Consider the following 134050-nt stretch of genomic DNA (forward strand, 5'->3'; position numbering starts at 1 on the left):
GTAATTAGGATGCGCGCGTAAAGTGCGTGGGCATAGAAGCCACATTAAAATAAGGGTGGGGGTATTCATGATAAGGACATAGGGCATAAGGAAACTAGGATTAGGAAAATTAGGATTAGGCATCGCTAGAGTAAGATAGCGGCGTAGAACGGCTACGCTGATATGAATGAATAAAGTAAGTTCCGTTCTTCCCTAAGAACAGTGTAGCGTTACTTACTCCGCTTGCATACGGGGTTGCGATTCCGTCACTGCAGACCTTCTACTGGGATTATTGCCCGGTTAAGGATATGGTGGCTCCAGAGAGGAAGTAAACCTACACAGGAACTCAGAGTAGAGGATCCAGGAAGGACGATTCACTCGAAAACCCGGTCGGGGTACAGCCAGGAAGGACGATTTCCCTCGAAAGCCCAAGCCAGGGCAGGCCAGGAAGGACGATTCCCTCGAAAACCCGGACGGGGTACAGCCAGGAAGGACGATTCCCCCGAAAGCCCAAGCCAGGGCAGGCCAGGACGGAAGGATTGTCCCCGCGAAAGCCCAAGCCAGGGCAGGCCAGGACGGACGGACTGTCCCCACGAAAGCCCAAGCCAGGGCAGGCCAGGACGGACGGACTGTCCCCACGAAAGCCCAAGCCAGGGCAGGCCAGGACGGACGGACTGTCCCCACGAAAGCCCAAGCCAGGGCAGGCCAGGACGGACGGACTGTCCCCACGAAAGCCCAAGCCAGGGCAGGCCAGGACGGACGGACTGTCCCCGCGAAAGCCCAAGCCAGGGCAGGCCAGGACGGACGGACTGTCCCCGCGAAAGCCCAAGCCAGGGCAGGCCAGGAGGGACGGACTGTCCCCGCGAAAGCCCAAGCCAGGGCAGGTCAGGACGGACTGTCCCCACGAAAGCCCAAGCCAGGGCAGGCCAGGACGGACGGACTGTCCCCGCGAAAGCCCAAGCCAGGGCAGGCCAGGACGGACGGACTGTCCCCGCGAAAGCCCAAGCCAGGGCAGGCCAGGAGGGACGGACTGTCCCCGCGAAAGCCCAAGCCAGGGCAGGTCAGGACGGACTGTCCCCACGAAAGCCCAAGCCAGGGCAGGCCAGGACGGACGGACTGTCCCCGCGAAAGCCCAAGCCAGGGCAGGCCAGGACGGACGGACTGTCCCCACGAAAGCCCAAGCCAGGGCAGGCCAGGACGGACGGACTGTCCCCACGAAAGCCCAAGCCAGGGCAGGCCAGGACGGACGGACTGTCCCCGCGAAAGCCCAAGCCAGGGCAGGCCAGGACGGACGGACTGTCCCCGCGAAAGCCCAAGCCAGGGCAGGCCAGGAGGGACGGACTGTCCCCGCGAAAGCCCAAGCCAGGGCAGGTCAGGACGGACTGTCCCCACGAAAGCCCAAGCCAGGGCAGGCCAGGACGGACGGACTGTCCCCGCGAAAGCCCAAGCCAGGGCAGGCCAGGACGTACGGACTGTCCCCACGAAAGCCCAAGCCAGGGCAGGCCAGGACGGAGGGGACGAAATCTCTCGCTTAAAAGCTCGGACCGAGCTCTAGGACGCTAGGAGAAGCAGTGAAAGGGAAAGTGCTAGTGGCGTGCGAGCAGAGGAGGAAATTGGTGAAAAGTTTCACGGAGCAGTGTGTGTCCATCGATTTGGACAGAACCAGGAACCGGTGAGCAGCGAAGTGACGGAGAGTGATTAAAACAAAAACTGAAGCCGCAGTGTAGCAGTGAAGCAGTGCAGCAGCTCGGACCGAGCTAGGACGATAAAAGAAGCAGCAGCAGAAGTGTGTAAAAGTGCAGTGAATAAAGAAACGCTTTGTATCGAAGATACGGAAAGTGCTAGTGGCGTGCGAGCAGAGGAGGAAAATTGGTGAAAAGTTTGACGGAGCAGTGTGTGTCCATCGATTTGGACAGAACCAGGAACCAGTGTAGCAGCGAAGCAGTGACGGAGAGTGATTAAAAAAAAAAAAAAAAAAAAAAAAACGCAGTGTAGCAGTGAAGCAGTGCAGCAGTGCAGCAGTGAGCAGTGTAGCAGTGTAGCAGCGAAGCAGTGACGGAGAGTGATTAAAAAAAAAAAAAAAAAAAAAAAAAACTGAAGCCGCGTTGTAGCAGTGAAGCAGTGCAGCAGTAAGCAGTGTAGCAGTGTAGCAGCGAAGCAGTGACGGAGAGTGATTAAAAAAAAAAAAAAAAAAAAAAAAAAAAAAAAAAAAAAAAAAAAGTGAAGCAGTGAACAGCAAGGCGAGACAGCATGCCTCAACAGCAGTCGCAGCCGCAGCCGCAGCCCCAGCCGCCGCTGCCCCCGCAGCTGCCACAACAGCAGCCGCAGCAACAGCCGCAACAACAGCAGCAGGCGCAACAACAGCAACATATACAACTGCAGCAGCAGCAAAGGATGCAGCTGCAGCAGTCACAACAACAGCAACAGCAGAGCGACGAGATGCAGACCAGCAAAACGGCGAAAAAGGTTGTGAGTACTACAAACGTTTTAACTAGATCTAAGTCTACTAAGGGGTCCGACGTAGACCCGTCAGAATTATATAATGTTATTGCGGAACTTAAAATGGAGAACGAAGAATTAGTGCGGGTTAAAAGGGAGAAAGAAGAACTAGAGAAAAAACGGGCGTACGAAAGGGAAGAAGTTGAACGGTTAAAAAAAGAAAACGCGGAATTATTGCGTCAAGCCCAAGAGATGGAAGATTTCAGCTTAGGTGAAGAGGAGGAGGAAAATGTCACAACAAATCCTATCGCAAATATACCGAAAGCCGAACCGAGCCCGGATTTAATGGAGTTTATCAGGAGCATGGTGCAAGTTTTAAAGGAACGAACCGCAAGTCCTCCTAGGCCCCAGACAATGGACTTGCCAGAATTTGATGGCAACTTCAGAACCTGGACGCGATTTAAAACTGTGTTTGATAAATTTAAACGCGAGGAAGATTTTTCAGCCTTAGAAATTCTAAGAGCCTTACAGAAAAGTTTGAAAGGGGAGGCAGCTGAAAGTGTCAGCGGAATGCTTTTCGATGAAGCTAACATAGAAGCCATCATGGAGCGCCTTGAAAATGAATATGGCAACCCAAATATAATTTACCAAACGCTCGTTAAAGACCTCATGAGCATAGATAACCCAAACATGGATAACCCTAAAACTTTTCTTACCTTTATGCATGCAATCGACAATATGATAGGAAGTATGACCACGTTGGGTCGAGCAGATTATTTGCAAGATACTATGCTCATAGAAAACTTAGTGGGAAAACTACCGGTCGAACTAATGCGAAAATGGTATCAATACACTTTAAGTGAAAAAAGGGTTAGAACTTTAGGCGACCTTGCGGCATGGCTCAGACCCCAGGAGCAATTGGCAATCTTATTAAAGGCGAAGGGAGCAAAGGAAGCAGACCAACCGTCTTGCTCATATGCACAGCCCCAACAACGCGTAATTCAAGAGCCTGTCCAAAGGCAAAGAGCAAAATGTTTCATTTGTGGCCTTGGTCATAAATTAATTGATTGTCGTAGATTTCAATACATGCATGTTAATGAGCGTTGGAATGTCATAAAGCAAGGTAGAATATGTGCAAATTGCTGTAACCAAACAAATCATGAATCGCGAACTTGCTACCTTCCACCACAGTGCAGAGAAAATAATTGCCACAAAAAACATCATACTCTTCTTCATAATTTTCGACCAAATACGCATACCGTTGAAAGATTAAATGTCCATAATCACAAACAATGTCTATTTCAAATATTGCCCATAACACTTAAACATAACGCGAAACAATTGAATACATTTGCATTCATCGATACGGGTTCATCGGCTAGCTTGATTCTCAAGCAAACGAAGGAAGCGTTAAAGGCCACGGGTCCTAAGCTACCTTTATCATTGTCGTGGACAAACGGGGTACGTCAAGAGGAGCCCGAAAGTGAAGTGATAAGTGTTAAAATTAAAAATGTCGAAGGAAAATTCCTAGATCTAAACGGGTTACGAACAGTGCAAGAAATGCGTCTGCCAGCTCAATCAGTCAACGCAGAACAAATTAAAACACGATACAAACATCTCGAAGATATAACGTTAGCGAGTTTTGAAAATGGTAGGCCAACAGTATTACTTGGGCTACCTCACGCACATTTGATATATGCACGACAAAGTCGCGCAGGCAAACCAGGAGAACCGATAGCTAATGAGACAAATTTGGGGTGGGTGCTATTTGGTGAAAACAATGAAATTCAAACACAATACACAGAAAAAAACATGGCTGAAAAACATGAGCTCTTTACCGTCATAGAGAACAACGAGCAAAAAATGTCCTTGCATAAACTTATGAGAGACTATTTCTCAACAGAAGAATTTGGGGTCAAACCGGGATCGGATAAATTGATCTCAAAATCAGAAGAAAGAGCTAATACGCTTATGAAAAGTACAATGAAAAAGGTAAATCTTGGTTACGAAATAGGTTTGCTTTGGAAGGATGATAAAGTTGTTTTACCAGAAAGCTATGAACAAGCCTTGAGACGCTTACAAGGTCTTGAACGAAAATTAGAAAAGGATAATGCGCTGAAGGAATGGTATCATGCAGAAATTGCATCATATTGAAAAGGGTTATGCTGAAGTTGTGAAGGATAATCATCATCAATTGCTCGGTAACACAATAAATTATATTCCCCATTTCGCAGTGATAAATTATAATAAGCCCAAACCAAAACCAAGATTAGTTTTCGATGCTGCCGCGAAGAACGCAGGAATTTCATTAAATTCGCAGTTACTAACAGGTCCCGATGCAGTTGCATCTCTTTTCGGAATTCTTGTTCGTTTTCGCGAAGGAAGTGTAGGGGTTTCAGGGGACATAAAAGAAATGTTCCACCAGGTTAAAATAAGACAGCAAGATCAATCCGCACAGCTTTTCTTGTATAGAGAAAGTCCTACTAGTATTCCAAAAACATTAAAAATGAATGTAATGATATTTGGAGCTACCTGCTCACCAGCGTGCGCTCAATATTTAAAAAATGAAAATGCTAAGCAATTTATAAATATTCACCCCGAAGCTGTCACAGCAATTATTCAAAATCACTACGTCGATGATTACCTTGACAGTTTTGATACAGAAGAAGCAGCTCTAGAAAGAGTAAGCGAAGTAATTACCATTCACGACGAAGCAAACTTTTTTATTAGAAATTTTATATCAAATTCAAAGGGCTTATTAAATAACTTGGCAGCAGAGCGTGTAAGTGAAAGCAGTTTATTAAAAATCACTGAAAAGGATCAAACTTACCCAAAAATATTAGGCCAATGGTGGGATACAGAAGGCGATTGTTTCAAATATATACTTAAATTTCTTAATATGGCCAACAAATTTACAACAAAGCGTGAAGTTTTGTCAGTAATAATGAAAATATACGATCCATTAGGATTATTAGCAAACCACCTTATAGAAGCCAAATTAATAATGCAGGAAATGTGGAGATTAGGGCATAATTGGGATGACAAGCTTCCAATTGTTATAATTAATCAATGGAACGCTTGGGTTAAGAGCATGAAAATAGTTGAAAAAATCAATATTAAAAGATGTTATTCCCAAACAAATCACAGCATAACTCGGCGGGAAATTCACGTTTTTGTCGATGCGTCCGACAAAGCTTTTGCAGCCATCGTTTATATGAGAACAATTAGTTCAAATGGCATTGAAGTCTCTCCTATAGCAGCGAAATCTCGCGTTGCGCCGATAAAGCCTTTATCAATTCCCTGTTTGGAGCTGCAAGGTGCAGTTCTCGGAGTAAGATTAGCCGATACAATTTTAAAAGAGCTCAGGGTACACATTAACGACACGTTCTACTGGACTGATTCTAAAACAGTAATGGCATGGATAGCTGCTGCAGAACCAAAAAGGTACACACAATTCGTAGCTGCAAGAGTAGGAGAAATATTAAGTAAAACTTCAGCCGCACAATGGAACTGGGTTTGTTCAAAAGATAATCCGGCCGATGAAGCCACCAAACAATCATCGCGGCAATCCATTTGGTTAACAGGACCGAAGTTTTTGCAAGATCAGGAAATTCCAAAACTCGATCTCGAGTCAGAAACTGTAGAAGAAATGCAATCGATTTACCTTAACGCAATTAGCACAACGGAAAAAATAGACTGGGAAGTCATAAATGTCAATTGGTGCTCCAGCTGGAAAAGATTGATGAAAGCATTGGCAATAGGGCTAACATATTTAAAACGACTTAAATCAAAAAATAAAGAAAGTCCAAAAATAATAGATAAGCCCATTTTAGACATGGCTGAAAATCTATTAATTAGGAAAGCACAATGGGAAGGATTTGAAGAGGAGGTAACAGCCCTTAGCATGAAATTGCCAATATCGAAAAATAGCAACATAAAAAATCTCTGCCCTATCATAGATGAAAACAACATTATGAGAGCAAATGGAAGGCTAGATAAAGTCGAAATTTTAAGTTCAGATACAAAATATCCAATTTTATTACCTAAATCTCACTATATAACCATGCTCATCGTACGATTTTACCATGAAAAATATCAACATAAAAAAACCGAAACAGTAATTGCCGCCATACGCCAGAGATTCTGGGTAGTCGATCTTAGAGCCGTATTGAAAAGGGTATCAGCTATCTGCCAAAAATGTAAAAATGATAAGGCCAAGCCACAAGCGCCTCAAATGGCAGCGTTGCCACTTTGTAGAACAGCCGCATATTTTAAACCATTCACGCATACAGGAGTGGATTATTTTGGGCCACTTACTGTTACGATTGGTCGACGATCTGAAAAAAGATGGGGAGCATTGTTTACATGCCTAACAACCCGAGCTGTACATTTAGAGCTTGCCAACGATCTTAGTTCTAACACATTTATAATGATTCTAAAAAATATGCAGCATCGAAGGGGAAAAATTGCCCATATATATTGCGACAATGGTACTAATTTTGTTGGTGCTTGTAGAGAAATGGCACAAATTCAGCAAAGGTGTGCAACGGAAGGAATTTACTGGCATTTTAATCCACCGGCAGCACCACATTTTGGAGGGGCTTGGGAAAGAATGGTGCAAGAGGTAAAAAGTCTTTTCCCGTTAACAAAAGATTCCTTGCCCGAAGTAGCGTTGAGATCTTTGTTGATAGAGATAGAATTTATCATTAACAATAGACCGCTAACGCACATCCCTATTGAACACGAGGATGATGAACCTCTAACACCAAGCCACTTCCTAATTGGTTATTCCGGAGAGGCCGCACCTTCTCTTTTAGACATTGTTGAAGCCGAGGCATCGAGGTCTATTTGGAAAAAATCCAGACTAGCGGCTCAAAATTATTGGTTGAGATGGGTGAAGGAATACCTACCTCAATTGATATCGCGCGGGAAATGGTTAAATAAAGCAGAACCACTAAAAATAGGAGATATTGTGACATTTCCGAACGAACAGGTTAGCGGTAGGTGGATAAAGGGAAGAGTAGTAGATGTTGATACGGCAAAGGATGGGCAAGTGAGAGCGGTAGTAATGCGTGTAGGAACCACGATGGTAAAAAGACCTGCCGCAAAAGTTGCTAAGCTAGACGTACGTAACGAAAAAGAAGAAAAGTAAGTTCAGTCGGCTCCTTTTTTGTTGTAACCCTCTACGAGCGCTTACGGGGGGGAGGATGTCGCCGACAGAAATGAACAAGGTCTAAAAATAGAAATGAACTAATTAGGATTAAGACTAGAACTAGGATGAATTCGGAAGTAGGATGAACTATAGCATAGGATTAGATAGGAAGGCCACGCCCACTTTATAGATTAGGACAGCTTGTGCGGTTAGTAGTTTAAGTAGTGTTAGTAATTAGGATGCGCGCGTAAAGTGCGTGGGCATAGAAGCCACATTAAAATAAGGGTGGGGGTATTCATGATAAGGACATAGGGCATAAGGAAACTAGGATTAGGAAAATTAGGATTAGGCATCGCTAGAGTAAGATAGCGGCGTAGAACGGCTACGCTGATATGAATGAATAAAGTAAGTTCCGTTCTTCCCTAAGAACAGTGTAGCGTTACTTACTCCGCTTGCATACGGGGTTGCGATTCCGTCACTGCAGACCTTCTACTGGGATTATTGCCCGGTTAAGGATACGTTTTAACGTCGATAATATCCGAGAAGTGCCTTCCATCAATCAGAACGTGATCGATTTGGGATTTTGAATCACCCCTAGTCACCCCTGGTGTCTGGTGATGTTGTTGTCGGCCAGAAGCGCTTCCCCGAGCGCTGTCACGTACCCCTCCGCCACATCAACACACTTCAACCGGTCCAGGTTAGGCCTTGGAGTGGGCTGACTCCGTTGGTTGTTAACCACGGAGAGTTTCTGGCGCAGCTTTACCATTGTCATGAAATGGTCCGAGTCGACGTTTGCGCCTCTATACGTTTTAACGTCGATAATATCCGAGAAGTGCCTTCCGTCAATCAGAACGTGATCGATTTGGGATTTTGAATCACCCCTAGTCACCCCTGGTGTCTCCTGGTGTAACTATGGCGGTGTGCATGCTGGAAGCAGATGCTGCGGATGCTCATGTGCTTGGAGGAGGCAAAGTTCATCAGCCTGAGGCCGTTGTCGTTTGTCAGCTGGTGGACGCTGAAGCTTCCAATCGTTGGTTTATATGCCTCCTCCTGTCCGACCTGAGCATTAAGGTCTCCGATGAGGACCTTCACGTCATATTTTGGGCAGCGGTCATACTCCCTCTGCAGCTGCGTATAGAAGCCCTCCTTCTCGTCATCGGTGCTCCCAAGGTGCGAACTGTGCACATTTATAATGCTCAGGTTGAAGAATCTGCCACAAATTCTCAACCTGCACATTTGCTCATTGATCGGCCACCACCAGATCACTCTCTGTTGCATCACACCCAGCACCATGAACGCAGTACCGAGCTCGCGCGTCTCTCCACCAGAGCGGTATATCGTGCAGTTGCTACGGTACTGGCGCACCGTCACGCCTTTCCAGCATATCTCCTGAAGTGCTATTATTTAGAAACCGCTAAAAATATGGAAATCACTAAAAACCTTTAAACGAAAGTTATTCTATGCGCAGGGATCCCAACAATAAGTTTAATAGCCAAAATAGACAGCTTTCTTTCTGTCAAAACATCACAAGAAAAACACGAATGCCATAGTGCCATCTATCCTACGGTGCATGGCAAAAATAACACGAATAAGATTCGCCAAAGTCTCAAAGTGATTTTGAGAGTTTTCAAGTAGAAATCGTTCCATCGAAACGAGGATTTTAATAGAATTTTCTAACAGGATATCGGCCTCAGCACAATTTTTCAATCAAAAAAAATTCGATTGAAACGGCTGTCATGTTGGTGTCATTTGACACTCATTTAGCCGCCAAGATGTTCATTTTACTGGTCTTTTTAAAAACTGGTATACCATGACACTCACGAGCAAAATGAACTATGCTACAAAAATTCGATCGTTTCGCTCTGTATAGCAAAAATCCGCAACGCATTGAGCTGCGGAAATTTTCGAATATCAGAATGATTCCATAAATCAAGGTTGATGTCTTTTGAAAAAAAATGTAAAAGCAGGTTGGTAATTGTTTTGATTTTTTTTAATGTTTTGGGTGATAAAAAATCAATTAATTAAATCAATAAAAAATTAAAAATCAATCAATTGTTTAAAAAAATGGTTTTCCTATACTAAATACTGAACTCGATGAGAAACGACTCCATGTAGGGGTATGAAAGAAATAGTAATACTGTCAGTTTTAGGTGAACGCCTATTGAATTTTTTCGATTGAAAAATTGCGCTGAGGCCGTATATACGGCCTTAGCACCATTTTTCGATCAATCCGGCTGTAATGTTGGATTCATTTGACACTCATTTCACCACCAAGTTGTTTACTGCTATTTTTGGAAACTGGTGACATTCACGGTCAAAATGAACTATGCTACAAAATTTTGATCGTTCGATCGAATGGTGCTTTGTATGGGAAAAAAATCCGCGACGTATTGAGTTGTAAAAATTATCCAATATCAGAAAAACGTCATAAATTAAAGCTGATGTTATTGTAAAACGTCATGTAAAAGCAAGCCAATTTATCGCGGTACAAAAGATGGTCATCTAGAAGCAGTGAAAGGCAACGCTTGCATTTTCGGTACATTAATGCCTTATTAGACGAAGGAAAATACTGTCATTTCTCGATTGGCATTTATCTGTCAAACTTAGACTTTGGCACAAAAATACCTCTCCTACATGTAATAAGGCAAGAGAATTGTTCTGTCACCATTCACATTTATTATTTAATTTTTTTTTTTTTTTTTGGCTCTATCCGAAAGAATCATTCGTTGTTTCCCATTTTTGTTGTTTTTGTACACCTTCTTCTTCTTCTTCTTCTTCTTCTTCTTCTTTTGGCTCAACCGTTGTCGGTCAAGGCCTGCCTGTACTACTACTTGTGGGCTTGGCTTTCAGTGACTTATTGATCACCCCATAGCAGGATAGTCAGTCATACTTATGGCAGCACGGTCCATTTGGGGCTTGAACCCATGACGGCCATGTTGTTAAGTCGTACGAGTTGAGGACTGTACTACGAGACCGGCACAAACCGGGTTTTTGTACATCATTGACAAGAAATTCAATACGCTCTACCGACATTGACAGTAAAAATCTACTCTCGAGCAAATCGGAATTGAGCATGGCGAAATCCGATTTTCCGTCTAGCATCTATCTACCAAACCCTGTTTGAAAGATAGATTCCAAAATCGAATGACAATATTTTCCTCCGTCTAATAAGACCTTTACGATCGAAGTAAGCCATACATTCGTGCTAAAAAATAGACAGTTTGACAGATAGAAAATGTCACCAAAAATGATCGCAGAAGACTTTCTAGAAGCAGTGTTTCCGTGAAAAATGCACTAACCCGTGACACTCATCGTTACCCTTGATTTTGTTCTAAAACTGAGACGTTTTTTTAGAACAAAGAGCTCGCAGAAAATTTATCGCAGTACAAATTTTGGTCGTCAAGAAGCAGTGTAACTAATTCGTGTATATCGAGTATGGCGTATATCGGGGAATACCTGTATAATGTTTTCATATATTTTGACCATTTACCAATTTTTTTTATCTACTGTGTTATTTTGTAAACGTTAAACTACCTGTCTCTTTTTATGGCAAAACCTACTTGATGCAGGCGAAAGAGACAAAAATAGATATGTCTTGAGTATAAGTATTAAAAAACCTGGACAAGGGTGTCAAACATTTATAAAATATAAAAAAATCATTTTAGTATAATTACAGAACAAACAAAAAACACGGTCTTTTTAAAGTATAATTAACTCGGATTCGGATTGTAATTGATATATTATTATAATTGATAAGATATTAGATATGAGATTGTCATTGTATTATATTAAACAATGCATTTTTTGTAACTTTGTGGTACCGGGTGTGAGCATTGTCAACTCGTACGACTTAACAACATGCCCGTCATGGGTTCAAGCCCCAAATAGACCGTGCCGCCATACGTAGGACTGACTATCCTGCTATGGGGGGAAATCAATAAGTCACTGAAAGCCAACCCCACAAGTGTGTTGGCAGGCCTTGACCGGCATCGGTTATTGAGCCAAAGAAGAAGAAGTACCGGGTACTTACCCTTGCGAAAGTTTGGGAATGTACGTACCTACAGCTCGCCCTTCACACTTTGTAAAAAATCATTCGCAGAGTTGTATAATTATCAAAGCGGGATCATTTACAATTAGGTTTGATTCTCCATACTACACACTAGTTCCTACAAAACAAAGCCTCGACACATGTTGCGCGTGAACTAGCTAAACTGGAGCGCCATAGCCGAAATGCCGGAAGGCCTTCACGGAACACGGCGTGATGTGCGCGCGCGAGGTCGTAAAAATTGTGATATTTCAATAATATTGTTCGGACGGGTAATAAACTATGTGAAACAACAATAAACCCTTCCTCCAACCGCCACAACCTATGCGCGATCATCTAGCAATATAAACCGATTCGTTGTCGTTTATGAGGAGGGGAAATGGAACAAGAGGCGCGGATATATCTCACTATAACGTGGGCGAAGTGGAACAATGATCAAGCAACGATAGCAGTCATTATCATGGTGAGGGGATGTGGGGATGTTTTGCGGTGGTGCGTGAATGCATTCGCGTGTTAGTCGAAAAGAGGAATTGTAAGTAAGTGAAGCATTTAGCTAGAAAAGTGAACAAGAAAAACAGGACGTTTGGCGTCCAGTGGCGTAGACTTTCCGATCAACATGTTTATAGGGTATGTCATAAAATGGATCATAGGGTTATGTTTTTTCCAACTCTCACCATGTCTAACCGAGGTGTGTTTCGCTGTGAAACTTTAATATATTGAATTTGAGGTGTATTGAATTTACAAAACAGAAACTGGAGTAAAATGATGGCCTATGCATACTATTTTGTAGTCTGCCAAAATTTAATAATACGGGTTGACTGTTTTGATAAAAATAACACATAATCCAACCAAGTAGCCGTCTATGGTGATCGCTACGATCAAGGGTTAACTTAAATACCCGGGGTCTACAAAGGTACAATTGCATCAAAAGTGGTGTAAAGCAAAGGAAGCATAAAAATCGAATCTTAAACAGCTCCCAATCGACTCTCGGGCTTAATAAACCTTGCGGAAGTATTGCGAATAGTCCGGGTAGTTTTGGCAAATAAGCGACGAATACGGCAAGGAAAAATATGTCCCTCTATCTGCAAAGGCATCTTCAGTTCAAGCGAAGCAGTACAAGAAAATTAGATTCTGTTTTTATCTTCATCATCAGGGTCACTTCAAAACCATCCTTTCTTCCATTCGTACGACTCGACCTTTCTTTTAGCACTAACTGAATACAACCTGTCTGAGAATACGCGCGCGCATCGCTCGGGCCAGTTTGGTTCTGGATTGAGTTGAATTGATTATTTCCCGATGACTCAATGATGACAAGGAAACAGAACTGTTATTAACCCGGCATATTTTGTTTTATTAGTATTCATGCTTATGCCTTCGTTGTACGGGCATTGTTTCTTTGGAGTTTCACTCCAATGTCTCCTGTGCTGCTTATATATAGTCGTTATGATGCGAAAACTCTGCAAATGTCTTGTATTGCTTCGGGATAGATTGAGGGATGATCATTTGTTGAAGTGGAAGCAGTAAGTTGCAATAGAGCTGACGGAATGGACAGAACAAAAATATGATATACAGTGAAATCTCTCTAAGATGAGCATTTTGACGGTCCCTTCATATTCCATACAGTTTACGTCTCTTGAAGATGAATATCTCCCTAACACTGCTTCTAGACGACGAACTTTTGTACCGCGACAAATTTTCTGCTAGCTCTTTGTTCTAAAACAACTTCTTAGTTTTAGAACCAAATCAGAGGCAGTCGTGATTGTCGCGGGTTTGTGAATTTTTCACAGAAAGACAACGCTCGCGAAGTAAGCCATCGTGTAAGCATGTGTAAGTGAGCAACAAGGACGGTTTGATAGATAGAAAGTGTCGTCAAAAATTGCGGAAGATTTTTTGGGTCGTCTGGAAGCAGTGTAAGGCGAATATCCTTTAAGCTGAAAATGCGATTTGGCAGTCAAAATTCTCTCAAATGAATTTTTGGATGACTGTTCATAAAAATATTGGTCGAAGGAGGCCATGTTTTTGCCGTAGTTTTTCGGATACTTGATAGCAACATCTTCATCAGTTTTTCTCAACATGAATATATCTGTAAGCTGACGGTCCCTTGAAGATTGGCCTTAGAGAGATTTCACTGTAACACTTTATTTATCTAATATTTAATTGTCAAAAACTTATTCTAACAACTACAGTCAGAATTCAATAGTTGTACCAAAGTGAGTGTATATATCAGGTGGGCTTATGGTGTTCTTCCTCACTAATACATCGGCACACAATTCGACAGATTGTTCCATAACAAAATCTATATGCCTTGAAGTTTAAACGGTATCTCGCAGTAATGATTTGTGGTTTTGTGAATATGTGAACAAATGATCATTCCTCAATCTATCCCGAAGCAATACAATATATGTATATATATATATATATATATATATATATATATATATATATATATATATATATATATATATATATATATATATATATATATATATATATACATATATATATATATATATGTATATATAACAGTTCAATTATTAAAACGTAAAAACGCTCCAATGTTGTATTGTCCGGCTTCGTGTTCGTGCTCATCGAATGGCACATGAACGCAATCGTTCATTCTCCCTTAGTGTTTTCTTTCGCTCAATTTGTATTTCTCTCACTATCAATAGTTTCTTTCAGTCCACAGCATCGTCTTAAACCATCCCGCTTAAAAAAATAACAAATCGTTTAATTTATGCTGAGACGTGCTTCAAAATATTTTCTCACTATTTATGCGACCAATACAAAGGTGTGGACGCTGAGATGAAAATGCTAGCTCAATCGACCAGTTTACGTTTAAAGAAAGCGAAGCGGGAACGAATTACGTGTCAGAGAGAGGCTGACCAAGCTGATTTGAAAGACAGACAGAAAGAAGTAAAGGGATTTGTGAAAAATGACTTAATTTGTACGGCCAACTGGAAAGGCACAAGAGGTTGTGTGGATTGTACGCTTGAATGTATCTGCATTTTCAATTATCTATTGGCTTGAATGGCGTAGCAGAGCCTGAATCAGTCCGCAAACAGGCACATACGTGGAATATATACGTTTTGGTGGTGCTTTTTGTATCTATCGATTTGTTTGTAGATATCCAAATGTTTCAATCATTACTTTCGATATACACACGACCCTCGGATTTGGGTTTCATGGTTCTGTGTGTCATGATTGTCTATGCGTCCAATGTTCACGATGAATCACGTCGTTGATCATTTTCGTAAAGTGGATTTTATAATTTTACCACATCTTTCACTGCCAGTTGTCTGGAAGTAACAACTTTGTAAATGCTATCCACTCTGTCCTTAGGTTGAATTGGTCGTACGTCTTGATTGTTCAATAAGACGGAAGAAGATATTAAGATGTTTATTCTGATTGTTTCGTTTTTCCTTTTTTAACTTTTAAAAATGTCTGCGAAATTAGCAAATAAATCTTCACAAAAAAGCAGGAAACAAACAGAGAGAGAAAGAAAAAGACGGAAGCAGAAAGAGAGAAATAGAGATATAAAGGGAGAGAGAGAGAGAGAGAGATAGAGAGAGAGAGAGAGAGGGATAGAGAGAGAGAGAGAGAGAGAGAGAGAGAGAGAGAGAGAACGAAATAGATAGAAAGAGATTGTGCGCACATAGCTTTCTCATTCAAAGCGTTCAAGTAGCACAAGAGGATAAAAGTAATCGTTTCACTAATTATTCCAGGTCGAGGTGGAGAAGTTCTTCTCTGGATGGTGTTTACTGTTAACTATTCGAAGATCATCATCATCTAAGTCAGGGCGGATGTAAGGGATGTTTTAAGAGACCCTACTCCAGGTACTTGTACCTATGCGTTGACGGTCTGTGTTGGGGATTTGTTTCTCTCACGATCTTATAGTTTTGAAGCAGCAATCTTCAAGATTTATGACAATCTTTCAGAGAGCAGAGCGGTACTGAGCAGAGCTGGCGGATCTGTTGCACAGGTATCGTGATGCGCACTGGTGCTCGATCTTCCTTCATTCTCTATCGTCGACAAGCTAGCGTTCTGTTCCACGCTATCGTTTTGTTTGGGTATTTGTTTGAAGATTCATGAGTTTTTCACATCTTCTTTCAGGATGTACGGTTTCTTTTGTTGATTACCTTTTATTCATAGAGCTATCAAGGTATCAAACACTGCATATATTTTTCCCTATGTCAACTGGTAATTTCTTACTGGAGTGTTTCTTTTTAAACTTGTTAGCACTTGTGTCTCGCCTCTAGTGAGTTTAGGTTGCTTTACTAGCGGCTTTACTTCGTGTGTTTGTAAAGGGTATTTATTACCATTTTCTTTATGTAGACTTCGGAAGCGAGAACGGTGTGTTTGTAAAAGTTAGGATAATTATTATTAAACAGATTAAGAAACTAAAGTGGACCACATCTGTAATTTGCAGTTGTAGTCGACTTATTTTTAAATTTATTGAAAAACCAGTGGTTTCTATTTGTGTGTGTGTATTTTTTACTTTGAAGGCTTGTCTAGATTTTACTTCAAAGTAAAATTCACGTAACTATAGAGTTGTACACATTCACGACATCTTTCACTGCAACTCAGCATAGAAAGAATAGATATGATACAGACCGTTTGTGTTATTGACCGAAGTATTGTTGTTTCCCATCATTGTCAATTTATTCTATTCTTATATGGGTCATAAAATATCTTCTTTATCCCTGCTGTCTCCGGTGTCTATAACAGGACGGATTTTATCATAAAAAATACATACTCCTCATGAATATTGATCTTTTACTCACACTTTCCCCAACGTTCGTCCAGAAAATGAAAAAAAAGTTTCTTTAGAATTAGATGGTTACCCTATTATACCGCGACTGACACCGGGAGAAGGTGATGATTAACCAGATTAATTTTTCAAAATGACAGTCCCAAATTTAATGTCGATTATCGATGGAAAGGTAAGAAAGCTCCGCAGTAGAGAAATCCAATTGGTCAGCGGCTGAAACAGGTCATTTGGATAGGCCAGTTCGCATCCAGTACCGTCATAACAAACCAATTTAATATGTTCACTGTCTCCCTATATCTTAGATAGCGATCCTTTTCCTAGGGTTTATTTTAACACCAAAACATTTATTGACACCATATCTATTCCAGGTCTTTGTGACATAGTCAGCTAATTTGTAGCTAACTTCATTTCAGTACATTATTTTATAGTTATTTTCAGTTTTTGCTTCACTTTTTTTTATTAAAAAACTATTCAATTAATGCTGAACAACAACAACCAATGAAAAATATTATTTAAAGGATATTTACTTATTATTATTTAATGAACTATATTTTTAAAATTTTCATACTTATGAATTTAAATAGGAATAAATTAGAATTTGCCATACCTGCTTGAAAAAAAAAAAAAGAAAATAAACCAGCCATTAACCCCGCTAAAAACCATTTTCTAGGTTGATATAAATAAAACATGATAACATTACTGCAACTGTTCGCGCAAAAACGTGTGATGACAGTTTTGTCATGTGACATCGCGCGTACGGTGTTAACACTGTTGTGTTTTCGTTGGCTGGCCACGCTTGACTGGACGCAGTAACTTCTTTAATTCACCCTAACGGTGTGTCTTTACGTTTGAAGAATAAAAAAAGATCGATAATCTTTATGGTGAGGGTTTATCATGGTCGGCCCAGTGGCCAGAAGGAAGAAGATACTCTCGATGGATGATTAAAAGGCAACCTAACATATGCTATGTTATGTGTGAGTTTGCGCTCACATAACTCTTCTCTTCAATCCACGCGGTCTCTTCAGTAATGCTCGACTGGAGGTTTTTGCTATTTCACTAATTAAGACATTATATTCGAGAATATTATTTCCCGAAACACAAGTCCTCTCTGGCGCTCGCCTGCCGCTGTTGAAGCATTCGTGGCAACACAAATCAGCGGTCATTCTGTATGTGATGATGCTCTGATCACCCCGCAAAACGATCCGTTGAGGAATTCTACCTTCGGAAGAAGCGGGATGCTCGAATAGAGGAAACTGTTAGAAGGAAACACGTACGCTGGTCGGTTTTGGACTTCGGCTTGGATACAACGGAAAGATAATCGCTTTTGCTTCGTTGTTCCTTTTTGTGCTCACTTTTGGGGAAATATGTTATATGGACAAAGGTTCATTCACTACGACAGTCTCTTTTTGAGTAGCCATTCCAGGTTTGCGCAACCAAAGCAAAAGTAAGAAGATCGAAATCGTATCGCTTGGATTCAATGATCAAACAACGTTCAGTTCGTTTTTGTTTTTAGTAACGCTGTTTGCTCGGTTTGGTATTCGACAACAATATTTATGCAGCCAAATGTAGGAAGCAAAGAAATATGCAAACAGAGAGAATTTCATATTTTATTATTAGTTAATTTGTGACATAAAAGCTTACATTTGATGTGTTCCTATGCACCTAGAAAACAGGAACGATTGACATAGTTATGTACCTTATTTTTAAATGCACTTCTCCCTGCCACCTTATGACTGCATTATCGCACCTTTTATTATTAATATACAATGTTACCATTGCAAACATAGCGCAGCGAAAAAAGTCGCGCTCGGCAGGTCATAAAATATTTCCTCTTCTTCTCCAGCATATGTAATAGGTACCAGGAAATGAGTATTCCTATGTGAGTGATTCAGAAAAAAATAAACCGTCGTGTTTAATTCATCATTATACTTTATCGAATCACTTGTACCTGATTTATATTCTAATTCTCTTTCTCTTCTATTGGATTCTAATTTATTTTCTAATTTCTCTTCTAATTTGATTGAGGTCGTGACTCGCTTGAAGATTCAGTTTTATTTTATTAAAATGTTTTTGTTAAATCACGCTTTTCAATTTATTTAGATTCCGAAGATATCTGGCATTCCCAGCATTGACAAAATTACGGATAGTTGCTTTTGCCCTGAGCAGAACCTTGATGCATGGATACATTATTTGATGAAAAAAGTTGTCACAAATAAAACTGTCTGTCATTTGTTATTTGTTATTTATTGATTGAAATTGAACGGACCGCGAGTATCCCTCTTGAAGCTAATAAGCACATACATTACATTACAATACATTTCAGTCACATCATCGTTTTGTTACGTTTAGTCTTAAGTTACAATACGTTTTCAACTAATATTTAAATTATTTACGTGAAAAATCAGAGCTAAGCTGAAATATTTTGAACTAATTCGTCGCCAATTTTGAGCCAATCGTCAACTCGAACGACTCAATAACATGCCCGCCATGGGTTCAAGCCCAGAATGGACCGTCCCCCGTAGCAAGGATTGACTATCCGGCTACGTGGTAATGAATTAAGTCTCGAAAGCCTATACTGGCCGGCATGTCCGCGTAGGACGTTACACCAAATAGAAGAAGAAGTAGGTAAAGACGGACACGTTAAGGAAAATGTTAAAAAAAAATGAAAAATGAAGGAAAATGAGTTGTAATAATACAACGACCATAAAAATGAGCATACCTTATCTTACACTAATGTTTATTTTTGATTTATTTAAACTTTTAAGTTTCTATCAATTTTTGAGTTTTTTTAATGAAATAAATACATGGTGTTTTCGTGCAATTTTAAAATGTTCGGTAAGACGGACAGCTGATATGGGAAAGATGGATCAATTTTTAAAAATTTGTAATCCTATAGTATCTCTCATCTATTCCTGAGCGATGTCATATCAATGCCTCTTCTTATAATTGATTAAAGTTGTCCAAGTTGTGACAATATATTGGATTTTGTGAAGTGCCTCAACAGCGTCGAGCGAGTAATAGCTTAACGAGTGACTGCTATTTTGACTGGTGTGCCGTTTCTCACATATTTCCATGCTTTCTCTAGTTGCTGGATGGTTTATATCTACCGAATACCCTTATTTAAGGTATTTGATGAAATCTATTCACCACAAATTGCTATAAGAAGTGAAATAAATTAACAAACAAATTCGGTGTCCATCTTTCCCTATGACAAAGTGCCGTCTTTCCCGCTTTGGTTTCAGGATGGTTAAACCACCAGAAAACAGGATTTTTGTATTGCTTTCATTCTAGTTCTTTCGCCAGTTATGGCTTAATGATCACGAAAACTCATTCTTGTAATATAACTTTCGAAAATATTACTGATGATACTTATCAATATTAAATACAAGTAACTAAGCTTAAGATCCTCAGTAATCAAATTAGACACACGATTGAACATTTGTTTTGTTCGTGAATCTAATTTTGCATATATTGTGCCGAAAATGTTCTCAAATGTGTTGTTTTATTTTCTATTTGAATTGTTGAATTATTCAAAAATTACCTTTTTCATACATTTATGACAAGTATCCATCTTACCCGCAGTGTCGATCATTACCTACCCTCCCCTACAAGCGAAGCAGAGTTGCAAGCGATTCCGGTTTTTTAGTATGTAGTTTCGTGCGCAACTTTCGCAAACGCAATAATCGAACGATAGTGTAGAGACGATGTGAGATGCGAAGTGTGTGGAAAGCAAAGAGTAGATACAAATTGCATTCATCGTGTGTAATATTATTAACACAAAAAAGATCAAGAGTTTGTGCGGCTTGACAAACGTTCATGCCAGCGATGTCAAAGTTATTTGACTGTTAGCAATAGTGGTGCGCCGTTGGACCAGAATGATGGAAAAAATAAAAAGATACATAGATTTAAATGTAAAAATAATGTTTACGCTGTAATTATTTTATAATATTAATGTATGTCAGCGAGTGTAATTATTTGTAACATCAGCGGCCTAATCTTGTATGCACACAACATGAATTGAAAACATAACATAACTGGCATAAAAATAAATATCGTTATTCTGGAGTAACGGTCCAAATACGCTTTATTGCTTAAATATAAACATTATTCATTAGAAACACAAAAAAATAATATTGCTATGTTTTCATCTACGAGTGGTACGATAAGTGTAAGTAATAGATTCCCAAAACAAATTATGTCTAAAGGTTTTGTAAGCTGTACACACTTCCTACACATCTATTTGAAGATTATTCATTATCCATAATCTATGTATTGATTGATTTTAATGTCTTTACAACAATAAGAATAAGGCATTATAAAAATATATTTTCATTTGCTATACTTTTCTTAATCACTCGTTTTATTTTGACAACATTAACATTCGTTTTGAAACTGTGAAAAGAAACTACTTAACTCCGTTCAGTAAATGAAAAAGTTTTATTTTTGATGTATATGAAGGTTTTTACAATATTAGCCAGGTGGACAACACTTTACTTAAAACCATACACAAAACTTGCCTCAGATTTTCAGTCTAGATTATTTGAGCCTTAAAAATATGTAAACAAACGCCGATTCGTGACAGGCGCGATCAAGTAAGCCCAATATTGATTTTTTTTACTGAGGGTCAAGAATGTTTAATAATTGATCGCATTGATATATTAAAATTTCATATAAGAACCATAACCTACCCCCCCCCCCCTCCAGAAAATATAACCTAAGAAAACCAGACAATTAAAAAATGCATCTTTGTTTGTACACAATTGCTGAAATCAAATATTCCAGACCGTAACAACTCGGGTGATGAATACTTCCACTGACAGACTTAAAATTTCAGCTTTCTGAATTAAAATATAGGGGGGAGCCTGTACAAAAGAACGTCGGTTAGCCGGGGCTGATTAACCGGCGTGCAGCCTAATCGTGCGCATGAATTCGACAGTTCGAGGCCACTCGAGGCGAACATTTTCTGTATTTTATTTCGTATTTCGAATGTTATTTCTCGTACGGTTTAACAACATGCCCGTCCTGGGTTCGAGTCCAATATGTACCGTGCTATGGGAAGTGAATCCTGCTATGGGTAGTCACTGAAAATCAAGCCTACTAGTGGTACAGGCAGACCTTTACCGACAGCGGTTGTGACAAAGAACAACAACAAACAAATATTCTACTAATGGTTAATCGATTGATTTGAAGTTAATTCTTAGTAAAACTCTAAAGAATTTTATAATTTTTACATGAATTTACATTTCTTGGAATCCGCCAATCGATTTAGCGAAATCCGTCCGGTCCCGAGCTGCCCGTGCAATCGACATTCTACTGCATTAGGTTTTCTGAAAATAATTAGGAATGAGCCTATCAATCATTAAATAATATGTTGCTCTACTAATTGCGTCCCGCGACAAATCACCTTCGATTAACATGTTTGACAACTCTGGTTTCCTCTGTGAGCCCGCGTTACAGCTCCAGTGATTCAGTGAAAAATTGATCGTGAATTTTTTATATATTTCATTAAATATTAATCAAAATAGGGCTTATCGTACACCAAAAGAAAGGATATTCAATTCCTCAACTATCTAGGCTATAAAACATATTGAATTAATACATCACATGTATTTCATTGTGATTCCCCGCTTTGTTACCGTTAAAAAAAGTAATGGTCAGCGGAAAATCACAAGAAAATGCATTTAATTTATTAATTCAATATTTTTTATAGTCTAGGTGTAGACCTTTCTTTTGGTGTACGATATTTCATAATCTGATGCTGTTTAATGAAAAATGTTTAATAAAAAACTAAAATAAAAAACTAAATAAAAAACCAAATAAAAAACTAAAACTAAAATAAAAATTTTATAAAAACTAAGATAAAAATGTTTCAAAAAAAAAAATAAAATTTCACGATCCCTTTCACGCAAGGTCTAAAGCGACCTCAAGGATCGGACCGAGAATGCGAATGAGTAGGCGACCATTTCATGGTTCTGACAAAATGCATGCATCGAAGTCATCTTATTCGATTATGACCCATGCTTCTCTCTCGTCATATCGTATCGCGCCTAGCACACTTAGAGAGTAAATATTAAAAAAATGTGTGTGACGAATTATAATGCGTCATAAATTTACAATTTTAATGACTTTATTTTTGTATATGGCAACAGTTTCCACTGCGACCTTGATACATTACACGGAAACAATGAAAAGGATTCGGGATATGCAAGAATACCGTTCACATATGGTGATGAAGATGCTGGTACGAAACGGTCTCATTTTGCACATCGCTATGGCCATTTCGGAGGGCTTTATTGTCGGACCGTACTTAATGTTTTCCCCGGCTATCCGGTTGCTGTTATTTTTAAATCTGTAAAAAAATCTAACTTTAAACTGCAACTCGGCAGAATGTGAACGAAGTTTGCAAGTTAGCATGTATTTCGGGAGCGTATTGTGCGTATAAAATTGTGGCGTGCTGCTCCAGCATCGTTGTTAAAAGTCGATGATTCTCTGAGCATACTACGCTGAGGTAGAAACATTGTGAAACATTGAATGCACAACTGGTGCAGGCCTTTTAGATCACTCCGGTGAAACGATTCAGTGCAGCATTGTAATCCCACAACCGAAAGGAGACATTCAAAGGTGATTTGTTATTAACTAAGACAAGCAAAACACAGACCAATAAAACAACGTCAAAGGAACATTTCGAAAATATTGGATAATCTTCTTCTTGTTTGGCTCAACAACCGATGCCGGTCAAGGCCTGCCAACCCACTTGTGGGGTTGGCTTTCAGTGACTTATTGATTTCCCCCCATAGCAGGATAGTCAGTCCTACGTATGGCGGCACGGTCTATTTGGGGCTTGAACCCATGACGGGCATGTTGTTAAGTCGTACGAGTTGACGACTGTACCATGAGACCGGCTTAATATTGGATAATAGAGTTATATAATTGTTACTTAAATAACTGAAAGTTTTTAGTTTGACAATATTATATATGAATTGCAGCGACTATTTACTCCAAAAATACATAAATATTAATAAATTTAGCAACGAGTAGGATCGTCTTGTTTATCTCATCTTCATTCAAATATCTTGTTGAAAGATTGAATTCCTTACTTCAGTCTGCTTCCATTTTTCAGACTATCAAACCGTTCTGGGAAACGGTGGCGAGCCCATCACCTCTCTAGATGACGGTAAAAATAAACGTCAGAAGTCAAATCGTGCTCTAACTTTAACTCTTTGCAATGGCTCCCACGAATGCATTGTGCATCGCGAACCCACCAACGCAAAAAATGTAAAATAGTTTTGACATACCTACGATCACTTTTGTCATGTCATGATGACAAAAGCGCGAGCAACTCTTTGAGGAGGCTGGTTCATACTTTAACTGGAGAAAATGGATATATGAGGGAAGAGTAAAAAAACGGTGGTGCATAATCTTTTTTCTCATTTGAAAATCAAATATATTCTAACCGATTTCAAACGACTACAGTTAATATTTCAACAACTTGCAAAGAAACAAAAAAATAAATCATTTTATACAAATAATACTTGTATATCAAATGAGGAATAATATCAAACATCTTATGGTACCGTGCCACAGCCAAGTACGTGACCGACAACGCGCTGCTCAGTTAAGTACGTTACAGACATGTTTCATTGTTTCTGGAAACGAAAAGAACGTTCAGAAACCTGCTTTTTCACATGAAGAGTAACGATATAATAGAAAATGAAGATAAGAATTGCTATAATAATAAATTAGGTAATTTTAATAAATCAGAATTTTTTAATAAATCAGATAATAATAAAAACCCTTCAGGACGTAGGGATAGGGAGCGAGCCATAACCGAGTTGGTAAATACTCGGAAGATAGAGGTCTGGCTATATAGAGCATGGAAAGCCGATGCACCGTACTGTAAAGATTACTTCCACTCACATATCAATCCCTCAGCTGTTGAATCCCTTGTATTTGCAAAAAAAACGCGAGATGGCAGTATGGGCGCAAATAAGCAATCATATCTATTACGGGTACGGATTGCGAAGCTGCAAGGTATTGAAATATAATGGCAAAGGATGGAAAAGGTGAGGCAACGGTCGACGGATCAAGTTGGGCGGATATGTATGCAAAACGATCGCAAACGATATGTATAATGGAAAAACGCTTTCTTGAGGTCATGGTTAATGGAGTGCAAGCGCGCCGCCGAACCACACTGTACACGCATAAGACCAAGCGCGCGCGCGCGCGCCCGATTTCACAAATGGTTGCTTACTGATCGGATTGAAATTTGCTTTTATTTGCTCTTATTTTCTGTCGATTTCATCGGAACATTATTTATTCGTCAACGTTTGAAAAATGCCGCTCTTAGAAGACAGTTGAAGTTGTGGATAATGGTAAAGCGAAAGAGACTAAATGGAGAAATCGACAGAGCACAATTCTACGAAAGCCCCCAAGACAGCAGGGGTTAAGTTGGTAAAACTATATTTATTGAATGACACTATATTGAATACCATGCGCCGGATACCGTCAGTCCTTGATACGAGGACGGTTCACAAAAGGCTTGTACCCATGACGGGTATGTTACTAAGTTGTACGAATTGACGACTGTACCACGTGTACCCTGCTGTACCGACCTTCCACGTGTAAACCGACTGAGCGACTGAGTAGCCATCAACATTAGTTGAACCCTTCTTTATACCCTTCGCAAGTACACCGCTTTCTGATTAGTCAGAATGGGATACATTGAAACTGAACTGATAAGCGGTGTGGATTGTGGACAATAATTAACTGCATCCATTCCGTTACGAATATCCCAACTTAAGTCCGGGACCTTCTGAGATATATATCTCAATCCACTTTTTTTTTGGCAAGTTTTAGTCAATTGATTAACTCGTACAGGTAAGCTCAATTTATTTCGGAACACATTTATCATTCGATTTTATTCGACCGTAAGCATTCGCGAACGGGTTCTCCTTCTCATTAGATGTGGCCCAGGGTGATTCAATGTTTGCTACATCCCTCTGCATGATCTGAAAGCTGCAGTTTTCAATGTTATTTTGTTAACTCTCTTTTAGTGTCTTTGGTCGTCAATAACCTTTCACGCCGCTGAATGTTCTTGCCTGCTCGCCATTGCACGCAGTAATTGATTTTTTCTTTCATTTACACACATCACGCAATTTAGCCACACTAAAAGCTTTAGTTTTGGGGCCTGTTTTTCCTGTCAGGCGCATGCAGTTTAGTTGCATTTTGCTTTCCACCCATTCACTTTGATCATTCTGCAATTGGTTCGCCTTACGAAGTTATCTCCATAACACCGTAAAAGAAGTCCCGGCAGAATCACTTTGCATTAATTTGGTTACAGAATCGTCATGGATCTACTCCCACACGTCGAGGGTCTTGAAAAGAAACAAAAGAAAGAAACGAAAGATACCAAAGTAATCTGACGTGACTGTCCTCGGGCAATTGTGTGAAGCGAAGTTAATGTGGAAGTGGAAATGGCACACACATGCTTCCCAGATGAGCCACAATCGCTTACGATCGGATTCATACTTAAGCAAAAGGTTCACATATTTGACAGTGTTGCTTACAGTTATTGCAAAATGACTTAAAAAAACGGGCTTTTCAAAACATAAAATTTTTGGCTGTTTCTATCCGGTTGTTTAATATTTCAATATGTAATTTTATATCCTTTATAATTGTGTAAAGTAAGATGTATCTGCATACAAGCAATGCTACGAATACCTGTTGTATTATACTAGTTTAAATTGGTAGGTACCAATGACGATGCTTCCTTGCACTACAAACAGACTGTGCATTTTGAATAATATTTAGTGGAAATTCTCAGCCTGACGAATAAGACAAATAGTGGAATTCGCTAACGAATCCGGCAGTCCAGATCGGTGGTAATTGATATGTTACCGTCGATTTTAAATGAGGTACCGTTCAAGGTAATCGATTTTATCATCCTTGACAGAGAAGATGCTGTAACCCCAGGTAGCCACCAAGATGAGGATTCTTGGAGACGAATCTGCTTTGCACATCGTAAACAATCTCACCAACTCCAAGCTTATGGAGAGAAGTCAATGACAAAACGAAGTGGGATTGTAGAAACAGAGTATTTATTCTCCTTGCGCGCCGTTGCCAGTGACTTTAGTGAAACCAGTACACACTAAGCTGTTTGCACTGTAAATTGTTTAACTAATATTGACAGTGCGCTGGTCACATTGAAATGGAGGAATTAATTTTGATCTCATCACGTCTTTTCTTTCCCGCTCGACGATCAAACAATCAAACCGCTCTGGAGCATTGCGAACGTTTGGTTGAGTCTATTCTGTTCTCTGTTCAAATATGTTTATTTATTATCCAGCTAATAACGCTCACATTCCTCTCAGCTATTGTAAACGGATTAGGCCGGACACCGTACTGTCTTAAGCAATGCAGAAGCTTCAATTTCGGGTATCTCGAAGCTACCTGTTTTTTTTTTATTAACCAGGACATCTAATACTAAGCTGGGTATAGATTATTTATTGGATTAGGTATCAAGTTACTTATCTTGTCGGGAATTGCTTCTTGCATGCTTAATTTCATTCTGTTTGCAACGCCGTCGCAAATGTTACGCCGTCGAAAAAGTGCATATGCTGAGCAGCTCTTTCAAACGACTTTTCGAGTGAAGTAAAATAAAAAAAATACACACACCAAATATAAGTTCAATATCTTTCGACAATAGTGAACACTTCAAGGCAATTTGATAGCAGGTAGCAACGTTGGAAAGATAAATTAGCAAACCCTTCTTTAATTTCAGCTGCTCGTGCGATGGATGCAGTGAATTAGAAAAAATCAATGTATCCCTTTTCTTTCGCCAATCCTATCGCTTGGTGTAAGAAAACAAAAATGAACTAAAAATCTTTTTTGTTGTTGAGTGGTAAATGGCATGGTCTATATGCAACAGGCTAAATAGGTTAATATTTAACCAGATAGACCATGGGTAGGCAAACATATTTTGCAATTTGCCATGCATGGTTCCAATAAGTTTTAAACCCAGTACAACGTGAAGAGAGCATTATTGTTGAAATTATTTTTTTTTTCGCATTTCAACAACGTGGTATTGATTGCTGAAAAAATGATTTTAAGAATAATAACACTAACCGTTAAGTACTAAACGGCTACTAGTTGATATTTATTGAATAACTACATTACACTGAATTAATGTTTGAGAGAAAGTAAGGGATTACAATGAAATTTGTTACAGACTACATGCTTTGACCTCAGTACAGTACGTAATTGAATTTCCGAAGTATATATCATAATTTCGGCCGGTCTCGTGGTACAGATGTCAACTTACCAACTTGCCCGTCATGGGTTTAAGATCCGAATGGACCGTGTCCTCATACGTAGGACTGACTATCCTGCTATAGGTAAACAATAAGCCACTGAAAGCCAAGCTCACTAGTGATACAGGCAGGCCTTGACCGACAACTAACGATGTTGTGCTAAAAACAATAAACAATCAAATTTAGAATTCATCATACAAAGTCTCAAATTTAGAAAACATCATACAAAATTTTTGCATGCAGTCTTGTTAAGTTCTTCAATCTCTGACCCTTGCAAAACCGGCCCTCGCCTCTGGGTTCCCAAATGGAGTAACCAATCAGTAAATCATGTAGATCAGGTATGTCAAACTGGCAGCCCTCGGGAAATATTTTGAGAATTGCTAGAAAAGCGGAAAAAGGAAAGAAAAACATTGTGAACCAAAAAATCTGTTATTACTATTTGTCGAAGGATATTAAATTTTCGAAAGTAGAACAATTATTATGTAGCTATATTTTTCAAAACTAACATTAATGTAGGGAAAAGCGCGGCAAAATGGACCTGGTAAGGATTTTTGTCTGTATGTTATTGGTTAAACCCCTTTAGAGTATTATTTTGGCAGCAATCGATACTTCAACATCTTATTCATGAAAAACAACCAGAAGTTTACGCATTAATAACAAATATTTATCTTTAAAACGAATTCTAAAAATCAACGTAAAAAGCCGTGAAAATGTATTGGGCGGGGTAAAATGGTCTTGCTATGGGGCAAAATTGTCTTACACGAAATGTTAAAACACATCAAAACGAAGGGGAGAAACGGACCCCAACATTGAACTTTAGGCTTACACACACACACACACACACACACACACACACACACACACACACACACACACCACACACACACACACACACACACACACACACACACACACACCACACACACACACACACACACACACCACACACACACACACACACACACACACACACACACACACACACACCACACACACACACACACACACACACACACACACACACACACACCACACACACACACACACACACACACACACACACACACCACACACACACACACACACACACACACACACACACCACACACACACACACACACACACACACACACACACCACACACACACACACACACACACACACACACACACACACACACACACACACACACACACACACACACACACACACACACACGGCTCTGACCTTAGAATTTTGCATCTTTTTTATCGATTGTAGCCACATCTGATTTTGTCATAATCATACCACCATAAAAATCAGTAAACATTCAATATGTATGACTACATTTTTCTAACCAAAAATCAAATATTTTTCTTAGCATTGACCGTTCAACCATACCATTGAAATTCAATTAATTTTATGAGTGAATAAAAAAAATGCTTTTACCGAAAATTACCGAATTTGCTTTATATTTCCTACCGATAATCTCTTAAAACAATCTGGTCACTCCGCGCCAGCAATCGGCCTGCGGAAATCAATTGCTCCTAGTCAATAATCCATTGCTCGTAATCAAAAATAGTCAAGAATCTATTGCGACTATTCAAATAAAGTATGCTGCTAGTCTAAACTCAATTGAAAAACCCTGTATACTGATTTGACACATCAAATGTTAAATGCAAAATAAATGTATTAAACTTAACCTTAAACATGTATTTGTTCATTTGTTCATTTATTTAAAGCTGCTTGAAGTCTTAAAGCATTCTTTATTATGAGTGTACTAAGCTACATAGTTTTAACATGTCTTTTGAAGATGAAGATGAACAGTTTTTAAGGTCGTTAAACCTTTAAAACGTTCTGAAGACGCTTATAAGACTGTCTGTTTAAATTAAAATTGGAATTGATGACTGGCTTTAATCAACCTGTAAACGTATTCTTAAGCACAATTAAAGACGTGTTATTTAAGAGTAAAAGTAGCATTAAGATCAATTGATCTTATGAAATGCATATTAAGTCTTGGATGAAGGGAACTTGGAACAGACTACACAGGTTGTACCTGAAATTGTTGTTGTATTTAATTTAGCTTTTCTTTTAGCTTGCAATGGGTGGTTTTCTCCCCTTGCAAAGATTATTCGATATCTGTCTAATTCTAATAACCTATGCAGGGGATAAAACTGATACTATAAATATAAATAAACATATAATATAACTATAAATAAATACCGAGATTTGGGGTAGTACCGTGGTACAGTCGTGAACTCGAAGTACTCAATAACATGCCCGTCATGGGTTCAAGCCTAGAATGGACCGTCCCCCCGTAACAAGGATTGACTATCCGGCTGCGTAGTAATCAATAAAGTCTCGAAAGCCTGTATAGGCCGGCATGTCCGCTTAGGACGTTACGCCAAATAGAAGAAGAAATACCGAGATTATGTAAATATGCGTATACCAGGTTCCGCTTATCTCTGACACTGCATGTACGCGGAGAGTCTTAAATCTTGTTAGTCTGCACAAGCGCTTCCTAAAGCTATGTGCTATTTAAAACGATCTTAGCCACACATATTACACTACAAATCGTTTGAACTTGTGATCAGGATAGTCCTTCTGATCTAAAGTCAATTAAATTCATTTTTATTTATATGATTGTTGATTTGTGTGTCTAATATGTGTTAGTCTTGTTGTTATTTTGATAAACAAAATCATAGTTTACATGGCAAATAGAAAAATGGCAATTTTCAAAACGCTGTTCATGTCATGTGTGACACAGCTTTTGATGCAAACATTTTTTTTATGGATTTGGACTAAAAAGATCTATATAATTGAGGCGCTTTGATATTTTTCAAATTATTATAATGTATTTCAATAGTGAAATTTTCTTGGTATGGATTTCTGCTCATACGCGAGCGATTTCATCAAAAAAAATATCAGGACGACATAATAATGCTTAAATAATTCTCATCCTTTATTATGACTTCATATTCAATCCTCAATGGCATATTCCATCTCAAGAACATATCCATCGCAATATGCTGTAATTTTGATAGTTTATTTGCGCCTCACATCTCAAAAGTCTAGAAATGGTTTTAACTAGTAGTCTTAACAGAGTTCTGCAAATAAGCCCTTTCAGTCTAAAGTGAGTTTTCTTATAGTCTTATTAGAACATACACGACATTCAAATGAAAAAGAAAGACTTAATGTAGCAATAACCGTAGCAACATCGTTGAAACTATAATCCTGTTGTTCTTTGAATATCTATCAGTTCTTTGTTGTCTATCAGTTGTTGTTGTTGTTCTGTTCTTTGAATATCTATCAGTTACTGATTACCCAGCAGGATAGTCAGTTCTGGGTACGAGAGGCACGATCCATTCGGGGCTTGAAGCTAGGATGAGCAAGCATGTTTGTAAGCCGCACGAGTTGACGGCTACCAGGTCATAAAATTAATACTATTAAAGCTTTAATTTGGACTTTTGATTTTGATTATAAAAGTCAAAGTAATAAACTACATATTTTAACCTTTATCCCATTAAAGTCTATCTCCTTTAACCTTTAAAGTCATCACGAGCCGCCTTAAAGATCTATGCTATAGAGAATAGTTGCGATAGTTTGTTGACAGTCCAACTAAAAAACAAACGATTGTAAAAAAATATGCGATTATTGGAATCTGAACTTTCTTCATCAAAATTGAAATAGCATTTTGGGTGAAAACGCGAACCTTCGGGTTACGCTGGTTCTTCAAAAATACTACTACCCCTGATCTTGGCAACCCCCAAATTTCATGGTAAACGTTAAAAAGTGCTAAAGAGCACATGTACGTTAAAATGAGTCTAATGGCATAAAATGCGATTTCAAAATAGAAAGGATGAACTAACTGATAAAGACGAGTTTCGCCATGTTTCATGTTGTATCTTAAATGTGAGAAGCTACATTAATCATTTAACTTTTTTCTGCCATGATTGCATCAAGGAATTATCAGATTCACATTACGAGCAAAACTTTTGATAATGCTTGCAAATTAATTGTTCACGGAAATGCTATATTAACATGATGGAATAGAGTATTTTTGTAGTCACAGTTACTATTTATAGCTTTAGGAATTTATGATGTACGAATCGAAACGTTAGTGTGGTCAGCCTCATTATGCTCGGTAATAATATTTTTTATCACCAACTATAGTACCAACGTATCCGTAACCCTCAATCGATTGAAGAGTTAATTACGAGGCTTCTGCTGTCCAATCGTCGCTTATACTATCGACAGACCGCCTTCTTGAGTGTCGCAAATTGCTTTCGTCTCGCAATCTATATTTTAGCCGCACTGCCTATATTTCCCTGGTAATAAATGTTTTATTTTCTTAACCTCTCGCGAATGCGTATTGGCAACTTCGGGACATGCAATAGAGCTTTTTCGTTACTTTTTTCTTCTTCTTCAGCCTTTCCTGTGCTCATCCTTTGCGCTACTCTCGGTGATGGTCAATCATTTGGGCCGCTTTAGTGACGGTGCATTCGTCAGAAAATTGCACTCACCCGCTAGCGAAGCAGGAATAAAACAAGGAACAGCAAGCCGTAGCTGCTTTCGCTGTGGAGTAGTGGGTTAAAGCAAGACACATTGTGTGCTTCAAAAAAAGTAGGCTTCATGTACACATCATAACATGCAACACTATTGTGAGACATTTGGGTTGGATTAAAATGGATCAGAAATGCGCCCGAACGAAACGATAAATGCTGAATATGTTACACGATATATAGAATTTTAGTATAATATATGTATATTAAAAATAGCAGCTCTTCGGTCTGGTGTAACGACTTACGCGTCAATACTGTCCTATTCATACTTATGAGACTTATTTATTACCACAAGTAGCCGGAGAGTCAGTTGTTGTTACGGGGGACGGTCCATATGGGTTTTGAACCAACGACTGGAGGTTGTTAAATCGTTTGGCGAGTTTACGACCGTACAACAGGATTGCGTTGATATACACATACAACATATAACCCATTTTTACACCTTAAGCATATTATGTATAACAAATTAGCTTATTGTATTTAAAAGTTTCAATAAGTTTCCATTTGCTTTGTTCACTGAATAGCACACTCAAGCCAGGTCGGGTTCAAATTTTGATTTCATTGATGATTGTTGTAAATTTCGTAAGGGCATGGTTGTTTCACGTGATGCATTTCATTCAATTCGGTAAGAAAGTCAAAAATTAGTAAAATGATACGAATGACAAAGTAGAATAAAACGACATCAAATTTACATACATTTTTTGTATACGACTAAAATGATCCATAATAACTTTATTGCATGGTAGTTGCAGCTAATTTGGGGATCGCTGTTATAGTGAGCAATAGCTTGTATGTGGGTAGATTGGTGGATTGGAATGGAACCTGCCGTTGGGCCAAAATATCTGCTTTACAAAACAACGGTTGCAAGTATTGCCCTAGATTCAATCGTTTGAGTAAAATGCGAAACATACATTTTCAGCACAAAATTACATACACCAGCGACACAACGAAACTGAGGAGCTCTCAGTTTTTCGTCGTTGTTGGTACTCATTAAAAAGTGACCAGCTCTCGGAAACAAGATACAAAAGTGCTAACCAGTTACCAGTGCAAGGGATATGTAGCATCGCTGTTGGAACATGCGTCCAACGACGACGTTGTTGGGGACACTGTAAACTGCCAGTGTGTTTGAGTACATAAATCGAGGAGGAAAGCAAAACAAGTATACACTAAAACATGAACGCAAGTAAGCAAGCAACTGACTGTAAAGCTAAATTTAATGACTTAATTACGAATCAGGCTATCTTGCGTGTTGGTTATCGAGGGATATTTTTGCAAGTTTGCTTTGCACTCAGACCCCCAAGGGACGCCGTTAATGTATACAGACGAAAGAAAAGATGTGCTTATGCAGATATAGTTGAAGCTTACATCGTAAATACGTAAACTGCTGTATTCGAATAATGTAAAAATGACTTTTTGAACATAATGAAGTGCACAATAGATATACTAAAAAAGAAGAATTTTTATACAAAGCACTCGAATATATGTTATCAAACTGTAGATAGTATGTAATCATTTTAAAAACATAATTATAGTCTAATTATTGTTTAATTATCTTCTTCTTTTGACACAATAACCGTTGTCGGTCAAGGCCTGCCTATACCACTAGTGGCCGTGACTTATTGATTCCCCCCCATAGCAGGATAGTCAGTCCTACGTATGGCGGCACGGTCTTTTTGGGGCTTGAAACCATGACAGGCATGTTGTTAAGTCTTACGAATTGACGACTGTACCACAACCGTAGCATATTTATATTTCTCATTAAACAATTAAATTTCATTAAATTAAATCATTATTGAAAAGTTCAATCATAGTATAATTTAACTTAAATAATAATTAAGTGTTCTTCTTTTTTTTTTTGGTGTAACGATCGACACGGTCATGCCGGTCTATACAGGAAACCTGTAGGCCTATTTGAAGACTTATAAAATACCATCCAGTACAATCTAGTATCTAGTATAGTAGTAGGACGTTCTTCCATCACCAATGATTAAACAAAAATACATAGTGGTAAACATTAACGAGCTTTAATACGTATTTTGTAATCTGTTTAATTCCATTTAAGGAAAAAAAAGAACCATACATGATCATGGCATAAATCTTACAAGCTTCTAAAATTGCCACGTTTTACCTGGGCTGAGTTTAGAAAGTTTTAAGCCAGCCTCGTGACTCCAGAATAGTTTCGAATACATGTAAAGAAATTTAGCATGACCCGCTTTTCTTAGATATCAAGTCTGTTTTTTTTCTATACGATTAAATTCGTTTTTCTAGATTTATCTTTTTCAGATTACTACATTGCTCTTTATATGCACATATAATACAACCTGAAAATTGTAGCTAAAAGATGGTATCTAAGAGCCAAGGTGAGAAAGAAGCCGAGATACATTTTTATGATTTGGTTAATATCATGGTCAACTTCTGCTGGTTTTGGCTTAATTGATGTCGGTGCAAATTAGGATAGCTACTTTTCGTATTTTCGATTTGTATAGAAGTGAAGGTAGTAAATAATACAGCCTGTTTTAAAGATTTTTGTTTTTTCTTTTAGTAGAAGGAATCGGTTAGAAATTTTTAGACTTGAAGTGAATATGAATAATTGAGTTAGTGAATATGAAAAAGTAAAAAGTTATACGCAACTTGGTAAAATATTATATTAAAATATTCTGACCATTGAATATGTATCGTTGCAAACAACGATTGTTTATTTAAATCAACCCCTTTTTTATAATTAAGATAACTTGGCCTTCTTCTAAAAACAAAAATATTTTTTTGTCACAAACATATATTTATCGCTAACGTGCAAGGGAATAGTCTAGTTCTATTGGCCGTAGAAAATTACTCATCATATTACATAGTCATGAGTACACGAGTTATGCAGAAGGTAGTAAACAGTAAGCAATTATGCACGGGTTAGGTCGAGCATGAGCACGCTCGCACCTTCTATCTCTGACATACACGATCAACTCTGATGAAGATACGGAGATGAGTAAACGACACCGTTGACGATGAAAAGACGAACGAAAGGATTAATGATCACGTTTCGAGAGGTGAAAGATTTATTGCCAGTAATCACAGCCGGAGGATGCCGCTGCGTGAGATTGATTGGAATTTCGACACCGAATGCGAGTGGATAGGGAAGAAAAGATTGGTTGCCTCGAGCCATGTAAGGGACTGGTCGGGATAACCATATCTTTGAATATAGGAAGCCCCCGACTATCTGTCATATGCGATCAAAGAATCACCTAAGGAAGGAAGGAATATTTTATAGTGATTTCACTCCAGTATTTCAGCAAATGAAACACGACCAAGAAACAGGAACTAGACAGTCCAGTGTAGATTTGACGTTCTTCCATCACCAATGATTAAACAAAAATAAAAACATTGGTAAACAATAACTAGCTTAATACGAATATTGTTATGTTTGATTCCATTCAAGGAAAGAGTGCTACAGCGACTCAAGTTCTGCTTTTCGGTCACACCGCGGGAGGATTTTCAGCAGTTATCATAGGCGCCAGCAATAGGCCTGGTGCCGGTAAAGTTCAAAAGAATCTTACGACTCAATACTGATGCGGATGATTCGACTATAGTTCTTTCGCTTTGAACGGCATTCCGTGTCTCATCCTGGGAGTGGTCGGTTTGTTTTTAGGTTATTTTCCATCGTTGAACTGGTCATCCGCATCGTTATTACATGCTGTTGATGCTTAGTTTTGTTCGGTAGATTAGCTTGATCGTTGATGACTCAATCAAATCGAGTATAATTAGGCGTTATTAGTGATGATAGTCCATTTCTTTCGTATTCTTAGTCCTTATAATGCGTCATGCCCAAGAAACACTAATACTATGAAAGTCTATGCTACGACGACAGTCATAGTTCGATTCACGTGGTGTAGTAAATTTTGATCCGTTTTGTTTTTATTATATGCTCTTTGAAATGAATCGTTAGTATTTTTATCGTTATAGAAAATTTCTTATCATTTTTTATCATTAAGCTAACATTTTTTCTTTGCCAGTAACATCGTAACTATCGCCAGTATCGTGTAACTATTGTTTATAGAATTTTGAAAACAAATCTCATTAACGGGTATCAATTTTGGTTAATTCTTTATGATTTATTTTTTGGTTATCAGATGTTTGAAAACGGAACTGTAAGATTGTCTATAATCATAGTAGAACATAGTACTAAGAACTTACAAATAAGCTGTGTGTTCGATAAGAGAACTGAGCAATGCAGTCAAAGAGCACGCGTATAGTTGAAGAGTGTGATCACCAATGGTTATGATTTAGAGGCTTCACAAATCTATTGCACGGTTCAAAGGGTTATCATCTGCAGTGAGGTGCAATGCTTCCTACTGAAAAATAACGATGGCGATGGTTTTGATGCATCATTATTCTTGGTTCACGTCATCACTTCATACCATGCCTGATTCATTTTCGTTTCTTTTGCAGATGAAATGTATGTTAAGTTATCGATTTTTTATTTATTTATTTCTACAAATATACGTATCAAAAAGAGTGGAATTTAATATTATTTGAACGTGAATCATAAATTTGTTTATTTATGAAGAAACGCGTAGTTAGCGGAGAACTCTTACAGTGTAAATTTGCAATTCCACATCAGTGTAAAGTTATATATACATACATCAATAATTTGTGGTTTATAGGTATGTTGATGATGACTAAATTAATATTTAACGGGAATGAATTTTAATAATTCATCTCCATGCGTTTCGAGTGTTTTTTTACGCAATCGGCTAAGTGCAGATCACATACGAAGCGATCGCCTTCGCTTTCACTTCGGATATTGAACGAGTGTGGTATCTTGCACAAAACCGTCGCGTGGTCCGTTCTTCCATCTCAAATACTCAACAAAATACAGCATGTTCATGTTCTTGCGATTGAGGATCTGTATGTGTGTTGTTTGCACTCCGAAAACCCTGTTTTACCATTATTTTTAGTAAAATGTTTGAGGTAATACCACTATTAAAACAGCGTATTGTCAAATTTTCTGAAAAATAAATTGTCTTTTAAACACTTATAAATTGAAAATAAATAAAATAAATTATATTAAGCAATACGGCCTTTTTGGACCATTCCTCCTCAATATTAAAATTAAAAATGTGTATATTGATAAAAATAATAGATAAATAAATAAATAAATAAATAAAAAAAAATAAATAAATGACTATCCGGCTGCGTGGTAATGAATAAAGTCCCGAAGGCCTGTATAGGCCGGCATATCCGCGTAGGATGTTAGGCCAAATAGAAGAAGAAAAAGACGATCTTAATTAATATTTCAATAGTACGGATTTATTTAACTGCAACTTTCAACAAGAAAAAAAAAGTTGGTTTTTTGATAATATTTTATTCGCACATAATAGCCGACTGGTTGATATAATATGTCGAGCCGAAATGATTTCTCTCTTGTGTTATACTCCGGAACCACCGGTATACTGTACCAAAATGCAGGAAGGTTTAACATTTTCTACATCACCTGTGTTTCCTTCATCTTTCTTCGAAATTTTACCCCCAGTTTCTTGTGCATCTTTGGTCATCTTGCAGCACGGGTCCCTCGGGAACGAGCAATCATGACTGCGGCTTCTTTATCCAATCGAAAAAGCTCGATGGCTGTGTAAGGTTCTGATCCACACGAGCCACATGAGTGCAATAGTATCCGCGGAAACAGTTATACCGTCTCTTTTGGCACCAAGCAAATAAATGAGGACCCAAAAATAAACAAGCGAAAACGCTGATAAAAGTCACGCAGCCAGGCGAAATCTGAGGCACCGCGGTATTATTATGACTGCGGATATAATATACGCTCTGCACGCTCAGGTAGACCACACTACCTCATTATCAGGCCAGCCCTTGCGGCCCTATAGAGATGTGAAATGATGTTGTTGAGAATCAATCGGTTTTCCATTGCACGAACTCCTCTTCACTGTACACTGTACACGGTAAGTCATGAATTCACAAAAGCAATGCTATGGAAAGGGATCCCCCTGCAGGGCTCAAAACGCACTCATGAAACCATTCGCATCGCATTCGCTAGAACTCCATTTTTTGTGCTTGTGTACCATCTCTGTTGTAACCTGTATTTTCCAGCGTCATATCTAAAGGGCACGTAAACAGCAGACCCACCGACTCACCGACGAAAGGATGCCTCAATCGTCAATTTTCTGATGAGGAGTAAAACGAAGATAATGGCTTAATTTAGTTATTTATACTTCCGCGCGATCCAACTTGCACAACAAAGGGTCTGTCCCAGTGGAGTGTCTTGAGTAGGATCGCACGGTATTTTTATTTTAAGCTTTGTTCCAACCACCTCCCAGGTCAGATGAACTGCGATAGAATAAATTCATTCTGCAATCTCCATCAGTTGCATCTCATACAACAAAGCAAACGCGAAGACATCGCCGACCTTATTTGTTTTGTTTGATTTGTACGAATATGAAAAAAACGATCAATTGAAAGCTATGTGAAATACGTCTTATAGACTAAAGACAAATAGAAAAATGCGATGCAGTCGATTAGGTAGTTCAGAAAACTTTTCAGGCAGTCACATTTGTTCTGATGATACTGTAGAGATACAAAATTGAAAACGTTCCTTTTATACAGCATTCTCTAACTGTTTATTACTTGATTCAAACAAATCCTTCGATTTACTTAATCGGTTTAATTTTGTAATATGTAATTTAGGTTATTGTTAACAAATGCAACTGTTGGTCTGATAGGTTTCCTTTTATATTTTAATATTATATCCTAATATTATTTGTCTGAGACTGCCGGTTTTTTTGAAGTCAATACAAAATTGTCTATGAAAAATGGTCTCCTTTGTGAATATACTGGCAAAACATGTATATGCAAACTATTCTAACTTAAAACAGTGTCAAATACCGATATTCAATATCAATTAGTATTTAGGAAAACTTGGAGGATCTTCTCTTGCGGTTTAAGGTTTTTTTACCAACAGTAATCGAGTTCCGGTTGTGGAGATTTTTTCCAATCATTGTATTATTTATCCTGGTGTAAGCCAGATGAAAAAGAAGAGGAAATTACATCTGTGCTCCCGATTGTTAGCTTGCTTTCGCTCTGTACACAGCAATCCCTGATCATTGGTTTTAGTCGACATCATGATATGAAGAAAGTTGATTAATTTCTTTTTGATCTCTTTTATAGAGCAACATGCATCGCAACAACATGCATGTTGTTTAGAAAAAAAATGTCTTTATAGTTTCATGTGTTGTCGGCTTCGACCGGATATGACTGACAAATCAATATTTTTACCATGTTTTTTTACTTCTAGACAATGTACCAAACTCAACCAAAAGATCAAAATAGACAATACAATCAAAGTAAATCCATCCTGTCTGTCTGGCCGCTACTGCCTTTGATGACATGTGCAAACCTATATGTTGCTACCCATAGAAAATAGATTTGTTATCGTTACTTTGAAGTTCTTTAAAACTTTGCATTTTGAATAGAACAACATGCATGTTTATTTACAGAAACACTATATCAGGTCACATATTTTGAATATATTTGAATCGATGTAAAATGTTATGCTTTTTATGTTGTTGAATCTCTTTTCAATAGATAACTATTGAGTACAATTCAAGTAATTTAAAGCTGCATTATTTAGTGTATGTTGTATAAAATTTGCGTTACATCGCGTTACGTTACTATGGTGTGTTGAATATTATTGCAGGGAATGGAACATGTAGAAGAACAGTCATAAAAAAGCAAGCTACTGGGAAGAATGACCTGTTGCGATGGGAAAGAAAGAAAGAAAGAAACCCGTCCATTTTCTCCTTACTTGCGTATGACGTACGCATCATGTAGATGATTTTTTATGTTCAGTAACTATTTATAAAGACAAGATAGCTAACTGCTAAAACAGATCAGCGTTCTAGCGAATGGTTTGAATTAGAAAAACACACGCGAAATGTGAAAACCTCAAAGACACGAACAGCGGACGCAAAACGAGAAATTAAATAAGTGATTAAATGAACACGAAACCCACGGTAAAGGATAATTTTCTTGTTGTGTGTAGCATAGGGAACGTAAACGTTGTATTCCCGTGTGCTTCCGATGCTGTTGTCCGATCAGTTCCGCACCTTCAAAGGTCGCTTCAAATTAAGGAAGATAGAGAGGCCAATAAGCCAAGTGTAAGAGCGAAAGAGCTAGTACATAAATGGAGCAGAGACGCGTGTATGCTCGTGAAATATATATATTTTTTGGGACCCTGCACGAAAGCCTTTAAACCCACGGCAAGTAAATATTGCTGTCCGAAGAAGCTGGCAAACGGCAAACAGACCATTCAAAGCGAGACGGAGGAATCATTAAAGAGATACCTCTTAATTTTCTCACCCCCTTGGTGGACTAATGAAACGCGTTTATTGGCGTTGAACCAGGCTCCTCAGCTCGAATACCGTCCCGACCATGATGATACTCAATGATTTCTTAGTTTTGTTTCTGTTTCGGGCTCTCTTCCTATCTTCTCATCGCTTTTTTTCCTTTCCCGTTCTTCCACACTATAACGTGCAATGTCCAGGACCACGAGTCTCGCGTCTTGTGGAACTAAAAATTCTTTGATTATCTTGTTTATATTCCTCCGCAACGCGCATCACCCTGGGATTTTATTCTTCCAATTCGGCCTCGGGGAGCCACTACGAAAGAATAAACGAACTAACTAACGACGAAATCAACCATCCCGCATCTCCTGCATGATGGGTTCTACCATACAAAAAACGAGTTCTAAAGAGAAAGATCTTTTGACAATTTCGCTAGATTGTGATTGTTTTTTGTGTCCTTCTTCTCGAGTCTTTGTGGCTTCGATTTTGCTGCCACCAGATTGAACCATCATAAAAAGAGACACGTGAACAGTCTCGCAAGATAGGGTCCACACTTGGAATAATGATAGCAAAAACTTACCTGAGGCAATCCATGTCTCTCTCATACATCGGCTGAATTGAGTTGTAAACGGAAAAGTTGTTCAACCATCTCTGCTAGGTCACAAGGCAGCTTCAGTGCCTGACTTGACTATGGTTCGATGGAACACGGTTTGCGAAATACGATCGCAAAACGTATTATAACAAGCAACTCTTGGGCTGATCTTGTCGACAAGATTTCCTAAATCTCAGTTCACAGCACGAATCGACGCACCGTCGGCAATCGAATGGATTTTTATTTCCTCTGTGACCATCTAGAATCGGTTTTTGGGTATTATTAGTTGCAGCCTTCCTGCATTGGCCTCGACTTTTATTCGAATACAGAGTAACACCGCCTACGGCGAGGGTTTCAAGCTCGGTTAATTTATAACCTACCCTTTCAAAGCAGAGCAACGGGTATTGCATCCATACTCACGCTGAGCGGAGAGCGCCTTTTTCGTTTCCTCATCCTTCTTTCTGTCATACGATAGAAGAGGGCACGAAAAACTCGCACCATACATCCCAGCGACGGGTGGCTAACCAACAGGTGTACCAGACCAGGAATCGTCCAGGAATGGCGCTGCATGACACTACGCGCTTTGCAAATTTATTATTAACGTAGGGATTCTACTGTATAAAACATGCCTGTTCATATCTGTTATTTTTCGATTGCACACAGCACGCAAAGCCTTTTCTATTGTTATCTGTAGTTCTTTCTTATTTGTTAATATAAATACTTACAATATTCTATTAAATGTTTGTGCGATGGAGACGCATGGCTTGTTATCGCACGTGTAGATAAGAACATGCAATAAAATACATGGAAATGTGTGCGAACATTCTATTAAGCCTTATGGTCAACGCCAGGCAAAGGTTTCAGTACCACCGAGCATGTCAAATTGTTAGATGAAGTAATCATCGAACAATCAACAAACACAAAACAAAATCTATCACTATTGGAAGGATCCCTGTCCATGTCGAATCAGAAGGAATTACATCGTGCCTTAGGCATCAAAAATGGCCCTTAATTTTTTTTCTGGCATGGCATATTACGCGTAAGCTGGCTCAGAGAAAGGTAGAATGTCTGAATCTTATTTTCTGAACCTGTTGCAACTTACACAGCAGGTATGCTTGATACAGGTAGAAATAACTATCTGTAAAATTTCGTTATGCGTTTCGAAAATAACATGCAAAAATGATTATTTCATGATGTTATACAAGAATAAGTAAACAGACAAAACCTAACAAAACTGCTGAAACAGCGAAAGACCCGAATGTATAAACAGAAAACTCAAGCAGGCCGGTTCTTCGTTGGTATGAGTAAGCATGACATTGGGAGTACGCAAAACGAGGTGAAAATACGCTACAAATACGAGTTCATGGAACGACAACGCAACGCTGCTGGCAAACAAACAGCTTGATCACGATCATCATCGTCAGCAACATCATCATTGTCGTCGTCATTGAACGCGTCGTCGTCGTTTTCAGCAACGCTAGCTATAACGTCACCATCAACAGCAGCAGCAGTCAACGTTTGAGGACTTTATTTCTTCTGGGCGAGCCATTTCTTCCACCAGACGATTATCGGCAGTTCCGCTTTGGTAGCGTCTTTCGTATTCCATGTTGTTTTCGTTGTCTCCTGTCGCCCACTAACACTGCCACTGTCATCTTACTCTCGCATGATCACGATCGATACTCTCTTGAGTGAGAGAGGGTTCTTTCACTCTCACCGGGACATGTTTCTGCTCTACGCTTTGATTACATTTCATTCACTCTTAACTGGAGTGTAGGTATGTTACATCTCTTTCTCACAGAGGACGAACAAGTTAATAGACACGTACACAATGGCAACCATAGGATGGTGCTTCCACTAACACCCACAGAGGCTTGTCTGAGAAACAGCCGAACCGGTCGAGACAGGGTATAGCAACCTTGCATACGAAACATAGGCGAATCTTTTATTCATTTTCGAGTTGCTTATCTGGTAACTGTTTGTGTTAGGAACTTTAGAATAGTTTCATATAGAAATTTTTATTCGCATGATAAATGAATTAGTATGTTAGATCGTGATATATCTTTTATACCTGATTTACTTTATGCTAAATTACTTTATTATACAATCGGTCTCGGCGTCAAGTTTCTTACCCCTGCAGTACATGATCACTTCATTACCGAAAGCCAACTAGCGGCACCCGCAGCGACAACGCTCTCCTGCAGTGTTTTGAACTCTCGACTCTACATTTTGCGCCTACACGCACACACATCGATCGGGCCGTGAGCGCGACTACCAGATTGTATCGGAATGCTGGTGGTGATTGCTTGCCGCCTGCATGCCGACTTAGCACATTGCCAGTTTCACCGAGTCATACACAGTGCGAGCACGAGGCTTCGGGAGTGAACGGACGAATCTTAAATCAGCATCGATTGATCGGTCAATCGCGTGTTTCTTTAACACAATTAATTGTCATTTGACAGTGCCATAGTTAGATAGTGTGTGGTGTGTGGAATTTCATATCATGCGTAAATGATCGACGCATGGTGATAGTTTATCCGTACAACGCTTCCATTAGTTTTGTGTTTCTAGCCAAAAACCGGTGTTGATTCTCGTCATAATGTTGTGGAATTAGCATAAATTCAGTGAAAGAAAAGCGTACTAGTGCTTACTGTCACTGTACTCTTGAGCTGATGATAATCTATAAAAAAAAAGTGTATTCAGTGTATCGCTGCGTTTTAAGGTAACTGATAGCAGCGCAACGGAACGTAATTAACCACTTTTGTGATTAATTGTACGTACATACTCCTTACACATATTTTATCTCGAAGTTATTTTGTGACGTTTCACTAAACTACACCAGTTACAACAAAGAAAACCCAACAATGCATTATAAAGTGCAGAATATGCTTCAAAATTTGCTAAAAGCACCTGTCCCCATCCGTATGAATTATAAATTTGTGTAATTCGGCATGTTTTGGACGCACCATCTAGGGAGTGTTTGAGACGAAAGTGCCGCTAGATCGCTTGTTTAACAAACGTTTCAAAACTAGTGCGTGTAATTGTTCATTCTACATGGGGTCCATATTATCACAGTGGAAAAGAAAGAAGAAAAACATCCCCAAGTGATAGCGTGTCGTTTGAGCTCAATTAGAAAGATCGAGAAAAAAAGTGAACCAAATCTGTTCTTGATACAAGCTGCCAGTACTGCATGAATAGCGATACAACCAATTCACAATGCCAGAGAAAGAAACTTTCCACGAGCATATGCAAGTGCACCCATTCCACCATCCAGGTCATTCTCTGGCAGCTCATCATGCGCACCATCACCCACAGGCAGGATTGGCAGCGCACGGGTTAAGCGCAGCAGCTGCCGCAGCAGCAGCAGCAGCCGCAGCAGCGGCAGCGGTAACCAGCAACGGTGCAGGACCCGCCGGAAGTGGTGCGTACGGACCGCTGCAAATCCCGTCGGCATTTGTAGCATTCCACACTCAACTGCCTGCAGCAGCTGGGCTCGATCAGCGAGCTGCTCATGATGGTCGCTACCTATGGGATCCTACAGCACCTCCTTCTACCCCATCGTTTCATCACGCCCACCATACCGCACCTCATGGGTAAGCAAACTCTGAATAATTGGAATTAAAAAAAAATAGAAATAAAAAAAGCTATTTAGAGCTTCAAAATCAATGTTTTTTCAAGCTCTATAAATATTAATTCCCTGATTTTTATACATTATTACTACAAATACGATTGAAGTTCTAAATGATTGACATGTTTGATCATATGTTCGCATGGTTTGCTAGGCTTCACAATCATAATTGCGGGCTTGAAAAGCGTTCAAATGCGTCGGACGGCGCAACGATGATAGCGAAATGGTGAAGATTTCAATGAATCGTTGGAACAAAATCTTCGGGAAAGGGCGCAACAACACATGTAAACAAATATTCTTAACAACGCATCGATGAACGCGATCGCCAATGCGATGGGAGGGAACTATATTTATAAATAAAATAGACAGTTTTGATGATGCATGATATGCAGTATTGTACCCAGCCTTGTGTGCATTTGTGCCGTTAGAATCGAGGGAAGCAATCTGAGACATCTCGAAACTCAAACTGAATGAATCAACCTTCCGTGGAACATTAGAGCATGATCAGGCGTGGACAAGCATTGTATATATACACGGTGTTCTCGTTAGCGAAGATGTACCGTTTCTTAAAGAGGCGGCTTTTATTAGGTTCAATATTGTAACGCACAGGGAACTGAAAAGCAGATCCCGAGATTCAATAAACCTAAGATCCAGGTTCATCGTCCATTAAATGCATCTTTTTTGGTAAATGTTTTACCTGCAGCAATCTCTATCGAATTAGCAAAATGAATAAACTTATGTGTTGGATTAGTTATCTTTATATTCTAACCACTATTAAGAGATCGTGGGATAATGCGCACCACTAAAGGAAAATTTATGAATTTTAAATGAAATTCGCTAGCGATTGTTGATTTGATGAAATAATATGATTCTTTAAGGAACATTCAGCAATATGTTAATTAACTTTTTTCATTTTTGCAAAAGAAAAAACAAAAATAAATCATTTTCTAATTAAACCAATTGTAGAAAGATTTTAATCTGGTTGTGACAAAATGCACCTTTCTTGGGGTAAAATACGACATAGCAACGGGGCAAAACGAATCTTAACAACGCATCCCAACATCGGGTAAAACCTACCAAAATAAATGCCAACTACAACAAAACTCATTCTAAATTGCACCGGACTAACTGGTGCATTTTGTCCCGATCTGCTTCATCTGGGAATGCATTATTGCCCAGTTTATAGTTGAAAACAGTTTTGATGAAAACAGGTGTAAATCTCCATATCTACCGGCAAACTTATGTACAATTCAAAGCTCTGATTCTAGTTAAAAGAACTATGTATTCCATGGATAAAAGCAACGAATTTGGAATCTTTATCTCTTAGCGAAACGGTAAGCAAAATTACATAAAAACGTACCTGAACCGATGAAGTTTTTGTTTTGTGAATATTTGGGTTTCTTTGCATGTAGAGCTGTATTGCACTCAACGACAATAATTTAGTTCGTTCTTGACTGCTGACCCAGAGGTGCATATTACCCCATGTACCTCTACTTTAATCGAATTAAAATGTCTAGCAGTCTGCAGGAATTTCGATAAAAAAGAAATAAAATACCTTATACTTCAAATACTGACCTTATACTTGTGGAATCGTGATTGTGACACTATTATGTATGTGAAATGCAATTTAGTTTTAGCGTCACATCCGGACCTGTCAGTAAGGTGATTATTTTCCAAAATACTGTGAAATTGGATCATTCTCGCCGCCACGGAAATATGGCGTACGGACTTGGGTATTTTTGTCATGTCTACAAACGCAGGTAGTAGTTCTTGTTGCGTGTAGGGAACAAATATCATTCCTTTCCGCGTGAGCATAGAAAGCAGTCCCTTCATAAGAGAAAAGGTGCTAAGAAGTTTCTGACCGTCCCTGTATCTGCCTGTTCGTTTTGTACAGACAAAACCCGAACCCTATTTCAGGGTCGGTTCATTCAAAAGCGTTCGTGGCACTTGCTTACAGAAATGACGAGAAAACTTGGTGCAACTATCTTGTTTCCTGCTGCTTTTGGAGTAAAAGGATCATTTTTTTACAAAATAGAAGAAAATATTTCATACTCCCTGCAGTGTCGAGAGGCCAGCATTTTCTATAGTGTGCATTTTTCGACTTTTCCAGATGTTTTTTAAATGTAGGATTATTTCCAACTATAACCTTGTGCTTCTCTGCATGATCAAAATAGCACGTTTTAGACATACATAGCATAGATACTCTCACGTAGACTGTTTTTTTTTTTTGACAACGCAATATCATGTCCTTGTAGTTCTATTTGAATTGGCTCTTGACTCATTGGCTCATCGACTTAATATTTTTTATACGGCAGTCTTTTATGCTAGTCTTGCTCTATGATACGAAAATATCTATCTACAATCCATATGCACATGATTATATTTTACACTAATAGTAATTGATATGCCGCAGCTTTCTGAGAAGGATCCTCATGCCTCATGGGTGTGTTGTTCTTCTTGTTACTTCAACACCAATGTTGTCGTACGGGTAGTTTATTTAAGGCAGTTTTACGTATACATCGGCTTTGAGACCTTTGACATTTGACACCTCTTTTCGCGTCTTTCGCAATATGGCGATATATGTCTATAGCGAGAAAGCGAAGACAAAAGAATATTTAAAAAATAACCTATTTCGTTAATTATGCACGGCATAAGTGTTGAAAACATGAAGAAGGATACTTTTGCTAATTATGATAATGAATTTTGATGACATTTTCGCGAGTCAAAACGGTACTAAATAGTCTAAAAATACAGTAGTTTTTTACTTTTAAATTACAATATGTGAAAATGAAAAATGTTAAATATCTTCTAGATTTGTTTTGTTGTATGTATCCTATTTAAATCATTGCCACACAACCGCCATTAACACCGATTTGTGTCGGTGGACACACACAATCTTTCTTCAAATATATTTTGGGACAGTATCGGGTTAACGAAATTTAACACTCCTTAGGTCATACCGGAACTGAGCCATCACTCTCACCCACTTTACACGCTACTGTTAGTATTCATCTTTGTCGCGTTTTCCTTTCCGGCTATGAAATGACGCCCAAGTAGCGGTATAAATGAAAAGAAAATAAAAGTAAATGAAATAATAACAATTATAGAAGCGAGCTTCAAGTGCAACAGTATCGATTTTTTTCTTATACAATTTTAAGCTTGAACAAGCAGAATTGTACGACCTTTTTAAATGTAGTATATATATTCTGTTATCCCAAGTCGTAAACATAAATGAATAGCCGTTGACCGGTATTGTGGAATGTTAACAAGGTGTTTTAAAGTGTTTGTTAACATTGTAATTGTAATAGTTCTTAAATTAGTATTGAACTATATGGTCTCCACTTATTATAATGAAACGACACATGTCGGATTGAACCGAGTTTGACAAGTTCATAAATTTTCAGTTGATGGATCAGCTGTAGCGATACATTTCTATCAACACGTATGATCGTGCTGTACGCCAACGGATGTACATGTATAAAGAGTATTTATACAAAAAAACGTGTGTAGGTGTGATATATATCCTAATGATATTAGAAATTGTCCTCCGTAAATTAACACATATTTGTCATTTAAATTGTAAATTTGTATGATTTTGAGTGCACAAAATAGCTCGAATGCACAAAACGTTTACAGAGGCAAAGCCTTGATCTTGCGATTCTCTAACCACTGTTTTCCCAGAATGTAATCCCAAAGATGTTCTTTATATGTAAGATGTCTGCGACAAGAATCGATAGTTTCGATAGGACAAGTTCGTAAGTCAAAAGTTCTGCTAGCGCTGCAGTCAGCATTTCTGTTCTTCTCAGTATTGTTCCCATAAGGACACAAACATGGCGGTAGAAAGAAAGGTGCAAATGTTACTAAAAATACAAAAAAGGTTCATGAGTTATGCTTTTCTTTTACTTTTCTCTTCGGTTGCTACGTGTCTGCGTTTCAACAATGAGACTAAGTAGGCAATGCATTTCCTATGGCATCTTTTCCATAGAACTTGCGACGATCCTTCCTGGAGACGTTTTGAAATCTGAACAGTGTTGCAGTGCAAAGTTTGAAAGAACTGGCAGATCAACTGGAAAGCAATATTTTAGCGGACGAATTCTGATGGCATAGACACCACATACTTATGAGCTTGCTTTGGTTGTTTTTTCTGTTACCAGCCAAGAGGTAAAAGCACAAGATTAAATGCAGAAATAACACCTTAAAGTTGTGTTTGCGGTCCTACACACTATGCCACAAAAACACATTTTGTTACGCATCAAGTGTTGGCACAGTGTTCTTAGGCACTGTTTTGAAAAATACTAAGCAGTAAAAACCCTTCTTAGAAGGTTCATGAGACGTTAAATCGATAAAAGAACTTGAAACAGGGTTTGAGTAATAAATTAGAATGAAAAACACTAGTAAAGTGTTTTTGGCTTCTCAACTGTTGTTTTATTTATTCCTTTAAAAATGTGCTGCTACGTTTTATTCCGAACAAAATTTTTATAAAAGCTTTCTACATAAAGGGTTTTTTCTATAGATAGTGCACTAGCAAAAGAGAATAACAACTTGAATACCTTCCGCATTACGTTGTTCAATAGTTCACGATGATTAGCCTGGTCACCTAATACTATTGCCACAGGACTATTGCTAATCCATGGATAATAGATAATATAATAATAAGAAAATAATAAGACTATTACTAATCTTTCACATTGCTATAAAACGTCTTTTTAAGGTAAAGGTTGGTAATTCATAGTACAATGGTAGCTATCTATGCACACCATATCAAAGGCTGAATTCATCGATCTGGTGCATAAAATTTAATCACTCCCGGTTGACAGGTTCCGAATATGGTAGACAGTGAATAAAGTGTCCAATGATAAGACAGATACAATATTCCAGGGAATGAAAAAAAAAATAAAAATCTATACAAAGAGTGACCATCATAGCGGCGATCGGTTAATTAACCATTCTTGTTCAAGCTGCAACATTTCAATTACTGCCCTCAAAACACCTGGACTGTATTTTTTATTCCACTATTTCTTTGCATACGAAACCGTTGAGATACAAGCTGCGTCTTTGTTGTCTGCTGAAGTTGTAGGAATCATCGCAAAAGCTTTGGTTGTATTCAACCCAGTAGAACAAAATAAAACAGTGTTAAAAAATACCTGCCAGTCTACAAACTGAGTTGATCAACTAATTTAAGTTGCTTGTTTGGGTACAGTGAAATAGCGGCCATTCTGACATCGTCTTTTTTGTTTTGCGTTGGATAGAATAGGTTGATGCTGGGAAGTCGTGCTCTACCTAAGACGATTTCTTCTCTCCAACTAAAAAGAGGCACTGTGATCTTTTAGCGCGTGGAAATCAAAAAGCCTAAAAAGAAACGATTGTGTCCGGCAAAAGAATGGACGAACGAACGTACGAAAGCGAGGATCGAAGAAAACAATCATGGCCGCCAATCCCTTCGACGAGAGTGGCAGCACGATGAAAATGACGGTTTGTAGTGCCTTTCGAATTGAATCCGCTTTTGCCGTGCTATGGTGCTCCATCTCAGCAAGAAATGGGAGCTTCTGAGCCTTTTGGGCGACTATGCGACGGCTACGACGACGACAACCACTGCGAAGTAAGATGGAATGTTGGCCTCAAGGCTTCAATGCGCCTATCAAGCGCAGGCTTGAAAGATATCCGCTTCGTGAAAGGCAGGAAAGAGAAAAATAACGAGATGAAAATACGCCATGGACGATGACGACGTCTAAGACTAAGATGACAGTGTAAGGAAGTAAGGAGGAAGTACGGTATAGAGTAGATAGAAGAAATGATGACCGAAGGAGCAGTGCAAGACACATCCCAAAAAGGACTGGTACCGAATGGAGAACAGAATGAGATAGAATTGAAAAAGTGCTAACCAGTTGCCGAGATCTCATGAGATGATTGTGAAGCTTTTCTGTTTTTCTTGGAATACACAATTGCAGCCCTTTTTTGAGTTTGTCCACGAGGATGTGTGCGTTTGTGTGCATGCGTGAATTCTATCTCAAGTATTCTCCGAAGTGGAAAAAGCGTAGTATTAAGAAGTACGATAAAATAAGCCTTCGCATTTACGAAGTCCAAACTAATAATAAACAGCCAGCATAAATGCTCCCACGTTTACCAACGCACAAAAAGGATTGAATGCAATAAGAACAACAACACTTTTTACGGCAAAATTACATTATACCACACATCAAATGTTGCATTAGCGTCGGGTCAGCAAGAATATGCATACAAATGTAAAACTCGAATAAACAATTGAATCGTGCCACTCTCTTTGTTTGGTATAGGTTTGATTCGGAAGCTATGAAAACTTCATTCGATATCTGTTTTAAATACATTTGAATAAACTTTTGTATTTGTGTGTTTAAATATCATATTTATATAAAAGAACAATACGGTAATACCATTTTCCAACCATTACAATGGTTTAAAAAGGTTAGTTAGAAAAATAAAACAACCATAAGTTTAAAACAAAAATGCATAAGGACTAAAAGTCTATATGAAACGGGTCGGAGATATATGAACGGGTCGCAAAACAATTTTACGATGTGTTACTTTCTAAATATTATTTGTGCAAATAAGCCACACCATCCTTTGAGGGCAATATAAGTGCTCGTAGACTGTCCTGTGAAATAAGCTGTCGCAATGAAAGCAAAAAAGAAGAAGTATTTGAACAGAAGAATGTGTATGAACCTACGAACACGATAAGTGACGAAGAAGTTGTGTAGTGGATGCGCCTGTGCGTTCACATTTCACACATCGTACTGTTTGTTTATTGTTATCTTTTTGTGTGAGTTAATATTTGATTTCCAGTTGCCTTTCGACTGCCGATCTGGCTTCTGGTAGTAGTTTATGTTGTTACTACTGGAAATGTTGTATTCGTCACCCTCTTTCAGCAACATTTAGCAACGACGATTCGATGGTTTAGTTGAAATGAATAAAAAAGCAAACCTCAATCACACGTTTCCAGCATTTTGTTTTGTTTGAACATGCTCATAAGGGTGTAAATTCGACAACGTATTTCATCGTCACTTACATTATCCAGGGTTGCCCGAAAATTATGCACATGATTTTGACAGATTTTTCGTGTCTTTGGGAACAATTAGCATGAGAAAGAATATCGAATATCGTCGCATGGTAATGTACTCTATACCAACGCAGGTGTATCTAGCGGAGAATAAGGATTACCTGTTAGCTAACATCTCAGTTAGAAAGTTTTTGGTGGCCATTCCACCACTTATTCACACTTCAACGCCCTCGACACTTTACTACTACTATCGATATTCAACATATTTTTATGGATGGATCAAATATCACCGGGCCTGGTGCTGAACAAGTGGGAGTTTGCTGAGCATGCTTGTGTTTCTCTCGCATGCAATAATGTAACCACAATCTGTGGCAAACACCCTGATTGGCGGTATACCGCTGATGCTGCAGGAGATGAATGGGAAATAATTCGATTGAAATTGTATCTCCAGGCGGCTCAAAGTTCTTTCCATTCTATGGACGATTGGCACGCGAAGATTGAGATCGAAGCAAAATGAATGATAACAAGTCAATCACAGTCTGTCAGTTTGCGGGTGCCGAGTGATGCGTCAGGCACGATCTGTCGCTGCCGAAATAATGCAGTCATTCAAGGTGATTAACGCCGCTGTCCCCGCAGCCGCAATGAAACTGGGTTCGGGAGAACAGATGAAACATGGCCACAACAAAATTGTAGAATGAACTTATTACGTTATCCGATGGCAAATCAAGGCCGACACATGCGGAGGACTCAAGCGTCCATCGTTAAATTGTGTATGGAATTCAAGACGGAATTTTGAACGATCATTGAGTAATATAGATTTTTTTCTGAAGAAAAAAATATACCTGACCTGAAATAGTTTGAATATTGTCAAATGAAACAATAAATATCAAATAAAACTGTTTATCGCATTTAATATATTTACAGTTTGTGGTTCACAATATAAAAACCAAAAAATACATGCATAAAAATAAATGTTCTTTGTTCGTTAATACTCAATATCACATATTTCACAATACTTCAATAAGCTCGAATTTTCAGGTCTATTCTATTCATTTTTTTTAATTAAGATGAAATGCACACCCTTCCAACCGACATAAAGTCCTACTTGCCACGAAGATTTTTCGTACCTGTATCATTCCTCATGCTTTATGATGTATTTCTCCAAAATGTGTTTCTGCATGTGTGCATGAAGATAAAAGACATGTTAAGTTATATGCACAAAACGGAAAACTGAAGAACGAAAAGAGAGATGCCTTTGTCTTTGTTAGCCTCAAAAGTTTGACTGTTTTGAAATGTAGGGAAGAGCAGGTAGAATTTATGAGTTCCTTTTTTTATTTTTTGTTAATTTTTTGTTATATTTTCAAAATTAACTACCAAAGATATGGGATGGCCATAGTTGCACGAATAAAAAATAATATAATCGTATTTGTATTTTGCTTTGCATCATAAGTAACATCAAGTTCCTTCTGATTAAAAAAGGAGAGATCGTTTTATGGATTGCTCTAGAAATAAACGTATGACACTGTAGAAAAAGCTGTCAAAATTTCTCAAGCACCTCCATAGTCTGCCATATAGCCTGTTCTAGGGGAAGGCATTTCATTTGGTAGAACTACAGATTAAGCTGGTGGCTTGGTAGTGTGAGCAGCAAACTAATATTGACAATCTATCATTTGACGCTAGAACACATTGCGCAGCTTACGATCGATCGTTTCTTGTCTTGCATATACATTTGCGAATGTTGGATGTTTTTCTTGCTGATTTGTTCAAAATGACCATGAGCATGCACTCATTTTTTTACGTTAATTTATCAAACAGCCTGAGTCGAATAAATTAAGCAATACGACCGAAGCCGTTCCTACTGAATAAAAACTAAAATTTATCAAACGAACCGTATCATTCAATTCTTGTGAAGCGGTTCAATCATTTTTTTCACGTGAACTGAATGAACCGTATGGCTCTGGTTCATTTGGTACACCTCTAGTATGTTACCAAGATAGACAGTGGTCTAATTTTGTTGCGCGCAACATTGTTGCTGAGCAAGAATATGAACTTAACAGCTACCGCAACTTTTTTGCTGACCGAATTTGACTCTTGTCCAGCAACATTTTATATTTACCTTAATCATGGTTATGGAGCGTATGAAATGATACAGCAGCTCAGTGCCATTTAAATTTTTTTAAATATAATCATTCATAGTTCAATTGTTGGTATAAATGTTATTATATGAACGCTTTTTCAGCAAATGTATAATAAAAAAACTTGAAACTTCAATTTGCCCTGCTTTTTGACGTTATGTAATGTCAAATCTAAAAGCTTCCAGCAACAGTCATAGTCCACCTCAGCATAGTCAGTCATAGTCTCTCTTCTCGCCTCCCGTAAGTGTTCTTACGTATGTGTTTTATTTTATTTGTCTTTTCTTATTCTTTCCAACTTTATTTTCTTTGTTTTGTTTGTGTCCTATCTGATCAGTTGTGATCTTGTAAATAAGATTTTTTTCTCTATACTTTTTATTTCTTTTTTATTTACATGTTTAAAGCTTTTTTGACTGGACCTTTGTATTTTTATAATAGGGTTAGCTTTAGGTTTAGACTTTGCATCTAAGTAAAAGTATTCAATTGCATAACCCTTGAAGCAAACAATTTTTATTTCTTAGAAAAAACTTGCCAAACTCGAATGTTTGTGTGTGTCGATTATCACGTTTTTTAGCCAAATACATTTGATTAATGGCATATTTTGATGAATTTTTATGCACAAAGCACTTTTATACATTTAATCATTTATTTAATATGTTTCATACAGGAAAAAAATATAATTCTGGGTTTTTAGCCAAAAAGCAATTTGTTTTCAAATTGACAATTCTCGGAGAAATTGTACTGATTTGACACATGAATTGTGAAATTAAGAAGGCCGCGTACCTCCGAATTAACAGGTATCGATAATTGCGTAACTGTGGAAATAACTGTGTCGCCTACAACAGATTCTTGAACAGTCCTTAAGTATATCGTAATGCATTTTGCGTGCTGGCAAATGTTTGATGAAGCAATTGAGTAGTTTTACCGTCTGAGATAAAGTAAGAACTGCGTTATTTCAACAGTTGTAAAAGTTAACCTTATTGAAGCAAAGTAAGAGATAAAAATATATCTCTAAAATTCGAACGACTTGCTTACTAATCGATGCTAATAAATTGTTTCTATATAAACAACTTTCAATTGATGTGGTTTGCCAGCGATTATCAGGTTCGTCGCTGAACAATGTAATCTTTGTTATTCTTCTTATTTGTATCTAAATTGTCTTTGAAGTTGAAGTAAAGCACCTTTACTCCGGGATTCATTTCGACGAATAAAGCTTCACGCAACAATCAACAAACCGCCGACATTCGTCAAGCTAAAAAAGCGCTAACGAAAAGCGACAGCAGGCAAGCAATATTTCACGATCCATCGAAAACACTAACCACCGACGTAAACAAACCGTATGTGTGCATCTGCTCATAGGGAAGAAAATGTGATGGTTGAAAACGTGTCTTTTGGACATAAAAAAGCATCGATGAATGTTCCTCGTTCTGCAGACTTACATTGAAACTGTTGGACTGTACCGAGCTTATGTTTGCAGTTTTTGTTATCATCGACAGAGGATCATCGTACGAAAACCCCCGTGGAGACATTGAATTTGTTTGCGCTACGTTTTCGAGCATGTTGATCATGCCAAGTATGGATGGAAAACAAGTTATCGAATCAATTCAGTCAATTCAGTTTAGACGGTTAGAATGAGGAAAAGGAAATGAAAAATAACTTAATTACACATAACTACAGGTTTTCTTAGTTCAAATTACTCTGAACATTTGAGACCGTTTTGACTCGTACTTTTATTCACTACACTATTGGTGAAAGCTCAGAAGATTGAGTATGGATCGAATTACCGTTCTCCATGGAGAGCTCACATAGAATTTACCCTGATATGATAGTTATTGGATCAGACAAATCGGTTGAATTCTTGTGTTATAGTTCATTTTCCGTTCGGTTGTATGAAATGAAATGTAAACGAGAAAATTGTGATCGGTATGATTGGCGAGCATGTGGTATTCGTTTATCTAAAGAAGAATGGTGACTGATGTGACAGTGCCAATCGTCCTAAGTTTTCGGAAGATCGAGACATTAGATAATTTATGCGATATTGTTGCCGCGTCACTCTAACAAAGGTTTGTTTTTGTTATGTTTTATCGAAATGTGTTACGTGATTTGTTCTTTCGTATTTCGTTCATTTCATATGGCTGATATTTTTTATTGACAACTATTTTTTACTGTTTTGCACTGTGCTTCTGCCATATTGCAATTAGTTATGAAAAAGTATAGAAAGCAACGAATAAAACAACATTTTAAACACTAAACTAAAAACTTGTAGAACAAAGTTTAGGACATTAACAGTTGAAGAACTAACTAATTGTGGTTGAGGATATCGAGAAGAAAACTAGCATTTGCATGTTCGCTTTTACAAAACCGCCATAAACAATAAATCTTCTTCTTCTAAGACATAACAACCGTTGTCGGTCACCACTAGTACCGCTGTACCACTATTGGGCTTGGTTTTCAGTGACTTATTGATTTACCCACCCATAGCAGGATGTACCCACAGCCAGTCCTGCGTATACTAATGTACTGAAATAATAAAATTGGAATGTTTTAGGCTTGGGATCGATGTGGTTGGCACTGCCTTGAGCCTAATTGAAACACGTTTCACGCCATATATGTGTAGGTCTTATTTTAACAGTTTTATTAAAAAATTCAGCGTAAGGAGTTTAAAAAATCTACCGTTTTCTGTGTATCTAGAGCATCTTCCTAGTGCATCATATTTACTATGTTTCGTAAACATACCTGTGCCTTTGCAGGCATAAAGTCAATGTAGAAATAGTAGCAGTACTCTACTAGAATGAAAAAGCAGTCAAATCGTTTGTTGATTTCTGGCCACATTCCGAATGAAGATATTTTTGGTTGTAGAAGCTGTTAAGTTTTTTTTCTTATGTTATTCTGAACCTTCCGTTTGGGGTTGCTAATCATACAAAATAAATTTTAGGAATAGGTAGCTTAGATGCGTGTTAGCTTTTCTTCTCCTACTCTACTATGTGACAGGAATGTGGGAAGATAATTCCTATCGCACTCGACGGAACCGGCCAACAGCGGCAAAGCTAAACCAAATGTTAACTGCCCATAGATAAAAAAAAGTCCTCTAAACGGCGCAAAGCACAAAAGCGGAATGATGATTATTTTTGGATTCGGTAGAAGGCTTCGTGTGTTAGTTGGGGTTTTGGATGGGACTTACTTTTGTGTGCGTGCTATCTTCCATGTGGAGTTATTGATGTCGAGCCTGGTATAGCTAACCCACGCTTTACTTTAGAAAAAGGTAAAAATGTATGTTAATCAGGATTTTTTGACACCAGACATACCAGGGAACCAGGGAACACATACAAATTGCTTAATTAAAATGTTGATTGTGAGCTTAAGTTTCTCAGTCGATGTTCGCCCATATGCGTATCTGGTGCTTCTATGAAACTGTTTCCTGTAGTTGATTTAGTAATTCGTTTGTAGAAACAGGTAAAATATACCATTACTTTTCGAAAATAAAGTTATATTTAAGGTGAAACTAATCACTGCATTATCCTACTCGACTCGGTGGTCTATTGGATAGATTTACCGATTGCTACAAATACGAACGGGTAGGATTCCTGTTTTAATCATCCTTTCGTGGCTCTTCCAAAACCTGGTTTACGCATTCTACATTCAGAAGAAGAAGTTTTCCATTTTTTTTGAAGATTAGTCTATAGATAGATTGGACACACAAACGTTGTTCTAACCAATCTGACAATCGTTGTCCGGGTTGAAAAGCTGATGATTTAATCAAGTGCATATCACAATAAATAAAGTAGATAGAAGAACTAAGGATGGGGAATGATGGAAAACTAAAGATAATAGAAGTAAAGTGATACTATTATTTGGTTTCTACCTCATAATAGCAAGACATTGCTGGAACAAGCAGAAACTTTATTTGAAAACGCAAATGTTTCACGACTTCTTCTTCTATTTGGCGTAACGTCCTATGCGGACATGCCGGCCTATACAGGCTTTCGAGACTTAATTCATTACCATGTAGCTGGAAAGTCAATCTTTGCTACGGAGGGACGGTCCATTCTGGGCTTGAACCCATGACGGGCATGTTATTGAGTCTTTCCAGGGCACCGCCCCAATGTTTCACAAATACCTAATTATTTTTCTTTTATAAGCGACTAGTTCTAGTACTAGTAGTAAGCATCTCCCATGATACAGTAACAGTTAATGTCTGTTTTGTCAGTGCAAAAAGCTTATTGTAATCGAATGTCTATGGTATATTTAAATCAGATATTGACAATCAACAGAGCAATTTGCTCTGAAATAAATATAATCAAATGTCTAAAAAATATAAGCTTGTTTCTACAAGAATTGTAAAATATATTATTTCTGAATTTGAGTTGCAATTGAGCTTTTTAAACTACAATGAACCCTCTCTTATTTGAGAGGCGATGGGACTGTCGAATAAGAGGGGTTTTCAAATTACAGAGGTTTAAAGTGAATGAAAGGTCCATACAAACAAGAAAGAGACAGAACATTTAGTATGCAGCCTTAACTGGTGCTATAGAAAACTGCGAACAGAATCGCTAATTTGAGCATACATCTTTCAATAACCATGGCAACACCATACTCAAATAAGAGGGACACAGATTTCAGAGGTTTTCCAAATTAGAGGAACAAAAATGTACTGGAAATCAAGGGACTGTGCAAAATGTTCAAATAAGAGAGGTTTTTCAAATTGGAGAGGTGTCAAATAGAGAGGGTTCATTGTATTAAAATCAATTAGATAGATTAAGGTCATTTGCAAAATACCACAGCCAAATCTGTTTGAAACATTCTACCAAGTGATAGAACAGATTCAAACTATGATTAGAAATCTTTTAAGCTTAGTAACCCTCTACAGGATGGTGTGACACAATAAGTATGTAAGCTGAACAACAATAATATAAAGAAGAAGAAGAAGAAGACTTCGATTATATAAGTTGTTGTATTCAGTTAGGTCATATCAAGAATATTAATTAGATTCTCTATTATAAAATTCTAGTAAAGGCTGATCAGCGTTACGTTATATCGGTAGCTTGGATGTTTTCTGTTTAGTTTACATTCATACAATGACGACCGCTTTGGTCAAGGTCCTTGAAAGAGAACAGGTCGAAGCGTTTAGAGTAAATTGACAGAAAGCCATGGGAAAATTTTAACAGTTAAAGTGAACATTGTTTATTTTTAGCGATGGACGTTGCTATGGAGTGAATGAGAGTTTTGTTCAGCATTTTGCATTCATTTCCTGTTAGAATATTTTAAGAATTGGAATCCAATATAACATGACTGATACAATCCAAGGATTTCATTTATCATTCGTCGCCGGGTTATAAGTAAAGGACGGTATGCATATTGTACCAGTGTGTGCCGATTGGAAGTTTCATTTTACTCTCAGTGTTTAATTGAATGTAAATAGGACTTCTTTTCACCTTTTTTTTTAATTTAACCAATATAATCTTTCCAATAGTAAATTCGTCCACTTTTCCACGTTAACTATTAGCCGTTTGTTTGTAAACACTTTCTCATAAAACTGTCAAAAGCGAGCTGAAAATGGCAACCTAGCAACGGGCTTTGCATCGACCTGTTCTCCTTAATAGATCTTGGCTTTGGTTATGGAAAAAGCAACGCCTACTTAGTTTTTAGTGATTGGAAATGTAAAGAGAAGAACGATGCAAATTATAGTTAGAGTTCATTTTTTTCCATACATGGGCCTAATTTTTGGTTTACAGGGTTTTGACCGGTATGGTGTCAGGATCATTTAAAGCAGTGCTCTCCAACCTTTTTAGGATCGCGAGTCACTTGGCTTTGAAAATACATTTGTCGCGGCCTACCTCAATTGAGCGCGTACATTTTATTGAATTAGTTACAAGGTTTTCAATCAAAAAGAAATTTAAAACTTATTCTAGACGTGCTTGTTCAAAATTAAATCTTGATTATGGGAAGAAATTTCATGATATGTATAGTCATTTTCTTTAAAAAAAAATACCTTTTTTCGAACCACTTCTGTTAATACCACAGACCTAATTCTAACTCCTACATGGGTTTGGAATCAGACCCAGCACCAGATTGAGTTCTGTAAAATTCCAATATGGTTCAACATAGGTTTGGAATTAGTCCCAGGAGTGGTATTGTATGACCTTCTCTTAACGAAATCTTTGGAATTTAAAATCACATGCGTTGTTTTTTTTTTAATCCGTTGCACGCATCCTTAGGCTATTAAAACACCAGAAATTACACCTGTTTTCACCTTCCTTTGAATATCTAACCAGTGGCTATGGATCGCAATCCATGATAATGGTCAACTACGACTGAATCGTTTTCAACTACGTTTGGATTTCGCAGTAGCTACGCAAATTTCATTGCATCGTTCCGTTTATTCAGTGACCGTTCGGTTTTCTATATAACAGACGATTTGTAAAGCAACAATTTCATGTTATTCTATGCTTTAATTCTATTGAAAACATGTGTTGAAAACCCATATTTAAACGATGAATAACATTAAATGTCAAGGTGATCATAGGTGATCAAGAGTCATGCGTATGGATTCAAATAATTTAGACATTTAAAATAATAACCATTTAATTTTTAAACAAGGGCAGATTTAACAGTACACAAACTAAGCGGTGGCGTGGAGAAATAAAGAAAACTATTAAATTCTCTGTATTAGAATACCTCATCGAACTTCTTGCTCTTAACTTAAGAAAGGCCTATAATCTTGTGGCCGCTAAGGGCTTCCTCTCGTGTTAATCCGACACTACGTTTCAGAACTTATCTTCTTCTTCTTTGGCACATCAACCGCTGTCGGTCAAGGCCTGCCTGTACCCACTAGTGAAGTGAGCTTGGCTTTCAGTGACTTATTGTTACCATAGCAGAATAGTCAGTCCTACGTATGGGGGCTCGGTCTATTCGGGACTTGAACCCATGACGGGCATGTTGTTACGTCGTACGAGTTGACGACTGTACCACCAGACCGGCCCTGCCTTATTATCGGCCCTTCAGAACTTATACCATATGTTAAATATGTTTTGTAACAAATGATGGAAGTGAATTGTGAAGTTAATTGAATCTTATGCACAGGTATGAAACAAAAAAATAGTATTGGCCTAGTTTAAAATAGTAAATAAAAAATAGTGAACGAATAATTTGGATTTTTTCTCCGATAATCGAAGCTTCAGTTTTCTTCATGTCGCGTGTTTTATCCTTATAGCTTTATCAGTCTCACAATAAAAAAAATGCACAAACCCATAATGAAATAATGACAAAAAGTTTTATCCCCTTTTGCAAACCGTTGCATTACATAAAAGATGGTGTGCAAAATGTGTCATTATCTATGTTTTATCTCCTTTCCCCTTCCCCAAACAACGATTGAATCGAAACGGAGAACAAAAGCACAGCCCGAGTCTCACTCGGGCAAATCACTGAAAGGGTTAATATGTATGGATTAAAATGTCTAGCATAATCATGGTTTACTTTTCTTCATTATATCATTTTATTGTTGGATGTTGGAGTAAACATATCAAGTGTTTGGTATCCTCCTTTTATACTCAAAGCCGGTCTCATGGTAAACTCGTCAACTCGTACGACTTAACAACATGCCCGTCATGGGTTCGATCTCCAAATAGACCGTGCCGCCATACGTAGGACTGACTATTCTACTATGGGGGGTTGCCCTACCCAAAAGACATTGAAAGCCGCCAACCACACAAGTGATACAGGCAGGCTTTGACCGACAACGGTTGTTGAGCCAAAAAGAAGAAGAAAAATTATACTCATGCAACTGTATGCATATTAAATGGAAAACATTGGCTCCGTAGGATGCTTGTTTTCGATGTTTGTTGTCATGGAAACTCATTCGTGCTAGAGTAAGAATATGCGTTTTGATTATCTTTGCTGTAACCAAATCCCTGGAATAGGACGATTCGTATGATCGTCATTTCAGTATTGCCTCAATCCAGCGACGATGATTAATGTTTTAGTTTACGGCGAATGAAACCGCCCGAAGTGCTATTCGACTGATACAGAAAACAGGCTTACATCTTTGCCGGTGACCAATAACTTGCCCCAACCGAAATGAGGACCACGAACCGTCTTTTTCCACCAGCAGATCGACACGGACCATTACCTGTTATTTCTGCGTGTTAACGTAGCACAAATGAAGCGGTTAAAGTAAAAAGACCATCACAAGTTAACGCTTCCCTTGTACCTCGAACGTGGGTTTCACGATTCTTCCTCACTATTTCCGGTATGAGTCCCTGGCGTTAATCTATGCCGTTGTGAAAAGCTAAAAAAAATCAGGCGAATAGTATACTGTTTTCTTATGACTTTCTCTGCAGAACAGAGTTTTACAATAATGGAATCAAATAGCGGATTACAGAGATCACTTGTTGAAATTCCTAATTCGACATTTTCTGGTAAATTAAGTCTTTAGTGACCAGTTTTCGTAGGGCAGGGATTGTGAGTAAAATCCATTTTTTAGTATAATTGATTAATTTATCTATTTTTTAGGAATTAATTTAACCATTTAGACGTTTATTTTTTTTTTCGATTGGTGAAATATGTATCATCTAATTTCTTCTAGCTCAAATAGTAGCAAGTAGTGGAATATGAATTTACGTTATTGGTTAATGATAATAACATATCTAATTTTCAATATGTTCTGTCCATCAACATCAACCGAATACATGGCATAGACTATACGGTTTAATTGAAAATAACATTTGAAGACGATCATTCAACCGCTGTTTGAAAAAGCAAAATACCGCACTGTGGTACCTCTTCCACTGCTATCCAGCTGTAAGAAAGGAGTGAGCGATCAATAAATTATTAATTTGACATCTGTTATTCCAGCAATTCCAAGTGATCGATCAAGTTTATCGGCCTCGGCCGTCAAGCTCACCAACAATTCTCCGCTCCTACAGTTTCTTCTCGTGTATCTCTATTTTTTGACCCTTATGAGGAGCGTTGGTCAGGATTAAGAGCTTTTCCATCCAATCAATCTTCTCCGGTTTAACCAGCAGACCACATTGAAGATTACATCGTGGATCTGCGTTGCGACTTTAGGGAGGAGCGACGATCTACTTGATTGTTAAAATCACTCTTTTAGAAAACGTCCTGACCATGGGTATCCAGAAGTATTCAGTGATTGGTATGTGAGTAAGGGCGTGCACGCCTTTTTCAACTTTTGGTTAGCATCTTGAGCGATTTCTTTAGGTAACATTCGCTTAGCTTGCTAGAGTCCCGCTCGATCGATTTGCCACGGCTGAAGATCATTAAATTCGAGAAAAATCTGCATCCCAATGATCGCTTCATCATTTGATGACGTTAAAACGATGCGCTGATATCTACATGTAGAATGAACAACATAAATATAGTGTTGAAACAGGGCCATTACGGGTTTTAATTATATCAGGTATGATGTTGATTTAAGAAGTTGTATTCGTATTATTTGAAATAATGTTTCCATTTATTTGAAATAATATAATATTTTCAATCGGAAGATATTATTATCGACTAATACATTTGAGGTCGTAAACGACATTATTAACATAATTTAGTTAAATTGTTGTATCACAGTGTAGCCGGCAAAAGCATCATTAAAGATTTTGAATGTGTTAACCTGCAAGGATGTTTTGATTTTTTAATATGACCGCAAGGTTTTTACGACATGCGATTTTTATTTCTCTTAGACTGTCTATTAAAAAAACGTGATAAAGTCGTTTTATAGTCCAACGTAACATCATGCCCATGCTCGTCATGAGTTCAAGCCCCGCATGGACCAATGATAATTGCTTCCATTAGTGGTAAATGCAGGCCTAGACCGACAGCAATTATTGGGCCAAAGAAGAATAAAGTTGGGCTGTCTATTGAATGCGGAAAGTACTAACGATTCAATAATATTGAAATAGAAACACCACATGGCAGAATCAACTGGATTGAATGGAACGTAACCAAGAATCAAAGAAAAAGAAAATCAAAACAGTGTTCTTTGCTAGTACCATTCATACACAATTCTACCCAAGAAGAACAGCAATTAATGACCAAAGATGAAAAAGAGGAAATGAAAGAGAACGATATCTTTTTTTTTAATTCCTGACAACTTATTCAAATTGATTAACTCGTATATGTAAATTAAATCTTTTCGAGAGTGCATTTTTATGACATTGGTCATTGGACATTGGTTTTGGATACGCCTAGTAGTTTTTTTTGTTCGTTTTATACCATTGCTTACGGCACGTTTGACGTTTCCTTTCCTTTTTAATTTCTTTTTTTTTAAATATAAAGTAAAGAGTAAAATATAGTTTAAATATGTTACATCAATAGAAAAAATTAAAGTTGTATTCATTAACTATGATACATTTATGGTGTGCATCAATTGATCAGAAATAGATGTTTTAAATTACATTTATCATACAAAGTTGATATTTTTCGAGTTTTCTATGTTTACTCCTGGTTTAATAATTTAGCCCCTTTCCTCCCGCTACGATTGTTGGGCCAAACAAGAACAATAAAATTAAAGTAAATTATAAATTGACTTCTTTTGATATTTTGAAAGTGAATGAAGAGAATGAAATAAATTATCAGACAAATATTCATATATGGAACATTCGAAATTTACCCACAATTACTAGTACGTAAAACATCACACACCATCGTTTTCCAGACATTTTCCGTTTGGTCGCAATTGTTTAGCGTGTTATTTGTCAAACTAAAACAAACCATGTGAGCGAACGGTGCACGATGATAGTTGCAAAGGGCAGACAGAACCCTTCCGGCAGGATGGAGACATTTCAGCCTGGTGCTCATCCGGGAGCCGAATACGGAATTAAACAGAACTTCTAATTGGGCGGAAAAAGTAATGGGACGGCGCCGTAAAATGCGGTTGTTGTTGTGTTCGTCAGTTTGAAGGAGTTATTTTTGATTTCCGATCCATTTGACAGTGTATCCCACTGTACGTTTTCGAAAGGGGTAGTTTGTAGCTCACCATGGGAACTGAGAGATATCATCCATTGAAAAGACAGGACCAGTCTCATTGATCGCGAGAGCTCGATTAGCTGCCTCTCTTCTCCAAACTCGGCATCGAAAAGGTCGATAACACCGGAAACATACGTTTATCAGGCTTAAAAAAAGATGCAAGATCGAGGCATTTGTGACGTTATACGTGGTTGGATTTTTTTTTAATATTTTGATTCGCATCCAACACAGAATGTTCCGAATCACAAAGTTGTATCAGTATACGATATTTGAGAGAACTAATATCGAGTTATCATACACGGAAATGTGACACGGAATTTCAAAATTTTAACGTAAACGTAAAAAAACATCTAATTAAAGTGAGAACTCCTGCTTCCAGAATCTAATGTAGGACCATGAACGAATTATTATCCATTTGTCGTCTTTGAAATTTGCAGAAGCTCATAAGCAATCGGTATAGCCCTAATGAATACGCACTGAACCGTATAATAGCGTTCTATCAGAAATGCAATTCGCTGGAAGGATGTGTTGAAGTTTTTATGTATGTAACAGTGTCTGAGCATGTATCATGAAATGTGCAGCTCTGGCTGGAACGGGGAACGACTAAACGAAACTGATCATATAAATCGCAATAATAATAAATCAGATAATTTCTGTTTTGGTCACATTACCACGACACTACAGTCAACTTGTAGCGGGATCGAGTTGAACCGAGTCTGTGGCAGATCTTGCCGCGAATGAGTACGGTAGTTTGCATTTTCTTCGTCTTCTCGTCAGGCAAAGCAGCAAAGACCCAGGGGAACTTTTGCAATAAATTGATCTTCGCATGGTGTTTAGTACGGTGAGGTAAAGATGGGCGACATAGATGGAAAGGGGAACGCCAGTGCATACGCGAGCGTGTCCGAGCAGATTGCAAAGACTGGTCTGCCGAAAGCATCGTATGATTCCGGGCGTAAGGCTTTGGTGCGGAAGTGTGTCGTAGACTTTTGCTGTCGTCTGCTGCCTTGATATCATACACACTAGAAGGGCAAGAGTGTGCGGCAGCGCGAATGAAAGACAGAGTGAATTGATGTGCTCTTTATTTGCTTTCATTATTTGCATCAATTCGTGCTACGTTCGTTGGTCGGAAATCTGCATCAACATTACAATCAGACGTCGGTTTGGATGGAATATATACCACTGCAATACCATATCGAATCGAAGCTCGTATCATGGTCTATGCATATCCGTCGTAGTTTCTAAATCAAAGGAACGAACGGATGAAATGAACGCCGTGCTGGATAATAAGATCTGCCACTTGTGATAATAGTCATCCGCGGTCTTTGCCACCACGTGCCAACGAATCCGGCCGCAGACCGTCAATCTCACTATCTACCTTAATGCTGTTCTTAATACAATTTAAAGAAAAAAATAAATAAATCGTTCTTCACATTGTGTGTAACAAACCCTTTGACGCTTCCAAGGAAAAAAACACAGCATTGCTTAAAACATGTATGCTCGAGTTCAGCGCGTTTTAAAAGCGCACCCAAAGCAATTGTAATTAATCGATTATTAGACGAAAACCGCCAGCAGTAACATGAACGCGCTCAATAGTGTGTCATGCTCACTGGAGTTAAAACGACAAAAGCTAGTAAAAAATAAGCTTCGTTCGTTATAGCATGTCTACCTTTCACAGTTGTAGCTTAGTTGAACTTACAGAAAAACACGTTTCAAGAGCTTCACATAGGGTGGATGGAATATATGGAGTTGATTTAAATGTTACACACTTTCCGGAACAATTTACGTAAGAATAACCTGTATTATGAACTTGCTGTCATTAAAGTAACTGTTTTTTTATTTATCTTACTGTATCTATTTTACACTTATCAAACTCAGCCAAGTGATCTCACATTACTGTTGCTGTCGTAGGCACACAGAAAACAAACGAGTGAATTGCTAGACGACAAATGAAATTTAATCTATCCGTCATGTTGGATCTTTGAAACTCTATCAGCACGCGGGTAGGAGGCATAAATAATGGACACGGTGAGTCAGAGCATGTATCACACGTTTTTCATACAAAAGGCGGTAAGAAAAACGTCCACGACGGTGGTTAACCGCGAATAAGTCAGTACCGTAGGGAGCAAAAGACTAACTAGCGCCAAATCAAGACACCCATTTCAACACCTCGTTTGAACCACTCTATCGTAAATAGGATGTGTCGATGGTGGCGATGATAGCTTGCTATCCTGTATTCTGACACAAGATACACAGTAAAAAACCAATCATATTGCCGAACCGTAAACCGCTATTGTTTCCGAACATTCTGCAATGAACGGAATAATGAAATTGAATAATCGACGATGGGAAAAATCGGAACCTGATTTTTGTAGCCCATATGGACGGCGATGATCGTGTGTCTGCCGGTCTCGTGGTATAGTCGTCAACTCGTACGACTTAACAACATGCCCGTCATGGCTTCAAGACCCGATGTCCGCATATGTAGGGCTGACTATCCTGCTATGGGTAATCAATAGAGCAAGCCCGTTAGTGGTATACGCAGGCCTACACCGACAATGGTTGTTGTGCCAAAGATTCTTCTTTCGAGTGTCTAACCACAGTCCCCCACAGTAAAGGTAACAGTTTAGCTTGTGTATGAGATAGTACATTTAAGTAAATAAACATACATGGTCATCGTTTTCATTTTGAGCGATGTATTGGCATTGGAGAAGATAGATATTCGTTTGTTTCCTTTGCTTATTTTGGGTAAAATGATGTCAAAAAAGGCTAATAAAATAATAAATAAACTACGCCTTTCTACAGAAACTTTCATATAGGTTAAATATCAAATGGTGGAAATATTTTACTCCGATGATCGAATAATACATGAAGGAATGCTTACAATACGAATATGTACCAGCTTCTACCGATGAAAATCGACATGAATCGATTGAAATTTTATAATTTAATTTATGTGATCATTAGTTGAGTAAACATTCACAAAGTATTGTTGTAAGTTTGCACAGTTTGATTGCATGCAAGGAATCGGTAACCGAGAGAAAAAACAAGAAATCAAAGAAAGTAACTTGGCTGAGTTCAAGAAGATATGTGTTACAAATTGACTCTTTTTTCCACACGATGTAGTGGCTTTTGCGGCTACGGTTATAACCAAAGGTGCCTTTAAACGAAAGAAAGCACATGATCTTGAAAAAAGAATCAAATTACCTACTTCAAAGCACTTTTTTTAGCATTACAGCTTCAATATGAGCGATCAGTGAGATAATTGCTCAGAGCATATTAGTTTCGATGATACGCATATGGTAATTGTTGGCCCATTATTACTTAATTTCTTCCATTATCGTGTGATATCTATTTAACTATAATTTAATATTAATAGTGTGATCTCAAGAACAGAGACGTTAGATGGTTGGGACGTTTTACCCTGCACTATGTCTAGAGTGTTTGCTCGTTCATAGTCATATATGCGCTGCACCAAGAAAATAAAAGGCAAACGCTGGTAGCATATGTAGATATGATTCGTTGCACCAACTCATTAGATCATTTGTATTATATGAATGTTTTCTCCTAGAGTACACTATTTCAATCAATGGGATATAGACGACCGCAACACAATTCCAAAAAAATCTCTCATCCTAAAAAGACACTCGATAGCCGTCAACGATGTTGTCGTCATGTGCGGATGTTGTTGCACCGTGAATGTTTTTTTTTTTCTTACCTCACATCATCACCCTGTTTGGTTGGCCAACATAAAGTACAGGCTAGAACACACACACACGCACACACAAATACACACAAACATCATGGCCAGTGTAAAAAATCAAGACAGCAGCGACAAGCAAACGCACTCTCCAGACAATTTATTATGCGCGTGGTATGGAATGCGCGCACAGGCATGATTTCGATAGAGAGTTTGTAGGTTGAAATGTCGCTGAAGGTTTTTCTGCGCCCTTTTCGCGCATGAGTCCTGCAGACTGAGGACGTCTCTGATTAACCACCATCGCAACTCCCCACACAGAAAGTGGTCCAATGTCGTTTGGAGGTGTAATTTATGTTCTGTTGGTAGTTTCGCGTAGTCTTGGCAAGAGTGACATATTCAACAAGAACAACGAACAAGCGTATTTAAACAACTTCACAAATGGCCTTGTGTGCCCTTCGATTAGATCAGCCGGAGGAAATGGGAGTACGTAGTACAATTGTCGTACATACTGTTGCCAAATACGATGGTCATTGTCTGACGATCGTTTGTTTCACTAATTATTGTTCTTCTGTATGTGTATCTACCGTTTATCGTCGTATGTAGTACTATGTACCCTGTAATTTAGACGATTACCTAAATAAATCAACTTCGTGACTCTTCGCAGTACAGTCGATTGCACTCGTAACGGTTATTTGTTTTTTAGCTGTGTCCCGTCCTTTCACTCTTGATGGTTCTCTTTAAAATCTTCTCTTTAAAAAAAACAGTACTCTTGCAGTATCTGTGTCACTAACAGAAGCCAGCCATAAAGGGCCAAGTAAGTGATTTGCTAGAAGATGGTAATTTTACGAGGCTCACATTTTTGTAAAATTTTTATGCATTGATCATACAAAAGCCTAAATGTCCGAACCTTTCGTTTCGTAAATATGTTATTTGTTTGTTAAGATCATGCTTACTCCTCATACTTAGCATTTCAAAATCTAAAATCATAAATATTGATCACTTGGGCGGTCCCGTGGTACAGTCGTTAACTCGTACGACTCAACAACATACTTATAATGGGTTCAAGCCTCGTAGGACGCTACGCCACGTCGCAAGATTGATCTACTAATTAAATTTATTAAACAACTAGGCTATATTGAGCACAGTGTTGTTTACATTTAGTTTGCAGGAGCAATAGATAAATATATAATAAAAATATCATAAAATTTTGATAAAGGAAACAGAATTGGCATACAATTGAAGGGTGATGTGATTATTTGATGTTAAATTTTCGTGTTTTAGTCTTGTCAGTTGACCGGTTCGTGAAGACGGTATAATTGCCAATAAATATGTTTTTAACAGCGCATCAAGCAAGCGATCGTATGGAATCTTGCCTTGAAAAAGCATATTCTCTTCATTATCTCAATTCCTCTCTCAATTCGCCGTGTTGTGTTTCGTTCGGGTTCGAATACGTTAGTGCTCATCCAACGAGTCCATGGTCGTATTCGTTCGGTAGCTATTGAGATAAAAACAACGGCAACTTCAGTAGCTGTTGTATTGAAGCGGAGAGAAAATTAAGCGATCGCACAACTGAAAGTGATCGATTCGCTCAGGTGAGATTCATAGCACATTCGATTGATCTCGTTCAAATCATTCCACTTTGGTTGCTCTCGCCTATGTGTTCGTGATTTGAGAGCGCTCTGTGGAAATGTACTTTTATGTAGTGAGATTTCTAACTTATACATAAATCGTTCCGAGAGTGGGAGGCGTTTGTCTTAGCCCTCGATATACAACTCGTACGTTTGGCTGGCTTTGTGTATCTATGGAAACAGCTAAGATTATTTATTTGGGGTGGGCGTGACCAAGAGCTAATGCACGAATTATTATTTTGGCCAATATTCAGTTCAATATACAATTTCACTACTATCTGATTACAAATTGCATCCGCTTAATAAGGTTGATTTATTTTATAGCCTAAAGTAAGAATTTAAGAGGTTTATGTATAACATTTTTGTACCACAATACTTGTTTGATTTTTCACTGTTAAGCACATTACGTATCAACGTAACCATATTTATAATCTCTTAATTCAATAATTACATGACATTCTTACTTATTTATTAGCCGCTACATCCGCTTTGCGGTATTGGCTTGTTTCATGAGTGTCCGAAATCGCCCATGGTTTAAGATAGACTTGGAATTTGACCTTTCTTTACCTTTTTATACATATGTACACGAGTCTCCTGCAGTTTTTATAGGAAATTGTTCAAATTTGCTAAACTTATTATATTTTTATTTCATTCATTTCACCTTAAAAAGATATAAATTGGCAGCCTGACAGCCTGAATGCTGAATGCAAACGCGGATACTCGAGTTAAGCTTTGTTCGGAATACATCAAAAACACAACACATAAAGCACAAAAAATCAAACATACAGTGATTACAGTCAGAATGCAATACAGTGAACCCTCTCTTAGGCAGCGGTCTAATCTTGTTGCGCGCAACATTGTTGCTCGGAAACATATCGCTGAGGTGGTCTATGAATGTTGCTGGCAACATTTCGCTTTGACATTGTTTAGCGTCAAAAAATTGCTAATTAACAGCTCAGAGTTTATTTTTTATCATTCACTTGTTGAATAACGTGTTGAAAAAAAACAAAATATACACCAAACAATGTATTATAAATGCTTAAAATCCAAATTTAGCGGATGTCAACAAAACGCACACTGCTGCTGTGTCATTTCATACACCCGATCATCATGACCAAGGTAAATAAAAAATGTTGCCAGACAAAAATCAAATTGGATTGAATTTGGCATGCAAAAAAGTTGCGCTAGCTGTCAAAATCCATACATTTCGCCAGCAACAATGTTGCGAGCAACAAGATTAGACCAGTGCCTTATTTGACACCTCTCCAATTTGAAAAACCTCTCTTATTTGAACATTTTTCACAGTCCCTTGATTTCCAGTACATTTTTGTCCCTCTAATTTGGAAAACCTCTGAAATCTGTATCCCTCTTATTTGTGTATGGTGTTGCCATGGTTATTGAATGATATATGCTCAAATTGGCAATCCTGTTCGCAGTTTCCTATAGCACCAGTTAAGGCTGCATACTAAATGTTCTGTCTCTTTCTTGTTTGTATAGACCTTTCATTCACTTTAAACCTCTGTAATTTGAAAACCCCTCTTATTCGACAGTCCCATCGCCTCTCAAATAAGAGAGAGTTGACTGTAGTTGAAAGCTCGATAGTTGGTTGACAGTTCAATTAAAAAGCATGCGTTTGTATGGAAAACCCGGTTTTTGAAAAAGTAACAAAAATTCCATGGCATGCCGAAAAAAATTTCATTTTTTTTTGTATGGAAAAACGTGCCAAATAAAAGCACATATTCAATAGTTGGCAGGCAATCGAAGTTCAACCAGTGCGTTCGGACTGTTATGCCGTCGATGAGGACACCAATGTTTACTACGTATGTGTTGCTAAGAACAAAGCGAACCGTTCCTATGTAAATTCATTTCAACCATTCTGTCAAAAGGAGCTTTTTTTGTTTCCGAAATTAGTTGTCAATTTGCATGGGAAGAGAACACCTGGTATAAATACACTTTGATGTATATAGAAACGGGTCGCTTTATTTAAAGATTACATACGTAGTAAGCACTGAAAATAGTTTGTATAAGGCAGCGGTCAGAACTTCGCCGCATGCGATTTTGCCGCAAGCTTTTGTATGGGATTTGACGTTAATGACAGCACTTGCGAATCTACCGCATGCGGCGATGCGGCAAAATCAAAATCATTTGATATTGCCGCATCGCCGCATGCGATTTTATTTCAGATGTCAAATGTCTAAAATCATATCAAATAATGATTATCTTTATAAAGAACCAACAAAATATCATTATAATATCTTGAAGAGCTAGAAAATCGAGAAAACTCTTTTCTTGCCCCATGCGGCGAGGTTCTGACCGTTTCCTAAACGCGAGGCTACATGAGGTGAAATATACAGCGAAATGAACTATTTGACAGTCGAAATATCTGACGGATAAAGCATCACAGCAACTAGCCTATATGCAATGTAAACAAATAACGTGCACAAAATCGTAATTAAATCCATTAAAAAACTTCAATATCGAGTACATCGTCAATTTTCAGTCAACAGTTCATAATTTCTTCCAATTAGGGAATGTTCCGCTTAAGAAAATATTATTTTTAATAGAATTTTGAAAGGGGATGTTGTGACTCCTCCAACCCTTTAGCTGTACCTGTCAGATATTTCACCTGTCAAATAGTTCATTTCGCTGTATATTTCACACTCATGTAGCCGTGCGGTAACAGATTTAACAGCTAGTCTACATACACTATGTATTATAAAACCAGCTGGTCTCTGAGTGTTCTGAGTAGACAAATAAATAATCATGTGCTAAATAAATGTATTTTTTATTCCAATATATTAAATGATTTGATAGTTGTTAACTACAAAAAATATGTTTTCTACATTGCCTTATGTAAAATCAATATCGCAAATAAAACAGGTCTTCAGGATATGCTAACCGCTTTCACAAGTTTTAGTTGGGTTATTTACTGTTTATTAAAATCGTGATTAGTTTTCTTATGCTAGTTGCACGCAACTGCATTCCAATGTTGGCTGGCATAGTATATTTTTTCACATTACAATGAACTTTTCCAGCACTTAAACAATGTACCACTATAGTGAGTACATCCCGCCTACGGTAGACTGTTTTATTCGGTTCACCAAACCAATGGCTTAGAATCCAGAGGTTCATTGTGTATGATGGCAAGTGAATCGGCGATGCGCGATGGTGCTGGTAGATGAAGTTTACCAATTTGAACAAAAGAAAGATCAGATTGCAGCCCAAAGGTTTACTTTGGCGTAGTGTATACCGTATTGGTACTTTCGCTGTCAGTTATTGCAGACCACCATTCTGATAGTTTAGGCTAGCACGTATGAACGCTACGGGTTCCTTCGACTTTTGTAATGGTTTATGAATGATGGTAAGACTATGCGAAATTTGAGAGCTTCCTTCCTCGGTTGTTCCCAGTACTATGCAGCGTCATCCGTATGCGAAAGATCGTGAGGTTTCCTTTTACACGATATGTTTTCTACGTACTGTTCGTTACCGTGCTCTTCGCATAACCAAACAATACCAGTTTGTGTTAAAGTGTTGTTCTCGATCACTCCCATTGCCACACAGACGGCGAGTGACAGAGTTTTGGATCTTAAATGACTATAAATTCACCGGATACATTAAGCTCGCTCTATCAGAATCGCGGATTCGGGAAGATTCGTCGTGCTAACCGAACTTCCGCTCCAATAATTTGATACCGCTACACCGGAAATTTCATACAAAACTTATAACTTTTTTATACAACTTCCCTTCAGTTATTTAGATCATTAAACATAATGTATTTAACGTAATATTCCCTAGATTGGTCTTCTACTTTTTTATGTTATTTCTAAAATGTTGAATGATGTTGCAACAGTTTTCTACGGTTGTTCCTGAAATAGTTCATTTCCGAGTGGTGACATCCTGACCTTCACGACCGATCATCACGCAGAAAACGATACTACAAAATTAACGTCTCTTTACGGAAGTTTAAACAACAAGTTTAAATAACTTTTTTTTTCTTTAACAGTGACTCTGCAATAAATTAAAAACAAAAACTGTATTGTTTTATGCTCAAGCGCTTGTGTGAAAATGGTCAATAATACAATTTTTCATGTATTTGTTTCAAACATAAACCGTCTTTTTTATAAAATAGTAATCTATGTGAAATATTTCATTAGTAGCCCATTTATCACGGTTCATTTAGTTACTATTCTATATCCATTGACTTACTGCAGATCTATAGTCTAGTTTGATGTAACAATAATATAAATATGTTAACGTACGCATTGATATCTGGATTGTGTGACAGGTCGTGGCTCACTTTCTCGTGTGTGATAGATATCTTTTCAATTAATCTAGAATGAATCTGGCGGTTAGTATATTTAGTATGATGGAAACTTTCTCATTTCATTCGTTCATTTCAATATGGAGAACTGATCGCAGTGGTTTGCGATAATGTTGCAGAAACAATACGGTGTTATCTGGTATCATCTTGTGGAAAATGAAATAAGCATGACCTTTAAAAAACTGCAATTACCATAACATGACGACGGGCGAGGGAGGTATATTCTTATTCAGCTAAACAGCAACACGTTTAGCCATTGATATTGTTACAAAATCCGCAACCCTTCGGTTGAAAGTTGGCTATTACTTTGTTAAGATTTTCGTTTTTCCTATTCAGCCTAAGTTTTTTGTAGGGTCTTAAGACACTGCATATTTCAGTGAAACCATTGGTGTAAAATGTGATACAGATTGTGTGCAAAGATTGTGCCACAAAGGACTATACGTACGTAAACAAACACATCGCCATATACACGTGAATATGTAATGTATGTTTCTTATTACGCTGCGTCGTACAACCAAAGACCATCGTTGCCACAGTGAGATATGTTATGATTCAAGATTTCGCGGTGTTTCTCATGCTTTTCCTCTGCTTTTCTCTCTGTTTATTGATTTCTTTACAGCTTGGCAAGTAATGCAAATTTTGCAGAACTACAGTTTTTAAGCGCACGTCGTGCGGCCGTCGCTGCGGCCGTGGCTAGCGTCGAAGTTGCACAAGGTAGCGGAACAGTATTATCTCCACATCCGCCTGCCCCAGCAACTGTAGTTCCGTTAACCATTTCGCCTCCGGCTACTTCTGGTGCTTCATTAAAAGGAAATGGTGAGAGATCTTGCAGTGCCGGTACAATTCCAATCGGCAACGGAAATTCACCGACAGCAGCAGGTACAGGCACATCCAGTCCAGGACTACCTACGCCAAACGGCACCACTGGAACGACCGTGGGTCCTTCTGCTGGACAGACCAACATCCACTCCGTACCAGTACCACATCCAAGCGATTTTCATCCTGCCTATAGAATACCTGGCTACATGGAACACCTGTACTCGTTGCAACACGCTTCGGCGTCTCTACACGGTAAGGATAGTTATTGTCATATTTTAAACGGCACATTTCGAAAACTTTGTCACGCCAGGTGAGAATGCTTGTCATATTAGTTAAATTCGAATATCCAATTGGTGGATGATTTTGTCTCTTTGGCGTGCTGGCCGGAAATGTTCGTTGTAGAAACATTACAAACAGTCAACACCAGCATGTCAGTATATGATTGGCAACGTACCGTGTACACACTAATCGTTCCATTAGCTGTTAAAAATATACCTGTGTCGGTGCACTCGTTGGCATCGCGATCACTGTTGTTTTGGCCTTTCGATTATTGTAACCGCTCTTGAATCCAACATACGTGCTGTTTGAACATGCCTCTCCTGGCAGTATATGAAAAGTTGGATGTAGTTGTGGTTGGCAGTGGCGGATTTAGGGTGTTGGGGGCCCTAAGCGTTAAAAGGAGAAGAGGCCCCCGGTTGGCGTCGAGCGGGGGGGGGGGGTGCATATTGAGACTACTGTACACACTGTTCTATATGCTGGAATTACCATCCACGGGGCCCTTAAATTGACGGGGCCCCCCGCGGCCGCTCAGTCCGCGCACCGTTAAATCCGCCACTGGTGGTTGGTATTTTAACCACCAAATGACGAAGGTTCCCATATTGCCGTTACACCCTTTCCCGCTATTCCTTTTTTGATTGGTTGTCAGTAGATTTTCACTTGTATTAAACCTCCCTCGGAAGTTGCACATACAGCGACGATCGCTGGCTCAGAAACCGGGAGGAGAGTAAAAATATTGTTTCAAAAAACTCATAAAACACACTACTCCTTTGCTACGCTATGCCGGATGACGTACGGATACGTACATTCTTCGCCTACCGTCATGGAGTAATTTCGAAGACAACATTTTTCATACCCCTAGTTCATACAGGAAAACATTTGAATGAAATAAAAACAACAATAAAATGCAGACAAATTACGCCCCCCGTTACTCCTACGCACAACAGTAGCTCAGCAGGTCTTGGGGAAAGAAAACAGCTACTGCTACTGTTGACGAAACGCCCGAGTACTGTGCAAGAAATTAGAACCGAGTTAGACGAAGGAACGAGTAAAAAGATGCAACGCAGAGACATAAAGGCACTAGAAGGGATACCTATTTATAAGTTCCATCACGTCCACGTTCTGCGATGGAGGATTCCGTCATACCCAGTGAGAAAACGTTCTTGCGGTTTGTGATGCATTTTTCTAAAGTATCTTTCCATCAAGTACAATATTCTCAGCAAAAGACAATAATGTGTAACATGTGTAAAACAAAGTTCTTGCAAAAGCCAATTTATACAGACGCGTGTTTTCAAATAGTTTCGAATACAAGACAAGGAGTTGGAAATCCTAATCGCAATGGTGTAACCTGTAATGGATAGTAAAAATTTCCTTTTGTTGTGATAATGAGCCTGTTTTAAAAGAAGGATAACATATATTATTCAAATAGATAAGTATTTTAATATCACGTCAAATAATAGTTTGTTTTTTTTACGTTTTGAAATTATTTTTGAAAATCAATCCAAAAGGTTTTTTTTAATCAGTTGATGTTCAAAATAAGTACAATATGTGCGTAACTGTAAAGCTTCCAAATAGCGATTTTCCGAAACATGTACCGCGTGTCTTGGGGACTATCTTTACATCACATGACCCTAAAATGTATTATTTACGTACTACTACTTTTCATCAACAAACGTGCCACGAGTACAGGGGCAATAACGTACATTCTGTTAATACACTATGCTTTGATCCCGAGCATGCTTTGATCTTCTCATCTTTTATAAGGTATGCTATGACATGACCCACTCTTTTGCAAACTTCAAACGTAGATTGAGAAGCCATTGCCTGTTGATGAGTTCACGCTAGAATTACTTGCTAGCGTTATCTATAACGCAAAAGAAATACCAAATAGGAAACGTAGCGCAGAGCCTACCGGCACACATGACTAAGAAACGATGCGGTCATCTAATGCTACGTATGTACACCGTTAACATGTTCTTCGATAGACTCTTCCCTCAGGTCTCGAGCTGTAATGAACGCTAGTGAAATTGATGGTGGTGCACCATGAAACCCATTGCAAAACAAACTACACCGCACCTGTTGTGCGTTGCACATTACGTCTGGCTCTTCCCAATACACATAGGGCAATGGATATGCATATTTAGTTGTTTGTTACGGTTGCTTCGGGTGTTCATTCGATTTTCTATTAGATATGTGCAAATTGACACAGCGAAAATATTTTGTTGTTCAGTTACGTCCTCACGGCACGATCGTTATTTTCGAGAGCACATAGAGAATGCATAAGAGAATGATTTCACGAGTACTCATATTTGGCAGCATGTGCGGGCATTCAACGGCAGGTTGTAAAACCGTAACAATCGAACCCACAATGTGTTGGTTAGCACGATGATACAGTCACTTAATGTGGAACCATGTAAAGAATTGATGATCGTTAACGCCAACTCTCAACATGGTGTTGAATAGGAAATAAGGCATCAAACGACTGCATTTCCAAAAAAGATACGGAATTACGGCCCCGAAATTTGCATTTTCTTTTTTTTTCTGTTTCTAATCACGTCAATTGTATAATAGGTCTTGGATTGACATCGGAGTACATCAATGCTAGGAACGCAATCGCCGATCTACATCCAGCCAACTCCCTAGCCAGTGCGGATTTTCATTTCAGCATCGATGCAGCTAGTCGACTCAACAGTCCTCGCCCGGGCAGCATACGAGCTAGTGTTAGCCGGAAGCGAGCCCTTTCGTCATCGCCATACTCGGATTCATTCGACATTAGTTCTATGATACGATACTCTCCAAACTCTTTAGCATCTCTGGTGAACGCCTCTCGAAGCAGTAGTACAAGTGGTTCCTATGGTCATCTATCGGCCAGTGCGCTCAGTCCAGCACTTGGTATGCACAACGCAATGCCACCACACCTTCAACATCTCCTACGGAGTAGTGGATTTCTTCATTCACTCCCTGGTCACCATACGCCAGCAGCTAGTATGTTTTCATTATCTCACCATCCTCTTCATGCAGGACATTCGTTGACCAAACCACAGGTAAGCACAATTGTTGCCTCTGAGTTGCTGATTTTATGCTGATCTAACTTTAGTTTTGTCGTTATCCTTTGCAGCAAATTTCCGACCTGTCAAGTAAAAGACAGGAGCAACCAACATCTAGCTCACAAGTTACACGTGTCGAAGCTGATAGTGCTAGTAACGCCCAACAAAAGAAAATCCGTGTTAAACGTGAAGCTCCACAAGTATATTCACATAAACCAAATACACAAGAAGATTGTTCGGACATAATTACATCAAACCATCTTCCAAGCCCTACATCGACACAAGGACCAACCAACGGAACTATTTCGACAACCTCTACTACTAAAAATGGGGGACTTAATCTAAGCCCTATGCAACGCGATTTGAATAACGGAATCCAGGGAGCAGAGTGCAATGTCGCCAACATTGGCAGTGCAATGGACGTTAGTTCTAATGGCAATGCAAGTGGCGATGGTGGACTTTATGGAGAGGACAATAGTTGTCGTGATGGTACTCGAGCGGATACCACTGACCCAAAAGATGAACCAGGCGATTTCATAGAGACGAATTGCCATTGGCGTGAGTGTTCTTTGGAGTTCAATACACAAGACGAGCTAGTTAAGCATATTAACAACGATCATATTCACGCAAACAAAAAATCATTCGTATGTCGCTGGGAAGATTGTTCGCGTGATGAAAAACCGTTTAAAGCACAATACATGCTTGTCGTACATATGCGTCGCCATACGGGAGAAAAACCACACAAGTGTACGGTAAGTTATTAAAAATCGAGAACTTACTAAAATAAATTCTAAAATCACAACAATTATTTTTTCAGTTTGAAGGGTGCTGCAAAGCGTATTCAAGACTGGAAAATCTTAAGACTCACCTTCGCTCACATACTGGTGAAAAGCCATACACCTGCGAATATCCCGGATGCAGCAAAGCATTCAGCAACGCATCTGATCGTGCGAAACATCAAAATCGAACGCACAGTAATGAGGTATGTTATGTCTTGTCCAATTGCTTTTTTTTAAGAAGGAACGGTTCGGGTCGTATTCGGGTCGTACTAAATGTGTTTATGTTATTCAAAAAAAACCAAATCTTTAAAAAAATCGATTTGTTCTATATTATTTTCAGAAACCATATGTGTGCAAAGCCCCTGGATGCACCAAAAGATACACGGATCCCAGTTCGTTGCGTAAACATGTAAAAACTGTCCATGGCGCTGAATTTTATGCAAACAAAAAGCACAAAGGAAACAATTACGGTGGTGGTAGCAATGGTGGCGATGGTCCAGGGGAGGATGGTGAAGGATCTAACCACATGTTCGACAGTAGTCCGCACAGCGAAGACAAAACAACGAGCATGAGCAGTCCCAGCATCAAGTCAGAATCGGATGCAAATTCTCCCAGTCATCCACCAATTAACAGTCCGATGTCACTATCGGCACTTACTGCCGGACTCGGTGAAGACTATCACGACGGGAATAATATGCCACTGGGTAGTATCGTTGGAATAGATGATCCCGTTTGGCCGTATGTCGATGAAGATCTAGAAGTGGCTGATCTGCCGTATGTACTCCGTGAAATGGTTGATCTTGGAGGCCCTACAGGAACAGCGGCAATATCGACTCGTAATAATACAAGGAGTCGATTTAGAACCCGAATCAACAACAAAGGTACTTTGCTGAGCAGCAGTCCATTGTCAAACATTCCGGAAATTAACAGTCAAAACACGCAAAATTACGGACTAGGAGACCTGAACAAAAAGATAACTGATCTCAAGATGGAACCAGGTGTGACGCCTCCTCCACAGCCCGGGTCACTTCCTTCAGCAACAGTTGGCAAGAGCGGACAGACCGATCAAATGCGTCCACTCTTGCATCCAACATCCACATCTACGACCATGATGATGATGAATGCATATCTAAATCCCGCTGCGGCGTTGAACAGGCGGGATAGCAATAACAGTACAACGAGTAGCTCATATTACAGCATGCGGTCGGCCGACATTAGCCGTCGCAGTAGCCAAACATCCCAGCAAAGCACTAATTCTACTATGCGGCCAAGCTACTATAATTCCTCTTCATTATATGATCCTATCTCACCTGGTAGTTCGCGTCGTTCAAGTTCCATGTCAACTACTACAACTGGGGGGCAAAGTTTACCTCCTCCACCTTCTTCTCATCTAATTTCAACACACCTGCAGCGGTTTGGTGCTAACAGTCAGTTGATTGGATCGATAAGTTCTGGAGGAGGACCAACTAATAGCAATGGCAGTGGAGCCCGACATTCGATACCGAACAATTTGACTAATAATTGTATGGGATTTTATGGTCATCAGCAAAACGTTACAGCTCAAACCGATCGGCGTATGTCAGAGCCTGTTGCTAGTGGATCGAACATAATGGCTGCGCCATCAATGGCTGGTCGATTAGGGTCTCAGTATTTAAACCGTCGGATGGGTTCTGTGAATAATGCAACAATTCGAGGCCCACAAAACTCAAACATCACTAATGCAACGAATTGTACGGTAACGTCTGCAGTACCATCAACATCAAATAACAAGCCTCTGATGTCTACAGCTACAAGTAAATTGCATCCTAATCAGGAAGTAGTGTTGGACGAAGTAGAGGAAGGAGAAATGGTAGAAAATAAGCTTGTTATACCAGATGACATGTTGCAGTATCTCAACCAAGTTGCCGATATGGCTGGAGAAACTGTATCATCAAATATAAATAATCTAACCAACCAAATTAATTCGTCAGCTAGCGTGCTTGCTAGTCCTAGTGGAAGCTCTTGGACAAATCCTCCGCATGAAAATGGAATGCGGAGTATTAACAACCATCCAATAGAACCATTAGAATCTGCCTCTAACTTGGCTGCAAACTTTATGCAACCACGAACTACAACAACGAACATTCTAATGAGTCCACAATCCCAGTACAGTAACGATGAGTCCAGTGTCATTAGCAACATAATGTCACCACAAACTCCTCAACCCCAAATGCTGTCGCCGATGGTGCCTGATAATGCAGTAGTACTATCCACAAATAATTTCACGGTACCACCTTCGTCTAATGTGCCACAGCAACTACAATCACAGCTGAGCATATCACACACTCCACATACACCACCAGTACAATGTCAAACCTTGCACAATGAAATCCAGAATTTCGGAAATGATAATAACAACTTCCATGTGATTAACGGAGCTAATTGTTACATCCCACAACATCAGCAACAACATCAGCAACAGCAACAGCAACAGCAACAGCAACAGCAACAGCAACAGCAACAGCAACAGCAACAGCAACAGCAACAGCAACAGCAACAGCAACAGCAACAGCAACAGCAACAGCAACAGCAACAGCAACAGCAACAGCAACAGCAACAGCAACAGCAACAGCAACAGCAACAGCAACAGCAACAGCAACAGCAACAGCAACAGCAACAGCAACAGCAACAGCAACAGCAACAGCAACAGCCACAGCCACAGCCACAGCCACAGCCACAGCCACAGCAACAGCAACAGCAACAGCCACAGCCACAGCCACAGCCACAGCCACAGCCACAGCCACAGCCACAGCAACAGCAACAGCAACAGCAACAGCAACAGCAACAGCAACAGCAACAGCAACAGCAACAGCAACAGCAACAGCAACAGCAACAGCAACAACCTCAGCAGCAACAGCATCAGCATATGCATCCCCTACAACAGCCCCAGCAACATCAACAAAAACAAACTTCGCTTGGGCGAAATCGTCCAATTGCATGTTCTAATTTGATAGGATATTATCACCGAACAGATCAAAGTGCACATCATTGTTGCTTGGCTATGATGATGCAAGGATCGCTTCACATTAATCAACCAACCAATGGTGCACCTAACCAACCGAATAGCAGTGGTCAGATTCAATCGCAATCGCAAATGAATCAATATAAGAATCCTTTCAGTCTTAACCTCGCCAGTTTCAATACGGATGACAGCTCCGTTCAAAATACTGTAGTTGGTGATCCAACTTCGAACATTGAGATACAATGTGGGGACATCAGTCAGTCCCAGATGTCGCCCGCGATCGTAGCGATGGCACCGTCAAGGAATAATCCTTCATTGACCATTGAAAATCAGCAACAAGTCTTAGATATAGACACAGCACCTCAAATACGCCAGCAGCCAATGGAAAGTAGCCTTCAAACACCTCCATTGCCATCTACACCGACTGGTTTTGGACAATCAACCGCAGGTCCTCAGCCAGCACCATTACCGATGTCTCTTACCGCCGATAACGGAATATCGATCGGACAAACTGATCAAGGAAGTGCCATGGGTTCAGATACATATCAAAGAACCCTAGAATATGTTCAAAATTGTCAAAATTGGAATGAATCGGCGGACTTGGTCAGCAGTAGTACTCATCCTTCGTCAAATCTTGTCATCAACGATATGAGTACATCGTTGAGCTCCTATTTTGAGGAAGATCGGTATCTACAAATGATTCAATAGATATTAGTTTGTCATTAACGATTTAAGATAGATTTCTCTGAAGATCAGTAGATAAGTTTTAAGGATTATTGTTTCTTGTCTTCATTGTATTCACTCCAACCATACCTCAACAATAGAAAACCTATATATATAGATATATATATATATATATATATATATATATATATATATATATATATATATATATATATATATATATATCGCATTATCAATCCTAATTGCATACATTTATTGTGTGTTTGAGCGACTGTGGTAGTTTTCATTTGTTATGAAAAAGCACCTGTTTTTGCTAAACACTGTTTTGTTTTGTTTAATAATAAGCTATTCAATGTATATGGATGATTAAGTTGAGTGCGATTAAGCTAAGGGCGAAATTGTACTGTGAATACTACACTCATAACGGAATAACGTAACTATTTGAAAATGAATTGACTGCCAACGTTTTTGCATACTTAATTGTAAATGTAATACACATATATTTAATAAGAAAATTATAGCGCATGATTGTAATTGTAAACGCTTGAAATAGGCTGATAAAAATGGGTAGCCAAGACAAAGAATGAAAATAAATGATTCGTTGAATTTTGATAAAAAAACAAAAACGGCAATATGTTCTTTTGTTTAGTGTGTTTTATCAATTAATTATATAGAAGTGCTGCTTTCTGTTTCTCCGTTACATTGGAGCATAACTTTTACAATTTTTGGCAAGTCTGGAAAGGTTTGTTAAATCAATTTGTTTCAAATTCGAACGCAACCTATACTGTTTTTTTTTTCTTGAAAAGTTGAGAAATCAAATGGTTGGTTAGTAATTTCTACGTTTAATAATTTGTCCACACAAACCTGCTTTTAATAACTAAATAAGTATGGGACAAACGATTATACGCATTTTTCGCGAACGGTTTTTAATACAGTCTATTCCCGAGTTACACGGTTCACGACTTACGCGGATTCGGAGATACGCGGTTTTCTAAATTTGACAGATTAAATGTCAAATTAGTACAATTTGCTTCAAGTTCGATAAAAATTGCATTTTTGCTAAACTCTTGAAACCACTTGAAAGCCAAAAATATTAGAATTTTCTGCACGAATCACATCAAATAAATGATAAAGTGTATAAAAGTACTAAATTTAATTAAAAACTCCAAGTTATCAATAGTATTTTAGTCAAAAAACGTGAAATTCGACTTACGCGGATATTCGAGGTTTCGTCGGGAACGCAGAAACCGCGTAACTCAGGAACAGACTGTACCCTTGTTTCGTTATTATTTAGTTACTTACTTATCCTGTCGCCATGCTTAAATATTAAAAAAATACATACTTATTACAGGATAGTTCGGTTTGCATGTAAGAGGACATAAAGCGAATCGGTATTTGGAAGAGCTTCAAGGAGGCAATAAACTATTGGTAAATAGAAACACAATTGTCTAAACTTTTTACTTTAGAAGTAATGTGCATTGTTTATATAGTGCCACAAAATAATTTAGTTAGAGAACATACTCTATCGAAAGCACTCCGTATGCTAGGCTTTTTGTTACGAGTTGCTATTGACTTTAGGGATCCGTTTAGTGTGAAATCCTTGTACTGTGTAATTGTTCGTCCAATTCTTGAGTTTGCCGGCATTTTGTGGAATCCTTCCCAACAATATAAAATAGACAGGATTGAGTCAGTTCAGCGTAAGCTTACACGTTCTTTGTTTTATCGTCTCCCATGGTTCCATGTCTCTGAATGTCCGACGTATCGTGTTAGGTGTCTCCTATTTGGACTTGAAACCACTACAGCATAGGAGAATGACGGCGCAGTGCTTATTTGTACACCAACTTTTCTGTAGTTTTATTGACGCCCCGTCCATTCTAGAAAAAAATAACATACTGGCACCTTGACGGAAACTTAGCAGTAGCATGAGGACATTTCAACATAGTTTAGTTTGACTATTTAAAAGCATTTTATCTATTTTACCGTTCAACGTATGTGTACTTTGCTTATTCTGTTATTGTAATAGTGCAGTTGCAGTCAGTTAGTTTCTCGCTTTTACTTTATTTTTATAATCATAAGGATGTTATTTAGGTTTAATATAGCTAGATGACATTGATCAACAAATAATAATAATAATAACAATAATAATAATAATAATTCACCACCCTAATCTGTCTCATTTGATAATTGAAATGATCTATTCATTGTTACACATAATATGCCGATTACACCAAATAGGTTAATTATTTGTTGTTTAAGATGTGTATATATATTATTAATGACAATAAACTCTAGATAAAACTCAAAATTGGAAATTCCTATCAAACGCTTACGTCTAGGAGTAAGTAAAAAAAAGTTGATCACCAAAAAGTATTAAGCTAACACCGCCTTGTTAGCTCACATTCAAGTTTAGTGATAACGATGGCGGAAAACCCCGATCTTTTTCAACAACTGTTAACAATAATAAGTGAAGGTGAAGATCAGCGGGTCGGTTGCGGAGTCGACTTTGCTCAGAGATAAAGTAGTAATGTGAGGCTGCTGGCGTGTTTGTGCACAACGAAAGCCCAGAATCGAAATGAATCGCTACGTACGTGGTTTTGTTATATTTTGTTTTATTGTTCTAGTTAGGGGTAACTGTAAGTAGCTTGTTTCCTATAACTTTCCTTTCAATTGGTATGATTTTCAAATTCCATCGTTTCATTTAAGGGTTTTTTCCGGACAAAGTGCATTTTGAGCTAAGCCAAGTCTTGAATAAAAACTGTGGCACAAGTCCGTACAGTGATCGTTTGAAACCAGAAGATGGAAGAATTTTTGAAAACCCTTGGCTGGTATTGCTCCGTCATCCCGAAGAGCAGGAATCGTTTTGTCAAGGAACTCTAATTAGCGAAAGTCACGTGTTAACTACAGCCATATGTACAGAAGCAATCGTACCTAATGAGTAAGTGAATTGAGAAATGCGTTAAATATTATGTATCATTTCATTACGTAAAAAGTCTACTCCCGCAAACAGAACAATCATCACTCTTGGTGAATATAAACGAACAACCGATCCTGACTGTTTCGAGGCAAATCTTTGTAATGTTCCACCGATAATTGAACTACTGGCCCAAAAGAAAATCGTCCATCCAGATTTCCAAAACGACACGTACGAAAACGATATCGCAGTAGTGATCATGAATGAAAGGATCACTTACACCAATAGTTCTGTATCATACCGGTTGCATTATCCCAACAAGAAATCTGTTTCGCTACAATTCGTTTGAATTCCATTTTTTATTCTAGGTATACAGCCGATTTGTTTGCCATTGACGCCAATAATTCCATCCCTTGTTCATGTCCCGACCGTATACAACACTTTATGGACAGTTGAGCATAAAGTACCAAAGCAAATTCATATGAAGTACATCGCTCAGAACGAATGTCAACAACGGATGCGAGGTCTTCTTTTGTTGCAGGAGGGACAAATTTGTGCGCAATATGTTAAACCAATGGAGCTTAGCTTTATTGGCGGTTCCGGATCACCGCTACTGATAGAATACCACTCTCGCACGTTTCAATTTGGAATTCTTTCAATCGGTCTACCAGATGCTACCAACACAGAGCCGTATATTTACGTAAACATTTCTACTCACATAAAATGGATTCATGATACTTTGGTAGATGCATACAAGCAATAAACTGATTAATTTATTTAGGATCGATCCAGTATTATGTTAACTTTTTCTAAGGGGGTTTACAGTTCTAATGTGAACTTTGACTTTATTATCGCTTCTTTATATCAACGTGTTGTACATGTGCTTTTCCCGATCTGCTTCAATCACTCCTGTCATCCAATCGTAAAACGGTGCCACAGGAATGATTACGTATGGTTCATGCAATTTCGCTGGGTAACGTGGTCCGTAAGAAAGCAAGCCAACCAATAAGATCCTATTTCCGTCATGTACAGTATAGATTGGAGCACCACTGCCACCTCGTAGGTTAGGTTCATACGCTAATTCGGTTGAATTCGTATGTCTCTCATCAAACACTATGCAAAACATACCATTTTCAAAAGATACAGAGTGACGAGGCATGAGACGTTGACACTCGTACGGGTTGATTGGTTTCATGAAGTATTGTTTCGGTACGAGCGAGAGTCCCGTGTCTCTACGGCCGCACCATGACGCTACTAACAGGAAAGAGCTCTGATAATTTAAATCATCATTTACACAAATTGGGGCGACTGCAGTGCCGTCAACTATTGCTGCTACTCTTAGTTTCACCAAAGCAATGTCATTTATCTGCGCAAACATATTATAATCAGGATGGACAATAACTTCATCCACAAGAATGCTTTGCGCTAGTGGCGCACATGTTTCTTCGAGTAAGCTCAACTTCTCACAATCAGTATTGGTTGACGTGTTATGTTCGCCAACTCTTGCATACTTGCTGGGGAATAAATGAGGAAATATGATTATAGCGTCCACAGCACTCCACAATTGTACATTTTATACATACAGTTGACCAAAATCTTGAAACTGAACGACAAACACGGTCGTCAGTACATATTTTGAATGTATCAAAAGGCCTTGAAAAACATAGTTCACAACTAATTCACGTTCGTAACCAAATTGCACTAGCCATGGATGTTCAAATAAACGGGTATCGACAGGAAAATTACTTTCATAATAGCGATTTCCGCACGTTTGATTGACTAGAGCTAACAAACCGGAATTAGGAAGATTGTTTTCTTTTTTCCCATTTAAAGCAGGGCATCCTCCTATGAATATAATAGGGATCAACAGCAACACACTAAGGAGTATACGAACCATGATCTTAACTAGCAGTGAAAGCATTGACCTCGGTTTATACGAAGAAAGCTCGATCAAACCAAGTTGCTCTCTTCACAGTAAATTCCAAAATAAAAACATGTTTTACCGGCGATTTTGTATGTTCTCAACAAGGCTCAACAATACGAGGCAAACAAAAAATTGGATGCAGAAAAACCTGATGAAACATACTTTTACAATATTTTCGTATTTTCCACACATTTCAACAGAACTTTTAAGGATTTGAGCGTAATGTTACCATTTCCAGTATTTTTTCTATAAAATTTATAATTTCAATGCATTAACTATATATCACCATACACTTACTTTGAGAATAAAAGAAGCGCAATTAACAGTTTGCCAAGTGAAATATCTGACTGGCAACGGATATCCGCAATCAGCTGAATGCGATGTAAACAAATGAAGCAGTCTTTCCTCGAGTTACGCGAATAATACGTTTTGTAGACATCATTTGTATAAGTCATTTATAAAACTAGATTTTTTGTTTTAAGTAAATTTAGTGTGCAAGTAATTTATTACCGACTGTAATTGGAGAGATTCATATCAGCATAGCTAACGTCATGAGCGCTCTTCACAATCAAGTTGGCTTTGACTTGATTTCATACGAAGCGTATACGTCAATTAGTCCAGATGTGTGTCGCATATGGATTGGCAATGCGTGCAATTTCTGTTTACACAATGTTAGTGACCCTCTGGAGTATTGGTGGACAATGTATGTAAATGCCCTTTCGTAATTGTGGTTTATTGAATGTGTTGCTAATTCACTGACAATGTCGTAAATGTTGTTTTCCTAATTGTTGTGTAACACACTGGTTTCAGGGATATTTCCGGATAAATTGCACACCGAATTCACTGATTTTATCAACAAACAATGCGGAGAGATACCCTACAGTGTTAGAGCACGACCAGTTTTTGGCAGAGTATATGAAAATCCTTGGCTCGTATTATTACGTCATCCTGAAGAAACGTTGCATTTTTGCCACGGGACACTAATTAGCAACAGATATGTGCTTACAACGGCAATCTGTGGTGGGAATGTAGTGACTAATGGGTAAGTAAAAATTTCAACTTATTGCCACTCTAATATCAAGTAATTATAAAAATCTTTCTAGAAACGTCACGGCACTCCAGCAAGCAACTGAGATTGTATTAGGTGAATATGATCTTAGTACTGCAACGGATTGTATAACTACATGGAACTGTTCGTTGCAAACTACTCGAAGATCTATTGATATAGTGAAGATTCATCCTAATTTTACTACTAGCTTTTATGAAAACGATATCGCGTTACTTTTTATGAACGCCTCGGTACAGTTCGACAACAGTTAAGTATAGTAAAACGGTGGAAAAGAAGCTTGTTTTGGCATAAAATACCACTATTTTAACGTTTCTTTTGTGATTGTAGATATTCGTCCAATATGCTTGCCGTTTGTATCCATAGTAGATAGTACTAATGTGCAGCAGCAGACTATATACAATACGATTTGGTCTAATGACAGCATCCCGAGACAAATTTGGATGCGTAACGTTCCTAGAGAAATTTGTCGAGAACAGATAAAGAATCTGTTTGCTTTAACCGAAGGTCATATATGTGCCCGAATCTTTGGTAAACATTCGGTTGATATGAATGGGAGTGCCGGTTCTGCATTGCAGGTCGATTATCATGGCCGCATTTTTGAGTACGGGCTACTATCGGTTGGATTTCCCAACGAAACTAATGCAGCACCTTATTTATATATCGACATAGCAAAGTATATAAACTGGATTCATGAATCTTCGTCCATTTGATTGATAAAACCACAAAAAACCGTTTAAGAGTCAATAAGGTAAACATACATCTTTGTTGTAAAAAATGGGTTCCGAAGATAAATGAAAATCTTTGTAAAGATGTTTAAAACAGTCCGACTCTGAACAATACTATCTATACCAGCCATCGGCAAAGTCCGGCCCACGGGCCACTATCGCAACATTAAATTAAGCCCGCAAAAGAATGGAAGAAACTATTCATTTACAAATTATTGAAGATCTTTTTGCGCAATATTTTATACTATCGTACTCTTTACAGTTTAATACTATGTATGTTAGATCCTATGTTAGATATGTATGCTAATCTATGTTAGAGTAGAGCTTTTGTATCATGTTGGTCCAGAAAAAAAATCGATGGAACACGGGTGACTGATGTTGAACCAATTTGCGAATTAGAGTGTCACATCGAAATCCTGCCGAAATTCACCTGAAATGATCTCATTGAGTTTTGGCGACATGGTTTACCGCTGCGAAGCCAGTGGATGCGATTTCTAATTCCTGATCTATTTATTCTAGTTTCACAGGTACTATTACACTGTTTGTACGGTTGCATTGATCTCGCAGCCCACCTAACGCAGTAATGTAGCCACTTGTCCCTCTGTCTTCATTTTTAGCTTCTTTTGGAACCTCAAAAATGATCCTGGGCTTTCTTTCGATGCTTTGATTGTTGCCCAATAGTGCCAAGATGTTGGCGACCCAAATGCCAAAACGGGCTTATACGACGACTTTGCGATGGGAGAGCATTTAACTTCGTCAACGCAATATATGCAATACAAAATTTTAGCTATAGTGAAATAGCTCCATACATTTTCCTCGCGGTAATATTTTTTCTACTATATATTCTCCTTAAATTTACTCAAATCAGTTGGTTGCCTTTTTATCTATTTTAGAGATATTTTCGATCGTATTTGAAAGCCAAACTGAAAATTAAAAAAACCCTGTTGTAGTAATTTAAATGTAATAAAAATGCATTTTTCTGGCCCGCGGCTCTCGATCATTAACTAAATTTGGCTCTTTACTTCGTAAAGTTTGCCGACCGCTGATCTATACCGTTTCAAAATGGTGGTACCGCGGTTCATTTCACATTACATTTATTCTCCGCGACCTATTGCTGACGAGCCATTGAAAATGTGTTGCTGAGTGATAGAGGGGAGGGGATGCGTGGGAGGTAGGCATGTGTATTGCATGTTAATTTACGTGTGAAAAAAAACTTTTGTTTGCAATTTTGTTTGGATAACTTCCAAATAAAATAACTGTACCAGTATTGGGCAGATTAGTACAGCAGTTTCACAAAAACTGCTCGTACATTTGCAATTTTTATTATTTTTCACAACAGTGACTATAAACTATCGAACTTTTGGTCGATAAACTATCGTATTATGCTGTAAGTTTTTATTTGCCGATAGAAATGTATTTTGTTAGATTTAAAGATTCGTGGAAATGCAAACACTGTTTTTGTTCATATTTTCGGGGGTTTGTTCAGTGCTCCTATTTTCGGCAACGCGAATACGGGTCGGAAAATTGTTTTACACACTTTCATTGTTCTACTGCTCTGGTTTTCTTAGTAATTAAACTTGCTGAACAATTGGCTGACAGCAAATCTGACAAACAATTTTTAACTCTGCATATTTTTGGTTTGATGTTTTAAAAACTATGCAAGGAAATTAAGTGAAACTTCGTATATGAATAACAAATGAACATATCTCTATTTAAAAAATATGTGTTGAGACAATTTTCAATGCGTTTTTCCATGATTTCACGTTTTTAGTTACCCTGTCTGAAACAGGTAGGGGAAGGTAGGTAAAGACGGAAACCTTAAGGAAAATGTTGATAATCTAGAGATATATGAATGCAGCGACCATGAAAATGTGCAGGCCTTATGCTTCTATCGATTTTTACATCTTTTCATGAAATAAAGAAAAGGTTTTTCTCGTGCAATTTTGAAATGTTCGGGTAAGGCGGATAATCCCATAGAATCTCTCATCTATTCCTCAACGATGTCATATACAGTAGGTGACCACTAACTAGATGTGTTTTAACTGTAGTGCTTTTTAACTGGAGGTTCACTAACTGGAGTGATTCTCAGTTAACGAACACTTAAACGGTAAGGCCCGTGTCTGTGCTCCATCGCATGCGATTTTATCGCACGTGCTGTCAAACGCTTTTTCGTATAATATTGCGATTATTTGGATGATTTTAATAATATAACGATTATGAAAAATTAAGTTGAGATTGTTCCTACAAAACACCACACATTTAGTTTGACAGATAAAATCGGATGCGGCGTCCGACGAAATCAAATTTTTTTGATTCCGTCGTACGACGAAATCGCACGTCCGACGTTATCTGTCAAATCCCATATAAAATTTTGACAGGCCTTCCGATAAAATCGCATCCGACGGAGCACAGACACGGGCCTAAAACATGAAACATCCGGAATCTCACGAAGAGAAATTTGTCGCAAATGTGCATTTTTAAAACAAATTTAGGGTCTTTTGCCTACGTTTGCTATTAATTTATATTATTACACGAATTACTATACTTTATATCAACATAATTGAAAAAAAAAAGTTTGGTATGTTATTCCAGCCAACGCCAATCAAAACAATCAATCCATAGAAACGTCACTCCAGTTATCGAACATTGGGGACCTTCACGATTCTAGTTAGTTTTTTGTATGGAGTTTGACAGTTGGCGGCTGAAATCATGTAAACACTCCATACAAAACCACAGTATGGTTTTGTCTCGCCACAAAGCTAGAATTAGATTCGAGTACCTGCTCGAAAACACGGGTTTGTTTACATTTACCCCAAGGAGCATTAAAGAGATCACATGGTGGAATCTAGAATCAATGTGTATATAGTCCAGGTGGTCTCATAGCATGTTTTTTATAACCAAATTTGAATATCACTTTTTGACAGGATGAGTGAAAACTTTTGTTCAAACAAGCTTTCTGAAGGCATGACGAATACACAAAACACTCTTAAAATCTTCATTCAGAAACAGAAGCGATAAAAATCTGTCTTCTAAATTCATACACCTTGGGATAAGCCCACCTGTACATTATACGCACTTAGATAGCTGCTCGAAAACTGATATACAATGCAAAAAGCTGACAGGCTGAAATTTCAGCCTACGAGCTTAAAACGGAAAGGCCCCCATTGTTCGTTAACTGGAGCTTGTTTACCTCTCAGTTAGCGGTCACCTACTGTAAATGTCTCTTCTTTTTATTGATTAAATTTGTCCAAGTCGTGACTGACTGATATAAGAAGTAAAATAAATCAACATATTCATTCATCTTTCCCTACAACAAAGTGTCCGTCTTTCTCGCTTGGTGTCTGGATGTTTAACCAGAAAACAACATTTTTATTGCTTTCATTCTCGTTCTTTCGCCAGTTATTTTCCTAATAACCATGACAACTCATTAATGTAATAAAACTTCCGAAAATATATACAATGCAAGTTACAGAACTTAAGATACGCAGTAGTGAAATTAGACCCACAAGGGTGTGCATGATTGAAAGATTGTTTTCTTCATGAATTTAAACAATATTGCATACAGGAGAACGTCGAATTTCCGGGGACGGATTGCATGAATTTGACAGTTGGCGAACATTTTCTGCGATGAACCGGTTAACAAAAACATTTGTTGTACAGCATTCTAGTGTCTAGTGATACTTTTTAACTTCATTTTTGATAAAAAAAAAACAATTTTAAATCTATTGTTATTGATTCAAAAAATATTCTACTAGTGTGATAATCGATTATTTTGATGTGAATTTCTAGTAAAACCAATGAATTTTTAAAATTTCATATGAATTTGACATTTCTTGGACCATTTATCCGTCGAAATCAATTAACCGGCATCCGAGCTTCTCGGATTATCGACGTTCTACTGTATATTACATATATTATGGTAAAAATGTTCTCAAATGTGTTGTTCAAACTTTCAGTTAGGATGGAAATTTGCCCGTTTCAAATATTTATGAGAAGTGTTCATCTGTCCAGTATTTAAACAATCGTATCGCCGTTATAGTTCTAGCGATGCATAACTTCAATGCGAAACCATACAACAGTACATAGGGAATGAGAAAGCTCTCCAAGCGTGGAAGCTCCACTGGTTGGGTATCCCACAAACAGATGGTGCCACCAGCTTTTTGCCATTCTTAGAATGCATGAGTCGTTTGCCGTCTGCTAAACGAAGTCTTTCTATATTCCGTTGAGGTAGAGAGCTTGAGCCGTTTAGAACCCGTTTAGCGGTCGTTTAGTGGATTTTTGGGATGTGGTGTAATGGGTGATGGAGAAACATAAAATGGACCAAAAAATGTCATATCTTAATGATATATTTTAGTAAAAAAGGTAGAATTTTATTCTACACCAAACTCTCCAATACTTCTACCCCATCCCCCCCCCCCCCCTGCTCACCCAACATCCCTCAACTGAGGCCCGCGGGAATATTTTCCACTCTAATCTAGCCCCGACCCTAAACGAGTTTGACATCATTGCTCTAGATCGTAAGGCCAAAAATACACGAAAAGGAATTTCGCGCCTGCGGAATTCCGCTTGCTAAAAAATGTATGGATATGACGGTTCGGGAAAGTTGCCGATGACACTTTGTATATGGGTTTGACAGCAGGCGGAATTCCGCGGCCGCGAAATTCCGGTCCGTGTATTTTCGGCCTAAGAGAATCAGTCCAGCGGAATAAATTGGTAGTGTGTGTGTGTAATCAACGTAAAGGCCGGGGGACATTGTTCGTACTCGCTAGTGTAATCTAGATTTTCACTACCGCATCTGGCTGCGGCAGACCGAACTTTTTTTGGTCGTCGAGCGAATGGTCGTGCCGATTCTAAAATTTAAGTTGTTTTTTCATCATTTTTTGAAGCGAAAATGGATGAAATACTTGCACAACATATTCATCTTATTAACAGAGCTAAAACACCTTTACTGGTTGATGGTTGAAAGAGGAATGAACATTTTATTAACTACATTCTGTTAACACTATTTCATAGAGTACTATGATCAATTGTACACCAGTATCTCATAGCATACTTAAATCAATTGTAAACTTCAACATCCCGCCTCAATTGATCAATCCTAGCATCGTTCGTAGTTTGCCAAATCTTGGTGCAGGAAGACCTTTCGTCATCATGTCAGCTATTTGTTCTTCAGTTGGCTGATATTGAAGTTTGATCTGTTTCTGTTGAATAAGGTCTCTGAGGAAGAAATATTGTATATCAATATGTTTCATTCTTCTATGTTTCCTTGGCTCTTCACATATAGCAATGCATGGTTGGTTATCTTCATACATAGTCACTGGTAAAGGAACAGTAACATTGAGCGTTTTCAAAAGGTTTACCACCCATACAGCTTCACAGCTAGCTTGACAAAGAGCCATCAATTCTGCCTCAGTAGTCGATAGTGCTACAGAGGTTTGTTTTCTTGTAGCCCACGAAATCGTTGCATCTTGTAGTTTCAACACGTATCCTGAAACAGATCGCCGGTCATTTGGATCATTTCCCCAATCTGCATCAGCATATACAGAAAGTATTTCCTGATCTGTTGACTTCCGAAACACCAAACTGTAATCGACGGTAGCTTGAAGATACCTCAAAATGCGCTTCAGATGTGTCCAATGTTCTTCAGTGGCACAACACTGAAAACTAGCAAAATAACATACCGCTGCGCAGATATCTGGTCTCGATGTAACCATTAGATACATTAAGCATCCAATCAATTCCTTATACGGCTTCTTCGTGAAATATGTTGGATCTTCACACTTAAGCAGCTTTAAATGCCATGGGAATTCCAGAAGGTTTACAATCGGCCATCCCAAATCGTTGTAAGATTTTCTTCACGTATTGCTTCTGGTCGATCGTCATAACTCCAGTTGTTCTATTTCGATTGATGTTTAATCCCAAAAAACACCGCACTTCAGCTAGGTCCTTCATTTCAAATTCTTTGGATAGCTTTTCCTTCAAACATTTTATCGCCGTTATCGAGTTTCCAACAATCAGGATGTCATCTACATATATAACTAGATAAATGATTACCTCTCCTTTTGACCAGTAGTAAAGACACTGATCATGTCCACTTCGTTCAAAACTAATGCTAGTGATAAACGTATGGAATCGCAAATTCCAGCTCCGAGACGCTTGTTTCAATCCATAAATGGCTTTGTTCAGTTTGCAGACCAGTCCATCTCCCGCCTCAAAGCCAGACGGTTGCCTCATATAAATTTCTTCGGTCAGGCCGCCATTCAGGAACGCAGTCTTCACATCCATTTGATGAACATGTAGATTTCGCTGATTTGCCAGGGCCAACAATATTCTCAAGGTCGTCATCTTCGCCACAGGAGAATATGTTTCCGAATAATCAAATCCTTTCATCTGCGTAAACCCCTTCGCAACAAGTCGAGCTTTGTACCGGTCAATTTTTCCTTCACCATCACGCTTGATAGTGAACACCCATTTATTGCCGACAGGGCGTCGACCAGCAGGTAGTTCTGTAAGGGTCCACGTTTGATTCTTCTTCAGCGATTCCAATTCGGCCTCGATTGCTTTCTCCCAAAGTGACCAATCATCTCGCTTTTTCAATTCGTCTATATCACTTGGAATGCTGTCTACATACTCTTCAGCACTCAACGCAAACGCTGAAATATTGTAGTCCTTGTGCCAGTCAGGAGGTACACGATTTCTAGCACTTCGACGTACACCGTTTTCTTTGCAAATACCTTCAGCAGTTTCGTCAACCAACGTACTATCCAGATCTTCATCCGAAGTAGCTTCCACATCATCGTTGTTTTCTGATAATACATCGTTGTGTTCTGATAATACATCGTTGTGTTCTGATTGTACACCGTTGTTACAGTTCACTGCCTGAACTAATTCTGGTGGTTGGACTCGTTCATAAAGTACAACTTGTTCATCTTTTTCAATTTTCATGTTATCAGATGAAACGTCTCTGTTTATGCATTCGTTGAAAACTATATCTCTTGCAACAAACACCTTCTTTCCGTTCCAAACGCGATACCCATTTGGAGCGTAGCCAACAAAAATCGCCTTCTCGGATTTCACATCCAGCTTCTTGCGTTTTTGCTTGGGGATATGAACGAAACATTCTGAACCAAAAATGCGAAGGTTACTTACATTTGGCTTCCTTGCATTCCAGACTTCAAAAGGTGTGCGATTTCCATCCAGGGCAACAGTCGGGCTGCGGTTGATTAGGTATACTGCCGCATATACTGCTTCACCCCACAAATTTTCCGATACGTTACTTCCAGCCAACATCGCACGTACTTTTTCGACAATGGTTCTATTCATCCGTTCACTCAATCCATTTTGCTCCGGTGTATACGGAACCGTCATCTCGAGCCTGATGCCACGTTGCCGACAGAAAGATTTCATTTTCTTGCAGTTATACTCGCCTCCATTATCACAGCGAAAACGACACATCTTGGTTTGGAAATGTGCAGTAGCCATAGCTTCGTACGTCTCCAAATAATCGACAGCTTCATCCTTCGACTTCATCAGATAAACAACTGTCTGATGACTGAAGTCGTCCGTGAAAGTGATGAAGTACCGCATACCGTCCCACGTCGAAGGTGAGATGGGACCACAGACGTCGCTATGCACTAACTCTAACGGACGTGTAGTCCGCTTTCCTTCGCGACTTACAAATGGTTCTCGAGTTTGTTTTCCAGCCAAGCATGGTTCACATATCACTGATTTCGAGCTTTCATAATTTTCGCTGCCTTCTAGATCCAATCCATCTACCATTTTCTTGTCGATTAGCTTCATCAGATTTCTATTCCCAATGTGTCCGAAACGTTGATGCCACAGCTGCAACTCCATGGAAACCTTTCCCGTTACCATAGCAGCATTTGGTGTTGCTAGGTAATGAAAGTCCATCGCGTACAGCACACCAACCTGCTTACCGGTAGCAACGACACCTTGATCAGCATCTTCAACGGTTACTTTACCTTTATGGAAAACCACCTTCTTTTCCGAATTTTCCAGCCGACGTAAAGACATCAAATTCAGCGTCAGCTCTGGAACAAAAAGAACGTTTTCCATGCGGATTTCAATTTTCTTACCATCAACAAACGAGTAAACGTTGATCTCTCCGCGTTGTTTAGCAACCAGGTTGACGCCTTTCTTCGCAGTTGCTATGCAGACGGGCTCATCTAGCATTTCCAGGTTTTTGAATAGTTCTTTTCGATTCACCATATGATCTGAAGCTCCACTATCCAGATACCACCGTTGCAATTTTTCATTCAACGTCGACTCTGATCCTGTCACAAACGATACAGATGTCGTAGCAGCATTGGCCTTCATAGGTTTTCTTTTTTTAAAATTTTCTGCATGCTCTTCACGATGTTCGTTTTTCGGACAGTCAGCTCTCTTGTGCCCGAATCCACCACAGTTGAAGCACTTCAGACGAAATTTTCCTCTGGTCTTTCCAGCAAAAGCAACTTCTTCTGAATTTTGAATGCTCGAACTTCTTCCTCTCCGTTTCGATTCGACATCCAAATACTTGCTTTTCACAAATTCCAGGGTCAGTTTCTCTGATACTGCTTCCATTGCTGTGTTCACAGACTCGTATGAAACCGGCATGGTCAGCATTTGGTGACACACAATGTCCTCCTCGTCCATTTTCGCACCGGTCGACTTGAGCTCTCGAATCAGTTTATCGAAACAAAGGAAGTGAGATTCCAGACTTGAAGATTCGTCATGCTTCATCTCCAGAAGTTTTCGCTTAAGCATGAACCGATTGGTCAAGCTCTTCCGTTCGAAAACTTCATTCAGTCCATCCCAAATTTCCTTCGGACTCCTCTTGTCCTTTATGTATTCCAGGTGACTATCGGCGACAGCTCCGATCAGGACCGAACGACACTTGTTGTCCTGTTTCTTTCGGAACGCCTTCTGCTCCTCCTTCTCCTTCTTTACAGCCGCTGTATCCTCATGCACGATTTCCCAGAAGTCTTCCTCCTCCGCTTCCTTCTCGACACAGTGCGCGATTTCCAACTGTTCCAGGAACGCCAATATCCTGAACTTCCAATTATTGAAACCCGTTCCATCGAAAGGCTTGATCTTGAGGAACTTCTCTTCGTCTCCCATCGTGAGGATTTATTCGAATGGCTTAAAGAATCTTCTAGGCTTGAATTGGGTTATCCTGGGTTATACTGGGTTATACTGGGTTATACTGGGCCCATAACCTATTAACAGAGCTAAAACACCTTTACTGGTTGATGGTTGAAAGAGGAATGAACATTTTATTAACTACATTCTGTTAACACTATTTCATAGAGTACTATGATCAATTGTACACCAGTATCTCATAGCATACTTAAATCAATTGTAAACTTCAACACATCTATCAATTGAATAGCTTTTTCAGTCCAGTTTAAGTAAAAAACAAGGAAAAATAACATATTTTCGAAGCGGCTCCAAATTGTTTGGGAAAATGCTTCGATCAGCCACCGCCAGATGCGCTAGTGAAAATCGAAATTACACTACGGAGTACGATCAAATCCCCTTTTTGTTTTTCTTCGCAAATTCTAATGCGTATTGTTTTATGTACTTCTCACATCTTTTGCACTGATTTAGAAACATATAAAATGATTTTCCTGGGTGTTTTGTCCAATAATTCTCACAAAATCGTGCCTCACACTTCCTTCGCAATTTGTATTTAGAAAAGTTGTTTACATCGAAGCAGCAGTGAACAGAGCTTACTTTGACAGAAGTGTTCGCCTCACTGGTGAATGACAGTACTTTCGTGTGGGACACTTTTGTAACACCAGTGTCACGTCGGTTTGTCGGTGCTTCAACTTCGGCTATAAACTTTATATTCATAGATATTCGACTTACGCCTTGCTTTGGGACATTTTTTCGGTCCCATATACAGTCGTATCTCGGGGGACACCTGTATATACAAGCTAAGATAGCGGCAAGCTATCTCAAAGTGGGTAGAAAGGAAGTGTCGTCATACAGAACATTTGGCCATCAAGGCTTTAGAAAAAAGCAAAAAAGCAGGATCGACTGCAGTTGTCAAATGTATACGGGTATGATAAATGAATTGTTTTCGTTTAACAAATATTTGTATAGCTCTAAAAACTTGTATTTTGCATCTACACTATATAAATCGGCATTTTCAACGTGATATTGCGGCTGCTGCCTATATACAAATATCGACAGCTGTTGTCAAACTGAATCTCAAAATGGCAGCATGCCAAACGCTAAGAAGACACCTCCTCTATATTCCACCTTGACCGTAGCAATAGACGATGCGCAATCTCAGATTGCGCATATATTTATCTGTCAAACGGGTCGGTTTGATATATTTATCTGTCAAAAAAAAATTATATATCTCGGACCAAGGACCGTAAAGATATCAGGTCAAGTTATAAGCCCGTTTTGACAGCTAGGTGGAAGAAGAATCGACGATGAAAACTGACAGTTAGTTTTCCGCGTTTGGCGAACGCTGCAAGTTCTCAAAGGAAAATTTCCATTTTAAATCACGGGCTGTGTTCTAATAAACTAAAATATTCACCCAAATTGATCTCCACCAAATATTGACCATGCAAAACGTAAACAATCCATCAATACATATACAAGCGGAAAACCATCTGTCAAAATCGGAGCCCAGGGGGGGATCGCCTAAAGCGCTATAACTACACCTCATTACACATTCCACCTTGATCTCGGACATATAATCTTGAAAATTTATGCGCAATCTTGGCGCAATCTGAAATTGTATGGAAATGACGTTTATAGCTCAGGGTTGGCTACGGGAAATGACATATATTTTGATAAAACGAATATATGCGCAATCTGAGATTGCGCATCGTGTATTAATACGGTGAAGCTATATGTTCTCGTTGAATCAAAAAGTTGAAAGATTTCGAAGAGAACCCGTTACAGCCGTGAAAGTTTCGGTTGAAATCTTTATTCGCCTTCTAAGGCGACTAAGCCTGCGCTCTGGCACCAATCGAACACGACATCCGACTCGAACAAACCCATATAATCATATGGAGGTGCACTGTCAGACACAAACAAAAAAACAAGACAAACATGTCAAATCCCATACATTTTTCATGTTCGATGTCGTGTTCGATTGGTGCTTAAGGCATTAAATGCCTTCTGAATGCCTTCAAAGCCGTTTAATGCTAGTGGGAAAACTATTGAAGCTTTTTCATCCAGCTGTCAAAACTTTCCCACACATTTTGATCAAATGTTCTGGACGACTCAACCTCTGTATTATATAGACTTTGCTCTGTAATTTGAAAACCCCTCTTATTCGACAGTCCCATCGCTTCTCAAATAAGAGAGAGTTGACTGTATATACAGGCGGTCCCTGAGATACACGGTTGATAGGGACCGTATACGGTGGGACGGTCCCGTGGTACAGTCGTCAACTGAAACGATTCAATATCATGCCCGTCATGAGTTTAATCCTAGAATGGACCGTCCCCCGCAAACTGCCACAAAAAAACGCGTTTCTCAAATTTTCGCGTAAGTCAAATCTCGTAGATTTCTGCCAAAATACAATTGATAACTCGGTAATTTTTATTTAATTTAGTACTTTTATACACTTTACCGCTCATTTGATATGATTCGTGCTGAACATTCTGATAAGTTTGGCTTTTAAGTAGATTATATTTATTAACAGAAACCCAATTTATACTGCATTGAACAATTCTTGACGTACAGTAGAACGTCGATTACCCGGGCAGCTCGGGACCGGACGGTTGCCGGTTAATCGTTTGCACGGATAATGGTCCAAGAAATGTCAAATTCGTATAAAAATTATAAAATTCACTAGATTTATGATTAATTCACCTTGAATCAGACGATTGATCGTTAGTAGAATATTATTTTAATCAATAACTAAAGGTTTAACAGCTGTTTATGAACAAAAATGAATTTCGAATATACCACTAGACACTACAAAGTTGCACAAAAAACTGGTTGCTCACTTGACTATCGCTGCAAATGTTCTCTGTACGTTTGAACTGCTGTCACATTTATGCCCAAGTGCCACAAATCCACTAAACGACCACTAAACGGCTTCTAAACGCCTCAAATTCTCTACCTAAACGGAATATAGAAAGACTTCGTTTAGCAGACGGCAAACGACTCATGCATTCTAAAAATAGCAAAAAAAGCTGGTGGCGCCATCTGTTTGTGGGATACCCAACCTGTGGAGCTTCCTCGCTTGGAGGAGAGCTTTCTCATTTCCTCTGTACTGTTGTATGGTTTCGCATTGAAGTTATGCATCGCTAGAACTAGAACGGCGATACGATTGTTTAAATACTAAACTCCAACGGATACCACCAGTACTGAAGCAAGTGAGATTTGAGTAATGGTCGTTGGTATTGATACCCACGTATCTGACCACACGACCATTCATATAGATTTTTGCTCAGAAAGTTAGAAGGCTATATAGGTCATTATAAGATGAAAGTTGTCGAAACACATTGCAAGAAAAAGATAGCAATATAATGATGAGTTGTAATACGCCATCTATTGATCAAACCAATGAAGCTGTGAAGCTTTCATTTTTTTCCTATGGATATTCAATTTTCCAGTCGTTTAAGCTTAATCTGTGGCGCTTGGGTGGGCACGGTTAAGCCACCCGCCGGTCAATCCACCCCGGATAATCGACGTTCTACTGTAAATTATATTGATTTGGCGCTTGATCTGTCAAATTTAGAAAACCGCCCATCTCCTAATCCGCATAAAGTGGCGCTTTGGCACCAATTGAACACGATATCTGACTCGAACAAACATATATGGAGGTGCACCGACACACACAAACAAACAATCGAAGTCGATAGTAGACAAGTATGTCGAAGACAGTATTGTTGACGAAACCAATACTAGAAATTGCACCCAGAAGCCACCAACTGGCGGTACTATCGAGTCTAACATGTCATTTGAGTTTGTCTGTTAGCGCGTGGCCACGGAGGTGAAAAAATGTTGAATTTTTTTTCAACTTTGTCAAAATTGTTTATCAACCTCAAAAAAAGAGATTTTCTCGTGGCCGCACCAAAAACATACACAAGAACGACGAAAAGCTCCAACATCTGAATATCATCGATATTTTGTTTAAGAAGCACGAAATAGGTACATAAATCAATTAGAATCATGCATTTTAGCATTATTAACATAGCAATAGGTCACAACTGCGCCAAATAGCTGTTTGTTTACGCATTTTCGCGAACGTCAAATTTTGTCACTTTTTGTCAACTTTTGTCAACTTTATTTCCTGGCTACTCCAGATTACAAAATTTTGACAAAAGCTCAAAAATGTGACAAAAGCTCACGTTTTGGAAAAACTGTCAGCATTTTGTCACTCTCATGGCCTTTCGCCTTGAGATGTTAGATACCCACCTGTGCTGTGCGTACCTTGACTGTCAAACGTGTCAACAGTAGATAGAACTCAATTTGGGACATTTTCAAGTTTGTGTGCGTAGTTTGTCTCTTTTTCTTTATGAAATTGCGTGCAAAACATTTGAAATAGCTATCAATGATGATTGTAATACATCTCAATCAATTATAAAATGATATATACAGGTTTGAAACGTATAAAACTATTACGTGTACAGGCGGTCCCCGAGATACACGGTACCTCTTATACGCGGATTCGGAGATACGCGGTTTTCCAAATTTGACAGTTCTGTGAGCAAATTTTACTGATTTGACACATCCATTGTGAAATACCAAATAATTTCCGTATTGATCGAATGTAAAATACCATTTCAAATCGTTTAAAACTGTTCAATTCAGTAGAAACATATCAAATAATTAATTTGGTGACTTAAACAACCCCTTACTTGCAAAATTGCACGAAAATTAGTGATATTTTGGCTGGAAATCACGAGATTCGACTTACGCGGAAATTCGAGATACGCGGTATTTTGCGGCCGTTTTCGGTCCCCATTAATCGTGTACCTCGGGGACCGCCTGTACATAATTAATGCTTGTGTATGCACTGTATGTGTTTTGGCACGGACATTTGTTTACATTTTTTATTATTAAATTTGAATGATTTTTATGTTATTATTGATGTGAATTACTAGGAAATTATTTATTGAATCTTGCTTCTGTAGATGGATATCCATTTAAACTATGAAAATGCTTCATTTTCAAAATGAAAAGATGCAGTGCATCATGACGGGTCTTTAAAACACCGAACAACTGACAGAGCACCTATCGAACAGAGTCGTGTTTGTTTGTCTCGTTCGATTGGTGCCAAAGCGCCGCTTAAATCGAGAACCGCGTAACTCAGGAACACACTGTATATGTTTTGTTTTGCATCAGGCAGTGCCCAATTTGAACATATTGTAATTTGAATTTCTTTTGTACACTTATGTATTGTGCTACACTTGCCTAGTTGACCTTGGCGAACTCCAAAACAGATTAATATGAATATCGTTATGATACTCATAAGGGAGGACACGGATAAGAACTACTTTATCTCGCTACGATTGGCAAATCGGCAAAATATGACGAAATTTGAGAATCGAAGCTGCGCTTGTAAACATTTCAAAAGTGACACATAAAAACAGAAACACAAGCAGAAGAAGAAAAACTGTACAAAAATCGAAAACTTTCTTTTCAATACAAAAATAACATCTCTTGGTTCTGATATCGTATGAGAAACTTGTTTTAAGGATTGTTTTACTGTTCGTAAGATGGTCGTTGAAATTATTACTGTGTTAACCAAAACCAGCACTCATATTGTTCACGGTAGGATGAGTCATCAATGTTACTAGAATCATCGATAACGTAGTGAAATCCTGTCTAATACGCTATTGTTAAATGGTGTTTCAAACCAGTTCGTATTAATTTTCCGACTTGGTAATGTCGTTTTTTTAACTAGATCAAATCTTATATCATTTTTAGGATGTAGGAAGTAAAATGATTAAGTCTGTGATGGTCGACAGATAATTGCCCGCAACTAAAGTACATCCCGGGTTTGCGCATCGTTGTATGAAGATATTTTTTCGAGAGACGATTTTTGATAAACTTGGAAACAGCTGCTTGTTCCAACAGCAAGACAGAAGGATAAGAACAAAACTTAAAGCGGAGGTGGTGTGTGAACCCACGTCCCAGTTATAGTGTAAAATGTCCGAAAAGGCTATCCTAGAAGAAAACACCACACATCAGACCAATAACCAGCTGGAAAACTCGAACCAACCTGTGGATGATTCTGCACCGTCAGCGGAAGATACTAATGTCGTAGCATCCAACTCACTATCATCAGTAGAATCATCGTCCCCGCCTACTATAATTTCAAACGGCATTTCAAGTATTGTTGACGAAACCAGTACTGGAAATTGCACCCAGCAGCCACCATCTGGCGGCACTGTTCCACCAACTGGTTCTCCGTTACCTGCGTCACAGATCCGCACCCCGGTGGTCGAGCGTCAGACATCTGTTGGATCATTAGATAGTACATCAATGTCAATTGGAGCAGGTTCGGGTAGTGGCGGAGGACCAAGTGGCTTTCGCAACTCATTGAGTAATGGACGTATGTTTAGCCGGCTTATGTCTGTTGAACGTGGACGGTCTAACAATCATGGAACGACTTCACGAAGAGGTTCCAACTTTAGTAACGTTATGCTGAACGATTTTATGGCCCTTCTGCAGCAGGCAAGACATCCGGGTAGTTTATTTTCTGGTGAGCGTACAGGAATCTTTCTGAATTCGGAGCGGTCTCACGGTACAGGAACTAGTACACCTCCGATGATGAGTAACTCTATTGGTTCGATCGGAAATGCAAATTCTATCATCGCTACTAGTGATGTTGTAATTGATGTCGACGACGGAACCGGGACGATTGGTGGAGGTTCTTCGCGTTCTTCTCACAATGAGCTATACCCTATGTCAAACTCATCTTCCTCAGCTAATACAAGTATTAGACCATTCTTATGGATTCAATCCGGTGATGAAAATGCTCCACCTTCGGGCTCTTTGATTGGTGGACGCTCACCACTAATGCCAAATTTTAACTACAGTCACCATCATCACCACTTTAACAATCATCAACCTTTGGCCTTGCATCACCAGCAATCCGCTGCTGGACTATCCGCAGCATCAGTGTCGATGGCTTCACAGTCTTCCATATCTATTGGTGGTGGTGAGGGTATTCCATCTATGGGTAGTGATAGCACAAATGGTGCTGTACTGACACCGACGGCAGGAAATGCACCTACCATTGGTGCTGGTGGCGCTGCGCGTAGTAACAGCATCAGTTCGAATCACCAGAATGAAGAAGCCACCGTGCATGAAGCGCTTAATCAGTTGCCAGAAACTCGCGCCTTAATAGAAACATTAGCACGGTATATGCCATTACTTCTGATTTTGTTGGCTAAATTATGCTACGATCATTTAGATGGTATAATGCACTTTCTGTTGTTATTGATGACGTTCTACCACGCAAATTGGGTAGTCCGACAAGAAATATCGAAACAAAAGCAACGACGTGTTATGGTGTTGCTGCGTGAGCTGATAATTATCATTTTAGCATTACTCATATTTGGATTTGTGATTGAATGGAAGAGTATCTGTCTGGTGATACTTTTCATGTCTGATAATCTGCAACCTGAATCGCTTAAAGGACTGTTGTTTGCTGTTTGTATAACAGATTTGATACTGAAGCTGATCACCATTGTAATCAAAATTATTGTTACGCTAATGCCGCCTCGAGTGGTAGACTACAAAAGTAGGGTAAGTACCATATAAAAGCACATATTAACTTCCAAGAACTAATATATTGTTTCAATCGCGACTTTAGGGCAAGGTCTACCTAATGATAGAATCGCTCTCCCAATTGTATCGTGCCGCTGCCCCCATTCAACCATGGTTGATTTTTCTGTTTGAATCCTACTCTGGTTCGGAAAAGATGGTCGGCGTTATTTTATCTGCAGTATATATCGTTGCTAAATCGACGGATTTGCTTGATAGGGTCAAGTTCTGTCGCCGATCATTTGTAAAGCTACTACAAAAAACTGTAAGTATTGTTATGACTATGAAATATGAAATATGTCATGCATTAAAAAATACGGACCACGTTACACATCAATAAGAAACAGTAACTACGCTTCAAGGCGAACAATAAGGTATTGCAGTAACGGCAATGAACAATCTCTTAATTTTTTTGTAGTTGCCCCGAATTCATTTGTTATCCATTTCTGTTAAACGATCGTCAAAACAGTTAACGATTAGCATTTAACGCATAGATAAACAATTCGAACAGTTGGTTTGCAAAAATTTGTTTGCTTCCATCAATGTTACAACGAATAAACTTGCACGTACAGTGGCGGCCACCTAAAATCTGACACCTCTTATTTTACCTATTATTTGACTTTGCGGCACCCTGGACAGTTCTATAGGCTACTCTTCAATTATGTCCCTGCAAAAAATCCTACCGATATATTTTAAAATCTCGGAACACTATGCGTAAATGTGATAAAAAGTATGAAATTTATACGGTTCACTGAAAGTCGTTATTTCGTAGCAAAATCACCACGTAGCATGCCAATATTGACCAGTATGGTTCTTAAATCGTTTGATATTAGTTATTAAAGGTCCATTAACTAGTTTGGGTGGTCATCTGTGTATTAAATAACCTAGGCCAAGCGCTTTAGGGTCTGTACCAGCCAAATAACGTTTATGGAAGGCTCGAATAAATGTAGTGTACAAGAGATTTATTGTTTTTCATAATTTTAGAGTTACTTAAACTGTTAGAAGTATCAGAAATAAAGGAGTAGTGGAAATTTACTGCCTTACCTGCCCTTAAAATCAAAATTTCCCCAACGCCGTTGTTCATTATTTAGATAGAACAATTACTGCTTCGAATTGGTTGAACATTTTTGTTCCTGGCTTGGTTACTGAGCATGTTTCAACATGTTAAAAACCTGAATTATATCTATATTTAGCATGATAATGGTTAAGACTAGTGTTGGGCATTGTGCGCACAGCACACCTCATTGTGCGCACTGCACAGCACACTTTGTGCTGTGCGAGCACACTTTGTGCTGTGCGAGCACACTTCGCACAGTGCGTGCACTTCGCACAGTGCTCGCACTTCGCACTTTTCGCACAGTGCGTGCGCACTCCGCACTTTTCGCACACTTCGCACAGTGCACGCACTTTTCGCACAGTGCGAGCACACTTCGCACAGTGCAAGCATATTTTGCTAATTTCGTGCAGTGCTTCACTTTGTACTGTGCGAGCACACTTTGTACTGTGCGAGCACACTTTGTACCATGTTATAGGAAGTCAGGTGGTTTAGTACTGAGCATATTTTGACAAACCGCCTTTTAGCATTAGCATCAGTTAGCATTAGCGACTCCGATCCGTTGGTGCAACGAGTTCAAGTCAGGGCGAATCAAAGGTCCATAAATCGCTTGCACACATTCATACCACACACATGCCCATCGCCCCCACCCCCCCTCTCGCCCTGTCCCATGTCCCCTTCTCTTTAGTTAATTACAAAATTTTACTAGGGCTCTGAGTGAAAATTGTAATTTTTGCATTAAAACATGCCACACTGGCAATGAATTATGTTTCTCGCTCTACCCAATGGCTTGGGCCAACGATGATTAAATTGTATTGCTGCGCTGAACGCTGAAACACACGCGCACAGTTGAAATCAATACAATTTAATCATCGTTGGCCCAAGGCATTGGGTAGAGCGAGAAACATAATTCTGTGGATGGCCGGTGCACGAGCACACCGAAACTGCGCAGATACATTTTCTGCGAGAATCGAATGCACAGAACGCTGCGCTTGACCATCATCGAAAATCCGTTACACAACCACAAGCATACAACACACCCAGACAAAAATTTAAAGGCCCCGAAACATAATATCAACACAGCGGTCCGTAGCCGGAGAAATTATCAGGAAAAATCGGCTGACACCAAGCACGCGTCTCTTCAAAACAACTATGAACTGTGAAGCTCGTAGGTAAACGACGTTCCAGTGGGTTAAGGTTTCTCTTGAATTTGGCTGAGATGAAACGTGTCTGTGCTTGTACTCGGAGCCACCGCTTTGCGATTGTGCAACAAAACAGACAGCTGGTTTCCGGCGAAAACTGCTATTCGCGTCGCAGGCTTGCGATAGCAGGGCATGTTTTAATGCAAAAATTACAATTTTCACTCAGAGCCCTAGTAAAATTTTGTAATTAACTAAAGAGAAGGGGACATGGGACAGGGCGAGAGGGGGGGGGGGGGGGCGATGAGCATGTGTGTGGTATGAATGTGTGCAAGCGATTTATGGACCTTTGATTCGCCCTGACTTGAACTCGTTGCACCAACGGATCGGAGTCGCTAATGCTAACTGATGCTAATGCTAAAAGGCGGTTTGTCAAAATATGCTCAGTACTAAACCACCTGACTTCCTATAACATGGTACAAAGTGTGCTCGCACAGTACAAAGTGTGCTCGCACAGTACAAAGTGAAGCACTGCACGAAATTAGCAAAATATGCTTGCACTGTGCAAAGTGTGCTCGCACTGTGCGAAGTGTGCGAAACGTCCGGACTGTGCTTGCACTGTGCGTAAAGTGCGCGCACTATGCAGAATCTGCTCGCACAGTATGAAGTGTGCTCGCACTGTGCGAAAAATGCGCGCACTGTGCGTAGTGTGCGTAAAGTGCGGAGTGCGCACGCACTGTGCGAAAAGTGCGCGCACCGTGCGGAGTGTGCTCGCACTGTGCGAAAAGTGCGAAGTGCGCGCACAGTGCGGAGAGCGCGCACAGTGCGAAATGTGCACCGCACACTGAGATGTGCGTGCGTGTACGCACAGCACACTCAATTGTGCTATTTTACCCAACACTAATTAAGACTTCGTCCCATAAGCGCTTATGCATCCCTATAACTTTCTAGATACTCTAATTAATTAAACGGTTTCAAGCATGAATATTCCTTCTGGATTTTATCAGGCTGTGCGACATTTTTTGCATCAAAATTAATACATTTTTTTATGTGTATGTATACATTCTTAATAAACTCTAACTTAAAAATACAATTCCAAGAATTCTTTGACAGTTTAGCTTTACCTTTCAACTAAAAGTGACTTCCGTACTATCGCAAAATACAACAACCGAAATACAACCGATAGCTTTGACGCGGCCCTCTATCATCTTTTTTCGTTCTTATCAATTGATTATATTCAGACTTATATTATAGTAAATATTTGTCTTGATGTTATAAACATGAATAATTATTTTTTTATTCAAACACCCGCAAAAACGGATGTTTTGATAAGTTCTCCACATGGATGTATTCAAATATTTCTTTAATATTTTTTTTTCTCGTCTTTAACCTGTGTTAATTATGGTATTATGTAGCAGAAATGACAAATTTTTTTCTCTATAATTTCATTTCTGATACTTGTTAGTTAGTTAGTTAGTTAGTTCTTTTATTTCCATTTTTAAATTTCATTAGTAAGTACAACAGTTTGAAATCTGACGCGATAATGGGTACGAAACTATGTTCTCTCCTCATTGAATTCTAATCTTAATGGCAATCTTGGCCGGAAGGACTTAGAAGATTTCTAACAAAAGCTAAATTAAGGAACAATTTGGTTAAGGGGAAAAAATATAATTGGAATTGAAAACCCCTTGGCTGAATACTAGACTTATACTAATTTTTGCTGCTTATGATACTATGTACAGGCCTTAACATAAAAATAAAAGTAATAATAGTAATTGTAAACCTAAAATTACATTTTTAAGAGTTCAATTCTCTTAGTATTTGCAGTGGGCTAGTTGTGCACTTAGCGTTATAATTTGATTTCAACCTGGCTAATATTTCCACTATTGTGGGAATGTTACATTCGATGTGTAATGCAGCTGTGTTGTACCACCGAGGGACTCTAAGGATAGCTTTCAAAAATTTGTTTTGGGCTCTTTGTAGTTTTAATTTGTGTGACTGGGCACAATTTGACCAAATGGGTGAGGCGTATGTCATAATAGGTCTAACACATGCTTTGTACAATAGCATTTTGTTTTCGAAATTTAATTTCGATTTCCTGTTAAGAAAACTGTACAGAATTCTAAATAGTTTTTCACATTTTACAGTAACATTTTCTGTATGATATCCGTATGTCAGTCGTTTATCTAGTATTAGTCCTAGGTATTTAGTCTGATTTTTCCAAGGAATTTCACAATCGTTAATTGTTAGTTTAGTACTTGGAAGCTTCCGAGCACAGGTATACCTAGTGAAGAAGATAGCTTCAGATTTGTTTCCATTTAATTTAAGTTTCCATTTTGTGCAGTATTTACTGTATTTTTTCAGAGCAGTATTTAAATTTCTAATTATTGTTTTTGGACTTTTCGCTGAGGATGAAAACGCAACATCGTCAGCATAAAAGAATTGCTCACAGCTCTTCATGTGGGGTATGTCTGAGGTAAATATATTAAACAGTAAAGGCGACAGAACGCTGCCTTGAGGAACACCTGCCTTTGGCGTATATGTGTTAGATGTGCTGTTTAAAATATGTACTTTGTTTTGGCGATTTGAAATGAACGAATTTACTATATTGATTAAGTAGCTGGGAAAATTTAGTTTGATGAGTTTGGAAAGTAAACCTTGATGCCAGATGGAGTCAAATGCTTTCTCAGTATCAAGAAGAACTAAGCCGGTTGATTTTCTATTACATCTGTTATGTACGATATTGTTTGTTAATCTATGGAGTTGGTGTGTGGTAGAAAGAGAGGAACGAAAACCAAATTGACTTTTCGGGATTATGTTGTTGTTGAATGTATGGAGTGCCATTCGGCTTTCTAACAATTTTTCGAATATTTTACCTAGGCAACTAAGAAGACTAATCGGTCGGTAGCTTTCTGGTTGACTGTGATCCTTGCCTGGTTTGGGTATCGCGATAACTTTAGCTATTTTCCATGCATTAGGAAAGTAGCCAAGTTTTAAGCAACCATTGAGAATGGTATTTAGATATATAATGGCTTTTGGAGGTAACTTTTTGAGTGTGCAGTTATTTATGTTGTCAATACCAGATGATTTTTTCGGTTTGAATCTTTTAAGAATTTGTGTAATATCTTTTGGTTTGAATAGGTTATTTTGTATAAGTTCTTGATTGATACTGAGAAAGTTTTTAACGGTTTTTTTCACTTGACGTTCGGTTGGGCTTGTAAAATTTGCTGTTACTGTGTGTGCAGACTCAAAAACATCTTTCAGTGCTTTGCATTTTTCGTTTGACGTTATGAGCGTTTGATCATTGCTTTTTAATGCTGGTATTGCGTTTTGATTATTTTTAATGATTTTAATAAACTTCCATAGTTTGGTTTTATTAAGTTTGTCCTTATTCATTGAATTTAGGTTTATTGACCACGCTTTGTTTCGCAGTTCAGATAATTTAATGTTAATCAGATTTTTCAAAAAATTATATGATTGTTTTAATGTATTATTAAGTCGGTGTCTTTGCCATCGTTTACGATACGTATTTCTAATTTTTATAAGCTTTATGATATCTGGGGGGATTATTAAGTTATACCTTCCTGCTGATTTTGATGGTATTGCAATTTCATGCGCGGATAATATAGTGTTAGTTAGTTTGTCTATCATATTATCGATTTGAGCTTGACTATGTATTCTGTCATGTGAAATTTCAGCTGGATTGATTTTAGAATTGATGCTATGTTTGAATAAGGTCCAGTTTGCTTTGGTGTAATCATGAAGTGTTCTGTCGGGTTTGAGATTGATCTTTTCGTTTAGTACAGAAAATGTTACTGGTAGGTGATCAGAAGTGAAATTTGTACTGGTTTTCAGGTCGGAAATGTGATGATAATTGTTTGTTAGCGTAATATCGATCGTAGAAGGATTTCTTGTAGAGTCTGAAGGGAAATGAGTAGGTGTGTCAGGAAAACAAATCGAAAATTGCCCCTTGCGCAATTCGTCAAATAATATTTTGCCAGTTGCGTTTGTTGAGGCACAGTTCCACATATTGTGCCTAGCATTTAAGTCACCACATATTAGAAAGCTACTTTTTAGTCTAGTTAAATTTCTTAGATCGTTTTTAAATTTACTCATCACTGTGTTTGAGCCAGGATGATAAGCTGCGATTATTGACAATGGGCCCTTAGCTGTCTTAATTTGAACTCCTATTGTTTCTATAATTTCCATTTTAAAGGCTTTCATAAGGTTAAAAGCAATGTTGCTTTTGATAAGTATTATAATCCCTCCTTTGGCATTTAGGATTCTATCTAGTCTACAGATGCTATAGTTAGCAATGTTGAATCTTTGTCCCGGTTTTAAGAATGTTTCTACTATAATCATTAAGTCAACGTCTTTTTTCCTTAAATAGTTTTCTAGCTCAATTTTCTTATTTAAAACACCGTTTGCGTTCCAGTATGATATAGTTATTTCTCGAATATGATCCATCAGTTAGCAAAACAAAATTTACTAACAACCTCGAATATCGCGGTGATTTGTTGTTGTTTTGTCTTGCAAGCGCGTAATTTGCAAAATACTTCACCAACTATGACTGTTAATTCAGTCGCATTAAACAAATCCTCCGTACTGCTATTTGTTTGATTCGCTTCTATGTGAGGGAGTTTATTTGTTTTGGACGCTGACGTAGGAGGGAGCACAGGGAATGCATTTCCTTCGAATACAAATTCTCTCGATGCAGGTAGTTTAGGAGCACTGGCTTTTGATTTTGTTGGTCGCTTTGGGCACCCCCAAAAGTTGGCTGGATGATTGCCTTCACAGTTAACACATTTTAGTTTGTGTGTTGGCAGTAGACCATTGTCATTTGATGTTGATGCCTTCAACGGGCATTCTTTTGAGTCATGTTTACCTGCACACTTGTTGCAGGAAGCAGGATGATGGCAGTTAGCAGCACCATGACCAAACGATTGGCAGCGTTTACACTGCATTGGGCCTTGTCTGTTGGAATAATAATTCCACTGTACTCTGCAGTGCTCAAGTGCGTTTATGGAACGCAGCTTTGTAAGGTTTACGCTTCCTTTGGGGAAGTGAAGGAGATAGGTTGCGTGTGTCTGACCACTGTTCTAAAGTCATTGGTTGTGTATGTGTACACGATAATACCTTCGTTTGCCACTTTGGTGTGATAACGTATTACTCCTGCGTCGATGACTTTTTTGTGCACTTCTCCTAATGACTTGCACACAATCTTGATTGGAGGAATACTAACACTATTACTCGTCGAGCTAGGCTTACTCGTATGTGTATCCATAGGATGCTCTTCTTTATCGTCTTCAAGCAGTGCATATGTGTTAGGCGACACCATTTGCACCTGTTCCGTATTGAGTTTGCTCAAGCGGTGGAATGTAGATAAAGGAATTTTTACATTCCTTCGCTTTGACGAGACTTTGCCACAACCCATGTTGACGGGTCGGGCGACTTTAGTCGCTTTGGTTATAGGTTTCACTTTTATTACCAATAAGAACTCTGACTTTTGTATGTGTTTATCACAACGCTTAGAGCCTCGCGGAAAACACGTCTGCACTCCTCGCAGTCGGAGTGATGACCAGTCTCTGATACTTGTAAATAATTTTATTTCTTTAAAATTACGAAAACAATAATACCCTCTTCAAAATTATTCTGATATTTAAATTGCTTAATCCGTACCGTATAGCGCATGGCCTAGGTTATTTAAAACACAGATGATCGTCCAAACTGGTCGATGGACCTTTAATAACTGATATCAAATGGTTTAAGAAACATATTGGTCAATATTGGCATACTACGTGGTCATTTTGCTATGAAATGAAGACTGCCCGACTTTCAGTGGACCGTATAAATTTCATACCTTTTATCACATTTACGCATAGTGTCCCGAGATTTTAAAAGATATTTCTCAAAAAAAAATAGATGGGTAAATAAAATCCGTTAATTGTTCTAGAGAACTGTCCAGGGTGCCGCAAAGTCAGAAAATAAGTGAAAATATGAGGTGCCCGACTTTAAGTGGTCGCCACAATATTTATTAATGAAAATTAAAAAAGTAAAACATTACAGAACAAATAATTTCATGGTAATTGCATTGCTTCCTGTTTTATTTAAAAGGAAACTGTTCACATGTTGGATAGATTGCTGATGAGCATAGAAATCGCTTTGTTAGAATGAACGTCGCGGTACGACGCTATACCTTTCTTCTTCTAGTGTTTCTTTAACTCATTCCGTGATTTGCCCGAGTGAGACTCGACACTGTTTTTGTTTTCCAGTTCAATTCATTCGTCGCGTTGGGAAAGGAGGAGGGAGTTAAAACAATGATACAGGGCTTTACAAGTCATTTTGCAATGTGTGCTGCATATTTTGTCGAGCAGAAAATTTACTTTGACTCCTAGTGCGTACTTGGACTGGTCCAATGTTAATTCCATCCCGCCTAAGTTGAATTTTGACAGCCCTATCGAGGTGCAGATTTTCCCATGTTTTCTACATTATTTTACACATTTTTTGACACATGTTATGCACAAAAACGGAAATAAGAAGTCTTACGCTTTAAAATGATGTGTCGTTTGACCCATAACTCGTTTTATTCACTGAGTAATTAACGTTTGGAAATGCACCCTTTTAAAATGGTTTTGAAATCAGTACAATTTGCTCAAAGAATAGTCAAATTTAGAATACAGTAGGTGACCGCTAACTGGATGTGTTTTACTGAAGTTTTTTTTTTAACTAGAAGTTCACTAACTGGAGTAATTTTCAGTAAAAAAACACATACATGTCAAAACATGAAACAATATATCGAGTAAGGCATTAAAGAAGAAGAAGAAGAGTATAGCATATATAGCGGAATACGTGTATTGCTTTCGTATTTCCCGTTCAAATTCCGTATTGCCTGCCCCATCGGATACCAACTATGTTCCACTTCTAGTTACTGACGAAAGACTAATATTGTTATGCTTTCCTGGCCTTTTTCGTTTGTTGTACTTTTGAAAATTTAATTGGTAAAAAAAATTGAAAACATAATTAGATTGAATAACATAATGTTTCTGCTTTTTGATTGATCGAAGAGGAACGATAATTCCAGTTGCCTCGATAAAACGGTTGATTTAATTTATTTCATGAGTATTCTGCTCAGTTATGCGTACAATACGGCAAAATGTTTGAAACCCCCAAGGAAACCACCATTTTATGTCCTTTTGACAATTGCTACGATCGTTCCCGAATTCGATCGAGTTTGGGAATGTGGCTGAAAATCGAAACCACGCGCACAAGAAAATGTCCAATGAAAAAAGAGAGAAATAGTTATCTGATCAAAGTAGTCTAGTTATAGGGTTTATTCTACAGTTCCATAATTTGCACACTGTCGCTGTTTTTTCAAGCGAAACGGTTCAAGAAGCCCTTCACTGCACCGTTAGTCGTTGCTAGAAGTTGTATTATAGGACCTGATTGCGAACGAAAGTCGATAACGGAGTGGATAATTTAGTCAACCGGCTAACAAATTTCCAATATGGTCCAATTGCGTTTTCTCAATCAGATTCTTCGGTATCCGATCGGCATGGCAGTGGAGTGGAATGAAGTTTGCCGCCATAGCAACTTGGTTAAAATGTCGAGCAGTGGGATATGCAGTTGAAAACTTCATACAAGAAAAGCCATTTTAGTTGGTTAGCCATATCCACTGCTGTACACCAGTTGATATAACAGTGGAAAACTAAATAATATGAAAAACCAAACCAAACCAGCAAACAAAAAAGGATGTTTTATCTCTGTTTCAGTTATTTGAGATGATTTATCTCTCGAATAAGCTAAAATAATCTTGTTTAGAAAATATGAATTTATCTTTTTTTAAGAATAAAAACACGTAATTTTATAGGTTTGTAATAGGTTTTTAGTCTTTATAATTAAAGCTAAGAAATGATGAACCAACATAAAAATTTTTTTTTTCTAATTCTTCTCTTATATTCAACTTTATGGCGGCACGTTGAGTTGACATAATCAGGCACGTTAGAAGGTGACGGCTCGTTAAGGCAGGGGACGTTGTCCGTTAGTGTAATTTCTATTTTCACTAGCGCATCTGGCGGCGGCTGATGGAAGCTTTTTTTGGTCATCGAGGGATTAGTGGTGCCGGATCTCAAAATAAAGTATTATTTGCATCATTTTTCAATGCGAAAATGGCTAAAATACTTACACTACAATCAATCAATTACAAAGCTTTTCCAGTCCAGTTTAAGTAAAAACATGGAAAAATAACATATTTTCTGAAGCGGCTCCAAAATGTTTGTCAAAATGCTTCGATCAGCCGCCGCCAGATGCGCTAGTGAAAATCGAAATTACACTAGCGGGTACGGATAATGTACCCCGGCCTTTAGAATCGTTTCTGACACGTGGATGCAACGAGATTGAGAATGCGCGTAGGATCACTAAGTGCAAGAAAGTATTAGCAACTCCTACCCGTTGGAGCGATGAGTTCCGGTCGGAATCGTTGGCGTTTTCTGGCATCTATCGAAGGTGTTGTGCCTACTTGTACCTTCCGAACTATCTCTCAAAACCCTGCGTCGCTTATGAATGGCTACAGCCCGGGAATGTTCGGATTGACTCATACATCACTAAGTTCCACGCCTCGTGACAAACGGGTCACTCAATAAATTTTTTTGTTCATTTATTTAAACCAATATTGAACACACTTGAATAGCTTCTTGTACAATTGAATAGCTTCCCTACTCTCATAGATAAGTTTTAACACAGTTATTTTATTTTAATCAAATCTGACGAAATCATCTTGGTCCCGTATGTGTGGAAGCACAATAGAGAAGCTGATATAATGAAGAGTTATACGAGATGTACGGCGACCTCAGGCCATGCTATACGCATGGAAACAGACCACCCAGTCCGTAACGTGCTGTTAGGGATAATGGCAGATTTAGGGTGTTGACCCTAAGACCCTAAGTGGTACACGGAGTGGGGACCCTCTGTAGGTGTTGAACGAGGGAGGGAGGTGTGGATTTCTTCACTTGGCTTAGGATCAAACATACTTTCATGTTTTGTCTGGGATTTTGCTGAGGGGAAGGGGGTTAGTCGGGATCCCTCGTATATGTGGGCCCCCTATAGTCTATGAGTCCCTTCGTCCAAGAAGCCTCTATCGTTCACGGAGGCCCGCGATGAGACTACTGTTACACACCATATATGCTGGACTTACCATCCACGCCCCCCCCCCCTCGCCCCTCCCCCGCGGCCACTCAGTCCGCTTACCATCAAATCCGCCATTGCGGAGGGGTAGGTTTAAATAAAAGTGACCAGATAACGTGGAGGCTTCAGCCATTGAGGCTAGGATAATGGACTGGTGAGGGCGACAGATCGTGAGCGGTTTCGGACACTCCTTATTCCACTGCACAATTGTACCGCGTTGCTTCTATATCTTTTTGTACGAGAGTATTTTTCAAAAATAGACGTTCAAAAATTTTGATTTCGTCTGACGCCGCATCCGATTATCTGTCAAACTAAATGTGTGATGTTTTTAGGAACAATCTCAACTTAATTTTTCATTATCGTTATTATTATTATATTATTATTAAAATCATCCAAATAATCGCAATATTACACGAAAAAGCGTTTGACAGCATGTGCGATAAAATCGCATGCGATGAAGCACAGACACGGCCCTTAAACCCACACGTTTAATCGCTTCCTTTGCATAGTTAAACAATTTTGGGCTGAAACATGTTTAGCAAATTAATTACCCGTGTATAAAAAATTACTTTAACAATATTAAAATGGCTGCTTCTGAGGCCGTGTGGTTTAAACCACCATAATGACAGTTCTTTGGCTTTAATTGATGCAACTGGATTTTTAGAACAGGAAATTGATGGCGTTTTCGGTATCTTGGGTATTTGGGGAAGGAATCAATTTTTTTTGATTCCGTCATACGACGAAATCGCACGTCCGACGTTATTTGTCAAACCCCATATAAATTTCGTCCGATAAAATCGCATCGGATGAGCGCTGCCACGGGCATTATGGCCTTATTAGACGGAGAAAAATATTGTCATTTCTTGATTGGCATTTATCTGTCAAACTAAGACTTTGGCACAAAAATGCCTCTCGTACGTGAATAAGGCAAGAGAATAATTCTGTCACCTTTCACATTTATTATTTAATTTATTGATTTTCTTGGCTTTATTCTAAAGAATCATTCGTTGTTTTCCATTTTTGTTATTTTTCTACATCATCATCAGGAAATTCAATTCGCTCTATATACGTTGACAGAAAAAATCTACTGGGGAGCAAATCGGTAATGAGCATGCCAAATTCTGATTTTCCGACTGGCATCTATCTGTTAAACCCTGTTTGAAGGATAGATTCCAAAATCGAATGACAGTACTTTCCTCCGTCTAATAAGGCCTTTAAGGCCAAACGCTGCAGGCAACGAATGATAAGCAACATTGTAGCGGAGTTAATTAATCACTTCTTCATTAGGTTTTTGTTATTTCGACCAGGTCCGGATTTTTTGTACGTAATTTTGTTACATCAACTGGAAATATAATTGAATTATTGTTTTTCTTTACAGAGTTACGGAACTGTTCCAACAAAGGAACAACTGCAAGCGTGTGGCGGACAGTGCTCCATTTGCCATGATAACTTCAATTCGCCAGTATTGCTCGAATGTAATCACATCTTCTGCGAATTGTGTGTTGGCACATGGTTTGATCGAGAACAAACATGTCCCTTGTGCCGCGCAAAAATTGTTGACGATCCTTCATATCGTGATGGAGCTACTACCTTCTTTTTGCAATTATACTAAAGAAAGGAAGAATTATAATTAAAATGCAATTCCATTCCTTTTATCCATTTACAATTTTTCATAGCTTTTTTTTAGTTTAGGGACATTTTTTATTTGTTTGTATTTTGTAACTGCAAATAAAGTGCTCATTCAAAAATGCATTTCAAAGAAAAAAATCATTTCAATCATTGTATTTTTATTTGTATCATAATGTCTATTAAAAAATACATTAAAGATTGAAGACTCAAAATTGTCAAACGGCAAATTGCCTCGTTTTTTTTAATGAAAAACAAATTAAAACTATAAGTATTTCTTTTAGGATGTACTATGTGAGATATGGTCTCATCAGGTTTTTAGTATCTATTGAAAAAGTTTAAATGCTGTAAAACCTTAGCCGTATTATCGTTAAGATGCACTGCAAAACATGAACAATTGTATAATACAGTTCACGCTCGGTAATCCGCACTGCGAAGTGCGAATTATAAAATGACGTATTGACGTGTTTCTTCAAAAAACTTCTTATTTTTCTCTGGTTCCATGAGTTAACTATTATGAATCATTTATTTTCATGTTTTACTAAGAAAGCTTGTATTAAAAAAAGAAAGGTATTTATGTTTTTAATAAAATATCATTTTTTTGTCCGAAAACTGTTTCTTCGAATGAATTTGACTGTCAAAAGTGCGGACTATCGAGGTGTGGATTACCGAGCGTATACTGTATAATTATTTGCAATTAATAAAACAATCATGGGTTTGTTAAATATTACACCAATTGAGACAGCTTCTGAGTTTCATCGAGAAAAGTAATAATAAAAATAATTACCGAATTTGCCTCAAATTAAATGTGAGTTTGTAGAATAGCATTATAAAGTTCGATGCTCGTCGAGCTACCCGTCCGCTATTCTTCTTCCTACCCCTCGCCTAAACGCCCTGTCACTGGTTTAGATGTGTTGGTGCGCCATACGGCCAACCCAAGCGAAATTTTTCGGGGATAATGAACACAAACTCATGCCATCTCTTTCTATTCATCAGCCCTACTCTCTCACACGCATCGATGAACTTTTACACATCTCTTTGTTCATTGTACAGGCGGTCCCCGAGATACACGGTTAATGGGGACCAAAAACGGCCGCAAATTACCGCGTAACTCGAATTTCCGCGTAAGTCGAATCTCGTGATTTCCAGCTAAAATATCACTAATTTTCGTGTTATTTTGCAAGTAGGAGGCGGTTTTAGTCACTTTATGAATTATTTGATATGGTTCTGACTGAATATAACAGTTTTAAACAATTTGAAATTATTTTTAACATTCGATCAAAACGCAAATTATTTGGCAATTTATAATTGATGTGTCAAATCAGTACAATTTGCTCAAAGAATTGTCAAATTTAGAAAACCGCGTATCTCCGAATCCGCGTATAAGAGGTACCGTGTATCTCGGGGACCACCTGTACTATATTTGAAGGGTTTAAAAGTGATAGATAACAATTCATGTTCATGAACTAGTTATGGTCAAATGTTAATGGTGTAATGTTAGTACCATGGTCGACCTGAGTTCAATTCCATTTTTATTGTTTTTTTATGATTTAAAGTTTTATTTAATTTTTAAAACATCCAGCTCCAATAACTTCAAACTCATTTACTCATTGCTAGAAATGCGTGTTTAATAGTTAATCTGTTATTTTTATTGTTTTATTTATTTCTTTTAATTCTTTTAGTATCAGTACCCCTTCATACAAACAAACCAGTAAATAGCACGATAATGAATAATAATATGGTGGCGCAACTGGCAAAGTGATTCGAAGTAGAACTAGCGATGTGGTTGGTAGCATCAAGGATGAAGCATGATCATGAGTGGAGGGAGTGAATCCGAATGTTCATTTCTATTTTTAGCTCTTTTTTTGCATGGGTTCATCTTTCACGTGTGTTCACTATCCCCGAAAATGATCTGTATTTCGTTGGTCTTTTCGGGGATAATTCGTTAACGAATTATACCCGAAAAGACCAGCGAAAACCAGCGTGGTCGGGAGCTTGGGAAGCGCTGTTAGCCGTCGTACGTACTCATTCCATCTCTTTCTCACGTGTGGTAAATGCTCGCGAGCTGTTGTGGCACTTCAAAAAGCTGTTAACAAACATTGCGACGATGAAGTTTACATTACAGGCGGTCCCCGAGATACACGGTTAATGGGGACCGAAAACGGCTGCAAAATACCGCGTATCTCGAATTTCCGCGTAAGTCGAATCTCGTGATTTCCCGCCAAAATATCACTAATTTTTGTGCAATTTTGCAAGTAGGGGGTTGTTTGAGCCACCAAATTAATTATTTGATATGTTTCTACTGAATTGAACACTTTTAAACCTTTTGAAATGGTATTTCACATTCGATTAATACGGAAATTATTTGGTATTTCACAATGGTTGTGTCAAATCAGTAAAATTTGCTCAAAGAACTGTCAAATTTGGAAAACCGCGTATCTCCGAATCCGCGTATAAGAGCGTTTCTACATACACCGAGAATGCAGCTGAGAAAATAACTGACAGCATGCTTTGACAGCGACTGACAGCATTTTCGGTGAGAGAATTCTCCTCGGCATGCAAAGAACGATGGAGCTGAGAAAAAAATGAATTGGCAGTTTATAGCGATCGATCAATTTTAGTTTGCATTTTTGCCGTCTAATAATCGTAGAAATATTATTAAAAAGTAAAAGAAACTTTTTTGACTTCATTTTAGCGATTAAAATGGATTTTTTCAACATCATTTTAAAAGTCCCATCTCGGCGCTTTTCAGAGCTTCTACACACACCAGCGTGAGAAACCGGTTGTCAATTCTCTCACAGCCATCTCTCAGCTGCAGTCTCGGTGTATGTAGAAACGCTCTAAGAGGTACCGTGTATCTCGGGGACCGCCTGTTACATATACATCCCAAGCGCCACAGATTAAGCTTAAACGACTGGAAAATCAAATTTCCATAGAAACAAAAACGAAAGCTCCATAGCTTCATTGATTTGCTCAATAGATGGCGTATTACAAATCATCATTATATGTCTGTCCTTTTCTTGCAATGTGTTTCGACAAGTTTCATCTAATCCCCAAGCGCCACAGATTAAGCTTAAACGACTGGAAAATTGAATATCCATAGGAAAAAAATGAAAGCTTCACAGCTTCATTGGTTTGATCAATAGATGGCGTATTACAACTCATCATTATATTGCTATCCTTTTCTTGCAATGTGTTTCGACAAGTTTCATCTTATAATGACCTATATAGCCTTCTAACTTTCTGAGCAAAAATCTATACAAATGGTCGTGTGGTCAGATACGTGGGTATCAACACCAACGACCATTACTCAAATCTCACTTGCTTCAGTACTGGTGGTATCCGTTGGAGTTTAGTATTTAAACAATCGTATCGCCGTTCTAGTTCTAGCGATGCATAACTTCAATGCGAAACCATACAACAGTACAGAGGAAATGAGAAAGCTCTCCTCCAAGCGAGGAAGCTCCACAGGTTGGGTATCCCACAAACAGATGGCGCCACCAGCTTTTTTGCTATTTTTAGAATGCATGAGTCGTTTGCCGTCTGCTAAACGAAGTCTTTCTATATTCCGTTTAGGTAGAGAATTTGAGGCGTTTAGAAGCCGTTTAGTGGTCGTTTAGTGGATTTGTGGCACTTGGGATCATGACCTATATAGCTTTCTAACTTTCCGAGCGAAGATCTATATGAATGGAGGTGTGGATATCGTGGGTATCGACATCAACGACCGTTATTCAAATTTCACTTACTTCAGGGCTGGTGGTTTCTATTGGAGTTTAGTATTTAAACAATCGTATTGCCGTTCTAGTTTTAACGATGCATAACTTAACGATGCATTGAGCCGGTCTCGTAGTACAGTCGTCAACTCGTACGACTTAACAACATGCCCGTCATGGGTTCAAGCCCCAAATGGACCGTGCCGCCATACGTAGGACTGACTATCCTGCTTAGGGGGGATCAATAAGTCAATGAAAGCCAAACCCACAAGTAGTGTGGTACAGGCAGGCCTTGACCGGCAACGGTTGTTGAGCCAAAAGAAGAAGAAGAAGAAACTTTAATGCAAAACCATGCAACTGTACAGATGAAATGAGAAAGCTCTCCTCCAAGCGAGGAAGCTCCACTGGTTGGGTATCCCACAAACAGATGGCGCTACCAGCTTTTTGCTATTTTAACCGTAGAGTTGGCAACCAGATTTACACACGTAAGTTGGCAACCGGCATACCCGGCTATTCCACACGTTTTGATGCAAAAAATTAACGATTTTCATAGGTAAACAATGCTTTCTATATTTTAATGCTGTAAGCAAGTAATGCCAACCACATATTCTCTTCTATTTCATTTATTCATAAAGTTTTTTTTCATTTTTTGATAAAAATAACGGTCAAATTGAAATTTGGAATCGCTTGAATTTGACTCGAAAATAAGCAAAATACGAAAAGAGGAAGAAGAGAAACGTCATTCTCCATACAAAATGTATAGAATACCCGGGTATGCTGGTTGCCAACTTACGTGGTAAAGTTAAAAAAAATTCAAAATAAAATACTTACAGGCTGTTTAAAACTACAATTTATGCACCAAAAAATCAGAAATTAAAAGTTGGGAGGCTACGGAAAATTTCAGGTCAATAAAAAGAATGAATAAAAAATTATAGCAGTTCGAAGTTGAAAAAAATACCCGGGTATCCGGTTGCTAAATTAAAGGTTAAGAATGCATGAGTCGTCTGCCGTCTGCTAAACGACGTCTTTCTATAATCCGTTTAAGTAGAGAATTTGAGTCGTTTAGTACCCGTTTAGTGGTTGTTTAGTGAATTTGTGACTCTTGGGAATGCGCGAATTCCGCGGTACCGCGACGATCTCGGTTCGTGTATTTCCAGCCTGAAATAAATCAAAATAAAATACTTGCTGGCTGTTTAAAATTACAATTTAAGCACAAAAAATCAGAAATTAAAAGTTGGAAGGCCACAAAAAATTTCAGGTCAATAAAAGCAATAAATCAAAAGTTATTGCAGTTTAAAGTTGTAAAAATACTCGGGTATCTGGTTGCCAACTTAGGCGGCGCTCTAGCAGCAATCGAACACGACATCCGACACGAACAAACCCATAAAATCATATGGAGGTGCACTGTCAGACACAAACAAACAAACAAGACAAACATCGAGTCGAACATGTCAGTTGATTCTGTCTTTGATGTTCGATACCCACCTGTGCTTTGAATACCTTGGCTGTCAAACGCTTCTCAGCTACAGTAGATAGAATTCAATTCGGGACAATTTCAAGTTTGTTTTCGTATTTTGTCTCGTTTTCTTCTTAAAATTCGCCTGCAAAATATTTTAAATATCTATCAATAATATTTGCAATGCTTCACAATCAATTTTAACATCAAATATACAGGTTTGAAACGTATTGAACTATTGCGTGTACATAATGCATGTGTATGCACTGTATGTGTTTCGCATGGACGTTTGTTTACATTTTTCAATATTAAATTTGAATGATTTTTATGTTATTATTGATGTGAATAACTAGTAAATTATTTGTTGAATCTTCCCCCTGCAGATGCCTAAGGCGGCGCTCTGGGACCAATCGAACGAAACAAACAAACACGACTCTGTTCGATAGGTGCTCTGTCAGATGTTCGACGTCTTACAGACCTGTCATGATGCACTGCAATACGCCTATCTTTTTATCTCGAAAATGAAGCATTTTCAAAGTTAAAATGAATATCCATCTGCAGGGGGAAGATTCAACAAATAATTTACTAGTTATTCACATCAATAATAACATAAAAATCATTCAAATTTAATATTGAAAAATGTAAACAAACGTCCATGCGAAACACATACAGTGCATACACATGCATTATGTACACGCAATAGTTCAATACGTTTCAAACCTGTATATTTGATGTTAAAATTGATTGTGAAGCATTGCAAATATTATTGATAGATATTTAAAATATTTTGCAGGCGAATTTTAAGAAGAAAACGAGACAAAATACGAAAACAAACTTGAAATTGTCCCGAATTGAATTCTATCTACTGTAGCTGAGAAGCGTTTGACAGCCAAGGTATTCAAAGCACAGGTGGGTATCGAACATCAAAGACAGAATCAACTGACATGTTCGACTCGATGTTTGTCTTGTTTGTTTGTTTGTGTCTGACAGTGCACCTCCATATGATTTTATGGGTTTGTTCGTGTCGGATGTCGTGTTCGATTGCTGCTAGAGCGCCGCCTTAGGCAGCGGTCAGAACTTCGCCGCATGCGGCAAGAAAAGAGTTTTCTCAATTTACTAGCTTTTCAAGGTATTATAATGATATTTTGTTATTTCTTTATAAAGATAATCATTATTTGATACGATTTTAGACACTTGACATCTAAAATAAAATCGCATGCGGCGATGCGGCAATATCAAATGATTTTGGCAGATTCGCAAGTGCTGTCAATAACGTCAAATCCCATACAAAAGCTTGCGGCAAAATCGCATGCGGCGAAGTCCTGACCGCTGCCTTAGGCGATTTCCACGCGACCGACCAGAATGCATTATTTTAACAAAGAATATTTTCAACTGCTATGCAAATAAAAAAAATTGCTTTAACATTAACCAAAATCTAGGATATCAAATTCAAAAACACAAGTAATATATATAGTTTATGAGAAATAATCAAGAAAAAATCTAAAAAGCCTTGAAACTTTAAATTGGAGTAATATTTCGAATAAGTAGAACATAAAAAATGTGTAAAATATTTTTAATTAAGTTAAATATTTGAAAAATATTTTTTTTATCAAATCTTTGTTTGTGGCCATCTAAATCATAATTGCATTTAGTTGAAAAACACTCTTATTAGGACAATGATGCAGGTTAATAAATGCATTTACATTTTTTAGTTTACCAAAAATATTTACACATTGATTATGATTTCAATATCATAATTTTACCAATAGGTGGCTAAGCAATATTTTTAAAGTTGCTATAACACTAATGGATATCAAAAGTAGTAAGGTAGTAGTAAGTAGTAGTAATCATCAATGTAATCACCTACATAAACTGCATGATTACATTGACAGATAAAATCGGATGCGACGATACGACGGAATCAAAAATTTTTTTTGATACAAGTCATATAATTACTTTTTTATTCTAATGAATTATCAATGAATCTAAACCTTATGAATGATTGCTGAAGGTTTAGATTATTAGACATTGATATCTATCAATTTGATCATCCACGACGGTTAAAACAGGCGTTCAAAAAATGCTGCTTGGGTTTGCGATCAACAGGCGTTACGCGTAACGCTAGCGTAACGTAGAGGGCTAAGCCGTACTTTTACCCACGATTTTATGGATTCCGACTCTTCAATTTCAGTTATAAAATTTAACTTCACAGATATTTGACTTACAACTATTTCGACTTAAGCCTTCCTTTGGGAGCGTTTCTACATACACCGAGAAAGCAGCTGAGAAAATAACTGACAGCATGCTTTGACAGCGACTGACAGCATTTTCGGTGAGAGAAATCTCCTCGGCATGCAAATAACGATGGAGCTGAGAAAAAATTGAATCGGCAGTTTATGGGGAACGATCAATTAGGTTGCATTTATGCCGTCTAATAATCGTATAAATATTATTAAAAAGTAAAAGAAACTTTTTTGACTTCATTTTAGCGATAAAATGGATTTTTTAACATCATAGAGATGAAATGAGCGCTTTTTAGAGCTTCTACACACACACCGGCGTGAGAAACCGATTGTCAATTCTCTCACAGCCATCTCTTTCCTGCAGTCTCGGTGTATGTAGAAACCTGTATAACGATTTGACAAGTAGACAAAGTTCGTTACAGGCAGTTTGACATTTGAAAGCCCTTTTGATTCAAATTTTAATTGTGATAAAAATGAAAATCGATTTGATCATTAGAAGAAAATTGTAAATTGGTTATTGAATATTTCACTTATTGTATTGATGCCTCTTTTAATAATACTGGTTTTAGGGTTTGATGAGTTTTTCAGGACTTTCTGCTGTCAAAAGGCATCCAAGATGGCCAAACTGACTAAGGGCGGTGGCAACGCTCATCCGATGCGATTTTATCGGACGCTTCTGTCAAACACTATTTCGGCTTATATTGCGAAAATTCGAATGATTTGAATTGTTAAACCATTATAAAAAAATATTTTGATATTGTTCCTACATAAACTGCATGATTACATTGACAGATAAAATCGGATGCGACGATACGACGGAATCAAAAATTTTTGATTCCGTCGTACGACGAAATCGCATGTCCGACGTTATCTGTCAAATCCCATAACAATCTCGTCCAATAAAATCGCATCGGATGAGCGCTGCCACGGGCCTAATTCTTGACCTCGTTCCTACACAGTCCTTAGTTATACCCATTATGCTGTCAGTTATTGTCTCAGCTGCTCTTTCGGTGTATGTAGATACGCTCATACATTTTTCTTGTTCGATGTCTTGTTTTGGTGCAAGAGCTCCGGCTTACAGTGTATTTGACGGACACCTGTTAATTTCAAATGTTCCTGAGATTGCGAAAATATTTTTCGTTTATTTATCGACACGACATCGAAATCTATACTGATCCATTTCACTGTCACATGTGCCATCTAAGTTAAGCGGCTTGCTCGAACATAAATCCAATATGTCTAAGCGTCGTGGATGGAGGCATCCCAAACAAGACCACAGTGTTTATGTGCAACAGTTGTTTAAAGATTTTCTTGCCCGTAACACTGTTAATTCCATTACAAATCCCTCAATTGAAACGCGGAAGAACTTCTCCCGATCCGAAAGCAAAATTTTTGATAATTGCAAACAACCAGGTATATTTGACCGTGCGGTTTATGCGCGCTTTGAACGCAACACAAATTGTGGAGGCTTTATTCGTCAAGAACCAACGCGCAGATCGAAAACAGGATTAATGCGATGGATTGATCAGCAGTGCAGCAAACACGAACAACGGGCTGTAATTCAGAAAACTTCTCGAAAGGATGATTACCTGAATTTGCCTGGCAATTTTTTTTCCGGGACAGAACAAATGAAACTGCCGTTCAATATGGTTGACCGGACGCTAGGCAATGTAACGAACAACTTTATCCCACCAGCAACATCGACACCTTTCGATCGTTTGACTTCTTTCGGCGTGTCGGGGGTATTATCTGATCCAGACGAATTTCAGACTAATAAGCCCAATCAAAAGAAAAATGCCTGCTTCAAATCTACCATATGGGATACTTTTTTGAAAAGTTGCGTAGAATATTTTAATATCGTAGCTAAAGAGCACGGTTGTCAAAGCGCTTTAAACTTCCAGCGAGATGAAATGGAAACGCTTCTGAGAAAAACTGGCTCAAACCCACCCTTGCATCAGTTGTTCAAATTAGAAATGCAAAAAGAACCTCATCCCACAAAACCTGGAAAAAAGAAAATTGACGTTACACCCATTGTTAGCAAGAACCACCAGTTAACTAACAAGAAGAAATATCCTCTCATTGCTCATAGTCGTCCCATATCGATAGTACCTCCTAAAACAACGCATAATCAAACTTGCGTCGCCGTGGACGATCTTATGCTGGAAACAGATTCAACTGCTATCGACCAAAATATTCCGAACAATTTTCCTTTTTTCATGGAAACTTGTTCTCAAAAACTTCCACACGTTGATGCAACCCAAGACGATTTACTGCTTGTAAGTAATTTGTTATTTTCTTGCTTAGTTTTGTCATTTGTTATTCATATCTATCGTTTGCAGACTGCATCTCCACCTTCCCCGATCAGATTCGCACGCCACGAACATCCACAATGCTTGTACGATGAATCCACCTTTCTTGTAGATCTAATTGCCAGGGACGATTTCTTGGCGGAAAAACTGGATGGGTTGCTTAAGGATGAAGATTTCAACATCGATGGAACTAGTACCGACCGAAGATTTGATTTTGGCACTCCATCTAATGAAACGATAATGAACAAAACTTTTCCAAATCATTTTCAAACGATTAACTATCTCGAGCCAAACAAAAATTTTGCAGACACCCCGGTATATTTATCGCAAGATATATTGGAAGCAACAACAATACAGGACTCCCAGGAAGCTATGTTCTGATAACAATTAAGTACCTTCATAAGAAAAAAACTATTAAATTTTTAAATTGTTCAACTCCTCGATGATGTCCATGTGTTTAAACTTATCCGGATGTCTAGTAAACGTTTCAAGCAGATGCAATTTAGATACATTCTTCTGACAATAATAAAGTTGGACTTGATTGGCTAAACACTGTGCTTCCTGTGCATTGATTACTTTGGTATCATATTCTCCCCGCATCAGTATGATTCCTTTATCAGAACATTCTGTAAACATGGTGATGTTTAAACATTCAGGGGCATTTTCTTTGTGGACCTGAAATCAATTATTTCATTAGTAGAAGGCATTCCTAATTTTAAGCCCAGTCGAAAATTCCAACATACCTGGTAATTTAACAAAGGCGTGAAATGAATCGTATTAGCTGCAAATTGTAGCATTATGAACTCGTACCCTTCGCTTCGAGGAATAGGAAGTATAAACACTGGGTACTGCTTTGCACATTTCATCATTTGGTTGAATTGATCAACTGGTATAGCAGCCGTTATGACATCTTTATCCCTATGATATTCCAGCCATAAATGCTTGATGTCGTCTGCAGACTTATCTTCAATCAACTCCAGCCGCATAACATCACTCAGTTTACGATGCGTAATGTCTCGCGATGATTCGGTTCCGAGTGGAGCTTTTGGTTGGAGAAGTTCCGAATAGTCACGTTGCACTTCAGAAAGTCCAAACTTAGGCTTTTTCTTTTCTTTATCCACATTATCTAACCGGGATAGAAATTCTTCTGGTGAATTTTGCTGCACCGCGGCGATTTTGCTAGCATACTTTTCGAAGTACGGATTTTTTCCCTTCAACTCTTCTAAAACCTTTTCAGATCTTTCTCGTGCGGAGGACATGTGGAAGCTTCGTATGGCTGCAAACTGTTTTGAACGTAAAAGGAAACGACTGAAGAATGAAAATGCAGCCATTAATTAACTTCTAGGATTTACGATTTGTTACCGAATCAAAATAAACCTGCCATCAATCGCATTCTAGAATATCACCGTTCAAATAGACATAGAGCGAAAAAGTCTCGCGCGGCTAAAAGTAGCTCAATTTTACAAACAGTCTCGCGTGACATTTCTGCTCCAACCGAAACAAACGAATTACAGGCGGTCCCCGAGATACACGGTTAATGGGGACCGAAAACGGTCGCAAAATACCGCGTATCTCTAATTTCCGCGTAAGTCGAATCTCGTGATTTCCCGCCAAAATATCACTAATTTTCGTGCAATTTTGCAAGTAGGGGGTGGTTTTAGCCACCAAATTAATTATTTGATATGTTTCTACTGAATTGAACAGTTTTAAACTTTTTGAAATGGTATTTTACATTCGATCAATATGGAAATTATTTGGTATTTCACAATGGATGTGTCAAATCAGTGCAATTTGCTCAAAGAACTGTCAAATTTGGAAAACCGCGTATCTCTGAATCCGCGTATAAGAGGTACCGTGTATCTCGAGGACCGCCTGTATACAGTTTGTTTACGCGCCAAACACAGAAAAATCAATTTGAGCACATTTTCAATTATTTTTTTAAAATGTTTTTAATCAAATAACATGTTAGTTTAACGTTTAAGTTGGCAACCGGATACCCGGGTATTTTTTACAACTTCAAACTGCAATAACTTTTGATTCATTGCTTTTATTGACCTTAAATTTTCCGTAGCCGCCCAACTTTTAATTTATGATTTTTTGGTGCATAAGTTGTAATTTCAAACAGCCTGTAAGTATTTTATTTTGATTTTTTTAACTTAACACGTAAGTTGGCAACCAGCATACCCGGGTATTTCATACATTTTGTATGGAGAATGACGTTTCTCTTCTTCCTCTTTTCGTATTGTGCAAGGTGGAATGTATAATGAGGTCCCGCTGCGCAAAGCGACGGAAGAAATCAAGGCGTTCGGAGAATTTTATCATGCCTTCCTTTTCTCTCCAACGGCAAATTTGTCAAGCAGCTCGTCGAGATACATGTCCCTGGCTCCGCCTTCATACTCATATGAAGGGATGGAGGGGGGTATGGAAAATTGTATGCGATTTGACATAACAATTCTCAATGATGGCGCCCGGCAAACGCGCTACTAATTTACCTCCTCAATAAACACACCTTGCGTCAGACGGTCAATCGCTGTCAGCCGTCGTCCGTGCTTTTTCCCTCCATAGCGCCATCTCTTTCTCGCGTGTGGTCAATGCTCGCGAGCTGTTGTGGCGCCTAAAAATGCCGTTAACAAACATTGCGGCGATGAAGTTGCATTTTCACAAATCAAACCAAAAAAGCGCAATGAGTTCAAACACTGTAATATAAAAATGACTGCGGAATCGCTAGTTTACGCAGGAGGGTTTGCTGTGCAACGCGCAGAACCCTAATTCGCATTAACACGTTCAGCCCGGCGCTGATTTTCATGAGCTTACCGTTCCGCCAGCATCTAGAACGCAAGCTGATAGTGAAACCGGTATACTGGAAAGTTCACTGGCAGTCCCTGGGGCCTGCCATCGAACTTAACGTGTTAAGCATTAAGCATAACTTTGTTACACTAAGCTTTTTTGCTTTCGTATGGTGTAGATTACGTATGGTGTAGATTAGATATGTTGAGCCGTCTGCGCAAGGGTGTGAGTGTGCGTGTGTGTGCAAAACTGTCGCCGAATGTATGCTCTTCCGGAATGTTATGATCCATCGGAAAGGAAGGTGTTCATGAAAAGCGGAAAGACGAATTGAGACCCCTGTAAATGGTAACTGATGACCGGGGGGAGGGGGTACTGGCACACAGCTGTTGGGAGATTTAACAGTATATCTAAATTGTCAGCGGAGGGAGGGAGGGGGAGGGGGCTTAGGCCATGGGACCTTTACGATCATCGGTCACAGGCCCTACACACTTAAAAATATTTCACGACCTCGGTTAAAAAAACTGCCGAAATCCGTCGGCTCTTTCGATTCTTGCTGATATGTCAGTTGAAAAAACCCAGTAGCCGAAAATCAGTACCATTTAAAACTGAAATATCAGTTAAATAAAAATTTGAACCGAAACTCGGCAACACAAATGCCGAGCACATACGTTAACACTGCTGTCACCGAGATAATCCGTCAAAATAACCGAGAATTCAGCTTTACTACTTGGATTAGCCGAGGCTCGGTATTCTATCTGTCATTCGCCATTCTGCTAATCTCATGCTAATGAAACGAAAACCTTTCGGAGTGATGTTGTGATGTAAAATAAAAAATGTAAAAAAAAAGAAAATGAGTCTCTCAGCGTGAAAAAAACGAGAATCAGTAGCGTGCGATCGAGCACAGGTATGAAGCAGGGTTGGGGCTAGGAAACTCCATCAGCGCACGCAACCGGTGCTCTTCAGAGCGTCGCTCGGAGCAGTCCCTATTTAAGGATCAGATGTGGAAGCTAATCCGGTTGGTTCAACCTTTGCCAGACCGTTCAGACTTTCAGGATTCATTTCCGGTCACCTACACGAGGTAAGTATCAACACTCGATCACATGAAATCTAAAAAGGGTTCACTCAGACTTGTTTCACTCTGCCCGCTTTACAGAACCGTGCCTGTACCAGTGCCCGCTGCTTGTTCGGCTCATTTTCCTGTACCGGTACCACATCCAAACGCTGTGCCCCATCCGGCGGTTGAATCGGCGCCTGTCCCAACGCTTTCCATCACAAAAAAAAACCCATTTGATACGCAAATAAAATCACTAAAATAAAAATAAAATGTTTTTATATTTAGCCGAAATCTCGATTTGCTCTAACCGAATATCTCGGTTAAACGTAAACGTCAAAACAAAATGACATTAACCGAGATGTCGGCAACAGAAATTTAACCGAGATATTTGCCGAGATCTCAGTTGTGCAGATCTCGGCAAAAATTAACCGAGATTCGGCAAAATTTCTTAAGAGTGTACAATTATTGCCGGCATGAGGGGGGAGGGGGGGGGGCAAATGGTTCTCCCGCCACGGGGCCCCAACGACCATCTTTCCGCGGGCCCTTGTCGCTAATATTCTGTCCACTTGTAAATATACGCCATACTACATACTAGAGATCTTCGGCGACCGCCTAGTCTGTCTACCGTTAGATCCGCCGCTGGTTCATGACGGTGTTTTTTTTGTTGAGGAGGTGCATCCTTCCTCCTGCCTGCTGCGTATGCACCGGACAGGAGACAGTGTGGCAGTATGCGAGTTGCACGCTGCATAGGAGCGGTCCCGCGGCACCGCCGTCATTCCTCACATCTGCATGCTCGTCGTGGGTTCTAACCGCGTATGAACCGTCCGCCGTAGCAAGGGCTGACTATCCGGCTGCGTGGTACTCAAGACCTGAAAAGACCAACATGATCGCGAAGCCCGTAATGACAAGAATAATAATA

General features: G+C 38.6%; 7 protein-coding genes across 11 annotated transcripts; 5 read left to right on the forward strand and 2 right to left on the reverse strand.

Annotated features, from left to right (window-relative positions):
- The first annotated feature begins 43393 nt into the window (after window positions 1-43393).
- Window positions 43394-83231, forward strand: LOC121588288 (transcriptional activator cubitus interruptus-like). Of its 2 annotated transcripts, XM_041906032.1 has the most exons (7): window positions 43394-43889; window positions 44141-44760; window positions 75200-75651; window positions 78247-78719; window positions 78773-79474; window positions 79540-79704; window positions 79842-83231. In XM_041906032.1, exons 2-7 carry the CDS (start codon window positions 44384-44386, stop codon window positions 83208-83210), a joined length of 5538 nt encoding a protein of 1845 aa, XP_041761966.1. In that variant the 5' UTR covers window positions 43394-43889; window positions 44141-44383; the 3' UTR covers window positions 83211-83231. The 2 variants fall into 2 exon arrangements, with proteins under 2 accessions (XP_041761966.1, XP_041761967.1); XM_041906033.1 differs by having other exon boundaries at window positions 43394-44760; window positions 78794-79474.
- Window positions 83232-85656: 2425 nt separating this feature from the next.
- On the forward strand, window positions 85657-86884 carry LOC121589614 (serine protease grass-like). The gene is made up of 4 exons (XM_041908676.1): window positions 85657-85819; window positions 85890-86121; window positions 86194-86384; window positions 86466-86884. Exons 1-4 carry the CDS (start codon window positions 85759-85761, stop codon window positions 86858-86860), a joined length of 879 nt encoding a protein of 292 aa, XP_041764610.1. The 5' UTR covers window positions 85657-85758; the 3' UTR covers window positions 86861-86884.
- LOC121589613 (serine protease easter-like) lies at window positions 86836-88068 on the reverse strand. The gene is made up of 2 exons (XM_041908675.1): window positions 87681-88068; window positions 86836-87611 (listed from the first exon to the last, which is right to left on the reverse strand). Exons 1-2 carry the CDS (start codon window positions 88016-88018, stop codon window positions 86957-86959), a joined length of 993 nt encoding a protein of 330 aa, XP_041764609.1. The 5' UTR covers window positions 88019-88068; the 3' UTR covers window positions 86836-86956.
- A 540-nt stretch (window positions 88069-88608) lies between these two features.
- On the forward strand, window positions 88609-89830 carry LOC121589616 (CLIP domain-containing serine protease B9-like). The gene is made up of 4 exons (XM_041908677.1): window positions 88609-88724; window positions 88832-89063; window positions 89125-89337; window positions 89418-89830. Exons 1-4 carry the CDS (start codon window positions 88643-88645, stop codon window positions 89458-89460), a joined length of 570 nt encoding a protein of 189 aa, XP_041764611.1. The 5' UTR covers window positions 88609-88642; the 3' UTR covers window positions 89461-89830.
- Window positions 89831-104126: 14296 nt separating this feature from the next.
- LOC121588654 (E3 ubiquitin-protein ligase RNFT1) lies at window positions 104127-120299 on the forward strand. Its single transcript, XM_041906842.1, has 4 exons — window positions 104127-104657; window positions 104726-106552; window positions 106620-106835; window positions 119322-120299. The coding sequence occupies exons 2-4, from the start codon at window positions 104948-104950 to the stop codon at window positions 119553-119555; spliced, it is 2055 nt and encodes a 684-aa protein (XP_041762776.1). The 5' UTR covers window positions 104127-104657; window positions 104726-104947; the 3' UTR covers window positions 119556-120299.
- A 7548-nt stretch (window positions 120300-127847) lies between these two features.
- On the forward strand, window positions 127848-129840 carry LOC121589763. Its single transcript, XM_041908878.1, has 2 exons — window positions 127848-129257; window positions 129321-129840. Exons 1-2 carry the CDS (start codon window positions 128217-128219, stop codon window positions 129669-129671), a joined length of 1392 nt encoding a protein of 463 aa, XP_041764812.1. The 5' UTR covers window positions 127848-128216; the 3' UTR covers window positions 129672-129840.
- On the reverse strand, window positions 129600-130762 carry LOC121589764 (ATP synthase mitochondrial F1 complex assembly factor 1). 4 transcript variants are annotated; one of them, XM_041908880.1, is made up of 3 exons: window positions 130653-130762; window positions 130034-130573; window positions 129600-129965 (listed from the first exon to the last, which is right to left on the reverse strand). In XM_041908880.1, exons 2-3 carry the CDS (start codon window positions 130547-130549, stop codon window positions 129705-129707), a joined length of 777 nt encoding a protein of 258 aa, XP_041764814.1. In that variant the 5' UTR covers window positions 130550-130573; window positions 130653-130762; the 3' UTR covers window positions 129600-129704. The 4 variants fall into 4 exon arrangements, with proteins under 4 accessions (XP_041764814.1, XP_041764816.1, XP_041764815.1 ...); XM_041908882.1 differs by having other exon boundaries at window positions 129601-129965; window positions 130034-130598; window positions 130672-130762; XM_041908881.1 differs by having other exon boundaries at window positions 129601-129965; window positions 130034-130598; window positions 130653-130760.
- Window positions 130763-134050: the final 3288 nt, after the last annotated feature.

This window comes from Anopheles merus, chromosome 2R (assembly GCF_017562075.2).
Source record: "Anopheles merus strain MAF chromosome 2R, AmerM5.1, whole genome shotgun sequence".
Classification (NCBI taxonomy): Eukaryota; Metazoa; Arthropoda; class Insecta; order Diptera; family Culicidae; genus Anopheles; species Anopheles merus.

What these genes read in the sequence shown, in the direction of transcription:
- LOC121588288 (XM_041906032.1), top strand. Translation starts at nt 44,384, where the DNA reads ATGCCAGAGAAAGAAACTTTCCACGAGCATATGCAAGTGCACCCATTC. An exon ending in CACCATACCGCACCTCATGG is followed by an intron (nt 44,761 to 75,199) that starts GTAAGCAAACTC and finishes ATTTCTTTACAG; the next exon opens with CTTGGCAAGTAATGCAAATT. An exon ending in ATCGAACGCACAGTAATGAG is followed by an intron (nt 79,705 to 79,841) that starts GTATGTTATGTC and finishes TATTATTTTCAG; the next exon opens with AAACCATATGTGTGCAAAGC.
- LOC121589614 (XM_041908676.1), top strand. Translation starts at nt 85,759, where the DNA reads ATGAATCGCTACGTACGTGGTTTTGTTATATTTTGTTTTATTGTTCTA. An exon ending in GAAGCAATCGTACCTAATGA is followed by an intron (nt 86,122 to 86,193) that starts GTAAGTGAATTG and finishes TCCCGCAAACAG; the next exon opens with AACAATCATCACTCTTGGTG. An exon ending in AAGGATCACTTACACCAATA is followed by an intron (nt 86,385 to 86,465) that starts GTTCTGTATCAT and finishes TTTTTATTCTAG; the next exon opens with GTATACAGCCGATTTGTTTG.
- LOC121589613 (XM_041908675.1), bottom strand. Translation starts at nt 88,018, where the DNA reads ATGCTTTCACTGCTAGTTAAGATCATGGTTCGTATACTCCTTAGTGTG. An exon ending in TTTCAAGATTTTGGTCAACT is followed by an intron (nt 87,612 to 87,680) that starts GTATGTATAAAA and finishes TTTATTCCCCAG; the next exon opens with CAAGTATGCAAGAGTTGGCG.
- LOC121589616 (XM_041908677.1), top strand. Translation starts at nt 88,643, where the DNA reads ATGTGTGTCGCATATGGATTGGCAATGCGTGCAATTTCTGTTTACACA. An exon ending in CTGGAGTATTGGTGGACAAT is followed by an intron (nt 88,725 to 88,831) that starts GTATGTAAATGC and finishes CACTGGTTTCAG; the next exon opens with GGATATTTCCGGATAAATTG. An exon ending in TCGGTACAGTTCGACAACAG is followed by an intron (nt 89,338 to 89,417) that starts TTAAGTATAGTA and finishes TTGTGATTGTAG; the next exon opens with ATATTCGTCCAATATGCTTG.
- LOC121588654 (XM_041906842.1), top strand. Translation starts at nt 104,948, where the DNA reads ATGTCCGAAAAGGCTATCCTAGAAGAAAACACCACACATCAGACCAAT. An exon ending in TGGTAGACTACAAAAGTAGG is followed by an intron (nt 106,553 to 106,619) that starts GTAAGTACCATA and finishes TCGCGACTTTAG; the next exon opens with GGCAAGGTCTACCTAATGAT. An exon ending in TAAAGCTACTACAAAAAACT is followed by an intron (nt 106,836 to 119,321) that starts GTAAGTATTGTT and finishes TTTTCTTTACAG; the next exon opens with AGTTACGGAACTGTTCCAAC.
- LOC121589763 (XM_041908878.1), top strand. Translation starts at nt 128,217, where the DNA reads ATGTCTAAGCGTCGTGGATGGAGGCATCCCAAACAAGACCACAGTGTT. An exon ending in CCCAAGACGATTTACTGCTT is followed by an intron (nt 129,258 to 129,320) that starts GTAAGTAATTTG and finishes TATCGTTTGCAG; the next exon opens with ACTGCATCTCCACCTTCCCC.
- LOC121589764 (XM_041908879.1), bottom strand. Translation starts at nt 130,621, where the DNA reads ATGGCTGCATTTTCATTCTTCAGTCGTTTCCTTTTACGTTCAAAACAG. An exon ending in CGCCTTTGTTAAATTACCAG is followed by an intron (nt 129,966 to 130,033) that starts GTATGTTGGAAT and finishes AATTGATTTCAG; the next exon opens with GTCCACAAAGAAAATGCCCC.